Raw genomic sequence first — 144,179 nt, 5'->3', positions numbered from 1 at the left:
GTCACATGACCTGCGGTGCATTTGCGGCATTCTGAAGAGTTGAGATTTTTTTTATCTCGCTGCGCCTGGAAAAAAACGAGTGCGTCGCTTCAATTATGAGCGCGCGTGCCTACATTTGAACGAACTTGAGCGCGCAAAAGATGCGATATGTGAACGGCCTGTTGGCGAGACCTTTTTTAGACCTGACTAAATGAAATTTAAGACCACGGATCAAAATCTGGCTGTTTTTAAGACATTTTAAGGCCTTAAATTTAAAGGTCAGAATTTTTGACTTTTTTAGACTTTTTAAGACCCCGCGGGAACCCTGACAGACAGCGAGGTAGCATTGGAAAAGCATGTTTTACACCAGTTACCCCATAAGCAGCTTTGTTTTGGTCGACTGATGAAACAGTCAAATCAAAATGCACAATACGATATTTAGACGATGATTATTAGTTCTGTGCATTTTTAAATGTTCACTTATTATCTTAGTAAACGTTAGAGGATGTTGAATTGTAACAACATATAGTAGTAAATTCACTTACCTTGCAATAAATGCGTTCTCCCACGAAGATCTGTCTTTTATTCCGACTACTCCTCAAGAATCCCTCCGCACCGCAACGCACCTCAAAATCAAACGTCTAAACCCCGCCCTTGCTTCAGTTTCATTGGTTGAATCTGTAAACCAATCATTTTCCTTTCTGCCCTCAAAACATGTTTGAGTAAGTAAAACTCCCATCTGCAATGATTGACAGTAACAGAGTAGGCCGGGGGTCGGCAACCCGCGGCTCTAGAGCCGCATGCGGCTCTTAAGCGCCGCCCTAGTGGCTCCCTGGAGCTTTTTCAAAAATATGAAAATGGAAAAAATATTTTTTGTTTTCATATAATTTCTGTAGGAGGAAAAACATGACAAACATTCTTTACCCTTTCGCACGTACGATCGCATCGGTGTGATCAGAACAGTCAGTGCATGACGTCAGGGCCGGCTTTGCCGACAGGCGACACAGGCGGCCGCCTGGGGCGCCATCTGCTGGACGGGGCGCAAAATTGCAGAATAAAAAAAAAAAAGTTAATTAAATACCGTATTATGAAAGCACACGCTGTACACTTTTACTGTGCACTGTCCACACACTGCTTGTATTTGTCCATTTCTTTTTCTAGATTATACAATCCTAAAAAACGACTGAGTCACTCTGACAGCTGTCAAACTCACGCGCGTTGCTCAGCAACCAGGAGTGGCGCGAAAACATCTGACAGCTGGTTTTAGCGCTTTAAATTATGGGGTAAAAGTACTGACGGTAACAATGTTGCGCTGTTGAGGCTCGCGCAGTTATTTATAACATATTAAAGTTAAGAAACAATAGCCTAGGCTACAAGGGCGTAGGTTTGGCCTCAGCTTTGGTGGGGACATTCCCCTCCCCCTCCCCCTGGAATGAGTTTTCTATATGTAATTAAATAATGAACAAATGAATAAAATACACACGTATCATAGTATGCATTCAACACAACAAATCCATTATTATTATCTATTATTATTATTATTATCCATGATTACAGTATTCCATTAATACTAAAATTGTATCTACTATTCTATATCAAATTCTATTGATATATTCTATTCTTCAATATTAAATTCTTAGGCTACACTCACTCACAAATACATTACATAAATAGAATGTAGAAACGAAAAATGTCTCAGATCCACTGTTTATGTTGACTGCAAGATTCTAAGTTAAGGTCAGCTAATTAACATTCAGTGACTTGCTAACGTAGCATTCTATCATGATAGCGTGACTTCTATGAGTGTATCAGTGCTGCACAGCCTAATCAATACTCTTAACCTTAGTTGAAAGATTGCTGCTGCTAGGTTTAACTGTAACAACATGGTAACACATACTATCACCAATCAATACTATTTTCCACAGTAGAATCTGCATTTGAAAGCCTGGTCAGTCACTACTACTGCTAGTTTATTTGTGTGGCTAGTTATTTTGCCTACTTACACTCTGCTTTATGAAAAAGCTTCGTATGTCCCCTTTCTTCTTCTTGGGTGGCATAGCTGATCTATCTACAAAGTACAAAAAGTGGCAAAAAACGGAATATTAAAATGTTTTACTCTGGCCTTTGTATGTGGCAGAGAGACAGCCCTGGTAACTTACCGTCGGCGTCGTCGACGCGCGCGCGCACGCGCACACACACACACACACACCTCCCGCTCGCTGCCAGTGCAAGCACAAAAGTAGTCCCGGCCCGCGCGTGTAGCCTGTCAGATACACCGCCGCCAATCAAATTACGGCGTTTCTTGTACTGTCGTTGTTTTGGCCGTTGGAATCGATCCAAATAGCAGCGCAAAGATCCAAATAGCAGTTCAAAGGAGCTTGCTAAATATTGGTGGCGACAAATTTGTCATCTCAAAATATTGATTGGGACTAGTACCTAGCGTCCCCCCCTAAACCTACGCCCATGCTAGGCTACACACGACCAGAGAGCTGTTTTCCTGAATGCCATCAAGATTGAAACCGAGACTGATTTCACAATAGTTCAATAAACAAATAGTTAAAATTAAGTCACTTACATTTTAGACACAATGACTGTTTTTGTTCTGTTTCAGCAGCGAAAATAGTTCCAAACAAAGATCACAGCAGAACCATCGCGAATCTCACAGCAACACTTGTTGCATTACTGAATGATTCAGCGTTTTGAATGAATCGTTTGAGTCAAAGATTCAATTACCCATTCATAAATGCCTCATTCTGAATAAATCAGCCGTTTGAACGAATCGTTTGAATGAATGACTCAGTGACTCGCTCATTAAGACGGTCGCCTGCCGCCTCCTACTGGCGGTTTAGTTTCATAAAGTATCATTCTTTTCAACGTTCCTTATTTGTATATTCAAAAATATAAAAAATAATCTAATTTAATACAGTTATAAATTTTCAATGTAAATTATTTAATTTGATTGGTAACAGCCTAGTGTCTTATTAATTTAATTTAATAGATTGATCAAATTTAAGAATTTGAAATGAAAGATGGAGCATACATTTAATAAAATTAGGGGGAAAATGCCCTTTATAAAAGGTACAAGAAATTAGTGTTTTCAAACATGTACTGAAACATTGACAATTTAAGATTGAAGGGAGTAAAGCCTCTGTTTAGGCTATTAAGGAAATGTAATTTTGCCAAAAGAAGAACTTTTATTTTAAATAAATGTTCATTTTAAATCAGCCTACTTCAGTGTGATATGTTACCATATTATCATGCTTAACACTAAGAAATTTGAATAATTGTAATGTGATGATCAGATGCAGATATCTAAATCAAAGAATATGGGCTGTTTGAAGGTGGATTATTTATTTTTAACAGTGGATTCGGGGGACTCAAAGTGCACCAGATTAATGAATTTATCTTTAAAATGTACAATATTTTCTTCCGGGGGGGCATGCCCCTGGACCCCCCTAGAAGTACCAAGTTCCACCCACAAAAATAATGTGGGAAACACATTAGGCTATATGATCATCTGCAAAAAATACACATTTAAATATCTTATTAAAATACATTATTATGATTTTACCACCTCCGCCTTGTTTTGAGCCAGGAAAAAAAGAGGGGGTGGGGGGGGGGGGGGGGGGGTGGGCACTCTCGCCTTGGGCACCAAATAACCTAGAGCCGGCCCTGCATGGCGTGATCAACTGCTAAATTCAAATGTGCTTTCCCGCGTTGGCTGGTGCTGAGCCAGAGACAGGTGCGCTCAGAGCTGTCATATATCACAACTTTTCAGTGTTTTCAACCACATAATGTTTATTTTAGGTTCCAGACATATAAGTACTAAAAAAAAACAATACATTTAGAGTTTGTAAAATACACACTGATGTTAAAGGAAGAGGCAATAATCCTTTCCATTATAATTAGACACGTTTTATTCATATCAGATACACATTGTGTAAGTAACTTTAAAGTTTACTCTATTCTTCTCCCAGTTCACCAGCCACTTACTTTGATGTATTTCGGGAGAAGTGGATGAATTCACTTGTAAATCCAACAGATCCGATTCTCTGAACTGCGTCTGCGGCACAAACTAAGATGGCAGCGCCCATCGCGCATACAGCTCAACTAACGCGATCGATATAAAGGTGTTTAAACAACAAAACATATATATTGCATATATTGGACAATCGGAATATCAGATATTTCATGCCATATCTAACAATCTGTGAATATTTTGAATAAAAAAGGAAAAATGACATAAAAGCAGATCATCATTCATTCAGCTCTGTTGTTGCTGCGGTGTGTCACGTGACACGCAATGACGCGTCACCATGGAAACCATAAAGTGACACATTCTAAATAACGGTCGCCTTGAAAAACTCACGCTGGCGGGTCAGTCAGAATATTTTAAACTTACGTGTGAAAGGGTTAAAGTTTTTCAACATTGTAAAAATAATACACAAATAAATGTGGTTAATGGAAGTTAAACTTAATGCACCATCGTAGAGTAGTTACGTGGTGCGTCATTCTCTCCAGGATGCGCTGCAGGGAAAATAAACATTTAATCATGAATGCTCATTATGTATTTGTTGCCTATAGGCTACTTATTTTTATACTAGGGGGCTAATAAAGCTAATATAGACACTTACAGCATGTGTTGCCTTCATTATAAGGCTTATATAAGCCTTTAATTTTTTGCGGCTCCAGACAATTTTATTTTTTATTTTTTTTGGTCCAATATGGCTCTTTAAACATTTTGGGTTGCCGACCCCTGGAGTAGGCTATACTGTAACCATTTGGCACTTAAAAAGCACATGTCACGACACATAATTCCCCGTCTTCTTTTACTAAAGAATATTTTTGACTTATTTACTTACCGGTAGTCTTCTTCGTCTTCTCTCTTAACTTCTTTTGAAATTGTTGACAGACGGGCACGCGCTGAGCTGTTGCTGTCTGAGCGCGCAACAGCGGCATGGACGGAGGGGCGGGGGAGTACTGGCTACTGTGTGCGATCGAAGGTCTAGAGCGGCTTGCCTGCCTGGCTGTGCATTAGGGATGAAATGCATAACTGATGCTACTCAAATTTATACTGGCGGCGCCATTGACAGTTCATTAATACTTGTCCTTTCTCTTTCAGATGCAGTCGTTAGCAAGCAAGCTCGGAGGAAACACAGGAAGCTCGGGAGGATGCAGGATCACTGGTAACATGTAGTGATGTTACGTCTGACACCGACGCTCCGAAGCTTGCTTCAAACTCGAACGGTCCTCGCAATGAACCACTGCTTCGGAGCTTGTATCATTACGTCACTAGTCACGTGAAAATGACTTCTGAAGCAAACACACTGCTTCACTCCTGTAGTGAACCACCTGACTGCTTTGACAGACGAATACAGTGTTGACAGGTTTGAAACCTGGCGGCTGTATTTCTTATAAAAGTGAAGCCAAACCATGGCAACACCGTGGGTTGTAGTAGTCGGTGTTTGGATTTGCGTTATTGTTGTGGAGAGTGGATTGAATTTATTTCAGTGTTGTGATGGAGCCAGCGAGAAAGAGAAATCGTTCCCAAGTTTGGGAACACTTTAAACTTATTTCCCCGATTAAGGTTTGTTCATTGACATTTCTGCATACAAATATTTTTACAAATGTAGTGAATGATATGGAGCACTACAGTACAATGGATTGTTTTTACATCATATGTGCTAACCTCTGCACACATCTGTTTAACTCTGCATTTACTGAATGAGCACTGTGCTGCTTCACACTGACTGCAATTTTAACAATTTTAACTTAAGCCAGTTTTATTTCTGTGTGAATGTTGTTAAACACATTTTAAACCAAATGATTTTCTTTCAATTGTTATTTTAAATTCTCATTCATTTTTATTATTTGTGATTTTAAGGGCTTTTTTTCTCTTAGATTGTTTTCTCATTTCTGTGAATTTCTGTGTATGAAATGTGATATAAATATACTGTCTAAACTGTTTTTGTGTACTCCTGCATCATCTGTTCCATGCGAGAGGATATTCTCTAAAGCTGGTGAAATTGTTTAAAAAAAAGAAATCGCCTTTCACCAAAGACTGTGGAGAAAATAATATTTCTGAATAAAAACCATACCATTTAATGAACACTTTGTCTAAGCATTTTGCATGTACCCAAAGCACACCCTCTGCCACATTTTTTATTATTATTATTATTATTAATGAGAGAACATATGAAGATATGTTACATAAAAACATGCATCAAAGACAGACACTTCAAAAACCCTCTGCTACATTATACAAGTACAACCAGTTACACAAGCACATCCTTTTCAACATACAGAAATATCAGTCCCACCAGTTAACAAGTTATAGAGTTCTGCTTCCCACAGCTAAACAAGATAAAGCTTTCACACATGATACTGCCCTGCCAAAAAAACCCTATAGAAACCATTACAGAAATTCTTGGTTTTCATGGGCTTTTTATTGGTTGTAATGGGAATTATAGTGGTCTCTGCGGGTCTCTACTGATATGTGTTGGGTTCTATTGGTGGGGGCATTAAATCCTAATGGAATATGTCCCAAACACACTACAAAAAAAAAAAAAAAAAAATCTGTAGTGGTTTAAATGGTAAAAGGCAATGGTTCCTATTGGTATTTTAATAGAAACCATTAGAATTTCTGTGATGGTTTCCAACTTTTTTTTAAGCTGGTCTTATCTTCTGTACTTGTGTAAAGAAATAATTACACACACGCATCATGCTTAATGTTTTATTATCAAGGTGAACACATGAAATTCATCAGTATCTGTAAAATTCACCAACATAAATGAGTTTCACAGCACTAACACTGTTTCAGCTTTAAACGCCTCGGTAAACACGTAATAAACGGGGCGTTAACATATAGGCCTACTTGCATTTTATGGTTGTCAGCTTTGTTGCATTACATTTACTTCACCAGGAGATGGTGCTGCAATTTATATCTGAATGAAGCTTCGAGTAATGAACCATTTTCGACACAATTGTATCAGAAAGCAATAATGCTTCGAAACGCTTCATTTGGCCATCACTAGTAACATGGAGTCGGACAGGATTTCTGGAGTCAGCGAAACAATGATACAGAGGTTAGTGTTTCACAGGTGAGTATACGTTACTTTTCGGAATCGTGATGCATCAGAGACTCAGGAGACAATGGATCATGGTCTGTTCCTGTTGGAGGCTTGACCAAGTCACAGTGAGAGTTTTATGAGTTGGCTGATGAGGTAATTGATGATGAACAGGTGCGGGTGATTAGTAATCTGGAGAGAGTGCAGGTGCGCCAAAGAGGATTCTGGGAATTGTAGTGTATGACAGAGCCAGGGAGAACCAGGGAAACCGTGACATTTATGTTACAAGGTAAACAATACTTTTTCACCATTGACGTGAGGAAAAGTAACGCAAGTTATACTAGAGGTCGTTCTGGCATTATGCACAACCATGCTATGGTTAGACAAGCAACTATAAAACTTTGAATTTACACAAATAGGCTGGATTACCTGTCGAGAAGAAAGCAGGCAACTTCGGCGTCCGTTTTAAAATCTTTGCTCCTCATGAGCTCTTTCCATCTGGTATAAGTTACTCCAATATTGACTTTGGTCTTGCTGATTTGCCTGTCACGTTGACGTTTTAATTCTCTCTTTCGCTTCCTTGGCGACTCTGCTACATGTCCTCGAAAATAGGCGTGATCCTCCATCAGCAATCTTTCAAATCTGCCGGCAGTCGCGAGTAATCTCCCCCTCGCATTCGCCTCTGTGTCACTGAGTGTAAAACGCGAAAGGCGAAGCTTGAATTTCCAGGTATATCCCTCTTTGGCGAATGTATTTTCAAGATGGAGGTGCAACATGGCTGCCGCCATTCGAGCGACTCGCTCGTATGTATTATAAATGGCAGATTTTACGCTTACGAGAATACTTAATTAGTTGGTGGAAGTAATTACACATGAATGAGCACATATACTTTTGATAGAACAAAGTGTTTTTTTGCTAAGAATCAACTTAAAAAGTTACACAGTGTAGCTTTAATTATTATTATTTTTTTCTGTTGGGGTTATTATCATGTTGCTACTAAGTCTATTCAAGGGTCATCCCATTGATAATACCAGAGCACTTGAAGTAAATAAAAAACTTGGCTCGTAACATGGACACAGTTACTGCAAGGACGGAGCAAGAACAATGTAAGTGTCTAAAATACATGGACACAGTTCAATTTAATGGTAAAGCTTGCCCTATTTAACAGTACAGTTAAACTAAATGTACGAAGCAAACTTTGTACAAAGCTGAAAAAACCTCAACAACAGTGAAATAAGATTGCATGATTTATCCGTCAATCAGATGCACGTAAAAGTGTAGTTCGTTACTATAGCAACAGTGGGCTCCCAGCACATTTCCGGTAGATCGGAAAAAAAAAGAGCATTTCATTTAACATGTTAACCATACCCCACTTAATTTTTTTTTTCTACTGGCACTTTTTTTATTCATATTGTTGTACATCTCTCTTTTTTTATCGGACCTCTCACTTAACCTTCTTTGCTTTCAATTATGAAATGATTCAAATGAAAACATTCAGATGATCTTAGCTGGACTTACTTTTTAAAATTTGTAATAAAACATTTGCTCTTGAAAATAGGGAAAGCTAGTATGTTTGCTTACTATACCGTCAAACACTACAATTTATGAGTTTAATATCATGTTTTGCTTCAAAATCACAATACATCTCAGTCGTGTTTGAGAATATATTATTTTATTAAATTCTATGATACAGACTATGTTGATAGCATTGCATTAAAGGGATAGTTCACCCAAAAATGAACATTAGCCCATGATTTACTCTCCCTCAAGTCATCCTAGGTGTATATGACATTCTTCTTTCAGATGAATACAATCAGAGTTATATTAAAAAATGTCCTGGCTCTTCCAAGCTTTATAATGGCAGTGAATGACTGAAGAAAATTTGAAGCCCAAAAAAGTGCATCCATCCATGATAAAAAAAAAATACTCCACACGGCTCCAGTGGGTTAATAAAGGCCTTCTGAATGACTTGCGCCACAAGAGTAACCCGTGACACATGTATGACGTAGATGTAGGAATATCATAAGCTCAGACGCCTCTCGCAGTTTAAACAAATAGGGCTGTGCAACAAACTCAAACTCAACGCGACCGCAGACTTTGATGAACACTGCTGGCAGCAGCGACGTCTGTGTCCGTACCACTCTAATCAATGACAGCGTAACCTCGTATCTCCCTGCTCCCGAGTCATAAATCTCGTATCTCCGATTAAACATGATTTTGGGGAAATGTTGTGTTAATGTTGGTATACAACAGTATATGATAGCAATATAAGGAATAATACCAACTTTAACAATACAATCTTTAATAACTCAAAAAATATGCTTTTTTTTTTTATTTCCTGAAAAATTATGGTTTTGGAGATACGAGGATTCCGCCCGACAGCGACGATATAATGGACTTCAATGGCAACCAACAGTTTGAAGGTTCAAATCGTCCATCTCAATGCAGCTTCAAAGTCTCGACACGATCCTAGCCAAGGAATAAGGGTCTTATCTAGCGAAGCGATTGGTCATTTTATAAAGAAAAAATTTAAATTATATACTTTTTAACCACAAATGCCCATCGTGTACCATCTCTGAGTTGCACCATGCATTGCGCCATCACGTTGGAAAGGTCATGCGTCACATTCTCTATCGAAGTTATTTGTCTGTGTACTCCGGTTCAAAAAGGTAAGGAAGGGCGGAAAACTCCCTCTCATTTTCTCCTCCAACTTCAAAATCGTGTCAAAACCATTTTTTTTTTACTTTTTCCACCACTGGTATTCTCTAGTGCCGTTGAGCATAAACTGGTTGTTCACTCGTTATTATGGTGCATTGTGGGATTGAATGAATGCACTCGATAACATCAACTAAGGTTTCGAACATGTACTTATTTAACTAAATTTATGAAGGCCAAATGTCCTCATTTATAAAAGGCTTATAAATCTGCCAAAACATGTTTTTATTTATAGTATTTTACACATGTTTCTGTGATGGTAGGAGTTGGGTTAAGTGATTGAAAATATAGCATTAAAGTATAGAAGTGCCTTCAGGCACTGTGTTGCGAATCATCAGACTCAGGCAGATCCATTTGCAGCTTTTATTAAGAATAGTCAGACAGGCAGGATAATCAACAGAAGACAGGGCAATGGAGACAAAGCAGAGACAAACCAGAATGATAGGCAGAGGTCGGGGCAGGTGGCAAGAAGCAAGGTCCAATAAATGATCCAAGACGGGGCAGGCAGAGAACGATCAGAAATGGGATAAACAGTCCAAGGTCAGAGTACAACGAAAACACAGGAACTAACGCTCAGAAATGATGGCCAGGGCAAATCAAGACTTCACAGAGAAGTGATGTGTGGAAGTGGCTTTTATGTGTGTGTGTGTGAATGAGGTGCAGGTGTGTTGTGCAATCAGTCCAAGGTGAGAGGCATGATGGGAATTTGAGTTCGGTAAGGATGATTTAATATTCCGGAGACGGATCCCTCCGGTGGTGCGAGGACAGGGTACGGGAGCCTCCTCTGTAACACACTGAACTACATAATTGTGTTTCTGCTACAATACATTTTTTTGGAATATAAACATTTAAATGGTGGCTGTTGTAAAAATTTGACAGATTTATTCAAACATACAATAAATACTGAAGAACAGTTAAAGAAAATTATAATGAATATGTCATATATTTAGTAAAATATGGTCAATGAATGGCTTTTCTGAGATAAATGCAACATTATGTGTCATTATTTACAAGCTTTTTATTGACGTCTTTCTGCCATTGAAGCAATTACATGAGTTCTGTTCATTCATCAGCTGAAAACAGAATCGATTCTTTGAATTTAAGAAATAATATCAGTGATTGCAAGATATAAACCATTTATCTTTTATTTTGACAGAAACTGCAGTTGAGCTTTTATTTTGGAGGAAAACTATGGGATCAATATCCCGGCTGCGTCCGAAACCGCATACTCAATGAGTAGGTACTTAATTTCAATAAGTACTTACTTAACGAGCGCTAAAAGAGTAGGTACTTTATAGCCAGATCTCGTTGAGTATGAATGCGAACCGGACATCTGCCATGTTGACGTTATCATGTGACCTACGATGCGTTATCACAAGAGCCACAACTTAAAAGATTTGAATGACACGTTTAAATATCTATCTGTAAATATCTTGATATTGATTAAACTTGCTCATTTAGTGTGTTTTTTTTAAGAAACTGCTGCCCATTTATTTTGTGATTACATTTAGGGTTGATGTAAGTTCTTATATTTAACCCTACTAATGTGACCCACCGTTTTATCCTTAACGATATTATTTAGCCTATTTTTATTACGAAATCCCAAAATTGTCATCTCTTGAATATGTTGTTAATTTCTTTATTTTATATCCAAACATTTTCATCCACAAGCAAAAGTGGCAAACTGCTTTATGTTTTCCTCTTTTTCTTGTTGAATTTAACTCTCGTTTCATCCCTCAGGCCTAGGCCTATAAATAACAAAAATTTCATTTTTTGAATGTATTATAATGAATTATTTAAGAAAATATATATTAAGATATTCAACCTTGTAGGTTTTTTCCTGTGTAAAAAATCTCATATTATGTTTATAATGTCTGCACAAAGGGCAGCTGTGTGAAGATTCGGCTTTGGAGAAAACTGTTGAATTTATACTCGAAAAATTTAAGTATCATTAATATTAAAAATGTATATTACCCCAGAATGAATTGCATTGCTATCCCACCCCAAAACATACAATAATAACAATGACGATAAATACTTAATTATATTACTTTTTACTGAAAATTATATAATTCAATAAAACAAACAAAATGTAATGCATGTCATATGACATAATACACTCTAGATGTGTATGTAACCCTTTTCTCAACTAATTTAAGTTAAAATTTCCCTAATCAAGAAAACCCTGGATTCCCGGCAGTTGAATGGTGAATTTGGCCGGTATTTTTTCTTTCAATGCAAATTAACGTAAAGTATTTTTCCCTATACCAATTACACAATACTTTTACTAAAATGATAAATTAAATAATTCTTATTTATAGTTTCCTAGAAATCAGTACCTTGTTAAATGAATAAACTTATCAAACTCCAAAGAAATACCAGAATACAAATGTTAAGGGAAAAAAACTAACAAATATTTATTTTACATTAATGTAATAACCCCCTTTAAAAGAAAACAAAACAAGGAAACACCTTTTTTTATATATGAAGACAGATAAACACTTATACCCAATGGTATGTAAATTACTTATTCTTTTTTTTGTAAATAAAATATGCAAAATCACCTGTTCAGTCTCAGAACTGTTCCTTGTCTCTTTTATGTTTGTTTTTACACTTGCATTTTTACCTTTTTCCTTTTCTACTTTAAAACACTGTCCTCAATCAGCAACATACAAGTGGACAAATTCAGAACCCTGTTAGATATAGGCTAAACACTTTTCTACTGAGACATGTAGAGCAATAAGGAAAATAAAAACAATATTTTGTTCAAAAACAATTAAACACTTGAAAAAAAAAACCACGATTCACAACATAAGTGTTTTTCCCTTTCAGTGTGAAAATCAGTTATGAGTCAGTGACGCAGTCAAATATACGGTCGTTCGTTATCGTTGGGGCCCAGTTCGTTGGTGCACATTTACGGCTCGGCTGACGAATTCAATGTACTCCCGCACATTTAACAGATCCGAAAAATGAGTTCACTTACGTCCATCCGACGAAAGAAGCAATGGGAAGTCACTTACGATACGAACAGTTTCACACAAGCAGTCCCGATAGCGATGAATGCAGTTGATCCACGTCCCACGACGACTAACCACACAATCTTTCCAGTCCTGGAAGAATTCCGAAGTCCACCACGAACGTCCAATAACTTCGACACAGTTATTGACCATGAATTTGAATGTCACTAGCTGTTAAGCCCTCATCACGCACATCTTGACTCAGCGCCATGACTCAAAGATCACGAAGAAGATGACAGAAATACAAAAATAAAACACTTCAAATATCAAAAACAAAATAAACCACACGTCGTTTCTCTACACTTTGGGCCTTATATTACACAGAATATATTAAGTCTCCAAAATGACGCACTTCTCACACAAGCAGCCAAATTGCGTCTTCTCATGCCATGTGCAATGCTCCTTCCCCTTCACGTAACTTAACGCAACGTGCGTCCGTAAACTTTCAACAATCTCAATGCTGATTGGTCAACATTAAAACACTTCAGTTCAACAGAACACCTCATTTGAGTAAAGGCAAACAGTACAAATGATAAAGAAACAAAGAATGTTGGTACATTTTGTTACATCACATTATCAAATAAACAAAAAACAAAATATCAAAAGTATATATTTTAATACTCTGCAATTTTCAAAATAAGGCGTATTTGTAAGGCATATTTTAAGGGGTCCCTACACACTCCCCCCACCAAAAGTCCAGTATGCCCCCATGCTGGTCATAGAAAACACCCACACCATCTAAGGAGTGACCATGTTTTTAGACAGGGCTAAGACTAATTGGTACAAGTGTGGGAATATTGTCACACACATTGCATAATGCATTCGCATTGCACCACCAAGCATGTGAACTTTTGTAGCCACTAGAAAAATACAAAGCATTGGTAGCTGCTACATTAACACTACATCGCTTTGATGCAACAATCTCAGTATGTGGCTCTCCTAATGTATCATATGTAAATCGGGTATTAAGCTTTCTCTCCCTACAGGATCTTCGTACTACAGGAGGTACCACATCTGACTGAACTTCAGTACCTTCACCACTAGTAGCTGGAGTCTGCATAGCATGGTCATGACCTACAGCCATTACATCGTCAGTCACATCAACCCTTTCAACATCAGGCTCATGCTGAACAGCAGAAGTTTCACTTTGACATGGAGCTATAAGTGCTTCGGAACTACTATGAGAATCACCAGACTCTGAGCATTCTACATCTCGTACAGGGGTTTCAATCTGGATCTCTGCCATTGGAGGAATATCTGTCACATCCTCAACATAAAACCCAAACTCAGACTCTGAATCAGAAGAATGGTGTTCTCTTGGAACGGAATCAACTACAAGAGGAGAGTTTGCTAACTCAGCAGTTTTCCGCTTCTCCTTTGCTCTCCTACGCCTCAAAGCTCTAGGTGATGGAGTAGGCATGATGTCTGCCTGTGTATGTAGCCTGACTGCCTGTCCCAAAGGCAGGATATGATTTCGATGCAGGACTTTGACTGGCCCCTTACCATCAACAGGCTTCAAACGATACACAGGAATGCCAGAGAATTGACTCTCCACTTCATAAGGATTAGCACTCCACCTGTCTGCAAGCTTTTGTTTTCCCTTTAGGCCAAGGTTTCGAATCAGAACTCTGTCTCCAGCATTCAGACTATGGTAACGGACTTTCTGATCATACCGCTCTTTGTTACTCTGATTCATCTTTTGAGCAGTAGCTTGAGCTAACTGATGAGCTGCTTGTAATTCCTGCTTCATTTTTGCCACATACTTCAAATATGACACAGGCGAGGTGTTGTCAGGGGAAACTCCAAAGCATACATCAACAGGTAATCGGGCCTCCCTGCCGAACATAAGAAAATATGGTGAGAAACCAGTGGCCTCGTTGACAGTACAATTGTATGCATGGACAAGATGAGCTATATGCTGACTCCATTTGCACTTCTGACTAGGCTCAAGGGTACCCAGCATGTCCAACAAGGTCCGGTTGAACCTCTCCGGCTGAGGATCACCTTGCGGATGATAAGGTGAGGTTCTTGACTTCTTCACATTCAGCATTGTCAACATGTCAGACACCAACCGGCTCTCAAAATCCCTGCCCTGGTCTGAGTGTATTCGAGTTGGAAGGCCATAATGGATGAAATACTTTTCCCAAAGAGTCTTTGCCACAGTAGATGCTTTTTGGTCCCTAGTGGGAAAAGCTTGCGCATAACGGGTACAATGGTCCGTGACCACCAAAACATTACACACATTGCGAGAATCTGCTTCGATGGTAAGAAAATCAATGCATACAAGATCCATAGGCCCTGAACTCTGCATGTGGGACAAAGGAGCAGCTCTCTGAGGCAGCGTTTTCCTCTTTATGCAGCGGTCACATGTTTTACAGTAGGCCTCTACATCACGCTTCATGTGTGGCCAATAAAATCGGTCACGGACCAGACTGTAAGACTTATCAAAGCCTAGATGTCCTATTTCGTCATGCAAAGATTTCAACACCATGCTGTGGTACTGCTTGGGAAGAACAAGCTGTCGCTTTACTCTTTGGTCACTCAGCCTAATGGTTCTGTACAAGCAGCCATTATCTATTGACAACTTCTCCCATTCTCGTTTCAGCAACTTCATCTCAGGTTGATTTTGATGGACACTACTTGCAGGTTTCTTATGACAGACAGCTTCCCACACCTCTGCCAGGCACACATCCTTTCTTTGGGCAGCTTGAAGCTCACTTGGACTAAGCTCAGGTAAGTGGTCAGCAGCTAATGCAGTAGCTTGACAATAAGCCTTAGGAACAGCAGACATATGGGCCCCTATCTGTTGCACAACACATGGGTAAGATGCACAACCTGCTCTCCTCTCCACAGACATTTCCTGACAAAGAGCTCGGACACCCGCCGCTGGAATTTCCTGCCACTCATCATCAACACTTAGGTGGGTATGTGGACGTCTGGACAAGGCATCAGCGTCGACGTTCTTTCGGCCTGGCCTGTATTTCAGACTGAAGTTGTAGGTGGTGAGGGCTGACAACCAACGATGACCAGTCGCATCAAGTTTTGCCGACTTCAGTATATAAGTTAGAGGGTTGTTGTCAGTTCTAACCTCAAACTGGACACCGTAAAGATAGTCATGCAGTCGGTCCACAATTGCCCACTTCAGAGCTAGAAATTCCAGTTTGTGCGCAGGATAATTTCTCTCTGAAGGAGAAAGACTTCGACTGATGAAAGCAACCGGGCGGAGACCTTTGTCATGCTCCTGATACAACACTCCTCCAAGTCCATCCAGACTTGCGTCCACATGCAAGACGTAAGGCTTTTGTACATCAGCAAAGGCTAGCACTGGAGCTTGGGTCAGACAATTTTTGAGTATTTGGAAGGCAGTGTCACACTGAGCAGTCCATCGGGAGCCAAAAGGTTCAGAGAATTTGTAGCACGGCTTGGCATTACAAACAGGTGAGTTGTTATGTTTCTTTTTAGAGGATGGGTACCCCTGCAGCAGTTCATTTAGGGGCCGACACAACTTTGAGAAATCCTTCACGAAACGGCGGTAATATCCACAGAATCCCAAAAACGCTCGAAGCTCTGTCACTGTTTGTGGTTTGGGCCAGGATACCACAGCCTCGATCTTTGAAGGGTCAGTAGATATTCCATCCTGTGAAACGATATGTCCCACGTAGTTCACAGATGTCCTGCCGAATTGACACTTATCAAGGGAGATCTTCAACCCTTCATCCCTCAACCTATCCAAAACCTTCAACAGCCGCTGTTGGTGCTCTTCAAGAGTCCGCCCAAAAACAATTAGGTCATCTAAGTACACAAGCACCTCCAAGAAGTTCATGTCTCCTACTGTTCTCTCCATGACCCTCTGGAAACTGGCAGGTGCTCCACAGATACCCTGGGGCATACGCTCAAATTCATAAAAACCCAAAGGGCATATGAATGCGGTCTTTTCCTTGTCGGGGTCACTCATTGGTATTTGATAATATCCACTTCTCAGATCTAAAACAGTAAACCACTTACTCCCAGCAAGACTGTGAAGAGCATCTTCAATTCGGGGTACGGTATATTGATCTGGTATGGTCCGTTGGTTGAGCGTCCGATAGTCCACACACATTCTGACCTTCCCTGACTTTTTACGCACCACTACAATGGGCGAAGCGTAGGGGCTTCGGGACTCTGAAATTATGCCAGCATTCTTAAGTTCTTGTAGATGCTGCCTCACATCCTCCCAATCAGCTGGGGCGAGACGTCTAGATCTTTCTCTGAAAGGACGCGAATCATTCAGCCTAATCTCATGCATGGTACTTTTTGCACAGCCCACGTCCCACTCATGAAGGGAAAACACTTCTTTTCTCTTCATCATCTCCTCACACAAACTCTGTTTTGCTTCTTCCGGCATCGGAGATTCTCCAAAATCAAAGCATGTAGGTGACAAGTTACTTTGTTCTGACTGGCGGTTGGAGGAAAGTTGCGGCACCATGGTCACAGGAAATACATGAGCAAGAGGAGTTCCTCGCTTTATCCATACTTCTCTTGTAGACGTGTTCCTGACAGTCACCATGACCCGTCGGCTGGACACAATGGATGCAGAATGAACTTCAGGTCTCACTTGCAAGTCAACAGTAAAGGTATCATCAACTTCCGCTTTATCTACTAACAACAAAGATTCTGTCATCCGACTGGGTAATTTAGGTAGACCTGGGAGTTGCATAACCTGACCTGGCTTCAAGACAACAGGGGAATTCTTCACAAACCAAACTGTTCCGTGTTTGTTTGGATCACCCTGACACACGTCTGTCTGCTGAATAGACTCAAATGCTTCTCGTATTACAGGATGCATAGTCAACACGTTCAGGAACTTCTCTCCAGCCTGTTCACGACAAGACTCAAGCAGCTTCCTCACTAAGCTAGTGTTGGTCCCAACCAAAATGGCTATCCCCTCTCTTTTCAAAGGGTCTGGACACACGATTGCGAGAGTGTCAACCACCTGGTGCACCCCAGCCACATTTTCAGTAAATTCAAGTCTGAGGGGTAAGTATCCATCATACGGATATTTATGCGAGCTAAGACCCCAGATCTCAAGATTTTCCACAGGTTGAAGAGGCAAGTGCTTCAGGTACGTGTCATAGAAACTCCGATACAATAGAGTGACCTGAGAGCCACTATCAAGAAGAGCTTTTGCGTAAATCCCTTCAATTTGAACAGGCACCTCAGAGACAGGCCCTACTAAACCTACAGGCAATTGTGGCTGGCCAACATCAAGCAGAAATGAAACATGAGTGGAACGTAGGTTATCTGGAACTCCGTGCCGTTCCGTCACTGAGCTCCACTGAAGTTTCCCTGTAAGCGGTGCATTTTCATCAGCTTCTGATTTACCTTCCTGAGATCCTCAGGTCCTTTGCACTCCCACTTCTTATGACCATCTTCACCACAGTTATAACAGAAGATAGCAGGCAGAGTTAACTTGGAAGTTTTGGGCTTGTAGGCACTGTCTTGGTTCATAGCTTCCTTTGTCTGACTGGGCATTTTCTGTGGGGCACGGTCAGAGGCAGGGGTCACAGTGGCCACGCTCAACAGTTGACTCACCTGAGTAGACAATTCTTTAACCTCCTTCTTCAGGCTTTGTAATTCAGGCGGCACAGGCACGTGGGGAGAGGCAACATTAGCAACAGAAGCTTTAACATTCTCTCGTGCAGCTACCCAGTGTTCTTCCTCTCGAACTTCCTTCATCAACTGTGAGAAAGAAGGGGGATCATGCAGAGTGTGAGTCATTCTCATTCACAAAGCAACCATATCATTGGTCAGAGCCCCCTTAATCAGCTGCTCCATTCTGGCTCTATTTATACCGGCTGCCTCAATCCCACCCTTCAACAAGGCTCTGTGGAGAAGTTTATCTAGGCGGTACAAGAAAGCTGAAAGTTTCTCTCCACTTTCCTGGTAGGTATGGCGAAATCTGGCCATAAGGTCAGGCCCACTCTCAGTAGTTCCATATACAGTCTCAAGGGCAGCTAAGTACTCGTTTGCAGTCGCTGATGGGCTACTCACTTTAAGAAACCTGACAATATCAGCCGCGGGACCTCGCAAACTCTCAACGATGCGTTGCTTCTTTGCAGATTCGGTGCATTGCCATTCACTTATCATTTGAGCGGCCTGCTCCATCCAGACTTCATACTCTTCCTCACCTGGAGGGACAGGTTTCAACCCTGAGAACAATCTCAGTTTTCTGTAACTAGGACCATCACTAGACACCTGATTACACCGATCTACTAATTTGCCTATGGCATCAACTAGATCCACACTGATGTCAGATTTAGGAGGCTGGTTTTCCACAATCATGGCCTTCACTTCATCGATAGACTTGCCCTCCTGCTGTAACAAGGCTTGCAGCTTGAACTGGAAAGTATCACCTTCGGAGGCAGGACCATGGGCTACTAGACTACCCACTAAGTTCACACTCCAGGGTCCAGCTTCATTTTCTATACCTATCTCAGGAGGGATAACATCAGGATCTAGGTCAGCACTGGTCTCCACTAAAATAAACAACCATCTGCCAGTTACATCACCACGGCGACCACGTATTCTAGTGCGACCAAAAACTTTTACTGTGTTTAACACTTTCCCAATAGTGTCGTTACTGGCATCCAAAGGAACATTGCTCAAAACAATAGCACGCGAGACATCAACACTCTCTTCTCTGCTCCACTCGACAGTCTGCGACAGATCCATAATTTTGAAAGTAAATGCAAGTCACTAGTATTATGGCAAAATAAAAAAAATAGTTTTTCAGATCAGCTGTTACCGCTACACTAAATTCTAGAAGAAAATATAGACGCTGGTAAACAGGGAAAAAGAAAGAAAAAAAATTATCCCAGCGGGGCCTCCAAAAATGTAACCCTTTTCTCAACTAATTTAAGTTAAAATTTCCCTAATCAAGAAAACCCTGGATTCCCGGCAGTTGAATGGTGAATTTGGCCGGTATTTTTTCTTTCAATGCAAATTAACGTAAAGTATTTTTCCCTATACCAATTACACAATACTTTTACTAAAATGATAAATTAAATAATTCTTATTTATAGTTTCCTAGAAATCAGTACCTTGTTAAATGAATAAACTTATCAAACTCCAAAGAAATACCAGAATACAAATGTTAAGGGAAAAAAACTAACAAATATTTATTTTACATTAATGTAATAACCCCCTTTAAAAGAAAACAAAACAAGGAAACACCTTTTTTTATATATGAAGACAGATAAACACTTATACCCAATGGTATGTAAATTACTTATTCTTTTTTTTGTAAATAAAATATGCAAAATCACCTGTTCAGTCTCAGAACTGTTCCTTGTCTCTTTTATGTTTGTTTTTACACTTGCATTTTTACCTTTTTCCTTTTCTACTTTAAAACACTGTCCTCAATCAGCAACATACAAGTGGACAAATTCAGAACCCTGTTAGATATAGGCTAAACACTTTTCTACTGAGACATGTAGAGCAATAAGGAAAATAAAAACAATATTTTGTTCAAAAACAATTAAACACTTGAAAAAAAAAACCACGATTCACAACATAAGTGTTTTTCCCTTTCAGTGTGAAAATCAGTTATGAGTCAGTGACGCAGTCAAATATACGGTCGTTCGTTATCGTTGGGGCCCAGTTCGTTGGTGCACATTTACGGCTCGGCTGACGAATTCAATGTACTCCCGCACATTTAACAGATCCGAAAAATGAGTTCACTTACGTCCATCCGACGAAAGAAGCAATGGGAAGTCACTTACGATACGAACAGTTTCACACAAGCAGTCCCGATAGCGATGAATGCAGTTGATCCACGTCCCACGACGACTAACCACACAATCTTTCCAGTCCTGGAAGAATTCCGAAGTCCACCACGAACGTCCAATAACTTCGACACAGTTATTGACCATGAATTTGAATGTCACTAGCTGTTAAGCCCTCATCACGCACATCTTGACTCAGCGCCATGACTCAAAGATCACGAAGAAGATGACAGAAATACAAAAATAAAACACTTCAAATATCAAAAACAAAATAAACCACACGTCGTTTCTCTACACTTTGGGCCTTATATTACACAGAATATATTAAGTCTCCAAAATGACGCACTTCTCACACAAGCAGCCAAATTGCGTCTTCTCATGCCATGTGCAATGCTCCTTCCCCTTCACGTAACTTAACGCAACGTGCGTCCGTAAACTTTCAACAATCTCAATGCTGATTGGTCAACATTAAAACACTTCAGTTCAACAGAACACCTCATTTGAGTAAAGGCAAACAGTACAAATGATAAAGAAACAAAGAATGTTGGTACATTTTGTTACATCACATTATCAAATAAACAAAAAACAAAATATCAAAAGTATATATTTTAATACTCTGCAATTTTCAAAATAAGGCGTATTTGTAAGGCATATTTTAAGGGGTCCCTACATGTATATAGTGAACTACATTTTCATTCAAACAATTAAATAAAGCATTAATTAAATAATTATATTTTATTTACTGAGATGTGTTGTGCTTCACAATCTGAGGCAATAAGGGCAGGTGGAGTGATGGAGGGTCTCGTAAGGACAGGTGGAGTGATGGAGGGTCTTGTAAGGACAGGTGGAGTGATGGAGGGTCTTGTAAGGACAGGTGGAGGGGCTCGTAAGGGCAGGTGGAGTGATGGAGGGTCTTGTAAGGGCAGGTGGAGTGATGGAGGGTCTTGTAAGGACAGGTGGAGTGATGGAGGGTCTCATAAGGGCAGGTGGAGTGATGGAGGGTCTCATAAGGGCAGGTGGAGTGATGGAGGGTCTCGTAAGGGCAAGTGGAGTGATGGAGGGTCTCGTAAGGGCAGGTGGAGTGATGGAGGGTCTCATAAGGGCAGGTGGAGTGATGGAGGGTCTCGTAAGGGCAGGTGGAGTGATGGAGGGTCTTGTAAGGACAGGTGGAGTGATGGAGGGTCTCGTAAGGGCAGGTGGAGTGATGGAGGGTCTTGTAAGGGCAGGTGGAGTGATGGAGGGTCTTGTAAGGACAGGTGGAGTGATGGAGGGTCTCATAAGGGCAGGTGGAGTGATGGAGGGTCTCATAAGGGCAGGTGGAGTGATGGAGGGTCTCGTAAGGGCAGGTGGAGTGATGGAGGGTCTTGTAAGGGCAGGTGGAGTGATGGAGGGTCTCATAAGGGCAGGTGGAGTGATGGAGGGTCTCGTAAGGGCAGGTGGAGTGATGGAGGGTCTCATAAGGGCAGGTGGAGTGATGGAGGGTCTCATAAGGGCAGGTGGAGTGATGGAGGGTCTCGTAAGGGCAGGTGGAGTGATGGAGGGTCTCATAAGGGCAGGTGGAGTGATGGAGGGTCTCGTAAGGGCAGGAGGAGTGATGGAGGGTCTTGTAAGGACAGGTGGAGTGATGGAGGGTCTCATAAGGGCAGGTGGAGTGATGGAGGGTCTCATAAGGGCAGGTGGAGTGATGGAGGGTCTCGTAAGGGCAAGTGGAGTGATGGAGGGTCTCGTAAGGGCAGGTGGAGTGATGGAGGGTCTTGTAAAACTTTAAACACATTAAAAATGATATTGCACAAAAGTTATACTTATGTTCATGTTTTCTTAAAAATTATGTTTTCCTTGGTTTTATTACTCTGCATTTTGTGCTCTCTTACATTTTCTGCCCATATTTTACTCTCTTGTATGCTTGTGCTGTTTTTCTCTTCGCTCTTCTTTCCACATTCTGCACTTGCTCTTCCAAATGTTGCAGTTCTAGTTTCATGTAAATTAGGGCGGGCTTAAGCGTCACATTGGTCCACTAGTTCTAGATGGACAGCTCCTCCTCTAGCCAATATAAAGACAATATAAAGTTTTAATTTTCTCTTGCAACAAACCCACAAACAAAGTGGCGCAAGTGTTAACAAACTCTTGTCTGGGAGCGTCAGCTCACATGGGATCTGATCAGGGAAGGTATTTTACTGGACATGTGAGAAAAGTTGTGTGAAAGAAACCAGTTAGATGGCATCATGTCATACCTTACAAAAATATAGTTTGCTTAGTTGTGAAAATTCAAGTCTCTCATTAAAATGGTTTTTAAATGTGTAAATAATCTTGCTCCAGATATCATATGCCAATTAATATTAAAACAGAGTAGTAAGGGGATCACTACAAGAGGTGCAACTAATCAGAATTGCACAGTACCGAAGAGAAAAAAACAAATTTGCACAATCGACAGTTTCAGTTCAAGGTCCACTTCTTTGGAAGAACTTATCAGGTGAACTGAAAATGCAAACATAGTTGTACATCTTTAAAAGAAATCTAAAAAAGTGGTTCAAACAAAAGCAGGTTTGTGAACACTGATGGTCGTACACGGTCTCAGCTTTCTGTTATTATTGTTAATTTTTTTCCAATCTTTGCTTAGTTTTTTTGTGTGATTATGGTTTAATTGTTGTATAAAAGCCTAACCAGCGACTGGGGCTGCAAAATAGCCTTTGGCTAGAAGCCTGTATGTGGAGCATCAGCTGCTTGAAATTGTAGCAATGATTCTGTTTTGTCCCTGTTAAATAAACTTATGAATATATGAATAAAGCCTGCCTAAAGGCGGGCATACACTGTGCGATGTCTGTGCGATTTCAGCAAGGAACCTACTCACACTGAACGAGTAGATCGCATGCGATGTAAAGCCAAAGCTCAGGATTTATGTGCTCACACTGTACAGTCCGAACGTCGAGCTGCGACTTCACTGCTCACACTACACGTGTGAAAATATGCGCGAATCAGCGCGATAAATCCTCATGCCGGGTTGCGCCTATGGACGATATCATGTAGTCTATCCAGAGATATTGTCAGAACAAGCATCAGCTATCAATATCAAGAAGATTTAGCATTTCCAATTTATATATTAAATTATTAGCAGGCTAGTATTATTGTATTATTATTATTATTATTAGGGAAGGCTACTTTTATTATTAAAGTGATAGGCTATTATAATTAAATTGCCATGCAACAATTTCATAGCGCATCACCGCATAACCAACGCGCTGTGAGGATAATAAAATATTACATAGAAGCTTACTTCTCCTCATTAAAAATTGTCTAAAACATTTAGGTCGATTACAATGAATTATATACATATAATTAATTATTAACACTCTATAATATGTCCGAACACTGCAATAATTCATCAATGAAAATTAAAAACAGCTTTATTTCAAAAACATTTTTTAACAATAAAAGAGGCAACGTGTGCATCGCAGGTGGCTTGGAAGAAGTGGGTAATGGTTAATCCATTTTGCAACACGAACTGGAGGTAAGCAACACTAATTTGTAGCTTTGAACTACAGAACTTAAAGATCTCCCTTTTTCGTTTTTTTCGTTTTTTTTCCGTTTCTTTTGCTGCAGATGAAACTGCTTTGGCGCAGGCGCAGTGAGGGGAAAAACACTGAGTTTAGGGCAATCCGTTCGTAGCTCTGCTTCAACTGTGCGATATAGTCACGAGGAGCGACCAACATTTCTAACATGCCAGAAATTCATCCGACCATCCGATTGCCGGTCGTGAGAGGTTAATCGCCTCTCGTTTCCCCCTGTGCACTGCACCAACACTGCACGACAAACCACGCACGACAAAGCTGAAAATCGGCCCGACCCGAAAAAGAGTCGCATGAGTCAGAATTCGGCTCAAAATCGGACGAAAATCGCACAGTGTATGCCCGCCTTTAGGCCTAGGGATCAGGTCAGGAAGCAGACAGACTGGACAAATACACCGTCTGCTGGCTGTTTCATGTCACAGAAGTCAGATAAATCCCAACACATAGGGTCAAAATGTTATTGATGTTCAACAAATAAAACACAAATATAATACAGATCAACAAATGATAAAGCTTGAATTGCTGAATATTTGATCCCTTTCTTCAGAAACACTTGGTAAACATGAGGGCTTAAATACAAAAGACTAATGACTAGACAAGGGACACCTGTGAACAATGAACCAATGACAACACAGAACACAAGGCAGGATCACATGACTAGAACAGGGGATCACATGACAGACATGAAACAAGAACATAGGCTTGCTCAACTTGAACCTGCGCTGCACAGACCGATCGGTTTATGACATCAAAGTACCGTGAGAGTGATTGAATAGCATATGGAGCCGTCTACCATCTACTTTGATGTCATTCACCGATCGGTCTGTGCAGCACCGGTTCAAGTTGAGCAAGCCCCCCCCCCAAAATGATGCAAAATGATTATGAGCTGTAGTATAAGACCAGAAAATGTGCTGTTAAAAACTTCGCTTAGCACACTGTTATCGGTCAACGTCTGTCAGCGCAGCACGTTTTCTCACTCGATCATGTGGATATTATTGTTTTTCTCAACATGAACATGTGAAACAATATAAACACGATAGCCATATTCTGACTCAAGTGTATATGTACGTTCTATACGATAATTGGCGCAGTCTGCTTTAATAGCGTTTTTTCTTTTTCATTCGTGCTGCTTGAACTTAAATGCTTTTGTTCTTTATATTTTTTGTTTACACATATTGTTTCATGTTTTTCACTAAAAGAAAACCTTAAAATTTAACCTAAGCTCGTTGTGTATATTGCCTAATCGTAAGCTTGTTCGGAAATGGTGACAAAACTTTTTAAAAATGTCTTTCTCGTTAATCATCATTTAAATAAACAAATATTAAAATTTTTACGAGGTTAAATATTCGAATACAATATTTCTGAAAAATGCCCATCCCTACTTTAGACACAGTTGCTCCTTTGAGGTTAAAGAAGATTAAAGAAAATAGTCCAACGCCATGGTACAACGAGCACACTCCGGCCCTTAAGCTATCATTAGGAAGCATGGCATTAGTTTTCACTGTTATGCTGATGATACTCAGAACTTAAAAACACAGTGCCGATTAACTAAACGATGAGCAGCTGTGATGAATGTGATTAGTGTCTATGGTGACTGATCAGTGGCGGGAAACACATACAAGGAAACACATGTGTCGGAATGAAACAAACTAAAAGTCTATGAACTGAATATAACTGAACATAATGGTGACACTTGCATTTTAATGCATTGTATTATTTTTATGGGCTGAAATTCAACATGGTTGTATATTTAAGCTGTGAATATTTCAATTCAAAACATTTCACACACATTTTCATTATTAAAAACTCAATAATCCATATTCACCTTTCAGAGTTCACTTTCAAAATAGTCATTCTTTTTAATAATACAACCATGGGGCATGGGGTACTTTCCATAAGATCATCTCTCAATGCAAATCAAACCAGCTATTAGGCTAACTGAAATAAAACCATGCCAATCTCTAGGTATGGTGAAGGCTATGTGATGATGTGGGGCTATTTTAATTCCAAAGGCCAAGGGAACTTTATCAGGATGCATAGTATCCTGGATCCATGAAGTAACTGGCCTTTAAAAATACAAATCTGCCTGCCTCTATGGGAATTTAACATAGGGGTGTCCAAACTTATGCACCCTGTATTTTAAGGAAGAACATTTATTTATTTACGATACATTATTCATTCACAAAGAAAATTGTTGTCCTTAAAGGTTGGATTTTTCCCTTTTTTTTTAAATTAAGGCATTAAGATCAATTTCCAAAAGATGATTTTTTATTCCTCTTTTTAGTCAACTTTAGCATGGGTATGTTCACTTATGCTAAGCACATATAGGCCTGGTTTCACAGACAGGGTTTAGATTAAGTCAGGATTAGGCCTTAGTTAAACTAGGACCTTAAAGTTGTTTTTATAAACCTGCCTTAGAAAAAGATATGCTTTCAGTTAGAACAGTTAGTGAACAAACTCCATCGCACACCTGCAAGTGATAGGTGCATAGAATAATAAGACCAAACAGGTAGGTCGTATCAACTAATAAGGAACTCCCGCACACTATCGTTACTTGCAATTTAAAATTTATATTTATTAACACACAACGTTTCGGTCACACGACCTTCATCAGGAGTATACAAATGTTCAAATTCATCTCTTTTAAGATAAACACATGACCAATCAACAGCGCTCCATCTGTAAACAATTAAGCTCATTAGGAGTACATAATTAGCACAATATCATAAACAGTTACAAATTGGCAGACAAGGCTGCAAAGGAGGCCACAAAAAGAGAGTATGTTGAAGTCACAGTTAACATCAGTAAGATGGAAATGAAAAGCATTATTAAACAGAGGTTGAAGGAAAGGTGGCAAAAACAATGGGAGGAAGAGAGGAAAGGACGGTGGTTTTACAAAATTCAGAGGAGAGTGGGAGAAATGAGATGTGCAGGAAGGAGAAGGAGAGAAGAGACACACAGGGTTAAACAGTCATTTATTTAAAATAGGTAAACATAACACCGGCAGATGTGAATATTGTGAGCAACAGGAAACAGTAGAAAAGAAAGGAAATGATCCCTTTTATTTATATCCAGTTACACAAAGACAAACATAATAAGGAGAATATCCTGGATAGCGTAATGGTACAAGATTACATAGATCATATATATTATAGTGCCATACAGATATATATATACCGATGGCTCAAAAGATCCAGATTCTGGTATAACATCTGCAGCAGTAAAAGTCAACATTTTGAAAAGAACATCAGATCACATTTCAGTATTTACATCAGAATTAATAGCAATTATATTAGCATTACAGTGGGTCGAAGAAGTTCAGCCAATCAGATCAGTTATATGCACAGACTCTCTATCTGCAATTGAAAGTCTAGCAAGTGGTATTTCTACAGCTAGACAGGACTTAATTTATGAAATATTACAAAGTCTTTTTAGAACCAGACAATTGGGAATCATTATTCATTTTCTTTGGATACCAGCTCATATGGGGGTGGCAGGAAATGAAGAGGTGGATAGTTTAGCCAAACAGGCCATAAAATTTCAAGAAGTTGATATTAAAATTGCATTGAGTAAGACTGAGATAAAAAGTATCCACCTGTTTCCGGGGGGCGCTACTGTAAAATAGAACGTGGGTGAAACTTCCGGTTAGGTGGCGGAAGTAGTAAATCAACGGTATTTTGTGTTACATAGCGGAGAGGTTAGGTATTTTTCGAGTACATTTTTCTACTATTTAAAGTCGCAAACATTAATGAGAGATGTCGTTACGGAGCTCAGGGACAACATGTGCTGTTCGTGGTTGTACATATAACCGCACTAAACTAATTCAGTGGCTGAAACGTGAGTGTTTTGAACATAAGCCTAAAACTAAATCTGAGTGTTCCTGTGAACGATTATACAGTTTCCATCCCCTCCCAAAAGACGACGAATCAAATAGAATATGGAGGAAGAACTTAAACTTAAAAACACCCCCAAAACACCTGTTTGTGTGCTCGTTTCACTTCGTGGACAAGAAGCCAACAGTGGATAACCCGTACCCAACGCTCTTTCTGGGTTACGAGAAGCAACCGGAGAAGAGACGCCGACCTAGGATCCGACATGTCACAACAACAACAACAACAACAACAACAGGTAACTTAACATTAATGTAATGTCAACTAGCTTGTATTTTGTTTTTTTTCGTTTGTTTTTCTTGAATTACTTATTATTAATATATGAAAACCTGTGCCATGACGGTAGACAGGTAGCCTGATGTTTTTGCCTCGCATAAACTTTTATTGTGACGAGCTTGGAGGGCACAATGGTACACAGTGACAGATGCTAATTTAATTTCCTCTATTAGTTAACATTTAATGTTACAGAATATCTATATTGATGATATTAAACGCAGTCTAGATGTTTTTCAAGACTCTAATGCCCCCTAATTGTTTTTTTTTTAATCGTCATTGAAGGACTAACCAGCTAAATATGTACTTAATGTATTCCCTGCAGATGAGCCTGATGTGATGCAGGTTTCTGGGGACCCAGATCCTACCTCACAGACCTTCCATGATGCCCAGACACAGTGGTCAGACCCAACAATGGAGGACCACACCTACTCCAAAGCACCTACCATCACATGTGATATGTCAACTGCCCCATCCACTGAGAGGACACTGCCTGTTGCAGATGTTATTTTGAAAGACGATACTGACTGTCTGCTGTACACAGGGATTCCACTTCTTGAGTTCAAAACCCTTGTGTCTTGCTTGCAACGTTTTGCCCCCACATCGTCAGCATTTTCAGCAGAGGACCAAATTCTCTTGACATTAATGAAGCTTAGACAGAACTTTGTTATTGCCGATTTAGCTAGACGCTTCAAAATGTCACCTGGTCAGGTCAGTAAAACACTGACATTTTGGATAGATGTGATTGCTGAGCACACCCAGGATCTCATTCCATGGCTGCCGCGGGAAACAATAAAAGCCACTTTGCCGCAAATTTTTAAGGACAATTTCCCCAACACAACTTGTGTCATTGACTGCACAGAAAGTGTCTTGCAGAAGGCTAAAAATCTGGACTCAAGAACTGAATCTTATAGTCACTACTATGCAAACAATACTGTCAAGTATCTGGTAGCAATTGCTCCATCTGGTATGGTTATGTACATTTCAGAGGCTTACGGTGGCAAATGTAGCGATAGATTCATCACACAGAACTATGGGTTTCTCGACCATTTGCGTGCTGGAGATGAGGTGATGGGGGACCGTGGCTTCACCATCAGAGATCTGCTAGAGGAACGGAATGTTCGTTTGATCATGCCAGCTTTTACGCGCAAGAAATGCCAGCTGACAAATGAGCAGGTCACTCGCACAAGACGCATTGCTAATGTCCGTATCCACATTGAGCGAGCAATCAGACGTCTTAAGGTGTACAAGATCCTCTCTCAAACTGTGCCTATTAATTTTGTCCCTAAAATCGACAGAATACTAAGAATCTGTGCAGCACTCGTAAATCTGCGAGGAGAGCTTATTTCTAGAACATAGACACAATATTTTACACAATCAGCTTGAGCTTAAATCTTCAATTCTCTCTCTATAACTTTATCAACTGTATAAACCAATACACAACTTTTACTTGCACTGATATACCAACACTTTTTCTTTTAGTTGTTGTTTCATAGATAGCTATTTTCTTTTTGCTGTGTAAATTTGTTTAAATTCTTAATATTTTTCAATCTCGTAATATTCTGCAAAAGAGAGAAGTTTGTGTACTTTCACAGTATAGTATTACTATTTTTATTTAATGAAATGTTCTGAATACCACTGTTAACCAAATGTGCAAATGACACATTAATTTATTCTTATAAATAAACTCAAAAGCCAATGACTAAGTGTGTAATATGTTTTTATTCAGTGTGTATTTTTTTGTTTTAATTGTGGTTTGTTTTCCTCACACAACTGTAACCATGGCTTTATAAGTATTGATGATTAATAATATTATTATAATATTGAGAACAGTGTAAACATTCCCCCTAACTACGCATTAAACATCTGCAGGTATGTTGGACAGAGATGTATTTTCTTGTCAGCAAAATCATCAGCCAATCTAGGTAGCATGTGTACAAAGAAGAAGTTCTGCAGATGTTGCACTTGTGCATCTGTGTAGTGCTTATCAAATGGAATCTCCAATTCGATGTCCTCACTTGGTGTCCAGATGACTAGCTTGCAGCTTTGTAGGCCCAGACACATCATGGTCAGTTGTGTCTGAAAGGATTAAGAGTACATGTTTGTAAAAATAATCTGTTTAATTAATGCATACAGGTGCTTCTCAATAAATTAGAATGTCGTGGAAAAGTTCATTTATTTGAATTTGGGGGTTTCATAAGCTGTAAGCCATAATCATCAAAATTATAACAAATAAAAGGCTTGAAATATCTCACTTTGCATGTAATGAGTCTATATAATAAATTAGTTTCACATTTTAAGTTGAATTCCTGAAATAAATTAACTTTTCCACGACATTCTTATTGAGAAGCACCTGTAAGTTTAAAATACAATGTTAGTCTAATAATAGAGCTACTTTCATATTAAAAAGTATATTTCTAAATATAGAAAATACATTTATTTAAAAACAATAATCTTTATTATTAAATTATTAAAGAATCACCTGGAGGTAGTATCCATCCTTTCCTTTAGGACAAATCAGGTACTGTCCATCACCTAAACTTTTGATGTCACCATTTGGCCGTCCTAGAAATTCTGCCAGTGACATGGAGCTCTTGAAGGGGCACTTGATCTCAAGGAGTTGTGCTGAGTCAAGGATCCCATCTGGGCTGGCTCCCAACCAAGGATGGTCAGGGTGCACGACCAGGCCTCTCTTCTCCACAGTATGCCCTCTGCCTTCTCAAGCCTATTAGTGATCCAACGCTGCATACTCTTAAAGGTTACGTCCGTGGATCACGGCTGAACGCGTCTTCTCCACACTCATTTACAAACAAACTTATAATATAAATTAGTATTAATATTGATAGCATCACTGGTAGCTTCGTTGCTAACTCACTGTCCATCTGTTAAAATGGCGAATATATCAGATGTAAGTAGTCTACCGCTTGGTGCAGGTGAGGACACATTTGAGCTTCACGCACTGCAGTCTGAGCTGGAAGCTGTTGAGAAACAGATCCACAACCTTTTATTGAGACAGGCCGAGCTGAGAGACCGGTGTTTGGCTCTTGAAACATCACGCGCCGACGCACACAAATCAGTGTTTAACGTTACTAACCCGCTGACTCCGACCGCGTCTACTCCGTGCGTTCCTCAGCATCGGTCGCAATCAGCCATGGTCTCGTTCACTCCGGCTCCAACACGCCACCACGAAGCCTGGGTGGTTCCGCAGCGGAAGACGCGAGTCAGGTTTAGACCAAGACTTTCTCCGACCCTCCCGGTTTTCGAGTTATCGACACAAAACCGCTTCTCCCCTCTACGCGAAACAGAACGCGATGCTGTGATCATCGGCGATTCCATCGTTCGGCACGTACACGCTACGTTAGGTACAAGTAAGGTGCAAAGTCACTGCTTCCCTGGTGCTCGTGTTTCTGAAATCGCTGCTCGCGTTCCCGAGATCCTGAACGGTGACGAGCGCGTCGGAACTGTGGTCCTGCACGCGGGAGTGAACGACATCAGGCTGCGCCAGACGGAGATTCTGAAGAAAGACTTCAGGAATCTAATCGATACGGTACGCAGCACATCGCCTGAAACAACGATCATTGTGTCAGGACCGCTTCCCACGTACCGACTAGGGCATGAAAAGTTCAGCAGATTATTTGCGCTAAATGAATGGTTAATGTCATGGTGCAATGAGCAGAAACTGCTCTTTGTAAATAATTGGAATCTGTTTTGGGAGCGTCCTAGGCTTTTCCGTGCTGATGGCTTACACCCAAGCAGATTCGGAGCGGATCTTCTGTCAGATAACATCTCCAAAATGTTAAATACCCTTTGACTAGTAACCAAAAGTCCAAATCATAGTCTTTGCTGCACCAATTCAACTGATATAAATACTAGTGTAGAACATTGCATAGAAACCGTGTCTATTCCTCGTTTAGTGAGATCAAATAATAAATCTAATGCAGGATCTAGGAAAAATCTAATTGTTATTAAAACAGAAAATGTTGCTATTAGTAAACAAAAACTATTTCTAAAGCTAGGTCTTCTAAACATTAGATCACTCACACCTAAGGCAGTTATTGTAAATGAAATAGTCACAGATAATAGCTTCGATGTACTTTGCCTTACTGAAACCTGGCTTAAACCAAATGATTATTTCGGTATTAATGAGTCTACTCCTCCTGGATACTGTTATAAGCATGAGCCCCGTCTGATTGGCCGTGGCGGAGGTGTTGCAACCATTTATAAAGATATTCTAAATGTTACTCAGAAAACGGGTTATAAGTTTATTTCATTTGAAGTACTTGTACTAAATGTTACGCTCTTAGATGTTAGAAAAACATCCCTATTATCTCTAGCCTTGGCTACCGTATATAGACCGCCAGGGCCTTACGCTGATTTCCTAAAAGAGTTTGCAGATTTTCTCTCAGACCTATTAGTCAATGTCGATAAAGCATTAATTGTTGGAGATTTTAACATACACGTAGATAATCCAAATGATGCGTTAGGAGCTGCGTTTACAGATTTATTAAATTCATTTGGGGTCAAGCAAAACGTCACCGGACCAACTCATCGTCTTAATCATACACTCGATTTAATTATATCACATGGAACCGATCCAACCGATATAGATATCATTCCACAAAGTGATGAAGTCACTGATCACTACATGGTAACTTGCATATTACGTACTGCTGTAATATGTCATGCGGCGTCGCGTTATCAACCAGGCAGAACAATCCTCCCATCCACCATAGATAATTTCTCAAATTGCTTATCTAATCTGTCTCAGCTGCTGCCTGAACCCAAACAAACAGATGAACTAGAAGAACTAACTAGCACTATGAGCACCATTCTCTCTAGAACATTGGATGTGGTTGCACCTATTAAATTAAAAAAGGTCAGAGAGAAAAATAAAGCACCATGGTATAACAATACTACGCATGTTTTAAAGAGAGAAACCCGTATTTTAGAGCGTAAATGGAAACAAACTAATTTAGAGGTCTTTAGAATCGCGTGGAAAGACAGTATGTCACGTTATAAAAAGGCCCTAAAAGCTGCCAGGGCTGAGCACCTCCGCAAACTAATAGAAAACAACCAAAACAATCCAAGGTTTCTATTTAACACCGTGGCTAGACTAACAAATAAACAGACGTCACCCGAACAAAATATCCCGTTACAGTTCAGTAGTAATGATTTCATGAACTTCTTCACTGAGAAAATAGAAAGCATCAGAACCACAATTATAAACGTTCAATCTTCAATCGCGCCTTACAATTCAGCTTCAATTATCACCCCGAAAGAACAATTACAGTGCTTTACAACTATAGAACAAAAAGAGTTAAATAAACTTATCACTTCATCTAAAACAACAACATGTTTATTAGATCCTATACCAACTAAACTACTGAAAGAAGTGTTATCTGTAGTGGAAGAGCCTCTCCTCAATATTATTAACTCGTCTTTATCTTTAGGTCATGTTCCAAGAACATTTAAACTGGCAGTTATAAAACCTCTCATTAAGAAACCACAATTAGATCATAATAATCTAGCAAATTATAGACCCATTTCAAATCTTCCATTTATGTCTAAAATATTAGAAAAAGTGGTGTCCGCTCAACTGGGCTCTTTCTTGCAACAAAATTATATCTATGAAAAGTTTCAGTCTGGATTCAGACCGCATCATAGCACTGAAACTGCGCTCGTTAAAATCACAAATGATTTACTTTTAGCTTCTGACCAAGGCTGTATCTCAATACTAGTTTTACTTGATCTTAGTGCTGCGTTCGATACTATAGATCACACAATACTCTTAGATCGACTACAAAACTACACTGGTGTTCAAGGACAAGCACTAAGCTGGTTCAAATCATACCTATCTGACCGCTACCATTTTGTCTATTTAAATGGAGAAAAATCGATCATAACTCCAGTAAACTATGGAGTGCCGCAGGGATCTGTATTAGGCCCTCTGTTATTTTCAATATATATGATGCCACTTGGAAATATTATAAGGAAACATGGAATTAGTTTCCATTGTTATGCTGATGACACTCAAATATATATTTCATCACGGCCGGATGAAAACGCTACATTTTCCAAATTGACAGAGTGTGTTAAAGATATAAAAGATTGGATGACGCGTAATTTTCTTTTATTAAATCCAGACAAGACAGAGGTAATACTTATCGGTTCAAAAAACCGCCCACAAAACCTCGCACAATACAACTTTAACATCATAGGATGTCCTGTTACTTTATCCTCTACAGTAAAAGACCTGGGTGTTATACTCGATTGCAACCTGTCTTTTGAAAATCATATTTCTTATGTTACAAAAACAGCCTTTTTCCACCTTAGAAACATTGCTAAGCTACGTAATATGCTATCAGTTTCTGATGCAGAAAAGTTAGTTCATGCATTCATGACCTCGAGACTGGATTACTGTAATGCTTTATTAGCTGGTTGTCCTGCATCCTCAATAAACAAGCTACAGTTAGTCCAAAATGCCGCCGCTAGAGTTCTTACGAGATCAAGAAAATATGATCATATAACACCGATTTTATCATCACTGCATTGGTTACCTATAAAGTTCCGTATTAATTACAAGGTATTGCTACTGACTTATAAAGCCCTAAACGGCTTAGCTCCAGTCTATTTAACGGATCTTCTATCGCCCTATAATCCATCGCGCTCTTTGAGATCACTAAATTCAAGGCTTTTGGTCATACCTAGGATATCCAGAACCACCAAAGGAGGGAGAGCATTTTCACATTTGGCTCCAAAACTCTGGAATAGTCTTCCTGATACTGTTCGTTGCTCAGACTCGCTCTCCCAGTTTAAAACTAGATTAAAGTCGCATCTCTTCAGCCAGGCATTCATATAATCCTACAGTTCAAACTACAATCCGGCCTCTATCCAATGCCAGAGGAGAACTGGCCCCCGACTGAGCCTGGGTTCTCCCAAGGTTTTTTTTTTCTCCATTAAGGCACCTGATGGAGTTTTAGGACACCATTAGGTCACTTGATGGAGTTTTTCGGTTCCTTGCCACTGTTGCCTTTGGCTTGCTCAGTTGGGGATATTTTGGGGATATTTAATTTAATTTTATCAATCAATAAATTCCTCTTGAAACAAACTTTGTTGTATTATTTTAATTTAATACTGTGAAGCTGCTTTGATGCAATCTGTATTGTGAAAAGCGCTATACAAATAAACTTGACTTGACTTGACTTGACTTTCCATGAGTGTGATGACATTTATCTCATTTTCTTTGCCATGCAGTGTTGCTGTATTGCCGGTGAATGTTGGGTACAGATGCTCATTTAGAAATTTTTGAGGATCTGTGGTGTTTCGTTTTGGGACCCGTTTTGCTGTGCTGGCTGTTAGACGAAGCTTTCTAGCATCATGCCATGACTGTGAAGCACTTTGCATCCTGGTTTCTTCCATCAGTGTAGCTGCTTGTGTAGGGGACACTTTAATGTAGGCCTCATAAAAATGTGTGCATTTTGGACATGTTAGTGTTGTGCTGTGTTCAGTATGACAGAGTGTATTACTGTGGGTTGGATCATGTTTGCTGTGGCCTGCCTTGTTGCTGTCTACATCTGCTCTATAACTTAACTGAATAAGACCATTTGTCTGGAGCTGAAACAGTGGGGCCATCACTGATGAATTACTGTGGGCTATGAACTCTCTGTGGTTCTTAAAAAGTTGGGGAGGCATTGTTGATTCTTGCATTGTTGATGTGCCTGGATAAATGTGGTATGGCCTATGATGGCTAAAATTAATGTTCTTCACCTTCCTCATTCCTACATTCTTCTTCGCACCTGAATTCCACTTCCTTTGCACATCAGTGCATGCCATCCCTGTCTTTCCCTGCCTGACTGCATTTTCAACCTAAATTGAATTCAATTTTATTATCCAACAATATTAAAATAAATATTTTAAGTCAAGGCTACTGTGAAGCAACATATACAGAACATGAATGACACACAGTAAACATTTCAGTTTAGTACATTTATTAATTAATTAAAAATATACAATAATACATTTTGTGCCCTTAATTGTCCTAACTTTACTGACCTTCCACAAAAGGGCTGCTGCATGACTACAAGAGCGTCCTGGCCCTGCAATACATGAACAACCCGCTGTCTGTACTTCACCTGTCACTGAAACTAGCACCCAAGCCTTATGATGTGTTACGTGCAGGCTCTGGCTCGGCTCAATGTCAGCTTTTAGATACGCAAGGTCGTTTCCGACGTCCTTAAACAACACTCGCCCGACTTTATCACTGTGTAGATATTGATATGCCTCTGAGCTTTTCAGATTGCTCATCGCCTTACCATCACAGGCTACTGAATCTACAAAATAGCTAAAAATGTTACCATACGTGATACGAGGCCACTTCTTCACGTCATCCTCCCAACCATCTACCGCGGATGGTAAAGGTACTGTTATATCACCCCTTTTAATTTCGTTGAGGTTGTGTTCCCACATCATTAAGTTTGGATCGCTAAATCTTGAATGACGGTCAACTAATGAATGAATGAGTGTCAACTCCCGCTTGTTTACTTCGAACCGGAAGTCGCGCCCACTTTTGACGCAATGCCTCATGGGACGTAGGAAACTTGTGGATAATAGCAAAGGAAGTTAGGAAGAAATGGCAGAAGGAGTGGGACAGTGGAAATAAGGGTCGACATTTATACAACATTCAGGGAACAGTTGGTTTAGAAAGAAGAAACATTGGAAATAGGAGGAAGGATGTTATAATTTCAAGAATGCGCATTGGCCATTGTCTACTAAATCAAAGTATGGTCAGGATTGGGAAACACCAGGGGCTCGTTCTTCGTACGTTGCTTATTACATCCGAGATCAAATGACACATCCAAGATGATATCATCGTGCTAATCATGATCTGGCTAACTCGGTTCTTCGAACACACTTGCCGGATATGATTAGTATCGCTGGATTGAGTTATCTGAGATAATTGCGCGTTCATGCGCTGGTTTAAAGGGGATATGTATCGATAGTAGAAACATTGATCAGCAACGCTGCTATTGGCTGTTCAGCGTGGCCAAAGAGCGCGCTCAGTTTTTCTCCTCAGCAGAGCAAGAACTAATAGTCCAAGTTTATTCTGAATTTTAATGTTTTAATGCAAAACGCCAGTGAACACCTCAAAGTCTGCAAAAGCCAGGAGAGAGGGCTGGCAAAAAGTAGCAGACAATTTAAATCCGTTAGAAGTGGCCATGTTAGATGTTTTTATCACTTATTAGCCTATATTTTTGTATTTTAATAATTGTATAATTACTTTGTTCATTGTAATGTCAGAGTCACCACACTAGAACATGGGAACAAACAAAAGTGAAGTACAAAAATATTCTACATAATGGTAATTTTTAGTTATATTATAGTCTCTTTTATAAAAGACACTGTTAAATAAATGGTTGGCTGTTTATAAAAGCAACCAAGAAAAAGGCTGAGCAAAAAAAAAAAAAGAAGAAAAGATCTTAGTAGCCTACACTGTAAAATAATTTTTGCTGCATTAAATTAAGTCCGTATAGTCATTTCAACTGTTAAATCTTGAGTAATGATGAATTGCTTTGACTTGAAAGTGAAAACTGATAAACTTATGTTAATGTAAAAATATTTTGCCATGAGTTATTGATCACATTTTTCCCGAGTGTAGTTCATTGTAATGACATTGTGTTTTCCTCTTTTGTGCACTTTTACATAATACACCAACACTTGTATCTGTTCCCAAGAAAGTGGTGCTGAAATATGTGCAGTAAGTGGACATTTTCTAACTTTCCGAAGGAAAGAAAGTATAAGACTTTGTAATGTCCATTTGTTTCCATTGCACTGGACAGTGAATAAACCCTCTCAGATAACTGTCATATGGAGGAACTAGCCTACCTGCAAGTGCATAAATAACTTTACTTCATTTATACTTGTATGCTTTATGGCTGCAATATAAGTTGCAGGATTCCACATCTACAGAAAGGCCTACAGAAGAGTCTGCACAGACAGAGGACACATAGGCCTACAGGTGGGCAGTGGATAGCCAACTTTTCCTTTTTATTTGTTGCATGAGGCATGTGTCTAATATCTCTTGTTGCAGGCACTTGACCACTGGCTTTTCTTTACAAAGAACAATTGAAATAAAACTCAAGGAACTAAGTATATTGGTCTTTTATTAAACATATAATGAAAAGGTTTTTTTTTTTTGGCAATGTTGTGTAATATGGCACATGCAACAATGTCCCAGGCCCTGTCAGGTGTGCAACCCTCAGACTTATCAGACACTGAAATCTTCCCTTTAGTTAGCCAAAGTTCATTTTATTGCGTGCCCTTGTCCTGGCTAGAGCTGCATTGTAACTGGTTTGGGTCAGGGAATGGGGTCATAAAACACCTGTCTGCAGGCAGGAACATGTCATAATCACCTATGAACAAATGCAGTTCTGTTAGGATCAGCATAAGTGTATGTAATACAGTGAGCTTGATATTTAATTGTGGAACTTTTCTTACCACTTTCAAATAATGTGCATAAATGTGAATCTCTGAAAATTCTTAAGTCATGCACAGATCCTGGCCATTTTGCTTTCACATTTGTGATATGGAAGATTTTAGTCAACTGCCTTATTTTATTTGATATAATATTATTAATCTGGAATATTAAGAATCACTATAGTAACTGGGCTGCACATTTACATTGTGAACCCCCTTTCTGTTCACATAATCCCCTTCATTGAGGCCTTGATGGCAGTCTATGGTCTAGCCTATAGTCTATGGTACCAATCACGTTAGTGAAGCCTGAGTGACATACTGTAACCGGCATGGTCATGATTGCATGATCTTCATAAAAAATGATAGCCAAAAAAAAAAAAAAACTGCTTTAAAAAAAATGCTTTAAAAAAAATGCTTTACAACATTGGGTCTTAAAAACCTAAAACTGTTTTTTAAACCTAAAAGCGCCAGGTAAACTTCAAATGACACGACAGACAGCACTTTCCATCAAGTTCTCCGCATCTCCAATAGTGTAAAGGAAAGAGCCACTCGCAAATAATCATAGGGCAATGCAAACAGTTTGTGCTGTAGTTAAAGCCCGACTCCGACAAGTCGAACATAAATGTGCGTTTCCAACAAATTAATAGTAATGTAAACGACAATCTCACGAGTCACGAGAAAAAAATATCAATCTCAGAAAGTGCACTATCGCGCTGCGCTGGACTTCCCGTATCAGCTCCGCTTATAAAGCCGGGATCTAATCCTGTTTACATGAAATAAGCCTCTGCTCACGAGCAGGTTTAAGCTTGCGCACCTGTTGCTATGACAGCAAGTCCAGGATGAGCGTCGAAGAACCAAACAATCCAAGATCATGCCAAATCGTCAACAATCAAATCCAGCTAACTGAGTTAGTGACGTACGAAGAACGGGCCCCAGACTGACAAATGTAGTTAGGAAAATATGGAAACAGTAGAACATGTATTATTAAAATGTGAGGGTTATGCAAGAGAAAGATTTAAATTATTTCAAGCATTAAGAGAAATGGAAATGGAAGTTTTTTCTATCCAAGCATTATTAGGTAATGGCCCAAAGCAATTGTGTATATGTGTATAAAAATATATGAAGAAGTATTTAATTTTTTAAAAGACACTCATTTAAGTAACAGGATTTAGGTCACTACTACCATAACGTTATCCACACTCCAATCCAGTAGGTGGCGGGAATGCACCATTTAAGTTTGGTTTGCCAACCGCCATTAAACTTAAAAAGAAGAAGAAGAAGAAGAAAGGAAATGATCCAAAATCTTAAAAAGGAGAGAATAAGTTTTGATTTAGTAGAAATTCTTAGAAAAAACTCAAAAGATAAATGCTATGGAATTGTTTTTCATTATCTTAGAATAATAGATATGATTGAGAGGATTTGAGACTTAATTTTATTTTGTTGGTTTTATTTTATTTATTATTATTATCATTTATTTATTTATTTTTGTTTAGAATAAAGTAAATAATAGACATTCAGATCCACACTCCATACCAGTCGGTGGCAGTAATGCACCATTACGTTGTGTGCCATCCGCCAAAAAACTCAACAAGAAGAAGAAGAACAGTTACAAATTGTGATAGTTACAACAATCAGTAAAGACAACCTGTAGATTAACAAGATCATCTAAAGTTTACCCATGGGACAGTAGACCAGCCACTATGCCTGACATGAGAGACAGTGTTACCTGAGAGGCCAACGCACCAGTCCGTGGATCATCTGGAACTACGGCTCGATTTCGCAATCGGACAAGAAGAAATGGATCGACCTTTTTTAACGGACAGAGTGATTCCACTGAGAGTGAGTTTACCATCGACAGTGATTCGAGAGCACACGCTTCGACTTCTTTTTTGGACAGATGAGCCCCTCCACGAAGACTACAAAGAAGAAATGTCGAAGAGGTTCAAGAGCCTCAAAGAAGTTTACGACCGTGGACTCGCAGCTACTCAAAGAGACGGTTATCAATATTTCTGAAAAAGAACTATCTGACGATCAAACTGTGGTTTTATCTAAAGGACTATCTTTTGTAACCCAAGCATCATTATAAAACCTGCTGATAAAGGAGGGGCGATTGTAGTCCAAGATACAAAAAAATACCAACACGAAATTCTTTCACAATTACAGAATATTAACTTCCCAGTGATCCTACCAATACTTATCGATCTGAGATATTGTCATTTTTAACAAATGCTAAAACAGAGGGTTGGATATCTCAATCGGAGTTTAAATTATTTTATTGTCAACACCCGATTAGACCTGTTTTTTACACTCTTCCTAAAATTCATAAGAGACTTATTGACCCTCCAGGTCGTCCGATTGTGGCACAGACTAATTCCCTTTTATCTCCTTTATCTCAGTATGTTGATTTTTTTTTATATAAAACCTTTTGTTTATTCGTTACCATCTTACATTTGAGATTCTACTGATTTTATCAATAAGATTTCTGAGTTATATGATTTACCTGACATTTCTTTATTATTAACTTTGGACATAAGTTTATATACTAACATTTCACATGAAAAAGGACTTATTGCCCTTCGACATTATCTTTCGTTACGCGAGGACTCTAGTCCACTTTCAGACTTTATCATCGAGATGGCTTCGTACCTTTTGAAATATAATTATTTCAGTTTCGATAAAGATTTTTTTCTTCAGATAAGTGGGACAGCAATGGGCTCGAATTTTGTATAATTAAAAAAATATAAAATATAGCATCAAATCTGTGATTACTTGTGTTTCCACTCATGTTGTGTATTTGATCCGTTGTCCTTGTGTTATAGGCTATGTGGGAAAAACGTCACGTCAATTGAAACAAAGAATTAGTGAACATAAGAGTTCGGTCAGAAGAAAAGATATGAATTATCCAGTTGCGGCACATTTTTTAACTTTGAATCACGATGTTACCTCTTTACGCTTTTGTGGGATTGAGAAAGTAACTTTGCCACCTAGAGGTGGAGACATTGAATTACTCCTACAGAGACGCAAACTTTTTGGGATTTACACCCTTCAAACTTTATCACCTAGCAGTATGAACGATGAAGCATTATTTAATGTAATGTTATAGTGATATTTTGTAATTGTTGTTTCTACTATGTATTCACAATGAGTTTGAGTGGCTATGGAGTCTGACTGATTGTTGTAACTGTTTAGAATTTCAATTTGATGCTGTTTGATGACATGTTGATTATGTGTTTTAGATGATCTTGTTAATCTACAGGTTGTCTTTACTGATTGTTGTAACTATCACAATTTGTAACTGTTTATGATATGGTGCTAATTATGTACTCCTAATGAGCTTAATTGTTTACAGATGGAGCGCTGTTGATTGGTCATGTGTTTATCTTAAAAGAGATGAATTTGAACATTTGTATACTCCTGATGAAGGTCGTGTGACCGAAATGTTGTGTGTTAATAAATATTAATTTTAAATTGCAAGAAACGATAGTGTGCAGGAGTTCCTTATTAGTTAAAACAGTTTAAACATGCATTTTAACCCACAAGCCTTGTCAGTGAATCCGGCAGAAGTGTGTCGTTTGGGACAGAGCGTGATGTATGCGTTTGAATGTGTGACTTCACTGATTGGATCTGGATACAATTTTCAGAAACTAACATTTTAATCAATTCTACTCTGCACCTCACTCAAAATGATTGTATACTGCCAGAAAGCATTTCAAGGACAAAGGGGCAATGACCACTGGGGCACCCCCCCGCCCCCCCCAGTGTGTGTGTGTGTGTGTGTGTGTGTGTGTGTGTGTGTGTGTGTGTGTGTGTGTGTGTGTGTGTGTGTCCCGTGCTAGCAGAATGAGTCAGAATGTCAATTTCGAGCTGCAGGAAAAATTTGAGCTTCTCTTAGAGGTATACCTTCCTAAATCTTTTCTTTGTTTTAATAATCCATGCAAAATACTGTTTTAGTGCAGCATAGCGCGAACATTATCTGTTATGTCTTAAATAAACGTTTGGTTAACTGTTGGGGAAAATCATGTGATTTGTAACATTATATTACATCCATACGGTAAAGTAGGTCATAATATATAGTCTGTCTGTCTCATTAATGTTAATCAAACAATTGTGGTATCATGGAAAAAAAATTTAATATATTTTTTTCCTATAGATATGGGTTTTGACTTGGTTTGTGCAAAATGTGGTGTTATTATCAGGGATTTTAAAGTATGGTTGCTTAGTGAATTTGTTTTGGAACCTTCAGAAGTGATTATTGTTAACTGATTATTTGTTCATATTTTATTACTGACTATTTACTTGTCTTTAATAATGTTTTCATTTGACATTAATTAGGCTTGTAGTTTTGCTGTAGTATCAAAATTGTAATAGATCATTTTGTGATATTTCACTGGCCTCTGAACATTTGAACCACTGACCCAATCCAAGACTGAGCCCTGCTGAAACAGCTCTAAATATGTGCTGTGCTATTAAATTATAGATAAAATATACACAGTGACAGTAACAGAAACTCATACTATGCATTTTAGCTGGCTTAATTAAGCATAAAAATAACTTAAGGAAATATATATTTGCTGAACAAATTAAGCCAACTAATATGATTTAAATTCTTTTGGTTTCTCTACCCAATACATTTAAAAATTACAAATGCAGTGAAAATTCAGGTATTGGTATCAGTATCGGTACTTGGTATCGGTGAGTACCAAAAATTAAAGTATCTGTATCGGACTTGTTCTGGAAAAAGTGGTTATTGGTGCATCCCTATAATATATATATATATATATATATATATATATATATATATATATATATATATATATATATATATATATATATGAAATAATGCAAATTGATGACTTTACAAACACATAGACTACGATTAACAGCCTTGTATAGTTACAGGTCTGCTTACAGTTGGCCTGTCTTTAACAGTTTATAAGTTTTCCATAACAACAGAGCATAAACCAATGAGAATGCGGCACAGTGATGACGATCCATAACAACAGAGCGTAAACCAATGAGAACGCGGGACAGTGATGACGATCCATAACAACAGAGCGTAAACCAATGAGAACGCGGGACAGTGAGGACGATCCATAACAACAGAGCGTAAACCAATGAGAACGCGGGACAGTGATGACGATCCATAACAACAGAGCGTAAACCAATGAGAACGCGGGACAGTGATGACGATCCATAACAACAGAGCGTAAACCAATGAGAACGCGGGACAGTGATGACGATCCATAACAACAGAGCGTAAACCAATGAGAACGCGGGACAGTGATGACGATCCATAACAACAGAGCGTAAACCAATGAGAACGCGGGACAGTGATGACGATACATAACAACAGAGCGTAAACCAATGAGAACGCGGGACAGTGATGACGATCCATAACAACAGAGCGTAAACCAATGAGAACGCGGGACAGTGATGACGATCCATAACAACAGAGCGTAAACCAATGAGAACGCGGGACAGTGATGACGATCCATAACAACAGAGCGTAAACCAATGAGAACGCGGGACAGTGATGACGATACATGACAACAGAGCGTAAACCAATGAGAACGCGGGACAGTGATGACGATACATAACAACAGAGCGTAAACCAATGAGAACGCGGGACAATGATGACGATACATAACAACAGAGCGTGATAATAATAATAAATTGAATTTATATAGCGCTTTTCACGAACTCAAAGTCGCTTAACAGGGCAGGTAGATAATAAAAACAATGCAAAAAAAAACAAAAAACAAGATGCAGGCAGAGATGAAAATGGAGGGGGTATGGGGCTAGGGGTAGGCAGAGGTGAAGAGATGGGTCTTGAGGCAGGACTGAAAGATGGTGAGGGACTCAGAGGTGCGGATCTCTTGGGGGAGGGAGTTCCAGAGCCTGGGAGCTGCCCTGGAGAAGGCTCTGTCCCCAAAATGTGGAGGTTGGACTTGCGGATACAGAGGAGACCGGCTGAGGTGTATCTGAGGGACCGTGAGGGTTGGTAGGGGGAAAGGAGGTCAGTGGGGTATGAGGGGGCCAGATGGTGGAGGGCTTTGTAGGTGAGGACCAGGGTTTTGTAGGTGAAAAAACTATAAATATTACTGAGAAAAACAAAGAAAAAAACAACAAAGAACAAACTTTGCACCTTTTTTAAACAATCACTGTCAGCTGTCAAGGAAACCAAATACAATTTATTTCACTTTTTTATGTACTCTGTTTCTTAATCAAACAGGGATGAGAGAGAGGACAAAAAACAGCAAGGGTCAAATACAGAGGAGTGATTATGTAACGGGTTATTTGTAGGAAAATGATTCTTTTTTTAAAGTGCAAAAGAAAAGGTTGCCAAATAATGTGAAATTGCTGGGTGGAAAATGATTTTTCTAGTTCATCAATATAAGCCTTTTTTGCAATTATTAAGCAAAAAGCTAGAGCGTTTGACTGTAAAGATGATAAGGACACCTTTGCGGGATTAAGACCTAATAGTGCCACTAAAGGGCACAGTTCAACATCTAAAATAATAACGTCAGAAATTGACTTGAAGATAGAAATTGGTCAACGCTGGGCAAAGCCAAAAAGTATGATAGAGAGTAGCCAGGGCTTGTCGACATCGGTCACAAGAAGGATCGAGATCCGGGTTTATTTTAAACAGTTTAGCTTTTGTCCAGTATATTCTGTGTAACAGCTTAAACTGTATTAGTGAGTGACGAGCGCAAATAGAGGTGGTATGTACACGACAAAGGGCCTTTGACCATTCCTCATCAGTAAAGACATGATTAAGATCTGATTCCCAATTCTGCTTTATTTTAGATATGGGTGAAAAATCTGAGAGTGCAGTAAATGAAAAAATAGTTTTGTAAATATTGGAGACAGCACCTTTAGAGACTTTTATTTCTAAAACTTGATCAATCTCTTGTTTCAGAGGTGCATGAGGAAAGTGAGAGAATCTATTTCTTATGAATTCACAAGTCTGAAGATATCTAAAGAAGTACGTTTTCGGAAGGTTACATTTGTCTGGTAGATATGAAAAAGTGACAAAAGTATTATCGCGGAAGAGGTCATTAATATTTACATTGCCTTTTCTAAACCATAATGCGAAGGCTCCATCTGAAATGGAAGATAAAAAAGGATTTTTATATATAGGAGACAGACCCGACATTTTCTGAAAGCCAAAGGGTTTTCTAAATAGTTGCCAATTTTTTAGGCTGTGCAGAACTAAAGGATTTGAATATTAATGGGAAAATGTTATAGGAATAGAAGAACATACCAAAGCATGTAAAGAAACTCGGATACAAGAGTCGCACTCTATTTCAACCCATGACGGAACCCAATGACACAGACCATAATGTGACTCACTCCAATATAAAATGCTATGAATGTTTGCTGCCCAGTAATAAAATAAGAAATAAGGAAGTGCGAATCCACCTAATCTTTTGGGTTGCTGAAGGAATAAATTCGGAATTCTTACTGGGCCTCCGTTCCAAATAAAATCTGAAATCACTCGATTTATTGACTGCTAAAGTTGGTTTTGATTGATTGATTCACTTCCGTTGCGATCATTAGTTATTAACTTAGGGGCCGCTAACACGACACCATTCTAACAGGAAAATCCTAAACGCGCTCCGGCCACCCATCCGCACAAAACAGTGCCTGGTGTCTTGAGAACGCACTCCCTGAAATAGGTTTGAAGGTGCAAATGTATATCTCTGCGCAAAACTCAAAAACGCAAACCTGCGGAAACGCAGATGCACATGTTCACACTAGTGCACATGTACACTACGCGTTCAGCCCAAAGGTATGGTGTTTGAATATAAATGTGCGCAGGCGTGTAGTCCTTCTTTACAAATCAACCCTCAATAAACTACTTGTCTGGCCTTAAAAATGTATAATACAGACATTTTTGTCAGGTCTACGTAACCACGCAAACCGGAATTATCCTGACAACATTTTATCTGTACTGAGGTAAAGGGAAGAGAAGAAGGCCTTCACAGCGGAGGGACTGGATGACACTTCAGGACTGTGTTATCATCATGTCCAGATGAAGGACTGCGGTAAACCTCGGATAAACAGAGAGACTAATATTAGCGTAGACACCATCCTTCTTATGATGTATCAAGTACATCAGGATTTATGGGGAGTGTTCTCGGTTCCAGCTGATCTAAATTATGCAGCCTAACATTGAAGAGACAGCCAAAGAGATGTGTTTTTAGTCTAGATTTGAACTGAAAGAGTGTGTCTGCTTCCCGGACAATGTTAGGAAGATTGTTCCAAGGTTTTGGTGCTAAATTCTCTGTGAACATCGTCCGAAGCTCAGGGGCGCAGAGAGGAAGTGGCGCAAATCGAAAGATCCAGCTGACCTTGGTCTTTATCAATCCCTCCTCTCTTCCTTCTCTGCTAATATCACTACTGCTAAAATGACTTACTATCACAACAAAATGAACAATTCTTCAGACTCTCGCATGCTTTTCAAAACCTTCTCCTCTCTTCTCAACCCTCCTCCTCCTCCTCCTCCTTCATCAACACTACGATTTTGCTACATTCTTTATAAATAAAACAACCACCATGAGCGGCCAATTTACCACTCCACAAACAGACACACACATTTTACCAGCTAACACACACAATCTACACTCCTTCTCTCTACTTTCAGAGGCAGAAGTCTCCAATCTCCTCCTTTCCAATCGCCCTACCACCTGTCCGCTTGATCCTATTCCCACTAACCTACTTCAAGCCATTTCATCCTCGGTTGTACCCGCACTCACACACATCATAAACACCTCTCTTCACACTGGTACCTTTCCCACAGCATTTAAGCAGGCTCGTGTAACCCCACTGCTTAAGAAACCCACTCTTAATCCAGCACATCTGGAGAATTACAGACCGGTATCTCTCCTTCCATTCGTCGCGAAAACACTTGAACGAGTTGTTTTCAACCAGATCTCTTCCTTCCTTACACAGAACAACCTCCTGGACAACAACCAATCTGGTTTCAAAAGCGGACACTCAACTGAGACAGCGTTGCTCTCAGTAATTGAAGCTCTGAGACTGGCAAGAGCAGCTTCCAAATCCTCAGTTCTCATCCTGCTGGATCTGTCTGCTGTCTTTGACACAGTTAACCACCAGATCCTCGTGTCAATCCTAAAGATGAAGGGCATCTCGGGAACCGCACTTCAATGGTTCAAGTCTTACCTCTCAGGTAGGTCCTTTAGGGTGTCGTGGAGGGGTGAGGTGTCTAAGACCCAACTTCTAGCTACTGGAGTGCCTCAGGGCTCAGTGCTGGGACCACTTCTCTTCTCCATCTACATGACATCACTAGGATCTGTGATTCAGAAACATGGCTTCTCCTATCACTGCTACGCCGATGACACAACTCTACCTCTCATTCCAGCCTGACGATCCGACGGTAGCTGATCGTATCTCAGCCTGCCTGACAGACATTTCTAGCTGGATGAAGGACCACCACCTTCAATTAAACCTTGCGAAGACAGAGCTACTCGTGGTCCCGGCCAACCCAACACTTCACCACAACTTCACCATTCAGCTAGACTCGTCATCCATAACTCCATCAAGGTCAGCCAGGAACCTTGGTGTGGTAATTGACGATCAATTGAACTTCACAGACCACATTGCTAGAACTGCCCGGTCATATAGATTTGCCTTGTACAACATTAGGAGAATCAGGCCCTTCCTATCAGAACATGCTACACAACTCCTTGTCCAAGCGCTAGTTTTATCTAGACTGGACTATTGCAACGCTCTCCTGGCTGGCCTTCCAGCTTGCACGGTCAAACCTCTGCAACTGATCCAGAATGCTGCAGCTAGAGTGGTCTTAAACGAGCCAGAAAGAGCACGTCACTCCTCTCCTCACAAAATTGCACTGGTTGCCAGTTGCCGCTCGCATCAAATTCAAGTCACTGACGTTTGCCTACAGAACAACCACTGGTTCTGCTCCCTTTTACTTTAACTCTTTACTTCGGTCTTATACGCCTTCCAGGAACTTGCGCTCTGCATGCGAATGACGTCTTGTGGTGGACCTTCACCTGGACTGTTCCCTGCTGGTGGAATGATCTGCCTAACTCAACCAGAGCTGCTGAGTCCTTAGCCACTTTCAAGAAACGGCTGAAGACGTTTCTTTTTCGACAGCACTTGATCCAGTAATACTAACACTTTCTCTACTACTCTATTCTATTCTGCAAAAAAAAAAAAAAAAAAAAAAAAAACCCTGCGTTAGATTAAACTGAGAAGGGTCATAGCACTTGCATATTGTTGTCCTACTGTTAGTTTAACTGCTTCTATTGTTCTCATTTGTAAGTCGCTTTGGATAAAAGCGTCTGCTAAATGAATAAATGTAAATGTAAATAGGAGAAGGATCTACTGCCAGCAGTCGATTTTGATTTATGAAGTTTTATATAACAAAGTTTGGGAGGAGCATGTTCAGGTAATCATCCAATCAGCACAAGAAGAAGCCAGTATAAATAAAGCCTTCCCTTACCTCCTGTCTCATGACTAATTTCTCAGCATCCCGCCACCACCCCATCACCTCACATTCGGCTGGGTCTGCTCATAGATACCTATGATCTATACATTTATAGGGGGGAGTACTCTGGGGTCAGGCCGAATTCCGAGCTCGGAGCCCTCCCCCCGGACAGCAAGCCAAATACGCATTATTACATCAGATTTCATTAACATGTGAACTCGTGAATCTAGGTATTATTAACTGGCCGGAATTTTGAGATCGCAACAGACGTGAAGGACTATAATGCGTTAAGAGCTCGCTCAAGTACTGCAGAGCTGAACCATTTAGTGCTTTGTAAGTAATCAGCAATATTTAAAAATGTATACGAAGTTTAATAGGGAGCCAGTGCAGTGTAGACAGAACCGGGCTAATATTGTCATACTTCCCGGTTCTGGTAAGAACTCAAGCTGCTGCGTTTTGGACCAGCTGTAGTTTGTTTATTAAGCGTGCAGGGCAACCACCCATAATAGCATTACAATAATCTAGCCTTGATGTCATGAACGCATTAACTAATTGCTCTGCATTTTTCATTGAGAGCATATAACATAATTTTGATATATTTTTAAGATGGAAGAATGCGGTTTTACAGATACTAGACACGTGATTTTCAAATGAAAGACTGATATCAAAGAGCACACCCAGGTTCCTAACCGACGACGAAGACTTGACAGAGCAACCATCAAGTGTTAGACAGTATTCTAGGTTATTACGTGAGGAAGTTTTGTCCAATAATTAGAATCTCTGTTTTTTCAGAATTAAGTAGTAGGAAATTGCTAGTCATCCAGATTTTTATATAAGCTGTGCACGCCATTAGTTTTGTGAATTGGTAAGTTTTGTCAGAGCGTGAAGAAATATAGAGCTGAGTATCATCATGTAACGATGACTGACTCGGTTGAATGTTCGAATCCATGTGCAGTGTTTTATTTAGTACAAACAAATAGATAATCCAGGCGAGTATCGTAGCCAACAAATAGGTGCAAGGTCGATAACAGTAGAAGCAGTCCAGAATAGCTAACAAGTCCAAATCCGATAATCCAAGAATCGTGGTCACAAACAGGCAATATCACAAAACCAAAATAGGGATAAGCAAAACACTCGAAAGAGACAAGGTTAACTGGCAATACTTTGCAACATGATGTACAAACAACATTGCTTATAACTGATATGAACAGGAAGTGATGTGGCAGTATTCACTATTCAGGGGATGGCTCCCTCTGGCGGTTGAAGGACTGCATGGCAGATGCAGATGTTACAGAATCCCCCCTCCTATGAACACCTCCAGGTGTTCTTCGTGGACGTCCCCTTGGTCTGGGTGCCGGTTGATCAGGGTGTGCCTGGTGAAAATCCTGGATCAAGGATGGGTCTAAGATGTCCTTGGCAGCCAGCCATGATCTCTCTTCTGGGCCATAGCCCTCCCAGTCCACTAGGTATTGCAACCGGCCCCCATGATGCCTGGACTCCAGGATTTCCTTTACCAGGTAAGCCGGAGCTCCATCAATCTCAAGTGGTGGAGGGGGTTCTCTCTCCTCCGTAGTGGGGCCGGAAGTAGGGTGGACTGGTTTTAACAGAGATGCATGAAAAGGAGATATACGATAATGAGCAGGAAGCTCTAGCCTGTATGTAACTGGATTAATTCGTTGTAAGATACGAAACGGGCCTACATACCGTGGGCTGAGCTTCCTGCTGGGCAACCGCAGCCGTAGATCTCGGGTTGACAACCAGACCTTCTGCCCCGGCTGGTAGTTCGGATGGGGACGCCTCCTGCGGTCTGCTTTAATTCTCTGGGCTCTGATTGCCCTCTGCAGTCTCACATGGGCACTGTTCCACACCCGTTCACTTCTTCTGACCCAGTCGTCCACCGCAGGCACCTCCAAAGGTTCTCCAGACCAAGGGAACATGGGAGGCTGATACCCTAGAACACACTTGAAGGGGGTGAGTCCTGTAATGAATGGGTGAGTGAATTCTGTGCATATTCCGCCCAAGGTAAAAAGTCACTCCAACGTTGCTGCTCTCGACTACAGTAAGATCTGAGATACTGCCCCAATTCTCGATTCAACCTCTCAACCTGTCCATTAGCCTGGGGATGATAGCCAGAAGTTAAGCTTAAATTTATGTCCAATTGTTTACAGAAAGCTTGCCATACACGGGATGTGAACTGTGAACCCCTGTCAGAAACTATATCCTCCGGTATTCCATAAGCACGAAAAACATGGTGAAATAATGCTTGTGCAGTTTCCATTGCTGTAGGTAAGCCTTTTAGTGGAATTAGCCGACATGCCTTTGAGAAACGATCTATAATTCTTAGAATTGTGGTGTTACTATTGGAACAGGGCAGATCTGTAACAAAATCCACAGCCAGATGAGACCAGGGGCGCTGAGGGATTGGCAGGGGTTCTAGAAGACCAGCTGGTAGTTCCCGGGGTGTCTTGGACTGAGCACACACACTGCAAGACTTGACATACTCAGAGACATCATTAATTAAATTAGGCCACCAAAAGGAGTTACGCACCAGTTCAATTGTCCGTTGAATGCCAGGATGCCCGGAACTCAGCGATGTGTGCACCCATTGCGTGATTCGTTGGCGAAGAGACCTTGGGACAAAATGCCGGCCAGGAGGACATTCAGGAGGAGATGGCTCTGTCTGTTGTTCTCGTTGTAATTCTTCCATCATATCCCAACGAATCGGTGCCACAATGACTGAAGGAGGTAGAATTGGTCCTTGGCAGCAGGAAGTTTCATTTGAGTCGTACCTTCGTGAAAGGGCATCAGCCTTACTGTTCTTGCTTCCCGGGCGATAAGTGACTGTGAACTGAAATCTTGTAAAAAAGAATGACCACCGGGCCTGTCTTGGATTGAGACACTTTGCACACCTGATATATTCCAGATTCTTGTGGTCTGTAATGACTTGAAATGAATGGCGAGCTCCCTCCAACCAGTGTCTCCATTCTGCCAGTGCTGCTTTTATGGACAACAGTTCCTTATTACCCACATCATAGTTCCTCTCTGCAGTAGTCAGTTTCCTGGAGAAAAAAGCACAAGGAAACAATTTACCTGGGTTACCATGTCTCTGAGATAATACTGCTCCAATGCCAAAGTCAGAAGCATCTACTTCCACAATGAATGGTAAGTCCGGATCTGGATGTTTCAGGATTGGGGCTGTAGTAAAGCTGGTCCTTAGGGCTTCAAAGGCCGACTGTGCATGTTGAGTCCATAACAATTTCTTTGGTTTTCCCCCAAGTAGCGATGTAAGGGGGCTTGCAATGGTACTGTAATTGCGGATAAACCTCCTATAAAAATTTGCAAAGCCCAAAAATCTCTGCAATTCCTTGACTGTGGTAGGACGTGGCCACTCCGTGACAGCTCTGACCTTTGCTGTATCCATCTCCACTCCTTTATGACTGATCTTGTATCCGAGGAAGGTGGTGTTAGAAACGTGAAATTCACATTTCTCGGCTTTGACGTATAGATGGTTAGCCAGCAGTCGCGACAGGACATTTCTTACATGATGGATATGTTGCTCACGTGTCTTAGAATAGATCAAAATGTCATCAATGTAGGCAATGACGTAGTGGTTCAGAACATCACGGAAAATCTCATTTATAAATGATTGAAACACGGAAGGAGCATTAGACAGGCCAAAAGGCATAACAGAATATTCATAGTGCCCCCTGGTGGTGATAAAAGCTGTCTTCCATTCATCACCTTCTCTGATTTGGATTAAATTATAGGCACTGCGTAGATCTAATTTAGTGAAGATGGTGGCTTCTCGTAACTGTCCTAATGCAGAAGGAACTAATGGGAGTGGGTACCTGTTCTTAATGGTGACTGAATTGAGACCACGGTCTATGCAGGGGCGTAAACCTCCATCTTTCTTTTCCACAAAGAAAAAAACGGAAGCAGCGGGTGAGGTGGAAGGACGGATGAAGCCGGATTCCAAAGCCTCCTCGATATAATTCTCCATGGCTTGTGTTTCAGGAATGGTTAGTGATTAGACCTTGCTCTTAGGGGGTGCAGTGTTGGGTAACATTTCAATTGCACAATCCCATGGGCGATGAGGAGGTAGTTGGGTGGCTTTAGTCTTGCTGAAGACCTCGCTGTAGTCAGAATACTCTGGGGGAATATACACATGATCATTAGTTACAGGACTCTCAATACTTGTGGTTAGACAAGGGTGTTGTGTCCGAATTTGGAGGCAACGTGAGAAACAATGTGGTGACCATTTTGTGAGCTCCTTGGAACTCCATGAAATCTGTGGGTCGTGAATGGTCAGCCATGGATTTCCTAGGATTATCGGATGCTGGGGCGTTGATGTCACATACAAGGAGATGGTTTCTGAGTGAAACAGGCCTATCTTGATGGTAACTGGAACAGTTTGATGAGTAATTCCTTTTCCAATAGGTTGACTATTAATGGCTGTAATGTTAATTGGTGGTATGCAAGGGATAACAGGTAATTTGAGTTCATGGACCAGTTCATGATGAATCAGATTTAATGCTGAGCCAGAGTCAATTAACGCTGGAAGACATTGAGAAGAATTAGCATATGTGAGCGTGATGAGAAGAGAAAAACATTTAGTCAACATCATAGGCAATGGGGTACTCACTTTGGTTTGGACTGGTTTACTAGGGCATTGACGACACTGATGACCCGGCTGACCACAGTAAAAGCATAGCCTGTTCACTCTGCGTCGTTCCCGTTCTTCCACAGATACCTTGGTGAATCCGATCTGCATGGGTTCAGCTGGTTCCTGAATATTGGTAGCTGGGATAACATTTGAAGTTGCCAATGAACTTGGTGGATTATTACGTTGAAGATTATCAACCTTAATAGCCATTGAGATGAGTTGACTGAGATCTGAACCCACATCCTTGCATGCCAGCTCAGCCTGTAATGTATGACTCAGACCCTGCTTGAACACTGGTTTCAACGCAACCTCATTCCAGCCACTTTGTGCTGCAAGCGTGCGAAACTCGACGGCATAATCGGCTGCTGAGCGATTTCCTTGACGTAACTGTGGCAACTGTAAAGAAACATGTCTTCCTCCCGCGGGATATTCAAAGACTTCTCGTATTTGTTGGGAGAAATAACCAAACGAGGTTCTCAGTTGGTCGTTATGATCCCAAACAGCAGATGCCCAATCGAGGGCTTTTCCAGTTAACAGTGACATCATGAATGAGCACTTGATTGAATCTCTGGAAAAAGCCTCCGGCTGATTCTCAAAATAGATAGTGCATTGACGCAAAAACCCTCTGCATCTTTCAGCAGTGCCATCAAACTTGTCAGGTAAAGAAAGTCTTACCGTATCATGCCTGATCGGTGGAAGAGATTGAATGTACCGTGTGAGATGTTCGTTTGCAGCCCGTACAGATGAAAGTTGGCCTTGAAAATCTGTGATCCTTTCATTTTGATAGGCAAACGCAGCCTGTAGTTGCGTTATCTCTGCTGGATTCTGATCAGGCGAAGTATTCTGTAACGATGACTGACTCGGTTGAATGTTCGAATCCATGTGCAGTGTTTTATTTAGTACAAACAAATAGATAATCCAGGCGAGTATCGTAGCCAACAAATAGGTGCAAGGTCGATAACAGTAGAAGCAGTCCAGAATAGCTAACAAGTCCAAATCCGATAATCCAAGAATCGTGGTCACAAACAGGCAATATCACAAAACCAAAATAGGGATAAGCAAAACACTCGAAAGAGACAAGGTTAACTGGCAATACTTCGCAACATGATGTACAAACAACATTGCTTATAACTGATATGAACAGGAAGTGATGTGGCAGTATTCAGTATTCAGGGGATGGCTCCCTCTGGCGGTTGAAGGACTGCATGGCAGATGCAGATGTTACACATCAGCATGACAGTGAAAACTAATACCATGCTTCCTAATGATATCTCCCAAGGGTAGCATGTACAGAGTGAACAGCAGTGGTCCTAGTAGTGAGCCTTGTGGTACGCCATACTGAACTTTTGATCGATAAGACATCTCTTCATTTACTGCTACAAACTGATAACGGTCAGATAAGTATGATTTAAACCATGCTAATGCAATTACACTAATGTCAACGTAATTTTCGAGTCTGTTTAAAAGAATGTTGTGATCGATAGTATCAAATGCAGCACTAAGATCGAGTAACACTAATAGCGAGATACAACCACGATCGGATAAGAGCAAATCATGTGTGACTCTAATGAGAGCAGTCTCAGTACTATGGTACGGTCTAAATCCTGACTGGAAATCCTCACAGATATAATTTCTTTCAAGAAAGGAACACAGTTGTTAGGATACTGCCTTCTCTAGTATCTTTGACAGAAAAGGGTAGATTCAAGATCGGCCTGTAATTGACTAATTCTGTGGGATCAAGATGCGGTTTTTTAACAAGCGGCATAGCCAGCTTAAAATTTTTCGGTACATATCCTAGTGACAAAGATGAATTAATGATATTAAGAAGAGGATCTGTGACCTCTGGGAGCATCTCTTTCAGTAGCTTAGTCGGTATAGGGTCTAACATACATGTTGTCATGTTGTCATTTTTCTGGCTGCTCTCTTAAGGGCTCGTTGTACCACGGCGTTGGACTATTTTCTTTAATCTTCTTTAAGCGCAACGGACCAACTGTGTCTAAAGTGCTGGAAAAGAGAGAGTTCAAAGTTTCTGACGCAATATAGAGTTCTTCTAAGCTATCCGGGACGCTGAGATGATGAGACTGATCTGGAAGATTATTAATAAAGCAATTTTTAGTGGCAGAAGTGATAGGTCTAACATATTTGTAACACAGAGTCGGCTTTGCAGCCTTGGCTAAATGAAGTTTACACGAGACTAGATAATGATCTGAGATGTCATCGCTCTGCTGCAGAATTTCAACAGCATCAACATTGATTCCATGTGATAATATTAGATCTAGAGTATGATTACGACAATGAGTAGGTCCTGACACATGTTGTCTAACTCCAATAGACACAAATTTCAGAAACACGTGATACAACTATTGTCACCGTCCATTTGGGGGGACAGGAAACGATCGCATCCAGAAACGCACGGGTGGAATGACATCTTGAAAAAGACGTAAACGCACCCGTGTTGCTCTATCAGGAAATGGGACCCATCACCAGTGACGGAGCACAAAGGGGAATGAGCATTGGCTCATTTTTTTCAATACTCGAAGATGACAGGCTCCCTAAGCGTGATCCCAATCAGTTGTAACATATGACTACGTCGAACGTGAGCGACTAAAAGGGAACAGTGAAACGTTTCTATACTCCTTTACTCACAAAATTTAGCAAATTAAATGTGGAATTATACTTGCTCCATTTGATCAACCACAAATTACTCCACTATCCAGCTCTCTGACTAATTTTGAACAAGTTACATCAGAACTAGTGTTCCAGCTATAAGCTGGATTCTCTTTCTACACGTCAAACCAGAATTTTTTATGACTTTCAGTGCAAATGTGACAGCTATAATTAACAGCTCATTAGCAAGTGGACTTGTTCCAAGCAGTTTTAAACACGCAATCTTACATCCCTTGTTAAAAAAACCTTTTCTGGATCCGGCAATACATGACAACTACAGACCGATCTCCAAACTACCTTTCATGTCAAAGATTTTGGAGAGAGTTGTTTGTTCCCAGCTCTACTCTTATCTAAATACATTTAACATTTTGGATACATTTCAGTCTGGTTTCAGATGTGTTGCACAGCACTGAATCTGCATTATTGAAGGTCACAAATTATATTCTACTCTCCATGGACTCAGGTTCGCCTGTTGTCCTAGTTTTGTTAGATCTCAGTGCTCAGTTCGATACGATCGACGATGATAGTCTTTTAAATAGTTTATAATGTATGGTGTGCATGCAGGGGACAACCCTCCAGTGGTTTTCATCCTATCTAAAAGAAAGGACATTCTCTGTGAATTTGGGCAACTCTTCTTCTGCATCGGCTCAGCTACTATGTGGTGTCCCTCAGGGGTCAATTTTGGGACCCCTGTTATTTTCATTGTATATGCTTCCTCTGAGCTTTATCTTTCAGAAGTACATAATATCTCATCACTATTATGCCGATGATTCCCAGTTTTATTTCCCAGTGAGTATAGACAAAAATTGGTCATCTGAAAATGCCTTAAATTGTTTTAAAGATATCAAACATTGGCTGGCTAATTGAGAGCAATTAAATGAGAGCAAAACTGAAGTCTTGATCTTAGGTTCCTCCTTGTCCCATTTACCTGGCCTAGCTGTCCAGTTAGGCCCGTTATTGTTGAACTCGTTGATTTTAACAACGTTGATTTGAATCAACTCGTTAATGTTGATTTTTGACTCATCTCTACTTTTCAATAAGCAGATCAGTGTTGTTGTAAAGAGTAGTTTTTACCATCTGAGATCAATTGCTAAAATAAAAACTTTCCTTTCCCTTACTGACTTGGTAATTGTGATCCACTCATTTATTTCATTTAGGTTAGACCATTGCGACTCATTGTATAGTCGTCTGCCCCAAACTGCATTATCCCGTCTATAACTCGTCCAAAATGCTGCACCCAGACAGTGCCTACTTTTAGGGTTGCACAATTTGGCCCCAAAAAATTGGTTCTTATAGATCAATATGACTAATAATAATAATTATGATTAAAAAAATATAAAAAAGAATTATAAATGTAGTAATAACACCATTTCATTATTATAAACATACAGTATTTAAGAATAAATATAATATAGTAATTAAAATAATAATAATAATTTTACCTTTATTTTATAAGAAAAATGCAGACAGCCTATAACTATAAATAATTAGAAAGAAACACTTAAGAAACAACAAACAAAGAACGAGAACAAATGTTGACAGAGAAAACTAAGCAGAATATGACAATGAAACTAGACAAGACAAGGTCATGACAGGCATCTCCTTCACACTGACATTCAAACAGGTCTCCTTGTTGACGATTCCAAGATGGCGGCACTTTTGACGTACCTGAAGCAGCCGAGCTGCATCTACTGTACATATCTATGGTTGGCGACCCTAGCTGCGGTGAATGCACAGGTAAGTGCACTCCCTCAGACAAAATGTGCAAGTGTAACCAGATGAATTTCATGAGATAAAGGATAAAAAAATCTTTGTGGAAGTTTTTTTTAAACTTTTTTTTTTTTTTTTTTTTATGATTTTATGAACCATTCCTTCAAAAATAGGAAGTGTTACAACCCAAACCTGATGAACTTCAGATTTTAAATAGAGACACCAGAGGACTTCATTTCTTAGCAGACGAAGGAAACAAAAAACATTCAGGTAAGATTGAAATGTTGTTACAAAATGTGAATGTGCTATCAAAAATATCACTGGACAGATTCAATATCATTTGAAGGAAAAATTGTCTCAGGTTACGTATGTAACCCAGTTCCCTAAGAGGGGTTGGTAATGACATTCCCATAGTGTCAACGCCATGACAGCCTCCCGTTCCCCTTTCAGGGAACCGTTACAAGCGTAACCTGAGGCATTCCCTTTTGAAGGGAACTCAACGCTGTCATGGCATTGACACTATGGGAATGTCATTACCAATGCTGCCACACTGAGGAAGATTGCCTGCCCAACAAGGCTGTGTAATACTGCCACAGAAAATTGTTGAATGCAGACATGACTTGGTAAACCCTGAAGGACCTGTGACCCTGGGTTTGAACCCATGTCCAGACTGTAATTCCTGAGTAATGTGTGCGGAGAGGGTCAGCCGGCTGCAGCACAAACCTCATGTAAGGGCTCACCCCTAGATAGAGCTTTAGAAGATGCTACACTCCTTGTGGATTTCCAGAGGCAAAGCCATTACGAGAGCCTCATTGGACAGAGCGATAGCATCTATAATCTAATGGGAAAGGCACTGCTTGGTGACTGTGTTACTAAAGCAGACCAGAAAACAAGACAGGGGTAGCTGCAGGTTGGAGCAATGGGTGTGCAGAAAGGAGGTGTGCCGACACGTCAATTGCTACAACAGAAACTAACCCTGCCGCACACCTTGGCCGACAGATTTCAAAACCAATAATAAAGACCCTTGCCCACGCCCCTACCATTCGGCATGCCCCAACCTTTCTTAATGTTCATCACCCCAACCTGCAGATATCCACACTTGTAAATAACTGGGAGAATGTACGCCATTGGCCTGACATAAATCCTAAGAGCCTGGACTGGATATAGTAGATGCAGTCTCTCTATTGCTACAGCGATTCATGCGGCGAAGGGAAGTACGGCAGGGTGGCCAGTTACAGGAGGTGTGCAAAATAGCTCTGATCATACCTGGGGAAAAGTCTAAGCAGGAGGAAGCTACTGACAGGGCCTGCAGATCTCCTACTCTTTTGAGCAATGTCAATGCAAATAGTAGAGCCACCTTAAAAGTGAGAAGCCTCTCTGAGGCTGACTCTAAGGGCTCAAATGGAGCCTCTAATAAAAAATAAAAAATTCCGGGACCACAGAAAGATCCTAAAAAGGATTTTAGGTCTTACGATTTTCTTGTGGTGGGAGCTCTGGAAGTCAAAAGTGACTCAACATCCTCAGTTGAGAGATCAGAATCTATGAGATGTTACCTTTCAGGGACAAGACCCGAAGTTTCCAATTCTCCAGCCAGAAAGTAAATTGCCCTCTGGAAGAGCAGTTTGGTTTCTGCCAAAAGCATGAACTGCTGCATCTGCCTGAATAGGAGGTGCAAGCACAGCTCGCTCTGGTGATTGATGTAAGAGACTCTTTTGTAAGTTGCTTTTTGCAAATTAAGCATTTTATATGATATAATTATACTGACCTGAAGGTCAAAAGTTTAATTCTGTATTTCCTCTGACCAGTTTCTTTGCCATGCCATGTGCTTGCTATGGCTTCAGTGCTTGCTTGACCCCATATTGCTGCTTGCATCTTTATTTTAAAATGGATTTCTTCAGTATTAACTCTTTCCCCGCCATTGACAGAAACTTCCGGCTTTTCGTGTTTTCACTGTTTTACGGTAGGGGGCATATTACGTATCTCCGGATCAAAACACAGGTGAAAAAGAAGCAGAAACATTCATTCATCAACATTAAATATCACATTCATGAGTTCACACTTACAAATAAGTTAGATAGAATAAATGGTATGAATATTTGGCGTGCTGTCCGGGGAGAGGGCTCCAAGCTTGGATATTGGGCCCGAACCCAGAATAGTGATGGCTGACGCAAAACTTACGTTCCGAAGCTTTTTCGAGATCCCGAAGCGCAGATGTTTCGAAACACTGATCCGAAGCGTGATTCTAAACACCCATGTCACATGACTACGGCTAAATGAAGCTTCGGAGTGTTTCACAAGTGTTTCGACAGGTGGCATGGTCCGCCGAATCAGCGTTTGATTGACAGGGTCGGGAACAGACCACACAATCACACATCTGTATAAAAGTGAAGTCAACGCATCTTGACCTCGTGGGTTTTTGTGAGAGGAGTTTGATTTTGAGATAGTGGATTTTTGGTGATATAGTGACATTTATAGTGCGATTTGTTTAGTTATATTTAGGCTTACATTTAAATGTACACATTGACTGATAGGCTAGAGACAGACAGAGTATACATATAGTGACATGTAACCCGCACAAGGTTACTGGAGTGCAACTCTCTACTCTGCCTGAGGGCGGCGCGTACACCCCAGGGATTTTTTCTATTAAATCAAACACGCCTTTCCTCCAGTGAAGACGCTGCTAGAAAGCAACAAAGACTGGTATGGAAAATATCCTCTGAGGGATAGAAATTCAAAGAAAAATCTCAAAATATTACCAAATACTGAAATATTGTGTGTCCATTAGGTTGAAAGTTACGAGAGAGAGTTAAGCCGCATATCTCTGCGAGCTCCCAGAGAAATCTCCGGTAAGGATGATAATACTAATGCGAGTGTTATGCTGATTGTGCTAGCTCCATTATGGCTCGAAATACCGTTCTTTTAAAACCAATCTGAGTTTTGAACCTGATTCTTGCTGTTTGATACTATATAGACACAGATTCAGATTGTTTTATGTTGTTTGAGATGCTCATAAAAGATCGCTAATCGCGCTAGCCGCGTGCTAATCGTTAACATTTAAATGTGAATTTGTTTTGGTTTGTTTTCTAGCTCAGATAAGCTAGTCACCACTGTAGCAGATCTTTGATGGTATTCACACCGCTAAAGGTGCCTTTATACTCTGTTTTGTTGACTTAGAAGTCATTTAATTGAGGTAGTGTTTATCCTCTTGTTTTCATATGTAAAATAAGGGTGATTTACTTCATTTAATTGCAAATATACATGTTTGATATGTATATGAGGAGCAGAAGTTCATCTTAACTGTTAAAAAGAATAAATATATTAAAATTTGATGTTTAAAATGTTATTAAGATGCATAAATAGATTTAAAAGGTTAAAATCATAAATATCTGGTTTCAGAAATCTCATGATTTTATTTCTATACTGTGAGATGGAAGTACATGATTGATAGTTGTTCATTGGAACTGACTATGTGGTGTGATGTGTACCTATTCATTTACATAATGATTAGAGTATTTATATCCTTTACAATTGGTTATATTTGATTTGACATTTGAATGGAGAAAAGTTGATTAGATTTGAACAGAAATGAGGCAATAGTAACTAATGCATTCTGTACTGTATGTATAGATTGGTTTTAGAAAGGGATAGACCATCTGAATCTGACCCTGGTGGTCAGTGGCGAGCCAACCGCAGAAGTGAACGGACCAAGAGCCTGGTGTGGCCAGCCGTGGCATCTTTGGAACCATCATCATCCTGTGCCTTCATTTGAAACACAGATAAGAACACACGTAAACCTACCCGGGTAGTGAAAAGAGCATACATACTCCAAGAAACACACACACACAAGAGAGAATAGAGGGCACCTTCCATCTAAAAAACTGACAGTTTTATTGCTTTATGGCCCTCAAAGCCCCGCCCCCTTTGACCGTGGGAATTTCCCACGCTAGCTCCTCCCACTTATGGGCTGTACAGTACACCGTGGGAATTTCCCACGCTAGCTCCTCCCCCTTATGGGCTGTACAGTACACCGTGGGAAAATCGGATTTGTGTCACGCCTCCTTAGGGGTTGAACATCTGAAGCGTGGGAAAATTTTGCACGCTCAGTAGTTCTAAACAGTGTAAATTAAAACTTTTTAAAAAATTTACAATAAAGACATAGCCAGAGTGTGAGATCAGTGTTTTTATTAAAGAAGACAGATGTACATTCATCACTTTCAAAACATCAATGAAATAAGTTAAAATTGCATTTTTCTCTAAAAGAGATATTAAAAAATGAGTTAGTGTTATTTAAAGATGTTAAAACATTAAAACAAGTTAAGAGTTTTTTTAATTTACAGAAAAGATTGATTTGTAAGCATTTAACTTTCAGACAGTATTTGTAAAACTTTTACATAAAACACAAACTAGTTTAAAAAGTGTTACGTTTTTACATACCCAGTTGTTAAAGACTCGGAGTTTAAAGATATATAAGTGGTTCGTTGTAGTGGAGCAAAGTGTAGAGCGTCCATTCAGTCCACAGGTCAGACAGAAATAAAGCAGTCTGAGGCCTACAGAGAGACACACACAAACCCCGCCCCTAGCCCCGCCCCACCAGATGTCACCGTGGGAAATTCCCACACCCCCTTCAAGCTCCCAAATAGAAAACACGTCCGGTCAGCTCAGTAGCCAGACTTAAATGACCAAAGAAAACCGATGCAACGGCCCGGAGAGACCACACCCCCTAACACGCCCCTCTCAAAGCTCATAGGTTGTGTAAAATTAAGACACACCTCTCAGATGTCATTGGATGATACAAATGACATCACTCATAGGAATCCCCCTACCACAGCATCACAGTTAAGAGTTTAAAAAGCAGCGGAAACTTCAAGTGAAATACTTGTGGTTTTTTACAAATCAGATAAAGTAAAATGGCTATGGCGTCAGACCCCAAAACTCCCGAGAGAAGGATTACTGAGGCTATGGAGGATTTGACTTTAGCTCCACGAAAAAAACGAGAAACGCATGGGCCATGCTTAACGCGATTTCTTCACGAGCCGTCAGATTCTGTGAAATATGCCTTCCGTTTATCTGGAGGACGTGCGTGTACGTATGTTTATGACAAAATCAACATGGAGGTTAGATTAGTTAACGTGGATGACGATGAACGATTCACAACGAATACAACGGAGGACCCGGATTTAGTTTTTTCGGAGAGAGAGTGGGGTTTATTCTATTCAAAAGTATGGCCAGATTTGAAAGACGGCGGGGATATGCCACTTTTCATTGCCGAATGGACAGCAATGACTTTGGGGACAAGGTACCGAATCCTCGCGGATCAAATCAACAAACATCCTGAAGATTATATCTATATCCTGTGCAGTGATTTTGGTAAGAATTTACCAGAATGCTCTTGGCCGGGGTCCGAGGAAGAACATCTAAAATAGCCTACTACGATTTAAAATTCATGTTTCAATGGAAGGTTTACCTGTGTTGGAACAGATTTTTTCTAAAATCACGTAGCTTTTTAAATGGAGCGACGCATTTGGATCTGTTGATGGATACGCATCAATAGGATTACCGGCTGCAACGAATGGATACCCACAGAAAACATCGACTAGCTGAATACATTTTGTGATTATTTAATCATTTCTATGTAAAGTACTTTGAATTGCCAGTGTATAAAATGTGCTATATTAATAAACTTGCCATGTCTTTCTTTGCCTTTGTCACAGGAGAAATTATATTTAATTTACAACTCTGTGTTCTCATGTATACAGGCTAGAATTGACTCACACCACACCACACCACACCACACCACACCACACCACACCATACCACACCATACCACTTTTGGACTGAGCCTTCCAACGTGGGGAAATTCCCACGGTCCACATTTAAAGGTGTACTTTTCACAATCACATAAAAAAATAAATAAAAAAAAGACATTAAAACAATGTTTATCATTAAAATACAAAGGGTGGTAAACACACATTTGTAAAATGTTAAAAAAGTTTGATTTGCAAACATGTTCTAGAATTAAAACATCACAACATGTATTAAAATTATATCAAGCAAATAGTTCTGTTTTCTAACATAAATTTAAAGAAAAGTTGTAGGCTACACGATTACATAGTGTTAAAGGCATTAAAACGTTGTATAAATGTCAATCAGCGAGTTGTTTTTAATTAAACAAAAGTTTTGTTTTCCATATTCAAAACTTTTTAAAAACACTGTATAAAGTTAAAATGCAATGGTTTAGTATTCGTACATTTTACAACGTTATCTGAAAAAGTTAGAATGTGGTCCTTCACATATAGATTTAAAAACCGTTCAAAACAACATCAACTAAAATACAATATACTACTAAAGTTTACTTTTAAGTTCCGTATGATACATCACTCATCGACGGTAGAAACATGAATGAGTATAGGCTAGATCAGTGTGTGAAGCCGAGTCTCCGCCCACCTAACACTAGATTTATTTATAATTACACTAAATAACATTTATAAAAAATAATAGTTGTTTTAAAAATAATAAAAACTCATGGTTTAGTTCATTTTGGACGTTTAGTGAAGTTAACAAATATTCACTAACTTACAGATTTATTCAATCTTCTATAAGATAATCCACATCTCCCAATGGAGAAATCTGATCATTGTTTAAGAATGCGTTTTGGAGTAAAAAATAATGAATCTGTTCAAAACTATGTGGTTTAAACTTTAAAACCGTGAAACGTAAGCGATAGGCAAACAGTTTTTTTTTTCCCAGACATGTAACATTTTCACATACAACTTTAATAATAAAATAACTTTAACTTTAATAAAATGATACAGACCTTTAAAATACAAAGCTGTATAGGCTAGTATTTAAAACGCTATAGGCCTATCAGAAAAATGTAAAACAGGAATGCTTTCCTTCACGTAGCCTACAGATTTTAAACCCTGTTAAAAACAAAAAAGTCAACGTTAAATAATTTAAAACAAGTTATAGGGTAGAGGCTTTTCACAAATGAGTTTTAAAGATACCAGAAAAAGACAACCCTGTATCACATGAAATACGTTCTGAGTAAACTATTTTGCAAATCGCAAACGTTACATGCCAACATATAAGCAGTGTTATTACGTTGGTCCTTAACCTAATATACCCAATCTATTGCAGTGCTATTACGTTTGAACATACGTCCTGAACATAATACATCCAAAGCAGGTTTCTTTTCACACGTAGTTAATGCTGTTCATTTAGTTTAAATTATTTACCCCCTTTTTTCTCATTGGGCTAAAAAATATTATCTATGCCAGGGCGAGTCAAATGGCGGCACCCAGATAATTTTTATCTGGCCCTCCAACTGGTTTTTGATGTTTAAAACCCCTCACGATCTGATATCAAAGTCCCCGCAAAGGTTTAGCGCGTTCAGCGGTGAGTTTAACAACTGACGTGATCATTCAGCGGTGAGTTTAACAACGCAGCGGTGAATTTAACAACACACAACTGCAGGTAAAACGACCAAATACCATATAGACGTTAACCTCTCTGTTATTGTAGCTATTGCATTCTCCTGCCATCATAAAATGTATATTTGTATATTTTATTTATATTTGTAAAATTATTATTTATCAGTAGGAAATCGTGCTGAAGAAGTCTCGTTCCGAGCACATCGCGATATTTGGCCTCAGTTCACGTGTGTCAGATGTTGGTAAGTAAATAAATACGCTGTTCTAATAATGTGTGATATAATGTCTTTTCTGTTTGTGGATATTAATCTGCCATCTCCACGGAGACTTTGCGTTTCATTGGTTTCTAATTCAAAATAGGGGGATTAAACATTGCCTGTCACGTGACGTGCTATAGCCCTAGATATTCATATCAGATTAAAAATAGTACAATTCTTTCCAAAGTTGTATTTGTAGTAGAAGCACAGTAAAAACAACACTTACCATGCTTTTACCACAGTAACATTGGTTTTACTGTGATAAGTGTAGTAAAAAGACAGTAATCACAAAACTTACCATGCTTTAAACCTCAGTAACCTTAGTTTTAATGTGATTGGTGTAGCAAAGGACAGTAGCCTACTCAAAAACTGACCATGCTTTTACCTCAGTATTGATAGTTTTAAAGTGATATTTGTTGTAAATGCATATTAACCACAACACTTGCTATGCTTTTAATGCTTTATAATGTAACATCCAATATTTGTAAGGTGCTTTCCTTCACGCACAGATTTTAAACCCTGTTAAAAACAAAAAAGTCAATGTTAAATAATTTAAAAACAAGTTATAGGGTAGAATGCTTTTCACAAATGAGTTTTAAAGATACCAGAAAAGAAATGGTAAATTATGTTTTTAAACAATGTTTCAAATGTGAGCATTTAACATATCGAACAACATCAGTTTAAAAATACGTAAAACGAATAGTTTTTTAAGCAAACCTTTTTAACAATACAATTTGCTACTAAGTTTTGTTTAGTTTTTAGCTAAAATATATCTTTCACTGCCCATAAAGTATCCTTGCGCACGGAAAGCATAACATGAATGTGAAATCCGGTCTGTGAACCCAAGTCTCCGCCCACCTAAAAACTTCGCCAAAGCAAATACACATGTGCAGAGGTATAGCTACAGATTTAAATCTTGGTAAAAAGGTTTAATCAAAACAACATTTTAAATTTTTGTACATTTAATTTAATTTAGTTATTAATCCGGTATTAGATCTTTCTAGCCTAATATTGTTTGACATCTTGTTTTTGTACAGTTTTTGCAAAAAGTCACAGAGCGTGGTCAAACATGTTCATATAGGAATGTATGAAAAACATGAACAAATATTGCATAAAGAGAATTAAATGACGGTCCTAGTATGAGAGTGTTTAAGACTAAACAAATCATATTTATTTTAGAACATCTTTCTGCTATGTCTACGAAACATTGACGTGAAAGATGAGTATTACACTTCAAACTCGTCTAACTATTACACTTATTTTGTTATTATTACACGGTTATTTTGTGTGTCACTAAACAACATGGTTAAGCTAATGAATTACAGTTGATACGTGGTATTTTTACGTGAAAGGAGGGAAAGGAATATTTAACATATAAAAATTAAAATATTTTAACCTATCGTCAATTTCAATTGTTTGATAAATCATCTAACAATCACCAGTTATATGTGAAACAATTAGAGTTGGTGTAAATTTGCACATCCAAAAACTGTTGTTACTTGGATGATGAATATCTTAACTCTATGATAGGAAAGTACGGACAGCGCCTTTGACCAAGCCTCTACATATGGGGCACTTGCGCAGAGAAGGCGCACATTCTTTGCACACAACTAGGTGACCACAGGGGATGAAGACAATGTTCACTTCCTTATCCATGCAAACTTTGCATGTACGCTCCTCTTGAAGTCTTCTTAACTGTTCCTCCATAGGCAAGTCTGAAAGATCTTGACTCGGTGATGCAGCTTCATTTGTCTGGGTCATCAGTTCTCTCAGCAGACAGACATCATTCTTCTTGATCCAGTTGCGGAAGACTTCTGCTGCTCCATTTCCTTTCGACAGGACTAACTCAATGAGATGCCCTGTCTGCTGCTTGACTGTAGTGCAGTTACGAATAATGTCATACTCTTTCCGTGAGATGACGTTCTCCTCTAGAAGATGGTCCATTAAGCTCTGCACACTTTTTAACTGGTGTGACATGACAAGATGATGTTTCTTAAGAAAAGTAAAACCATCTGATGCCATTTCCTCAGCAAGAAGCTTTCGCTCCTCCTCTCTCTTCTCATCTTCTGCACTTAGTAAATCAGACACCAACTCTTGAACGGTTTTGTAATTTTCTCCACTTGCGAGAATTTTGCTCTGCACGGTTTGCTTCACCAGGCCACGCTCAAATCCCATCTCTAAAGCAGACTTCACCACAGGATTGTTCATCATCACTGCAGCTTCTGAACGGTCTTCTCCAGGACCCGGGTGTACAACAGCTGGATCAACAAATTCTCTTGAGTCGCTGTCTCCATTAGTCAATAGCTGTTCAAATAGTCTTGGAAATCGTGCTTGAATCTGATGAACAAACTCTTGGCCCTTTTCTTGCAACAGGTATTCACATCTTGGAAACCACTTGGCATGTTCTACCCATGGATCATCACCAGGCTCCCAACATCTGAGTCCACCATCACAACAAAAGCACTTCACGTCATCACGACGACCAACATAGTAAAAACCAGCCTTAGCCAATTGGTCTGGTCGAACAGTTATTCTTGAGGGCCAGTAGACAAATGTGAGCAACCTTTCTTCACACTGTTGCATTGCCGATATATTGGAAAGGCTAGATAAAGGTACATTATCTGCACGGTCACCTCGAACGAAGCGGCAGTTGGGGTAATGCCTCTGGTGCTCTGATACTGCCCGATCTCCCGGTTCCCAGTTGCTAAGCTGGCCTCCACAACTGAAGCAAGCCACTCTGTCGCCCTGGCCAAGGTAGTAGAAACCACTTTTGGCAAGCTCGGCTGGACTTATTGGTGCAAGAGTCCAATTCTGAAAGGTGTCAAGGCGTTCCTGTTCCCGACGCATGTCAGGACTGTGACAAGCCGGAGGTCGCTGGTGAGACATATCCTGGTGAGACATATCCAGGTTTAAGTAACCCACCAGCTCCTCCATTTGGTCTGAAACGGATGCCGTGGTGGTCGATGTTACGGGTATCGCAGGGCTGTAGGATGGCTACTTTGCGAAACGGGAGAAAAGGCAGAGTGAGAGGACGACAGGTTTGTGGTGGGAGGGTAAACTCTGGATGAAGACATAAAAATGTGACCACAGGGCGTGTCCACTCAAGCCCTTCTCTCTGCTGGACATCCAATGACAAGTGTCTAGTCGTCCATGACAGAACACATAATCTTATTAAAAAATTTAAAGAACTCTTGAACAGATAGAAGGTCGACGTAGGGGGTATGTGCTTCCTCCCTCTATGATGCAGGAACCGATGCTAAGAACAAAATCTAATTTTGTTCAACACTACAAAATGCCCTTTCTTCTGTTCTGTTCTGTACACAGCGGGCAAATTAGTTGTATCATTTGAAAAATCACCACACATTTTTCAGAGACGCGATGTGCCTCGGTGGTCCGTGACACAGCGCATCCAGGCACGGAATGGAAATGGTTGCCACCTCGGGAATACAGTAATTAAAATGCAGAAAACATGCCGCAACTCTTTACAAGAATCTCTGAAATATAAAAGTATTTTTAATTATTCTAAATATTATTATTATGTATACTATTATAATACTATTTTATGAGCTCAGACACAACAGAAATGTTTGTAATTTTTTATTTATTTATTTTTATTTCAACATTATACTTTCGAGTATATTGAAGTAGTGAAGAAAATGATAGACCAGCAAACCGGGGGAATATTTATCAGGGCAACAGCTCACTCCGCCCCGCTGGAGGGGTTGTTATCATGACGCAGTAAACAGCTGTATAGGATTAAAGCCACATTGAATCAGAAGTAGCGTCATGGAGAAGTTATGCATATGCCACCGGAGAGATGTCTATAATTACACCAAAATATTTATATAAATATACATATATTTTTAAACATATGCATGGATGAATTGTACGCCATAAGTTCTGTAACAAGAAAGTAGTTAGGATGTATTTCATTTTACCAACTATTAAGATGTTAAAGTTCATAGACCTTTAGCGCATTCAAATGTATTGAGTTAAAATTAAAACGTGATATCAATATCGCATTAGGCCTACCAAATTCAGGGGTGTTTAATAGCTTCAATAGTTATCAAGCACCAGCTGATTTTAAGTTTTTCTTCAAACAAAAGTAATTTTCTGATAAATCATTGTACACATGTATTTTGTTGTATGCACAGAGTTTGAGGGTTGCTTATAGAAAGATGTGTCCTTGTCTTTGTTTCGCGGTATTTTTTAAAACATAGCCAGATCTACATAGGTGTTTTATAGCCTGGCTAACGTCAGACCAAGTCTCATTTGAGACTTGGTCTGGGAACTACGTGTTCATTTTCTCGTATTTGAGGCGTGGTTTACGAATGCCCAGAGCCGTTTATTGGGCGCTATGAATGTCTATCAAATGCGCCTGTACGTAGCTCATAGCCAATCGCTTCAATTATACCAGATGACGTATGTAGAGTGACAGTAATTCGACGAGGAAAAAGACGATGGGTCAAAGATTTATTTGTACACGATAGCGTTTAGTGAATATTACCGTTTTTGCAAGATAAACATGAGGGTAGAAGGTAACGTCGAGTCTGATGCCATGTTGGATCCATAGATATAAACAAACTGCTTCGGTGTCGTCATCGTCTTGCTGCTCCCTCGCGTTCTGTGATTGGTTCCCTTTTTCAGGGGAAAATCTGGGCCATGGTGTCCAGACTGCCTAGCAGCGTGAATAAAATCGCGCTGCGAGCAAGGCAGTATGGGGAAACCCAGGCTAGGTGTTTTACACGATATGTCAGAGAACCTTGTGTGGCATTCTATATCCGCAGAAAGGTTAAAATGTAAAATATACATTTTAGCGCTATTTAAAAACTAGGACGGTATAATAATATAATGTAAATGTCTCACGTGAAGATGATGGTTTAAACCATCGTAGTAACATATCCAAGATGGCGCCGCGGATGGCTGCCTCGGTGTGGAGCTCTCCAGTTATTGTGTTGTTTTTGTTGGTTTGTTCTGCGTTTAGTCATTCTTTTCCTATCAGTTTCACCAAAGACGAACTACTGGACATTAGGAAACACACACCAGACAACTTTTTTACAGATTTTGATTACTCAGACGTTTTACTGGACATTCTCGTCGGAGGGGCAGCGGTGTTGTTCAAACGCGCGGTCAGACGCAAACGCGGGAAGCGCGCTGGCGCGCTGGTTAAACTCCGCGAGCGCGGCCTCCGTACTGCACTCCCCAGTATTCATCTTGCGAATCTCCGATCTCTTCCTAACAAAATGGACGAACTTCTTCTCCTCACCCGCACTAACAAGGATTTTTTAAACTCCGCTGCTCTGTGCTTCACTGAAACCTGGCTGAGTGAAGCCATACCGGACAACGCACTACATCTGCCGGGCTTTCAGCTGTTCCGAGCGGATCGCATCGCGGAACTAACGGGGAAAACGAGAGGTGGTGGATTGTGTTTCTACATTAACGAAAGTTGGTGTTCAGATGTAACAACACTGAAGAAGATGTGCTCTCCTAATTTAGAGGCACATTTCATAAACTGTAAACCTTTCTACTCGCCGCGGGAGTTTTCCTCATTCATTCTCGCGAATGTTTACATTCCTCCAGACGCGTGTGTGAGCGCGGCGATACAACAGCTGGCTGAACATATAGCTGAAATGGAACAAAGGTACCCAGACTCTCTTTTAATCATTCTTGGGGATTTTAACAAAGCAAATCTCTCCCGTGAACTGCCAAAGTACAGACAGCATGTTACATGTCCTACCAGAGACAGTAATATATTGGACCACTGTTACACCACGATAAAGAATGCGTATCACTCCGTCCCACGGGCAGCTTTGGGGCTCTCTGATCATTGTTTGGTTCATCTTATACCGACCTACAGGCAGAAACTGAAATCAGCTAAACCTGTAATAAGGACTGTAAAAAGATGGACCAACGAAGCAGAGCAGGATCTACAGGCCTGCTTCGATTGCACTGATTGGACTGTTTTTGAAGCTGCAGCCACCGATCTGGATGAGCTCACAGATACTGTAACATCATATATCAGTTTCTGTGAGGATACATGCATTCCTACCAGGACATTCTTATCATTCACTAATGATAAACCATGGTTTACTGGGAAACTCAAACAGCTTCGTCATGCCAAAGAGGATGCTTACAGAAGTGGGGATAAAATCTTGTATAACCAGGCCAGAAACAGACTGACAAAGGAGATCAGAGTTGCTAAAAGAAGCTACTCTGAAAAGCTGAAAAACCAGTTTTCAGCCAACGACCCGGCATCAGTCTGGAGAGGCCCGAGGAACATCACCAACTACAAATCACCATCCCCCCGATCTGTGGAGAATCAACAACTGGCTGACACTCTCAATGCATTCTATTGCAGGTTTGAGAAGCCCAGACTCACACCTCACACCCGCTCTGATGTGCACTTCACACATCCACCATCACCTCCTGCAACCCCTCTCCTCCCCCCTTCTGCCATCCAACCTGAGCTTAAGGTCTGTGTGGAGGACGTGAGCCGAGTCTTCAAAAAACAGAAGACTAGGAAAGCTTCAGGCCCAGACGGCATCTCATCTGCTTGTCTAAAAGCCTGCGCTGACCAACTGGCCCCAGTCTTCACGCAGATCTTCAACAGATCATTGGAGCAGTGTGAAGTTCCCTGCTGCTTCAAACGCTCCACTATCATTCCGGTTCCCAAAAAACCTAAAATCACTGGACTTAATGACTACAGACCTGTCGCTCTCACGTCTGTGGTCATGAAGTCGTTTGAAAGACTGGTGTTGGCCTATCTGAAGGACATCACTGGACCCCCTCTGGATCCCTTTCAGTTTGCTTACAGAGCAAACAGGTCTGTGGATGATGCAGTCAACATGGGACTGCACTATATCCTGCAACATCTTGACAGACCTGGGACTTATGCACGGATCTTATTTGTGGACTTCAGTTCGGCCTTCAATACCATCATCCCTGATCTTCTCACAGCCAAACTGACTCAGCTCTCCATGCCATCCTCAATCTGTCAGTGGATCTCCAGCTTCCTGACAGACCGGCAGCAGCGAGTGAGACTGGGGAAGCTCACATCCAGGACCCTCACCATCAGCACTGGCGCCCCCCAAGGGTGCGTTCTCTCCCCACTGCTCTTCTCCCTGTACACTAATGACTGCACTTCTAAAGACCCCTCTGTCAAGCTCCTGAAATTTGCAGACGACACCACCGTCATCGGTCTCATCCAAAATGGTGACGAGTCTGCTTACAGACTGGGGGTTGAACAGCTGGCTGTCTGGTGCAGCTATAACAACCTTGAGCTGAACACGCTCAAAACAGTGGAGATGATTGTGGATTTCAGGAGAAAATCCCCAGCACTCCCCCCTCTCACCATCATGAACAGCACTGTGGAAGCAGTGGAGTCATTCAGGTTCCTGGGCTCTACCATCTCTCAGGACCTGAAGTGGGCAAATCACATTGACTCCATTGTGAAAAAGGCCCAGCAGAGACTGTACTTCCTTCGCCAGCTGAAGAAGTTCAATCTGCCACAGGAGCTGCTGATCCAGTTCTACTCAGCCGTCATTGAGTCTGTTTTAAGCACTTCCATCACTGTCTGGTTTGGTTCAGCTACCAAATCGGACATCAGGAGACTACAACGGACAGTCCGGACAGCAGAGAGGATTATTGGTGCCCCCCTGCCAACCCTCCAGGACCTGTACTCTTCCAGAGTGAGGAAGAGAGCAGGTAAAATCATCACAGACTCCACTCACCCTGGACACCCCCTGTTTGAACTGTTACCGTCAGGACGGCGACACAGATCACTGGCCACAAGAACATCCAGGCACAGGAACAGTTTCTTTCCACAGGCCATTTCCCTTCTGAACACTTAACATGCCCCCCAAGGCATATGCCTGCAAGTGCAATACTCCCACTGTCTAGTGCAATATTCTCTTAACTCAGGTGATATTTATATTTATATTATTCATACTACTCAAAATACTGTAAATATGTTCATAATCTGTAACATGCACTAGACTCCCACTGTCTAGTGTAATATTCTCTAACTCAGGTGATATTTATATTTATATTATTCATACAACTCAAAATACTGTAAATATGTTCATAATCTGTAACATGCACTAGACTCCCACTGTCTAGTGTAATATTCTCTAACTCAGGTGATATTTATATTTATATTATTCATACTTCTCAAAATACTGTAAATATGTTCATAATCTGTAAATGTTTATTCAGACTAAACCCAACTGTGACCCCTTTTTTTTTTTTTTTACTTTTTATACTATTTTATTTTATTTTATTTTTTTTTATATATTTTATTCTTAGAATTTGTATTACTATGTTTCTTGTTGTATTTGTATTTGTATATGTGCACTGGAAGCTTCAGTACCAAGAAAAATTCCTTGTGGGTGCAAGCACACTTGGCAATAAAGCTCTTTCTGATTCTGATTCTGATTCTGATTCTAAACCATAATTTTATCAAATCAAGTCAATTCATGTGAATACTGTCCTATATGAACAAAGAGAAGACCTAGAGTTCACTAACATTACAGCTAACTGTAGGAAACCGTGGGATATCCGGGGGGAAAGTGTAAAGAAAACGCCATACAAAATATTACAATCACACCCGACCACGCTCTGTGACTTTTTGCAAAAACTGTACAAAAACAAGATGTCAAACAATATTAGGCTAGAAAGATCTAATACCGGATTAATAACTAAATTAAATTAAATGTACAAAAATTTAAAATGTTGTTTTGATTAAACCTTTTTACCAAGATTTAAATCTGTAGCTATACCTCTGCACATGTGTATTTGCTTTGGCGAAGTTTTTAGGTGGGCGGAGACTTGGGTTCACAGACCGGATTTCACATTCATGTTATGCTTTCCGTGCGCAAGGATACTTTATGGGCAGTGAAAGATATATTTTAGCTAAAAACTAAACAAAACTTAGTAGCAAATTGTATTGTTAAAAAGGTTTGCTTAAAAAACTATTCGTTTTACGTATTTTTAAACTGATGTTGTTCGATATGTTAAATGCTCACATTTGAAACATTGTTTAAAAACATAATTTACCATTTCTTTTCTGGTATCTTTAAAACTCATTTGTGAAAAGCATTCTACCCTATAACTTGTTTTTAAATTATTTAACATTGACTTTTTTGTTTTTAACAGGGTTTAAAATCTGTGCGTGAAGGAAAGCACCTTACAAATATTGGATGTTACATTATAAAGCATTAAAAGCATAGCAAGTGTTGTGGTTAATATGCATTTACAACAAATATCACTTTAAAACTATCAATACTGAGGTAAAAGCATGGTCAGTTTTTGAGTAGGCTACTGTCCTTTGCTACACCAATCACATTAAAACTAAGGTTACTGAGGTTTAAAGCATGGTAAGTTTTGTGATTACTGTCTTTTTACTACACTTATCACAGTAAAACCAATGTTACTGTGGTAAAAGCATGGTAAGTGTTGTTTTTACTGTGCTTCTACTACAAATACAACTTTGGAAAGAATTGTACTATTTTTAATCTGATATGAATATCTAGGGCTATAGCACGTCACGTGACAGGCAATGTTTAATCCCCCTATTTTGAATTAGAAACCAATGAAACGCAAAGTCTCCGTGGAGATGGCAGATTAATATCCACAAACAGAAAAGACATTATATCACACATTATTAGAACAGCGTATTTATTTACTTACCAACATCTGACACACGTGAACTGAGGCCAAATATCGCGATGTGCTCGGAACGAGACTTCTTCAGCACGATTTCCTACTGATAAATAATAATTTTACAAATATAAATAAAATATACAAATATACATTTTATGATGGCAGGAGAATGCAATAGCTACAATAACAGAGAGGTTAACGTCTATATGGTATTTGGTCGTTTTACCTGCAGTTGTGTGTTGTTAAATTCACCGCTGCGTTGTTAAACTCACCGCTGAATGATCACGTCAGTTGTTAAACTCACCGCTGAACGCGCTAAACCTTTGCGGGGACTTTGATATCAGATCGTGAGGGGTTTTAAACATCAAAAACCAGTTGGAGGGCCAGATAAAAATTATCTGGGTGCCGCCATTTGACTCGCCCTGGCATAGATAATATTTTTTAGCCCAATGAGAAAAAAGGGGGTAAATAATTTAAACTAAATGAACAGCATTAACTACGTGTGAAAAGAAACCTGCTTTGGATGTATTATGTTCAGGACGTATGTTCAAACGTAATAGCACTGCAATAGATTGGGTATATTAGGTTAAGGACCAACGTAATAACACTGCTTATATGTTGGCATGTAACGTTTGCGATTTGCAAAATAGTTTACTCAGAACGTATTTCATGTGATACAGGGTTGTCTTTTTCTGGTATCTTTAAAACTCATTTGTGAAAAGCCTCTACCCTATAACTTGTTTTAAATTATTTAACGTTGACTTTTTTGTTTTTAACAGGGTTTAAAATCTGTAGGCTACGTGAAGGAAAGCATTCCTGTTTTACATTTTTCTGATAGGCCTATAGCGTTTTAAATACTAGCCTATACAGCTTTGTATTTTAAAGGTCTGTATCATTTTATTAAAGTTAAAGTTATTTTATTATTAAAGTTGTATGTGAAAATGTTACATGTCTGGGAAAAAAAAAACTGTTTGCCTATCGCTTACGTTTCACGGTTTTAAAGTTTAAACCACATAGTTTTGAACAGATTCATTATTTTTTACTCCAAAACGCATTCTTAAACAATGATCAGATTTCTCCATTGGGAGATGTGGATTATCTTATAGAAGATTGAATAAATCTGTAAGTTAGTGAATATTTGTTAACTTCACTAAACGTCCAAAATGAACTAAACCATGAGTTTTTATTATTTTTAAAACAACTATTATTTTTTATAAATGTTATTTAGTGTAATTATAAATAAATCTAGTGTTAGGTGGGCGGAGACTCGGCTTCACACACTGATCTAGCCTATACTCATTCATGTTTCTACCGTCGATGAGTGATGTATCATACGGAACTTAAAAGTAAACTTTAGTAGTATATTGTATTTTAGTTGATGTTGTTTTGAACGGTTTTTAAATCTATATGTGAAGGACCACATTCTAACTTTTTCAGATAACGTTGTAAAATGTACGAATACTAAACCATTGCATTTTAACTTTATACAGTGTTTTTAAAAAGTTTTGAATATGGAAAACAAAACTTTTGTTTAATTAAAAACAACTCGCTGATTGACATTTATACAACGTTTTAATGCCTTTAACACTATGTAATCGTGTAGCCTACAACTTTTCTTTAAATTTATGTTAGAAAACAGAACTATTTGCTTGATATAATTTTAATACATGTTGTGATGTTTTAATTCTAGAACATGTTTGCAAATCAAACTTTTTTAACATTTTACAAATGTGTGTTTACCACCCTTTGTATTTTAATGATAAACATTGTTTTAATGTCTTTTTTTTTATTTATTTTTTTATGTGATTGTGAAAAGTACACCTTTAAATGTGGACCGTGGGAATTTCCCCACGTTGGAAGGCTCAGTCCAAAAGTGGTATGGTGTGGTATGGTGTGGTGTGGTGTGGTGTGGTGTGGTGTGGTGTGGTGTGAGTCAATTCTAGCCTGTATACATGAGAACACAGAGTTGTAAATTAAATATAATTTCTCCTGTGACAAAGGCAAAGAAAGACATGGCAAGTTTATTAATATAGCACATTTTATACACTGGCAATTCAAAGTACTTTACATAGAAATGATTAAATAATCACAAAATGTATTCAGCTAGTCGATGTTTTCTGTGGGTATCCATTCGTTGCAGCCGGTAATCCTATTGATGCGTATCCATCAACAGATCCAAATGCGTCGCTCCATTTAAAAAGCTACGTGATTTTAGAAAAAATCTGTTCCAACACAGGTAAACCTTCCATTGAAACATGAATTTTAAATCGTAGTAGGCTATTTTAGATGTTCTTCCTCGGACCCCGGCCAAGAGCATTCTGGTAAATTCTTACCAAAATCACTGCACAGGATATAGATATAATCTTCAGGATGTTTGTTGATTTGATCCGCGAGGATTCGGTACCTTGTCCCCAAAGTCATTGCTGTCCATTCGGCAATGAAAAGTGGCATATCCCCGCCGTCTTTCAAATCTGGCCATACTTTTGAATAGAATAAACCCCACTCTCTCTCCGAAAAAACTAAATCCGGGTCCTCCGTTGTATTCGTTGTGAATCGTTCATCGTCATCCACGTTAACTAATCTAACCTCCATGTTGATTTTGTCATAAACATACGTACACGCACGTCCTCCAGATAAACGGAAGGCATATTTCACAGAATCTGACGGCTCGTGAAGAAATCGCGTTAAGCATGGCCCATGCGTTTCTCGTTTTTTTCGTGGAGCTAAAGTCAAATCCTCCATAGCCTCAGTAATCCTTCTCTCGGGAGTTTTGGGGTCTGACGCCATAGCCATTTTACTTTATCTGATTTGTAAAAAAACACAATTAGTATTTCACTTGAAGTTTCCGCTGCTTTTTAAACTCTTAACTGTGATGCTGTGGTAGGGGGATTCCTATGAGTGATGTCATTTGTATCATCCAATGACATCTGAGAGGTGTGTCTTAATTTTACACAACCTATGAGCTTTGAGAGGGGCGTGTTAGGGGGTGTGGTCTCTCCGGGCCGTTGCATCGGTTTTCTTTGGTCATTTAAGTCTGGCTACTGAGCTGACCGGACGTGTTTTCTATTTGGGAGCTTGAAGGGGGTGTGGGAATTTCCCACGGTGACATCTGGTGGGGCGGGGGTAGGGGCGGGGTTTGTGTGTGTCTCTCTGTAGGCCTCAGACTGCTTTATTTCTGTCTGACCTGTGGACTGAATGGACGCTCTACACTTTGCTCCACTACAACGAACCACTTATATATCTTTAAACTCCGAGTCTTTAACAACTGGGTATGTAAAAACGTAACACTTTTTAAACTAGTTTGTGTTTTATGTAAAAGTTTTACAAATACTGTCTGAAAGTTAAATGCTTACAAATCAATCTTTTCTGTAAATTAAAAAAACTCTTAACTTGTTTTAATGTTTTAACATCTTTAAATAACACTAACTCATTTTTTAATATCTCTTTTAGAGAAAAATGCAATTTTAACTTATTTCATTGATGTTTTGAAAGTGATGAATGTACATCTGTCTTCTTTAATAAAAACACTGATCTCACACTCTGGCTATGTCTTTATTGTACATTTTTTAAAAAGTTTTAATTTACACTGTTTAGAACTACTGAGCGTGGGAAATTTTCCCACGCTTCAAATGTTCAACCCCTAAGGAGGCGTGACACAAATCCGATTTTCCCACGGTGTACTGTACAGCCCATAAGTGGGAGGAGCTAGCGTGGGAAATTCCCACGGTCAAAGGGGGCGGGGCTTTGAGGGCCATAAAGCAATAAAACTGTCAGTTTTTTAGATGGAAGGTGCCCTCTATTCTCTCTCACACACCAAGAACTTCCATGGACTTTCTCTTTATTTTAAGTTATTTTTTTTGTGGGGTTTATTGTGCACTCAGGAAGCCGGCTTAGATAGGCAGGGAATGTAAATAACTGTCTTCAATTTTGTATAATACATTTCTCAAATTGACCTGATTTGTGTTGTCTGTTCTCTGCTGACCTTTTACTATTTCAGGCTCCGTAGTCGTACCTAGAGCTTCTGTTATCAGCCAGCTTTAATTTATAGCTACTTCACGAGTTCACACTTACATATAATTTGAAGGGGTAAAGTTTAAAGCGTATTTGGCGTGCTGTCCGGAGGGAGGGCTCCGAGCTCGGAGTTCGGCCCCGAACCCAGAGTACTCCCCCCGTATGTAAGTGTTTAGGACTAGAAGCGTGGAGAAGGGGTGGTGGAGGGATGCTGCAAAAACTGTCAATGGAATGAGGTGAGACTGCTGAGTATATATACACACCTCTTACCATTGATTGCTGAGTGCTCTCCACTTGTGTTAATTATCTGAACGTGCTCCTCCCGAACCTTGTTAATAAAACATCATTTCACGAGTTCACACTTACATATAATTTGAAGGGGTAAAGTTTAAAGTGTATTTGGCGTGCTGTCCGGAGGGAGGGCTCCGAGCTCGGAGTTCGGCCCGAACCCAGAGTACTCCCCCCAAAGGCTAAAGAGCAGAGAACAGCCGCCAGACTAAAGACCCCCCAAATGAGTGCCGAGTTTGGCGGGCTGGCATCTCGAGAAGGGGCCTGGATGCTTGACCGGGGAGGCCCGTAATGGTGGCTCACTGTCTGGACTGACGGCCCCTGTTGGTCTGCGAACGGGGAGCGGTTGTAGTTTACAGTGACCGATCGGGAGGATTTGCGCTTTCCGCTAAGCCCAAATGCTCGCTGGACAGAGAGGAAACAGAAAGGAGGAAAAATGAGTGCTTGCCCGAGAGATTTTCTCACACTGCATCCGCTGTGAGACCAAATGCTCGCTGGACAGAAAGAGGAAACAGGAAAATGAGCGCTTGCCCGGGAGATTTTCTCACACTGCATCGCTGGATGAAAGAGAAAACGTAAGTGCTCTACCGGGAAAGTTCTCACTCCGTCTGCTGTGAGACCAATGCTTGCTGGACAGAAAGAGGAGACAGGAAAGAGGAGATTGAGCGCTTTTTTTTTTTTGAGCTGAAAATTGAAAAGGAAAGTTAGTTGGAGGATGTGAGGGATGATAGAAAGCACTGTGAGCTTGAGCTGCAAGCGGAGGCGGGCCCGCGCTCGTTTGAGTTACTGGAGCTGCAGGCCATTGGAAATGGGCGGGGTTGTAACCTGTTGGGTAGAACTGTTGACATTCTTGGGTCTGTGATGCTAGCGGCGATAGCTTCGCGCTAGTGTCTGCCACAGGAACTGGAGGCCACTGAAAAGGAAAAGGGTTATGAACAGCGGGAGAATAAAACTGAGCGGCTGTGGGGAGGCCGCTGGGCCCGGCTGCATGCGGCGCTGCGGCAGCGGAAGCAGAGGTGGAGGGCTGTGCCTCATCGAAAGGTGGTAGTGGACCTGCCATGGCGAAATCTGGAGCTTGGCCCGGGCTCGCTGAGGGCCTGTTGCTGCGGCGACTTGATGGCCGAAGCGAGCCGCGTCCTGTGCGGGAAGACGACGGTGGTGTCTGGGCAGGTGAACTTTGAGCCCTGCGGGCTTTGCTCTGCCTGTGGGTCATCTTGGGAGTGGACTGTGCTGCAAAAACTGTCAATGGAATGAGGTGAGACTGCTGAGTATATATACACACCTCTTACCATTGATTGCTGAGTGCTCTCCACTTGTGTTAATTATCTGAACGTGCTCCTCCCGAACCTTGTTAATAAAACATCATTTAAATTAGTTATCGGTTACACCTGAGACACGGGTTACAGACACATTAATAAATGCATAGATAGAAATATATATAGACAGATAGATAGATTAATAGATAGACCCATAAATTAATAGATAGATACATGATAGATACATATATAGATAGATTCATATGTAGATAGATTAAGAGATAGATAGCCTAGATAAATAAAAATGGAGGCTCCACAGAAGAGATGCTGTACATCTGTGGTGTGGGAGCATTTTCATTTGGAAACCCCAAATAAAGTGAGATGTGTGTATTGTGATCGGCAGCTAGCTTACTGCAACAATACATCATCCATGATGCGCCATTTGAGGAGCACTCATCCTGCCATTTTTCGGGGGCAGAGGATGGCATTCCCCCTATACCTAGGCCTGCTACTGACACTGCTGGGCATCTAAGCAAGGTATGCATTGTTTGAAATATAATTCTTTGTATGTCCTTGCTAAAAAAATATCTTTGCATGCCAGCAACAAGTGTCCCTTGTGAGAGGATTTTTTCAAAGGCTGGAGAAATTATCTGTAAAAAAAGAAGTAGGCTAAGTCCCTCCACAGCAGAGAAATAAATATTTTTAAATAAAAATCTATAAAAAAGTGAGACATTGTGGCTTGATACATTATGCACAGTGAGGAGCCTACAGGTTACAAGCTTCCACATATTATAAAAATACAATAATAAAAAAAATTTAAAAAAAATTGAATGGCTCGTTGTCAAGGTTGTTTCAGATCAACACTTGCAAGTGACCACTAGGTGTCACCGTTGAGACGGGTGTCAGATTGTTTCAAAGCCTCGACACAATATGGCCCATTTGCTTCAACTGTTTCATTGTTTCACGAAGCCTCGATCTGCCCACCACTAACCCAGAGTACTCCCCCCGCATTGCTGGTTAGGAAGTAACCAGGCGAGTGTGAGGAGACGGGGTGGTGGAGGGATGCTGAAAAACTGTCGAGGAACATTGGTGAGTCAAATGAGTATATAGGTCTCCACTCATGCTGATTGGATAGACATGTTGGTTACTGATTGCTGACAGCTGGTTGGAATGATGTGATAAGTGGATCAATTATTTGAACGTACTCATCCAGAACTTTGTTAATAAAACATAATTTAATCAAAACTGCCTAATGTTATCGAATTAAAAGTCGACCCAGGACAAGCTATAGGACTGTGCAAGCTTTGAGGGTGTTGACTCAATCTACTCTATCCATCTATGTTTTGATCATCGTTCTGAATTAGAACCAGACGTATTCTTTAACAAAAATGTGATTTTCTCAGCTTTTTGCTCTAATTATTGCTTTTTTTTTTTTTTACTTAAAAAGGAATGCATGAAGCTAGAATAAAACCTTTTTGTTTTTTAAAGCAGAGGGTGTGCTCTTTCTTTTGAAATTTTGCAAGTTTGAGATATTTATACAACAAAATATTCTGGGGGTCATGAAAATTTTGTGAAAATTATAAAAAAAATGCTGGCAGTGGCTGGCAACTTTTTTCAAAAATGCTGGCGGGTAAAAAGTTAAACAGTATTCATTACCATCAGATATAATTTTGTTAATATATGTAACGTAAACGACTCTGGGTCAATGCGAATTAGCTCAAGAATATAAGGAATTTGGGAAATATTACTAATCATAACTCATGGTCATAATTCATAAATCGCATATACATTACTTTATCAATTTTCGGAAATACCTCGTTCTGTAACTGGTCTCGTCATCAGTCATTCGTCCAGCGAATAAATGTAAGATTTATCAGTTAAGAAGGAGTATCCCTGTTTACAAACTCCAAGAACTTTTATCTTCTGGCCACGAACATAAAAGTTTCTGAGTTTATGACTTAAAACTACTCAAGGTAGTCAATATCGAGCTTGTAGCTTAGATCTTTTGATTTCATTGACTTACAAGGTGGGTTTTCAAACACAGAGACAGTTAAAGTATAAATGAATTTTTAATAAATGTACACTAGAGAGATTATATGAGCTACAATATAAATGTACGTAAAAATGCAAACAGTAAAACAGACAACATTTAACCAAACAAAACATAAAACATCGCGTGGTCAGAATAAATGAAATGAAATGAAATGACAGAAAGAAAGAAATAGAGAGAAGGGAAAAGCTAGTAATTATTACATACAGAAACCTAAGTTCATGAGACACCTGGAACAGCTTTTATAGGAATCAATATAGCCTACTTGCAAGATTCTGTGCTCTTTCTGAGGCTGAGGCAGGAAGCGAGGATGGTGTCCTGTTTCTGCTGCGTCTTCCGGTGTCGCGGGAAGCTTAAAAAGGCTCACTGAATGTAACGTTACCGAGAAAGTTCAGATTCATCTCCCGGGCAGGGAGAGGTTGCAAATCTTGGTTGCAAAGGACGCAGCTACGACTCGAACATGTGTTCGTTCGATAGAGAAGGCCAGGGCCTCCTTCAGATGTTCCTTGGAGAAGCGCTGCGCCGGGGAGAAGAGGAGGAAGGGAGTTGGAGTTGCGTTGAGAGTTGAGAGAGAGTTTAAACTGAAGGTTCGGACTTTTAACAGTGTCTCGTGTACGCCTCCTTTTGCGTGAAGGGCAAATCATCTGTCGAGATTTTTCGAGCGGGAAGATTCATTTGTCCGGTTAGACACGCCCACTCGAATGAGTCATGATTGACTTTAACCTGAGAGGATTTTTCTCCAGACATATGAACTGTATAAAACAATGCGCATCACGGCATTCTGCTATCGGAATTCAACTCCGTTAGCTGGAGAGGATTACAGAGATATCAAAAATAGAATATAGACGTTGTAGCAATGCAAAGATACATTAGTATGCACTAGTATAGGCATTTGCAGTTCTATTAATGTTACAAATAGGACATATGCTTTCCTATGGTTTACACACACCTCTTAACACACAAATTTATATATTTAGTACATTTAAGAGTGACTTTATGGGTAAAAGTCCTTTTCCTAAAGGTGGGTTTCTGTTTCAAAGTCCAGAGTGTGTTTGTGTGTGTGCGTTGGAATGTTGCGCCCCTGTTATCTCATGCATAGGGCTGGATGAGCTTGGTGGTCAAATTTTATGACCTGCCAATGAGATCGGGTTACGGGATGCGATTCTACTGGGAGAACATTCTTCAAAAATACATTTCAGAGCCAAACACTCGAAGATCATAACTATATGATCAAAACAACATTAATCACACATGCATACAGGAAGTTCAGATACAAGTCTGAGTTACATACATTAAAGGATGTTAAGTTAAACACAAAGGATGTGTGTGTGTGTGTGTGTGTGTGTGTGTGTGTGTGTGTGTGTGTGTGTGTGTGTGTGTGTGTGTGTGTGTGTGTGTGTGTGTGTGTGTGTGTGTGTGTGTGTGTGTGTGTGTGTGTGTGGAGTATCTGGAATGTCACGAGTCTATAAAAGTCACAGGGAGTCCATGCTGAAATGGGGTTTTTAGAGGGGATTCTCCAAAACAGGGTTCCCTATGTGACTCAAATGTCCCTCTGGGGAGCCACAAAGATGCAATTTTGACCGTTCAAGCAGACTTAGAGGCGCCATGAACAAACTCGTTGTCTAAGGAGACAACGAAGGATGTGTTTGGAGATCAGGATTTACTAATTTGAACAGCATGTGACCGTATGTCATAGTCATTGTCGTTACATATATGATAAATATTCTAATTATACCTTTTATTTGTTATTTACTGCAGCCCTGACATCACAGACCATTGAAGTGGCAGCTCTAGGAAGACCTCTGTTTCCTGGTATGCTGTATGACTGCCGCAAGGATTCCTTCCTTCCAGGTGCTTTGCAAACCTAAAATAAGTATATAAATAATTACAAGTTTATTTTCCCCTCTTCATCAAATATTGCATCACTAATTACAAATTCTAGTGTAACAACACTATAAAACCTGCATGTTTTTTCAACAGTACATCACTTCCTCGTACATAACTCTAAAAGTAATTTCTCATTTCAGGTGTTACTCTGTGGGATAAGACATCATTGAGTAAAGATTTGGACAGTCGTCCACAGCCCAGGACAGATTTGAAGTTCAGTAGCTCTGACTCTCTCTCTAGTAAGTCCAGTCTCCTGGATGTAAGTGCTTCCCTGAAGGCCAGCTTATTGGGGGGGCTGGTGGAGGTGGAAGGATCTGCCAAGTTCCTGCGTGACACCAAATCCTCAAACCAACAGTCCAGAGTTACAATGTATTACAGCGAACGCACAAGATTCGAAATGCTCACTATGACTAAGTTGGGTATGATCACCTACCCTCAGGTCTTTGACCAGAAAACTGCAACTCATGTGATCACAGGTGTACTGTACGGAGCTCAGGCCGTCATGGTGTTTGATCGGACATTTTCAGAAGAGGAAGAAAAGCAGGAGATTGAGGGAGAACTGAATGTCATGGTCGAGAAGATTCCTCAATTTTCCATTACGGGACACAGAGCTGTAAATATGACAGATGCTCAAAAGAAAGTGGTTGAGAGCATCTCATGCACATTTTATGGTGACGTCCGCCTTGAGCAGAACCCCACCACTTACATGGAGGCCCTAGAGGTGTACAAGAAGCTCCCCACTATACTGAAGGAGAATCCACAGAATGCAGTTCCAATAAAAGTCTGGCTCTATCCTCTTTCTCTACTGGATACAAAAGCAGCTCAGGTCGAGAGAGAAATCACCACACGTCTGGTTTCCAACACTGAAGATATAATAGAGGGGCTGGGAGAAGTACAGAGGACATGCAACGACCTGTCTAGTAAACCGATTGTAAATGTTTTCAAAGACATTAAAGAGAGGCTACATTCGTTTCAGAGCTCATTTAGCATTTACGAAACGGTGCTCCTGAAAGAAGTGGCCAAGGTCTTGCCTGCTATACGAGGAGGAGAGATGGAGCAAAAGTCATTGGAAGACATCCTGAAGATCCACTACAGCTCCCCCTTTAATGCTGACATGCTTAACCAGTGGTTAGATCATGCAAAGGCTGAAGTTAACCTCTTGAGTTCTCACACCAAGATACTGAAGGGAATCAATACTGTAGACTCAAACCGTCTCAACACCATCCTCTTTAATCCTGATATTGATGTTGTGGTGTGCTTGACCTTCACATCTCTGAAGTATGAAGACCCGTATCTTTCAACCCTGAAGAAGTTTCTGGAATCCGACGATTTTAAAGAGCTTGATGTGGGAATGAAACCGCATTCTAGCACTTTAGCATCTGTCAGAAAGTGGTTCACCGATCCTGATGTCATATCAAAGATGAGAAAGAACTTATCTCTTTTCAGAAGTTTTTCAGAGGCTAATAAAGATGAAAAGAGATATCGATTCATTATTTCTGCCATCTCTGATCCCTCCAATCCTGGCTCCTCTATCTATCTGTATGAATCAGGGAAGCTGACAGACACACAGTTCCAGCCCGTGTCGAAGCCTCCTCCACCAGAAGTGATGAAGGTCCTGGAGGACAGTGTGACCCTGAAACTGCAGAAGTCCCCAACTAGAGAAACTGTGCAGTTCAGAGTGGAGTACCAGCAGGAGAAAGCAGATTCTGGCGCTGAGGAACAGTGGATTATCATAAACACAGCTGAGGAAGACTTTACTCTGACTGGATTGGAGTCTGGAAAACAGTACTTGATCCGCTACAGGATAGTGGGTAAAGTGGGAGTGAGTGAAGCCAGTGACACTATCAGCCCCATACAGTCTTCAGGTAAGTGTCATGTGCAAATTTTTTTGCATGAATCTTTTAAAAAATATATATATAATTTGCTTCTTTCACACAGTCAATGTTTGTATTGATAACCATATTTCCTAACAGGTAAGGCTATTAATAAATGTGTAACATGTTGTGAAGTGTTTCTCATTTGACTGTATTTCTATACCGCTGTCACCCATAAACCATTCTCATACATCTCCATAATCTACTGCAATTAAATATTGCTCTTACCTGTTAGATCCAGGATGTAGGATTTCAATTCAGGGTCCTCGGCGGAGCCTCTAACCAGATCAATCATGAATTTGAATGCACTGGGCGTTTGCCAGTATTAATGTTCCATGACCAAAATCAAGATATAGTTATAGGAAAAAAAATACTCTGAGACTTATTTAAAACGTTTTACGAATTACCACAATATGATTTTGTTTCATTTTAATAAGATTCAGAATAATACAAAGACAGAACTCTCAAAGGCAAAAATAACATAAACATGTAAAAGTCTTCACCCGAAGTGCGGCCCGAAAAAAACTCTTCCAGGCCTTTTTATACTAACTCCATCTTTTGGGCCGCCTTCTAATTATGGGCTGTCATTATAGTACAGCTAATTCCCTTATAAGGTAATTACTTGGGACTTATCCTGGTCCCTCTATTAGCATAAGCTTGCACAAGCACATGTTCAAGTTATCTATTATTTTTTCCACACTTATATGCAGCACGTACATTAAAAGCTTTATATGGTATGTTCCTCTATCACAGCCCTTTTGACTCTTCTCTAATCTCACACATTTTCTATGTTTGAAGCAAGAGACGTCAAAAGTTCTCTTCAAAACTACATTGGATTTTAACACCCCTAAACATATCATGTACCTTTAGCTACACACATACATCACACTTCTAACAATGACCCTAAGTTTGCCGGCCAAGCTCGAACTAGGCTTTAAGTAACTTGAGCTTGCTCTGCAAATTCAACACATCCTCATTTTAACATTTTATTTAATTTTCAACCATAAAACTGTTTGCAGTGTCTATTATCTTCTTATTTAATCGTTCAACTTGTCTGATAATCTTTATTAACTGCTGAGCATGATGAATTGGTTCGTCTCGAGGGAGTTGAGCCTTAGTGGAAGACATTCGCCAACATCTTTCTCTCCTTCTCCGTCTTGCGAGCTCTTTTTGCGTTGTCCCTCTGGAGGTGTTGAACTATAAGATCATCCATAAAAATCTCAACTTTGCCTGTGACATTAACATTTCTATTTTTCATCAGTTACAGTTAATGCATTCAACCAGTCTTTAATATATTCAATTTCTGGGGAGTTTTCAGAAGAAGGTTTTTCAGAAGGAGATTTATCAGAAAAATTCATAATTGTTTGTTCTCCAATATTTATTACAGGACATACTATTTTCGAACATATTTGTTACGAATAGTCCTTAAAGACGCAGAGTATATTATGTATTTGATGTCTAATGGAGGCTACTGTACTTAATCATATGAAATTCATAATAAACAGTACAAAGCCTTGAACAACTGAAATGTACATTTCTCTCTATGAAAACCAATATGACATAAAAAAAACCCAACAATAATAAACAAAACACAAAAATAATCAACTTAACACACAAAAACTGTTGACACTTAAACCCACTGTATATGAAAGTAAGGTGCGGATCTTAAACTGAGTGACAGCCGCTACAGATTGTTCAGACAGAACAATAAATCACTTGGTCCATGTCCACAATTACGTTCTTTACTGTTGTCTTTTGCTTCATACATCAGTATGGGTGTGGTTCTATAAATGAACAATAATAACAATAATGAATATACAGTAGATACAATGAGGCAGAAACAGTAATACCTGAACAAAATAAAAGTAATGCAATAGCATAAAGATAAGGACATATTTATACAAGTCCAGCAGCTGTACATTTCCTCAGGTTTATACACATATTCACTTTAAATAAACTATCAGATTAAATAGAATTAAATATACATAATATTACATCACATAATATTCAAAAAGTAAAATTCAAAGTCTAATTCAGTGTGTTTTATGCTGAAATGAATGTGCGATCGAGCTTGTGTGCATTGACTACCTCAAAGGAATAAACAAACCTTTAGAATTGCAATATCACGTAGCAGCAACTAAGTCTACCAATATATACATGAAAGAGTATTTAACTACTTACTTTTAAGATGTACGCACACACAGTATGAACAAAAATAACCAGAAATCGGACCAGATCAGCACGGAGATCAGCTTAGCTTTTTGTACACACTGTATGATGGTATTTCTGCAGAAAGACATCAGTCATCCCTGAAAACAAAGTGATTAAATAATATATTTAACAAATGCAAATCTCATCATTTATATTCTTTAATTAATCATCATTATTAATTACTCATAAGTTCATTGTAAAGCAAGTAATTGAACTGACCACAGGAAAATAAAATCTATAAAATAGAGAACAAATTTCAAGCTCCAATGATAAGAGAAAGACAAACAGATTAAATATTTTTAGCACATAAAAGCTTAATATACTGTATAAATTAGTTCAACACATCATGACAGCAATATTACAGACAACACAACTCACCGTATTGTCTGTTGTTCTGTTGTCAGTGTAAAGGGTGTGTTCCCTACAGGGGTTCAGGCTGCCGAATGACTAAAGAAACGTTATCAGCAAGATGGTCGAAAACTGTACATTTCTGGTCTATTACCACCCACTGCCACTTATTCCAGCGACGGAAATAAGCGCAGTTACAATAGTTAAATATTTAGGAGAGCGTTACTATAGTGTGACGCTAATGTATTGCAATAGGTAGCAGAAGAGAGGCTTATGCTGGGTACACACCAAAATATTTTTTACATCTTATAAGATTTTCAAAATGTGATAGACCACAAACATGAGGACAAAAAATCCTAGATTTAAGCATTTTGGTCCTATAGTGTGTGTGTGCCATGATGTGACAAAGACAGCACACCACACACCAACAGATTTTCAACCAGAGTCTCGACTGTGAACACAGGAAATCTCGCTTCAGAATTATTAGACTTCAGAATAAGCACGGCGGACGATATGCAGGAAGAAATTGCGATGATAGTGTTTGGAATGATTTTGTTGTTGGAACAACAATACTTGTTGGAATGATCAACAAGCTGATCCTCCATCTCTGCTGTCCACATCTATTTCACTTTGTGCTGCGCCGTGACTGCGTTTGTTATGCTTTCGTCTGACATCATCTCACTTTCTGATTGGATGTTGTTTTGTTTCACGTGATAATCTCCAGAACGTGTGTGCATTTGTCCTTGGGGTTTTATCCCTTTCCTTGACCATGTGACTGTAACCCAAATGTGAGATGTTCAAACTGACCAATCAGAAGATGACAGCTAAAGGTGTGATGTATATATTACATGTCTTGAAATCGTTAATGTGGGTGAGTCGACTCTGTAACTTCTAACACCACTAACATTGGCCTACTGTAGCCCGTCATTACTGTTAAAATCACACATTTAAATACTGCTGACTCTACTGATACCAAGAGTCGAATTAATATCCGATAACAATATGTTTTTAAGAATTTAAGAGACATGATTTTGTGAAATCAGCATTTAAAACCAAACATCAATGATGCATTTTTTATTTTAATAATTATAAACAAAATGTGGCTTCCATGTCTTCACAGAAATTCTAATAAGCAGTAGAATTATAATATAGGCTAATTCAGTTATTGATCATGAGACATTTATTGATCTATTGATGTCTCTTTGAAAAATATAAGGAGGTTGAGGTTTAATCCAAGTCTTATGAAGCGATATGATTACTTTGTATGATGAGCAAAGTGAAATTTAAGTCCTATTCTCTTTCAAATCAAATCTGTGATCAGTTCATGTCTACAGAAGCCAAATCAAATATGGTGACATGTCAATAATATCAAACCCTCAACAGTGGCTGTGTCAGGATTAGGGCTCTGTAAACAGCAGAGACATCTGTAAATATCTTCTGTGTTGGAGGATTTCTGCATGTGTTAGCAATGGATGCAGGATCACTTTCTCTTGACATGATAATCACACTCTTCATGTCTGTTGATTTCCACAGCCACTGTTCCCAAGACCAGGAGCGACTTCCTACAATGTAAGTCAGAAAACAAGCAGAGAAACTCACTGAGTGTGTTCATGTTCTTCCTGTACGATTGTAGATTTAAAAATCATGGTTTCCCCCATTATGGTTGAATCACGGAAGCTACACCAGTAACTTTTGCCAAGAGATCTCTATTTATTATGTATCATGTGTCAGACAGAGAGAAACAGGCATATAAGAATATAAGGCTACATGAGAGTGGTCTTTATTCCAGATCTCTATCTTCTCACCCCATCATGCTAGCAGTAAACAGTTTCTCTGGGTTTCTCCTTCCTTACCCCATCATCTCTAAGTTACCCTCCTCTCACGCCCTCATGCCTTTATGTTTCTCAGCGGTGGTACAGTAAGATTGAGCTTATATACATCACAGAGAGACTTACAGGTAGCGAAAACATCTAATGCTTTGACATGGTACAATCCACTATCCACATTAAGAAACTATTTCTCAGTGTATACATTAATGCATTAGTGGTATACAAATGGTACATCAGTTGAAACATTCCTTTTCTCGCAAAGAGCAAAGCAACTGTCCACATTTGAAGCATCATCATCATTGGAGCATCTCTGCTAAGTGAACACTGCATACCTCTAACATATAACTCCACCAGCTCTCTGCTCAGCACACAAGTGCTAACATAGTCTGACTTCACAAAATACTTTAGAAAATTATAAAGAAAATGAATAAAGAAAAATGAAACGTCTTCAACGGCAGAAGAGTTTTAGAGTTGATCATGTGAATGATGATTGAACTGCACTGAGACACACTGCCGATGTATTGAACATGAAGAGTCCAGCTACATGAAAAGATCAAATTCATAATTCCTGATTGTGATGTGTTTTCTCTCCATCAGATTCCCGTCAGCTCACTCTGGATCTGAACACAGTGCATAAATACATCCGTCTGTCTGAGGAGAACAGAGAGATTATTAACACTTACCCAGTGCTTCAGTGGTATCATGATCATCCAGACAGATTTGATTGTACTGATGTATTGTATCGTCAGGTGTTGTGTAGAGAGAGTGTGTGTGGACGCTCTTACTGGGAGATTGAGTGGAGTCGTGCTGTGGCTATATCAGTGTCATATAAGAGCATCAGCAGGAAGGGACGGGGTAATGGGTGTTCGTTTGGAGGTAATGATCAGTCCTGGAGTTTGTACTGCTATCCCTCCAGTTACTCATTCTGGCACAATAACATAGAGACTAAACTCCCTGTAAAGCCCATCAGACGTAGAGTAGGTGTGTATGTGGATCACAGTGCAGGAACTCTGTCCTTCTACAGCGTCTCTGACACACTGAGCCTCATACACACAGTCCAGACCACATTCACACACACACTCTATCCTGGGTTTGGGGTTGATGCTGAATCATCATTGAAACTGTTGATGAATGAGAATAGCCTGATGAGAGATTCTACCCATAATGCTTTGAGCTGCATGATAAATCAGTGACAGTGAGATGTTCTAGAGTCTCTTATTGTCTCTTCATTACATTAATAACAGCTGAACTTCTGTCAGTGAAATATCATGTCAGAATAACTGTGTGTAATAAATCCTCATATAGACATCGGTGTGTGTGACGGTGTGTATCTGTGCTTTTCTCAAGCTCTGTTTGTGTTGATGAAGATCAGCTTCGTTTAGTTTCACAGTAGAGTCACATCAATCATTTATAATTCATGTAGAAGTGGGATTTGTTAAACATATTTAAATCCATGTTTATTTTAGAGGTTCAAGCACTGAAGCCGCTGCTACATTATTATATTTGCAGTGTTTTATCAATTATTATTTTTCTGCTCTAAACATGTCTGGGCGTCTGAGACTGTAAGGCATGAAGATCTCAAGCTTGGAAATATATAAAAAAACGTCTCCGTTTGATCCATTCACTCGAAACTCATAAAAAATCCCCTGATACATCAAAACACAGTGAAGATATTAATTAAATTATCATTTTTATGTGTTGATCTATATCTGCTGTTCGTCATCATGATCCATACACGTCATACACCCAACGAATCCTGATATTCATCTTCTCTGGGTCAAATAATATATATTCTTCAAATATACCTGTCAGCAGCCAATGAAATCACAGCAGCTAATAAGGTCAAATCATAATGTCTGACTGTTATGAAAATTGACATATTTGTGTCAAGATAAGGCTGTGAATCAAATCTTGTGAGACTCAGCCACATGGCGGCGCTATAATAAGCAACTTTACCTTTTTGCTGATAACTCTGTATCCCAGTGAAGCTTTGAAACACAAGCACTGAAAATTTATCAAAGAACACATATTATAAAGACACCTGATATTTAATCTTATTAGATAATTAGTTCATTGCATTTGACGGATTTGAATAATAAAACATTTGAATGTGTTTGTAAAAGCTGTTTTAGTGCATGTTTGGCCTGAGTTATTGCATTCCCACTGTTCTGACCAGCAGGAGTCGCCAGCGTGTGGCGATTCCAACCATTCGAAACACTGAATCATTTGTTCAGTTTATTCAAAGCTTTATAAAGCTCAGCTTCTCCCATCACTAGTCCACTCCGAACTTCACACATTCTGAGGATTGATGTTTGCTGAGCTACCAACCGTTTATATCAATGGGAATGATAGATGACGGCTGTAATATTAATGTTCTCAACTATAGGATTCTGTAATATTAAGTCATTATTTTTCAGAGGACTTTTTACTTCTACTCCTTACCTTTTCACGCAATTATCTGTACTTTTTACTCCTTACATTTTAAAAATAGCCTCGTTACTCCTAGTTCATTTTGGCTTGTTTTCATTCCGGCATGTCGTCGTTAAAAAAATACTTGGCCAATTACACAAACGGTTAATAGATCTGAGTCCCGCCTCCTGAACACACATCGCTAAACTGATTGGCTTTGTGTTTTCTTTCTAACTTGTGAGAGGCTGTAGTCGGTTGTGCGAAGCGCCAAAACTCCTCCGAGTCCTAAGGAAACCTAGATGCGGTAAGCGAGGGAGAACGTTTTTTTTTTTTGCAATATAATGACAATCGTAACATAACACTAACATAATCGTTACCCACCCAGCAAAAACTCGTTGAAAAGACGTTGAAAAGACGACTTTGCAAGACGTCTAAACAACGTTACATTTTGGTTGAAAAGTGAAAGGTGAAAAGCCGTCTTTTTCAGGTCGTTGAAAAGACGTCTATAAAAAGACGTCCATTTTAGGTCTAAATTTGGTTGAAAAGTGAAAGGGGAAAAGACGTCATTTTCAGGTCGTTAAAAAGACCTGATTAAACCTGGTCGTTAAAAAGATCCGAATTTCAAGCATAAATTAATTATTATGTAATATATTCATTATATCCTACAAAGTGACGTCATTCACCACTCTATATAGATTCATCATATTATACTATACATTATTATTAATAATAATAATACTCAAAATAGAACAAATGACAAAAAAATAACAAGAAAACATTTATTGACACGTCAAATACACACGAACAACACTCATTATTCGTTTGTAGCCACATATCCTCCACCGCCAGATCGTCCAGGGGCATGTTTAAGGTGGTCTCCCACGGCTTTGTATATTTCGTGGTCAGTGGCCTTATTATTCCACTTTTTGATTGCATCTGTAATGATGACAAAGAAAAACATTAGTGTTCTGTTCAGTTTGTTACTAACAAGAATTAAGAGAGGCAACGGTACACAGGCTTTTCAGTTTGGTTCGCATTTTCGCATGAGATTGCAGTGATGGTTTAACCACTGCACCTGCAGAAATAATTTTTAACCTAGATAAATGTGCGCTATTATTAGGTGCATATCCAAGTGTTTGTGCGGAATGTGGAGCGCGCACTGCATGACATGGTGGAGGCGCCGGCGAGGTCACTTGCATTTTCCTATCAACAGTGGAAACAACTTAAAATACTCCATCATTTCTGGCCAATACTGAAAAGAATAATACATCAACTACAACTAATTTATTTGTGTAAACTCACAATAACAAGAAAACGTGCTTTTCTAAAATAAAAATAAAAAAACAGGGGGCGCTTTCTTCTTGGCGTGACACTAAAGCGCTTCCCAAAAATGAACTGAAACACTATATTATACTATGCTATACTAGCCTCACAGACAGCCTCACTAAAGCTTGAAACGCCCTTTTTTAAACGAAAAAATCCGAATCGAAAGCCGTCTAATCGTGTAATCTGACTGAAAGATGCATTTCTTTAAAGGCGTATCTACTTTACAGCGGAGATGTATGGTGATATGTTTGCAGCCGCTGATTTAGAAAACACTAATAATATTATTAATTAATAGACACTTAAAATGCCTCTTATTTTTTTCTGACATATTTATTATCAGCCTGCTTTTGTCGGTGCTTTGCGGCAAGATTTATGAGTGCGCTTGAGCGCGGAATAGGCTATTCCTCCATGCATCCAGTATTTAAGCAGAGATTAATATAAACGTGCATATAGACAAAAAATCTTTAGCCTATATGCATGACAACTCTAATCAATGCATTTACTAGTTGACATTATTTAATAATTATTAATTAGCTCTTTGTGTTAAATTAGTACATAAGTAGTTAACATAATTAATGAACTAACAAGATAATAAAACAAAGATTCAATTAAGATGCTAACTATATATTTCTATATAGCATTGCTTGTTCCACCACGCAAAGGACTGTTTTTAAGGTGACAATCCTTTATAAATGTGAAGATTTACTGTATCTTGAAGATTGCTGTATTATATTGTATCTTCTGTTAATAAATTTCGTTAATAAAAACAATAAGCACATAATGCTGTAAAAATAAACAACTTATGTTCTGTTAGATGTTTTGTGTTTTGACTACTTTTTGAATTTTGTCTAATTATATCTCTATGTAATGAAGATATATTATCCAAAATATAATAACATATATATATATATATATATATATATATATATATATATATATATATATATATATATATATATATATATATATATATATATATAACATTAAATTACATTATATAATTTTGCCTGGGGCCCCCACGCTTAGTATTAGTTAGTAGGCCTAATACCCTTTCAGCTAAAAGTGATTAGAGGGGATAATACTCCAATTTACAACATTAGATGAGATGCATTTTTGTATTTGATGTATTTTTAATTCATTTAAATTAGATTTGTATTTTTAATTGATTACATTTTTATTGATTGAATAATTGTATTATTATAAATTATTAAGATAAACATTTTAATTATAATTTAATATTTATTTATTTTTGTTTAATAAAAATGCAACAACAAACAACAAAAAAGATTATGCTTTGTTCTCTACTTGATGAGTCAAGGTAACAGGCATTTCTTTTATTATCAGAAATCAAATCTTTTATGATGAAAGAAATGAATGCTTGATCGTACATACCTATCCAAAATCTTTGTTGAACAGTCCCTGATGTTTTTGCCTCCAACTTTACTTAACTGGGTAATCTAAGAGGAAAAAAGTAAATATCATTATTACTATACAATATTGGTAACAAACATTTTCAGTCCTTGCATTAACCTAATCAGTTGAACTTAATTTTATTGGTTAGGACAAGTCCAAATGTGTTTGTAAATAGTGTTATAGTAAACACAGTTCTGTATTTTCAGTAAAGTAGAATTATGAGTATACTATTGTCATCATTGCATTGTGCATGAGGGACCAGGAACACAATTTAAACACATAAATTTAATATATTTATGTACAAAAATATTTACAGGTAAATTGTAGCTACTCACTAACACTAACTGTCACTAAAACTTATTAAATATAATATGTATTATTATTATTGGTGGGGTTTCACTGTAAATAAAATAAAATAACAATGCTGCAAATATTGAAATAATTTTTGAGAAAAGCTAAATCAGTCATTCTAGGCCGCAATATAAAAATAAAAACAAAAACAAATCCAGGACTGATTAAATAAATTACATTATTACCGAAAGTAAGTACTTAATGTTCATTGTTAGCACAATTTTTTTTTTTTTTTTAAAGAAAAGAATAAGCAAACTGGTTAATAATTCTATTTTACCAGAACATCTCTCTCTTCATTATTTTGAAGCTTCTCCTCCAAGGTGTTCAGCTCCTCTATCAGCTCCATTCTTCTGATGTGGTACGAAGAATTATTAGGTTCTGCACTTCCAATCCTCTGGACCTCCTGCATGATCTCCACCAGCTTTTTGAGGACACATTTCTGGAATTCTAAAAAGTTAAAAACATTTGACAAGAATATTAATGATCAACTATATAATCAATAATAAATTCAAATGTCACTAGATTAAATTATTCATCTTGATATCAGTAATGGAATTTGACTAGTAAACATGTGGTTTACCAATTCTTGGTATCAAAACATTGGGAAATCACTTGTGGAAATACAAATATCAAAAATTTAATTTCAGATAGTAAAAACTGTAATTCTTAATAAATGTAATTGTTATTGTCTGGTTAATTATCACAATAGGATGCCATTCAAATTCAAATGGTCATATAAAGATAAATACAAAAACAGTATGCTTTATGCCTATCTACAAATATACAAGACAAAGTAATTACTTACTGGATGTGGGCATTGGAAATACATCCATGCTGTGGCCAGTTGGAGCCCTTGGTGTTTCTGAAATAAACATTTAAAACTCAGTTCATACCAAGAGAAAGAGAAAAAATAGCTGCACTTCATATTGCATTTTCAAGATAGGAACTACAAACTAAACAGATGCACTTCTTTTGATTTGTATTTTAATTTTATACTTGGTCATGTTCTACTTGAAATTGTCCACCCCCCCAAAATCAGTTACACAACAATGTAATCTAATTAGTTACCATGTCTAGAATTTGTAATTTTTTAATTTATTTTTTGCTCTGATGCTCTCAACTATTTTCAATGTAAGTCTATGGGGTGGTTGCTAGGGTGCTTTAACAGGTTGCTAAGGGTTTCAGGGTGGTTGCTAATGTATTCTGGGTGGTTGCTACACTCAAAAAAAAAATTGTCTAAACATAAGATTTATGTATTTGAATTGCATGTAAAATTCCCATGCATTTGGATTACATAGTTGTAACATAAACCAATCAATACTCTGAATGTGATTCATATTTTTAAGTCATATCTAAATGAAACAGATAAGATTTATGTAATTGTATTAATAAACTGAATGTGATTTATATTTGTCAGTCATATGTAAATGAAACAGGTAAGATTTATGTAATAGTACACAGAAAAACGCCCATGTTAAATTAACACTGCTCAGTGTTCATATGTGTGCACACTACAGAGTTAAAGCGGTGTTGAAGTTAATGAGATAATTAAGTGATGATTGAGCATTAATTATGAACACCTAGTTAACAAGCAGAATCACTGAAGGAAAGAGAAACACAAAAACTACAACTGACTTCAGCCACAGCCTTAGATGAAATCAACTGAAGAGAAAGGAAGACATTAAATCTGTGAAGATCTCAGCAGAGGAGGATTAAACAACTCCACAAACAGCATTACCAGCTTCACTTATTACTAACCAGACTGACTTTATTTCATTTCCGTTTGAATTAAATCAATAGTTGTATTTTAAAGTCACCATGATGGTGGTTAGCGTTTGCTTTAGTTGGGCTCTTGACCATTGACTCTTTAATATAAAATTTTCTCTGGCTGCTATAATTATGTGTTTATAAAACACATTTGTTGCAGTGAAAAAGCCAAGAGAAAAAGAGATCAGGTGATGTTGGCTGTTTATTGATGGTGTTATCATCATATTGTGGCCTGAATCACTTATCTTTTTCAGTGTCTAATGCTTTGATTATTGGGGTTATGTGATTTTGTTTTATTTATTATAGTAGCTGTGTGACCTGACAGCATTAGATCCAACAGTTAATCAAATAATATAAAGAATTTTAAAAACTTTTAGTGCATTGAACTTTCTCTTCTACATTATTACTTAGACATCAAGAATCAGTGTATGACTCTCAACAATGGTGACAATCAATGAAATGATTCATACTGCAGTGCATGCTGGGTACCACAAATCAAAACTCACCCATATCTCCTATGGAGTTTCTTTTGTGTCTTTTTTATTCAAACAAACATATTGTGTTTGAGAGTAAAACTAATTATTTTGTAATTAAAATATATATATATTGCAAAAAAAGTCTTCCTAAGGCTCAAAAATAAAGAAGTTGATAACAGAATTATTTGCAGTGCGTGTAAATCTTTGAAAACCTTTATTTTTCCTTGTGCACTTCGAGAACTTTTCATCCCAACCCCACACATTTTGCTCTCTTTTCTGCTGTCTTTTTTGCGGGTCAAAATATTTTGCTTGCGAGGTGAATAGTTTTGCAAGTTGAAAAGTTTTGCAAGTTGAAAAGTTTTGCGAATTGAAAAGTTTTGTTTGCACGTGAAGCTGTAGCTCAGTGGGCGGTCTCTACCAACCAGGATGAAAGGCCTTTTTCTATTGGTCACCCTCGATTGAAGTGACTAGTTGGCCACGCCCACTACGGTTTCCCGCCGCTGCTGCTGCCACCGAGAAGATAAGAGAAGCGAGAATGGCGAGCAACAGGTCGTTTACTGGGTAAGATAACTAATTTAATATCATAAACGCAGTGACAAGTGAACTGAATGATTCTCTCTTCTTATGCTGTCCCATTTAAATACTTAACGTTGGCTAGACCAGTATGTAGTTAGTGTTACCGTTGACTAGATTTTATCTATTAGCCAACACTAACGTTAGCAGCCAGAGCCACCATTAGTAACGTTTGCTGTGTGATCGATGTCCAGTGTTGCTAGCTGAGCTGACATTCATGATGACATTGGATTTTCTCAGCGTAAAGGTTAAGAGGCACTATTTTCGATGTTCGTAGAGTTGGGCCTAGGTTCTGGAATAAAAATATAGGCGTCCCGCGTGACGTCACGCCATTTGGAGTAGCCATCTTGGCGGAATAGAGAATGCTAAACCGTCGGCGAAATATTCCTATCATGCCCAAGCGATGCTGTGCAGTTGGATGCGATCAGATACGTGATCATACAAAAGGAATATCTTTATAGCGGGTGCTAGAGTTTTGCGTGTGTTCGGCCAATCAGCGTGCACTAAAGTCACTGGTAGTTCATATTAGTGCTGGTTTAGACCCTACTCTTCTGCCATTAGTTCAAGAAACTATGAAAAGGTTCCTCCGGTGCACCAGTCCATTAAAGTCATAGGCACGTTATTATTTTCACCCCCAAAAAATAGTTTTAAGCCAGTTATTTATATATTTTGCTATAGTGTGTCAGAAGGAAATATCAGTTTACTTTTCCAAACATTCATTTTGCCATTAATTGTAATAATTCAATGAGATTTATATATGCACAAGGAGTCTGACAACAGTCGAGTATGATCTGATCTCACCATCATCGAGTCTGTCTGGGATTACATGAAGAAGCAGAAAAAATGGAGACAGACTAAATCCAGAAGAACTGTGGCTACGTCTCCAAGACGCTTCTGTTTCTTCATGTATTTCCAGACAGACACAGACAGATTATTTAGCACAAGTGCATTGAGTCTGTTAACGAAACTGCATGTCTCTAGAACTCCAAAAGTTACATAGTACCTTTAAGTAAAGGAATAACAGTGATTGTAATTTGTGATCAATTAACTGAATTTTGATTTAGTCAAAAACTAAGTGCACAGTTAAAATATATATGCTTCTGAATGTTATGTATTTGTTACATCAGCTAATTTTGTTTTTAAATGTTGTTTCTCTTTGCAGGACTACGCAATGGCAGATTTTGCATAGGTCTGTGGATAGACTTGGTTGCATTGTTAATAGGCATCCCATTGACTTTGAATATCTCCATTTTGTTTGCTGTCAGGAGTTACAGTTTGTTCGAGCTGGAGCATCATATATAGACATACCCCAGGGTGTGGTGGATGCTCTAGAACAGTTAAATGAAGTTCTTGCCAATTACCTTTCAAAGAGTGTTGTCCCTCCATTGTTGGACAATGTAGCTGTACCTGAATGGAGTGGAAGTGTGGGGCGTCCCAGACTAAACATACAAAAAGAAACTCTCCAAGATTTGCTCAGCATGCACTTACCTCTGGCCTCTTTGGCTGAAGTGCATGGCATTTCAAGATCAACCTTATACAGGCGAATGAAAGAGGAAAGTCTGTCTGTTAGGAGCAACTATTCTGATCTTTCTGATCATGAACTTGATCAGAAGGTTAGATCTATAAAGGGAAGAACACCTCATGCGGGATACAGGCTGGTGAAAGGATCTCTACAAGCAATGGGACATCGAGTTACATGGAGAAGAGTGAAAATGTCTTTGCAACGTGTGGATGGTGCAGGAGTACTTTCAAGGATGGTCCAGCTGTCATGCGTCGCAAGACGTACATACTCTGTTCCTGCTCCTTTGTCTCTTGTCCATATAGACACGAATCATAAGTTGATAAGGTAATTTTTAATACTTTTATTTTTAATTAAATATTAATCATAGCTTTACCATACGTTTGTCTTGTGTAATAATTTGTGATGTTGATGTTATATCGCTAAATCTCATTATACATACCAAAAGTTTGGGATCTGTAGGTTTTTTTAAAATATATTATAGAAAAAAGTCCCTTGGCCTCATCAAAGCTGAATTTATTTGATCCAAAATACAGTAAAAACAATATTATTGTGAAATATTATTACAATGTAAAATAACTTTTTTCTATGTGAATATATGTATATACAGTAAAGTGTAATTTATTCCTGTGATCAAAGCTGAATTTTCAGCATCATTATTCCAGTCTTCAGTGTCACATGATCCTTCAGAAATCATTCTAATATGAGTTGATGCTCAAGAAAAATGTCTTATCATTATTAGTGTTGAAAACCTTTATGTACAAATTTGTTTCAGTATTCTTTGATGAATAGAAAGTTCAAAAGAACAGTTAATTTGAAATAAAATCTTTTGTAACATTACACACTACTGTTCAAAAAAAGAAATTAATACTCGGCAATGATGCATAAAATTGATCAAAAGTGACAGTAAAGACAATGTTAAAAATATTTATATTTTAAATTGTCAAAGTATTTCACAATATTACTGTTTGTGCTATATTTTGGATCAAAGAAATGCAGAAGAGACTGATCATCAAATTTTTTTTACTTTTTTTTATGTGTGAATACTGACTTTTTTTTATAGGTACAACATAGTGATTTTTGGGGCTGTTGATGGCTTTTCAAGGAAGGTACATATTTATTAATCAACCCTTCGTCATTTCTCTTGTATATCTTGCATATCGATATTAAGCTGTTGTGTCCAACTCCTGAACAGATCTTTTACCTGGATGTTGCTGGGAATAACAAAGCCAAAACAGCTTTTGGGTTTTTCATGGATGGAGTAGAAAAAAATGGATGGCCATCAAGGTATGCACATTATACAGATTGATTTCTCACAAATTCTTTACAAAAATGGTCCCACTGATAATTAGGGATCTTATGACTACAGTTTTAAACATTTCATAAGGTATCCAGAAAAAGAGCCACATTATGTTACAAACCTTTTCTTTCAAAGGAACATTGTTAATAAAAGATCTGTATAAGATCCTTTTCCATATAAAAACTTTGTTTTTACCCTTTTTACAGATGTACTGTGAGCATAAATATTGTGAAGAAAAAGTTTTTTTGTAAGATACTCTTTTTACAGATTACTCATAGTACCCAGTCATAATCAGGTACTGGAACTGCCCGTGCTATAAAGATTGTTTTAGCCGAGTTTGGTGATGTGACTATCGTGGATGTGCACATCGCAATATCGATGTTAAAACAATACATCGGGCAGCCCTAGGTTGTAGATTTAAGGCTCTTGACTTGGAACCAACACACATAATACTTCTAATAATCAAACTGCTCTTTCTGACTGTTTTAGAGTACGAGCAGACCAAGGGGTTGAGAATGTAGACATTGCTCGGTGCATGTTTACTGTGCGAGGAACTGGCCGTGGCAGCTTTATTGCTGGCAAAGGCGTGCATAACCAGAGGTAATTAAATAGGAGAGCATGGTTAATGTATATTTCTTATACTTTTTTTTTCTTTTTTTTATGTAAACTTTTAAAATGCTTTGCAGTTAAATCAACACCTTACACTTTTCTCTGCCTTAGAGTGGAACGGCTATGGAGAGATGTTTGGACTGCTGTAACATCAAGTTACTACAATGTTCTCCACAGCTTGGAAGAGGAGGGATTAATTGACCTGTCTAATGCTGTTCACCTATTCTGTGTGAGATATGTTTTCATCCCCAGAATACACACAGATTTGCAGCATTTCATAGAGATGTGGAACTGTCATCCCTTGCGAACGGAGGGAAATTTGTCACCGAATCAGCTTTGGAATATTGGGATGTTGCAAGCACCTGTGTCAGAGCCTGATTTTGCAGAGGTATGCATTACTTAAGATAGATAAAACATACTGCCTTATGGTACTTTGTAAGGTGATTGTTCTTGTAATCAATGCCTGTCCCTCCCTCCCAGATTTTGCAAGCAGAGGAATTATTCTTCCAGAATCCACAGATTGTTGACTCTGAACATGGAGTCATTGTCCCAGAGATACCTTGCCCCTTGTCACCTGAAGATTTTGCTACTTTACAGAATCAAGTGAACCCCTGCGTTGAGTCCACTTGTTTTGGCTATGACATCTACGTACAAGCATGTCAATTAACTTTAAATTTAATGTTATAAATATATAAAGCCCAAGCGGTGTTCGTTCATGCTTTCTCTCGATCGCGATTTGTACTCTCTGTAGTGAACTGAGCTCTTAGTAGTGGAATGAGTTTTCTGTAGTGAACTGAGCTCTTAGTAGTGGAATGAGTTTTCTGTAGTGAACTGAGCTCTTAGTAGTGGAATGAGTTTTCTGTAGTGAAATTATTTTTCTGTAGCGGACTGAGTTGTGTGCTATGTGCTTTGTATTGTGTGGTCTACCTTTGCATTTGCTCTGAGGTATCGGGCAACAGCTGATATAGTGGGAAGAGAACGCAGGTCAGTATATCGCGATATACACTGCACCCGTAGCAGATGATTGTCTAGATACACTAGGTAAGAAGTGAGTGCCACTTAATGTATTTTCTGTTTTGTTAGGGTGCCGGATGCACCGAAGATTTCGGTTTATTTTCTACCTTTTTCTTTGGTTAGATTAGGTTTAGATTAAGGATTGTTTTGTTATATTTTGTTCTTTTCTTTGGTGCTGCTTTTGTTCTTTTCCCATTTATCACATTGTACATAGCGCACATTATTCTTGTTATTTTACTGGATCTAGTGGCTTTTATGTGAATAAAAATTCAGTCATTTTTCTCTTTCAAAGATTGTTTGTCATGTTCTTCCACCTCACTTCACATCACATCCAGCAGCATATTAATATATAAATGTTACAGTACATTCCCTACTTTTAAAGTTCGTAACAGTACATGTATGAAAAAAAGGGCTCCTGCTGTATGGTTTGCCTTAAATGTAATTTATTAAGTTGATTTTAATTTCTTAAGTATTTTGCCTTTAATGAGAAAAAAACCACAAAAATAAATTATGCAATAAGGAACTTTTTTTATTAGAACTTGTTTGTGGCTCCCACAAGAAATTGGAAGATATTTGTTTTGTTACATGTACACCAAATGGAGGGAAAGATCTCTCAGATTTCAATAGAAACATTCATTTGTGTTCCGAAGATGAACGAAGTCTTACAGGTTTGAAAAAACATGAAGTTGAGTAATCAATGACAGAATTTACATCTTTGGATGAACTATCCCTTTAAAAACTTTACAAAGAATAACACAATTAAAGAGAATGCTTTGATATACATTACACTCTGTCAAAGCTTGCCCCATATGTAACAGCAGTTTGCATGAGTGTTTTGAAAGACTCGTAATCTACCATATGGACTACAGGAAATGTTATGGTATTGGTGCAAGCACTGACAATTGGGTAACACACAGTGTGGTTTGGCATGTGCTGTAAACAGCAATGGTCAAATTTAAACACTATATTAAACTTCTCCCTTTCTGACACAAGCAGATGCCTGTGAGCTTGCCCAGTCATCCACTGCATTATCTTTGGCACAGACAAGTTTTCTCCTGCTGCTGCATCTTCTGCTTGTGTGTCTTCAGAAGAAATAAAGAGATGTAATGAGAATTAATGTTTTAGTTTACTTATACTCTTTTACATTGGGAACTAAAGTAGCATATTTACACACCTGGTTATCAAATAACATAGCACATTATAAAAACATTTTAAGTCCATACCTTCAAGTTCAAGTAGGAAATCTTGAAAGAATTCCATGATTTTTGACTCTTTCACTTGTTTAATCGAACCAATTGGGCTCATCTCTGGGGCCAGGTGGGATAAAATGTAATGGGAGTCAACCTAAACACCAAAAAGAAAAGCATGAAAATGTATTTCAACATTTGCAATTTGTGACATAGTACAAAAAAAACCCTAAAATGCTCAAAACAGAATTTCTACATACTTTGTCGTCATATCCTATGACAAAGAGATCATGACACTCCTGTGGCTTTTTCTGCATGACTTTGATTAGATCGTATATCTCAAGGCCCACACGCAGTTGTTGCAGCATTGGGATGCGTTTTGTAGTAATATGTAGAGCAAGAGCTCTGGCAAAACAAGAATAAAGACAAAAATAAAACATTAAAATGCTTCAAATTTAAAAACAGGGCATTCAAAACAACAAAGTAAATTATACAATTTATTTGCATAATTTAAATGAATTCCTTTTTTGTTTAAAGAACAATTATAATGTATGAGTCTGTATATATAGAAAGACCTATGAGAAAGACTCATAGCTCCCATCAAAGAAGTCTATAATTGCGAGTGTGATGTAAGTAATAAGGTACAAGAGGATGTGCTGTATCGTGAATAAGTCACGGCTGAAGGGCGCTGTTAAGTGCCTGCAACCCCTTCAGCCGTGACTTATTCCTGATACAGCACAGCCTCTCGTACCTTATTGCTTTTAGAAAACGGTTTTCACAATGCAAATATTAAAGCAGAAAAATATTTATCTATGCAACTATCATGAAGTAAAATCACTTAAAGACTTCCTTCCGCTGGAAAAAATAGTTCCTGATCGTAAAAACAGCAACAGAAGTTACATACATTATTTCACCAATAGATGGCGGCAAAGATTGTCTTATTGAGTGAGTCAGTCAGTAGAGAAGACTTTTATATTGAAAGGACTCAAACGTGTGATCACAGAGAAGGAAGATCACAGCGGACTGATTTTTTTTAATTATGAATATAGGACTGACCTGAAGGAAAATGCTATGTCTAATGTAAATGCAGTTACCCTCGCTTACTCGATCTCTCACAATACTCTAGCTTCAATGAACAATATCAATGAGATCAAACATGTTTTTAAGTTGCTATGTGTGGTTGCTAGGGGTGTTGTGTAGTGAAAAATTGAATCGTTGGGCGAAGCGGTCATAGCCGTGTTTGGCTATATCTGCTTTAAAATGTACCATATTACAACTCAGCAGGCATTGTAATTCTGTTAAGTATTGATGATTATGTAAATGAACCATAACCTTTTTTTCTCAGTGCTGAGTCTGACATACCTCAATATGCTTTCCTTGTGGTCAGTGTTGATCGGTCCAGTGTAGCCACAGTCCAGGATTTCTTTTGTGAAGTTGGACAGGTCAGATGCATCTTCAATCTACAAGTAAAATTTTACCTTTAATAAATATTAAACTGCATGATTTCACTGCTGATTTTTAAAGCAAAACCAATTTGTCAGTGGCTTTATAACATGATAACAGCAAACTAATTTCCTTATGGATAGAGAACTTGTATCTAATGAAATGAAGTCAACCAGACCTACCATTTTGATTAGTGGTGATATCTCTGTGTCATGTACACCATCCCTTTTGATGTTACCGGTAACAAGGTATTCGTAACACCACTCTTGCATAAACCGTGGTGGCGGTCCTCCTTGCGCAATGCTCACAGCAAATATTTCACCTGCAACTCTAGAAATATATACTGTTTTATATATGGACAACAGTTCTTGGCACTAATATAGAGTGGTATACTTGTATAAATGTCTGTATATAGAAGTACTATTATGTTACTTCAAATAAAGAAAAGAAAAATATGTATTTACTTAGGCAATTTCAAACTTTTCTTTCTTCTACAGGATTTTTTTTTTTTAAATAATGTTTCATCTGACTTGGGTATATTATAAAATACAGTTGAGTTTTAAACCTCATTGATTTTTATTATGTGGACAAAAACAGCTGAAACTTTCTTCAAAATATCTTTTCTCCTGCAGACCCTCATGGCATACCAAACTTTTCTTTCATCAATGATTTAGAAGGAATTGTTTGAATATAAAGTTAACCCAAAATCCAAATGGCAAGACACATACTTGAACAGCTCATTGTCCAGATCATTGAGGGAGTACTTCGGTGTTTTTCCTTTCTTCGCATCACCTTCAAAGAGACGTTTTTCAATGCCAGCAACCATTGCTAAATCCATAAAAAAAGATTAAATATCATTAGGCTAGGCAGTTAGGGGCATTGAAAAAAAAAAAACAGTACAACTGTGATATTTCAGATACAGACTGTATTTTTAGAATAATGAAATCTAGGAATATTTTTTTTATTTTTACATGTCAACTAAATGTATGATTAAAGCAAACTACCCACTGGACAGAAATTCTTTCCTCAGTGCCCCTGTGTCAACTCCTGGCTCTCCCAGGAAGATGATTTTCAAGGGATTGACTGGGCTTCCCATTTTTTGACGTTTCCACAGCTTCAGACCTCTCTCAACCATGTTGTCTCGTGACACACAGATTTCAAAGGTCTTTGTGGTATTTATCTGTGCTGCTGCATGACGAATCACATCCTCCTCACTGAAATAAATATATATCCTTTGCAATTTACTTTAAGAGCAATGATAATTTACAGAAGCAATGAACATAATCAGATAGGATACCATGAGATATGATCCAAATCAGAGCAGGGTATTTTTTCTGGCACTCCATCTGGACTAATGTAAAAAAACAAAAAACAAAAAACAAAAAAAATTATATAACAATTAATGTATATACTCAGGTTTTAAACATTTCATCACTTTTAAAAATTTTCAAACACTTCAGCAATAGTGTAAACAAAGATTAAAGAAATATTATACCCATAGATGATCACTCAACATGCCATTTGCCCAGAGAAACACAATGAATTTTATGATTTCTTTTATAAAGACTTTTTTTTTTTTCAAGGAGAATAATATATGGATATATTAAATGAATATCTACATATCTGTGAATATCTGGCCAGATTTAATTTGGTCTATATTGTGAGTGGTTTAATTAATAAGTGCTTCAAACCATATTGAATCAATATGGTTGATTTTTTGTGAATAAATAATTACATTTTGACTTGTTCATCATACAGTGATCATATGGATTCAGAGAACAAAAGTTATAACTAGGTGTTATTTTAAAAGGGATACTCCACTTTTTTTCATATTAAACTATAGCCCCTTTCACAGCGCTTTGAACCCGGGAAATTGTCGGCAAATTGCCAGAGCGCCTTCTGTGTGAACGCAGACTCGACCCGGGATTTATGCCGGGATCGATGCCGGGTCGGGACCTAGTAACATTGCCGTGTTCAGTCCCGGAACGCGCGCTGTGTGAACAAAAGCCGTAATAATGCCGTGTCGTAGTGATGACGCTGAAGCCGGGATCGTTCGCCAACTGTGAAACGGTACGTAATGCGCAAGTTTATGATCGAATCAGAGAAACAAATGCACAGGCTAGATACAGCTCATAAGCAAACTTAAGACACTGCTGAGATTACAAGTCACATCGATGTCACGTGTCTTTACGGCATTTTTACGGGTTGTGTGTGAACGCACTCTCTGATTCCGGAAAATCACTGGCAGTGTGAATGAACCAAAATCAAACGAACCCGGGTCAAATCCCGGGTCACTTTATCCGTGTATTTTCCGGAATCTCTGTGTGAAAGGGGCTTATGTTATTCCCTTAACTAAGATGAGTTGATACATACCTCTCTCGTCTCAGTGTGTGCACTCAATCGCTCTGGCGCGCGGCGACATTTTGATAGCACTTAGCTTAGCCTAGTTCATTCATTAGGGACCAAACAGAGATGAAGTTAGAAGCGACCAAACACCTCCACGTTTTCCCTATTTAAATACAGTTACACGAGTAGTTATCCGACCAAGTATGGTGACACAAAATAAAACGTGGTGCTTTTATAAGCAGGTAAAAAGGATAACTATAATGTATGGCGGATTAGCACTTGGAAGCACTTCGACTCGGCGCAGTAAAAAGTCACGTTGGTTCTAATGACAGAAGTGAGAGGGAGAGGATTTTTCAGGAGTGATGATATTACTGCGCCGAGTCGAAGTGCTCCCAAGTGCTATTCCGCCATACATTATAGTTATCCTTTTTACCCGCTTAGAAAAGCGCCATGTTATATTTTGTGTCACCATACTTGGTCGTGTAACTACTCGTGTAACTATTTAAATAGGGAAAACGTGGAGGTGTTTGGTCACTTCTAACTTCAACTCTGTTTGGACCCTAATGAATGAACTAGGCTAAGCTAAGTCCTATCAAAGTGTCGCCGCGCGCCAGAGCGATTGAGTGCACGCACTGAGACGAGAGAGGTATGTATCAACTCGTCTTAGTTAAGGGAATAACAGTTTAATATGAAAAAAACGGTGCAGTATCCCTTTAAGCTTTATTGCGAGTCACTATTACTATTACCTTTCTCCACAAAAGCTGGCATGCAATTCTAAGTCAGAAACTGGAAAGGTTCCTAAGCATATTGGGCACCGGGTCTCAAGTGCCTAAAAGTTAAAGACAAAATGTTTGCAGGGCCAATTTTTTTTAGAAGTAATTGATCATTTACAATGGCTACGTTTACATACAACCAAATAATCCATTAGTAATCTGATTGAATTAGATTTTTCGTTGTTTCATCAGTCCATCTTTCATACTCATCCACAGACACTTTATTTTGGGCGTTTTTAATGTTTGATAAATATAAGCAGCACGACAGTTCATGTGCTCATCGTCTCCTAATCAGAACCCGAAATAGATCAATATTATGTCTGCTCTTTAAAACAAAGAAAAGAAGCAATGTAGGAGAATTGTATGCGCAAACAGCAGGAAACACTAAATATTCATGCAGTGAGCGCATTTTAAATAATCATAATTTGAAGCTTGTGGCATATTAACACACACATCAACCTGATCACTTTATGTATCGCTCATGTAAACTACGTTCGGATTCAATCAGTCAGAATGACTTCGTTCCAGTTGAAACAAAAGGTGTCATGTAAACATAGCCAATGTTTAATTTAGCTTTTGCTTGTGTACCTCCTGAGGGTGATGTATAACATTAGATGATGTTGCCTCCTCTATAAACACCAAATCTTCTTCCTGCAAAGAGAAAAGAAAAAGACAATTTCTATTGTCAGCGACAGTTCTTAAAGATAGTAACCTAAAGCCTACACAACATAGTCTTACCTCAATTTCAGAGTTTTCTGAGTTTTGCATGCTGTCACACTGGTCAACATGCAAAGCCAGTGTCTGAAGTGGCATCAGAGTCTTGCATTTTTTACAAGTTGCCTTTGGCATTCGGGCAAATTCAGGTGCATCTGGTGGCAGTGGTGTCATATCAAGTTCATCCTGCAATGGCACGACGTACAGCAAGTTCTTCCCACCACTAGAAGCACTTTTGATCACTGATCCTGTATACCCCTCTGCCTCCAATGGTATTACAGATATTCTTCTCCTTCCATTCCCACCTATATAAGCAAGTAACACAACAACTGATAAAGAGAATAACTTTACAGTATAATGCATTAATGTTTTCTGTACTGAATGGACATTCATATTAATGAATTTTAACACCAAATGTTGATAAAAGTTGTGAAAAAGCACACCTGCAGCTTTGAAAAGAAGCCACCTGTCTTCCAAATGACTCATCTTTGAGTATGCTTCCCGCAGCAAACTTGATAACTACATTAACGTTAAAGAAAAACCCTTAAAACACAGACACAACAAATAACGCTATTAGAATATGTGTTTGCTTAAGATCAGGACTCCTCACCTCGGCATGTGTTGTATCTGATGTTAAGGACAGGGTCCTCTTTCCTAGCCCTGCTTGCATGAGCTCCAGCTCTTCGGATATAGATGGGGTCGTATCAGATTTAGAGCCCAGCAAAGACACAGAACAATCAAAATATTTATGCGCCTTTGCTGGTACTGTTGGCCTGTGACATCTGGCAAGATGTCTTTTATTTTTGCCAGCATTTTTAAAAAATCCAGGAAAAGATCTGCAAATTGTAGAACAGGTAAAACTATGAATGTGTGTATTCGGTGTTTATTTTTGAGTAGCAAGAAACACTATGTTTAGCTGCGGCATCCTATGCCAAACTTATATCGCTATAAAAAAGGAATGTTTGACTATTCTGTGTAACACCTGAACTGGCCCTTTTAAATATGCTTGCTATCTACCTAGCCATTTCATGTTCCACAGTAGGTATTCCTGACTGCTGGATCTGGCTCTGAGTCTGACCCTGCCTTGCATTTTCCTCAGGGATAGCTCTGGCCACCAAGGAAATTAAATGTTGTGCTGCTTCGGTTACAGCATGGTCATACTGGGGAAAAAAGGTTTAGGTGCAAAACACTAATATTATAATACTGAGCAAAACAAACTGTCATCTGATTAATTTGTAGAAATAAGCTAATAGCTTACCTGTGGTTGTGATCTGCCTGTTTGGTTTTCAATTCTGCCATTAAGTAAAAAAAATAAATAACTCAAATTCAATGTAAAACATACAATAAGTATATGCAATACACTATGAAAATCAAAAATACAATCCATGTGGCTAGATCAATTTACACACACACACACACACACACACACACACACACACACACACACACACACACACACACACACACACACACACACTCTACCAGTGACTTTAGTGCACGCTGATTGGCCGAACACACGCGAAACTCTAGCACCCGCCATAAAAAAAAATAAAAAAAAAGAAGTCGTGTAAATACAGATCTCCCAGTCACGTGACCCCTAGCCGCGTGTCAGCCATTTTGACGGAATACATCCGTCAACAACATATTGCAATACAGCAAGTATTGCGATTCGATTCTGCGATATATTGCGATTCATGTCCCCCATATTATTCAAAGGCATTACAAAAAATGAGGAAAATAAGACTGCTCAACTCACTTCAAATGTCACATTAAATCTGTGAACATCGCATCTTCAATGCTTTCCAGGCTTTAATGTGTTGCTTCTTTGACGGAATTGCTCAAATAAATATTGCAATACTTTACGCTACAGTATATAATTGCGTGCGCAAAATATCTCGATACTGAACAGAATAGATTTTTCCCCCACCACTATTATTACCGTCAGCTAACGCTTCACGTCATGTCATCGCACTTACGGTATAAAGATATTCCTTTTGTATGATCACGTATCTGATCGCATCCAACTGCACAGCATCGCTCGGGCATGATAGGAATATTTCGCCGACGGTTTAGCATTCTCTATTCCGCCAAGATGGCTACTCCAAATGGCGTGACGTCACGCGGGACGCCTATATTTTTATTCCAGAACCTAGGCCCAACTCTACGAACATCGAAAATAGTGCCTCTTAACCTTTACGCTGAGAAAATCCAATGTCATCATGAATGTCAGCTCAGCTAGCAACACTGGACATCGATCACACAGCAAACGTTACTAATGGTGGCTCTGGCTGCTAACGTTAGTGTTGGCTAATAGATAAAATCTAGTCAACGGTAACACTAACTACATACTGGTCTAGCCAACGTTAAGTATTTAAATGGGACAGCATAAGAAGAGAGAATCATTCAGTTCACTTGTCACTGCGTTTATGATATTAAATTAGTTATCTTACCCAGTAAACGACCTGTTGCTCGCCATTCTCGCTTCTCTTATCTTCTCGGTGGCAGCAGCAGCGGCGGGAAACCGTAGTGGGCGTGGCCAACTAGTCACTTCAATCGAGGGTGACCAATAGAAAAAGGCCTTTCATCCTGGTTGGTAGAGACCGCCCACTGAGCTACAGCTTCACGTGCAAACAAAACTTTTCAATTCGCAAAACTTTTCAACTTGCAAAACTTTTCAACTTGCAAAACTATTCACCTCGCAAGCAAAATATTTTGACCCGCAAAAAAGACAGCAGAAAAGAGAGCAAAATGTGTGGGGTTGGGATGAAAAGTTCTCGAAGTGCACAAGGAAAAATAAAGGTTTTCAAAGATTTACACGCACTGCAAATAATTCTGTTATCAACTTCTTTATTTTTGAGCCTTAGGAAGACTTTTTTTGCAATATATATATATTTTAATTACAAAATAATTAGTTTTACTCTCAAACACAATATGTTTGTTTGAATAAAAAAGACACAAAAGAAACTCCATAATCTCCCAGCATGCATTGCGGCATTAATAAATTATGCATCAGGATTTTTTGTATCTTTTGTCACCATTGTTGAGATTCATATGCTGTTTCTTGATGTCTGTGTGAGTCTAAGTAATGCCATAGATGAAAGGTTTTTGTGCACTAACTATAAAAAAGAAGAAAAAAAAGTATATTGTTTGATAAACAACACTGTTAGATTTCATGCTGTAAAATCAAATGGCTTCTGTTATGAATAAAACAATATTAAAAAGCATTAGACACTGAACAAGATCAGCGAATGAGGCAATTACATGATGATGACTTTGTCATCATCAATAAACAGCCAACATCACCTGATCTTTTTTTCTCTTGGCTTTTTCACTGCAACAAACGTGTTTTATAAACACATAATTATAGCAGCCAGAGAAAATTTTATATTAAAGAGTCAATGGTCAAGAGCCCAACTAAAGCAAACGCTAACCACCATCATGGTGACTTTAAAATACAACTATTGATTTCATTCAAACGGAAATGAAATAAAGTCAGTCTGGTTAGTAATAAGTGAAGCTGGTAATGCTGTTTGTGGAGTTGTTTAATCCTCCTCTGCTGAAATCCTCCTCTGCTGAGATCTTCACAGATTTAATGTCTTCCTTTCTCTTCAGTTGATTTCATCTAAGGCTGTGGCTGAAGTCAGTTGTAGTTTTTGTGTTTCTCTTTCCTTCAGTGATTCTGCTTGTTAACTAGGTGTTCATAATTAATGCTCAATCATCACTTAATTATCTCATTAACTTCAACACCGCTTTAACTCTGTAGTGTGCACACATATGAACACTGAGCAGTGTTAATTTAACATGGGCGTTTTTCTGTGTACTATTACATAAATCTTATCTGTTTCATTTACATATGACTGACAAATATAAATCACATTCAGAGTATTGATTGGTTTATGTTACAACTATGTAATCCAAATGCATGGGAATTTTACATGCAATTCAAATACATAAATCTTATGTTTAGACACAATTTTTTTTTGAGTGTAGGTGGTTACTATGGTGTTCTGGCTGGTCACTATGGTGTTGCTAGATGGTAACTGTGGAGTTTTATAGAGTTCTTAACATGTTCTTAGCATGATTTAGCTAATCACTCAGCTAATCACAATTAGCATCTGAAGCTGTAGTGTCACTTGAGTGACTAGAGTCTTCTGTTGGGTCTAATGTATCTGTAATTTACACACACACACACACACACACACACACACACACACACACACACACACACACACACACACACACACACACACACACACACACACACACACACACACAGCATGCTAAGGTACTTCTTGCCAACTATTTTATCTAACAAGTTAAATATCTTACCATGTCTAGAAGTAGAATGTGATCGACTGGATGAGTTTGATCGCTCCCTTATTGGGGTGGAATGCACTGTAACACCAACATGAAATGTGTTACAGGAAGACAGGAAAATGTTTATGTTTATGAAATAAGAATAAAGTATATATATATATATATATATTATACAATATATACTTTTCTTTGTACACTGTGTTGGTATTGTGCACTGTTTTTCATTTGACATTATGTATGCCTTTTTGTTGTCTAATAAAAACAAACATTCAAAATTCTCTTTTAACTAAAGCCTACAAGTGATTTTCAGCTAATGTATATATGAGTAATGTACAGTAATAGTAGTAGAATTAATAATTGCATGAATATTTAAATATGATGCATTTCGTTGGTAGTGTAAAGTTGGATTTATTTATTTATTTAAATATACTGTAAGGAAATACCAATGTTTTGATTATTTTTTAAAAGGCTGTTACAGTTATGACATTATGACAGTGTTTTGGTGGGTATGTTTTAAAAATTACATTATGAGCTCAAAATTATGAACTTAGGTATTTCTTGCCAACAATTTTGATTTGATTATCTTACCATGTCTAGAAGTAGAAGTGGAGTGCCTTCTATGGTGTGATCGAATGGATGAGTTTGATCGCTCCCTTATTGGGGTGGAATGCACTGTAACACAAACGTGAAATGTTTATGTTTATGAAATAAGAAAAAAATCCCATATGATAAAGACATTAACAATATGAGAAAAGTAGTACAATATAAACTCTCCAACATTGTTATAATTATATTTTTTTAAACATATGAACATTGGTGTTCCCATTTGTTGTTTATCATTTACAGTGCAATTATTGTTATAATAACATTATATAGTAGTATAATAAATAATAATAATACAGTGTTATACGACATGCACAATAATATTACAGTGTCAAACAAATAAAAATAAAAACTCATATTTCTTGCCAAAATTTTGATTTGATTATCTTACCATGTCTAAGAGTAGAAGTGGAGTGCCTTCTATGGTGTGACTGAATGGATGAGTTTGATCGCTCCCTTATTGGGGTGGAATGCACTGTAACACAAACAATTGCAATTTACAGTGCAATTATTCTTATAATAACATTATATAGTAGTATAATAAATAATAATAATACATTTGAACTGGATTTACATTATGGTTTGTTAATACATTATGAGTTACTACATAGTTTAAATCCTCCTTTTTCAATCAGATATAAAGACAGTCTGCCACATGTAGGCGCATATCCTTTATGCAGTGGCGTCTGCATAGGTAGGCTATACACACACTATGTACCAATGGTTCTGCAACAATTTTATCTAACAAGTTGATTTTCTTACCATGTCTAGAAGTAGAAGTGGAGTGCCTTCTATCACTTCCATGGTGTGATCGACTGGAGGAGTTTGATCGCTCCCTTATTGGACTAGGGTTATCTTCAACATATGCAAACAAACAATTAACATCATAATCATCTCCAGAATAACAGCACTTTTTCATGTGATGTTGCTTAGCTCACTTCCATAGCTTATCCCATCAGAACCATCCAAAAAGTGTAGTGATTGTTACACACAAAGCTTAACATTACCTGGAATTTCAATTTCATCATCTTCTGAAGATGAATCTGGCAGCTGTTGGCTCTGAGTCAACTGGTCATTCTGATCCATGGATAATTCTGCAAGAAGAAAAAAACTATCAAACAGGACCTTTTTAATCTGATGTGATTTGAAATTACTTATTTTTTTACTTTTATATTATACAGAGAACTTAAATAATGTGATTATTTACTGTCACTACAATAAGCAATACTGTTCTCTGTTCACTGGATTAAGCTAGCACTCTTGATTTACCTTCAGAAGTGGTGTGGACAATGGTAGCAGGAGTTCGGTTTTTCAGGAGTTCGGGAGGCTTTGGAAATGCCTGCAAATTCTTATCTGAAACAGTCAAAATGGTATTTATACATCACTATGTTGTGATAAACCTAAACTAAACAAAACTAAAATAACATAGAAAATCCTTATTTCTAATAGGTTTCGAGAAATGTATTCGCCCTCACTTGACTTGTTCTTGACTTTTGAGACATCATCTTCTGAGTTAAACGACCCTGCAATTATTACATCAGTAAGCCTTGTTTTTGCAAGTAAAAAAAAACAAAACAAAATGAAGGGCTCGACATTAAGCCTTGACGTGCTTGTCCTTTGGACAAGTAAGTTGGTCATTCCCTTTGTAAAAAGTTGCTTGTCTGGGGAAAAATATAATTTATTCTGTAGCAACATTCTTAGAGTTCTAGAAATTAAATCTACATCTTTGTGATATTTACCCCAAGGACATTTTTTTTTTTTTTTTACCTTTAACAGGAAACATTTTTCCCCTAATGTTGTAAAATATATGCTTCATCAATCCTAAATCAATACCTACACTGCAAAATTACAAAGACATTAAATAAAGTTTTGCGATTGTTCAAAATATATATTTTTTTTCATATACAAATAAGAAATGCTGGGTGTGTGTGTGTGTGTGTGTGTGTGTGTGTGTGTGTGTGTGTGTGTGTGTGTGTGTGTGTGTGTGTGTGTGTGTGTGTGTGTGTGTGTGTGTGTGTGTGTGTGTGTGTGTTGGTCAATATTCGTTCAAATGGCTGATTCATTCAAGATTGAGGCAATTGTTTATGAATAGGTTATTGAATCGATTCGTTCAAAACGCTGAATCATTAAGCAATGAAACCCTCTGGTTGAGTGTTGCTGTGAGGTGCAGTTTGGTTCTACTGTGGTCTCTGTTTGGAACTTTTTTCGCAGCTGAAATAGAACAAAAGCAGTCAATATTGCGTCAAAAAAGTAAGTAGGCCTACTTATTTATTGAACTGTTCTACGAAATCAGTCACATTTTCAATCGTGATGGTATTCAGGAAAACGGCCCTTGGTCGTGTAATGTTGCTTAACTGTAGCCTATCATATGCTAATAATATGTAATATGTTCATATATAGGCTACAAATATAAGAACTCCACATTTGGTATTTTTACCACAGTATGTTAACCCGTAGGCCTACTGTGTTAAAAACGCGGAGCGCTTTCAAAGGCCAATGAAAGCTACTGTCAGTTAAGTCCTATTCGGACACTAATTGTTTATCATGGGCTGGGCGGGCTCGTACGGTATTTTAAACATTTACAGGTAAATGTAAATCAGGTAAGTGATTTTATTGCCGCCCGAATCCATAATGTCAGTGTTTTTTCTCACGCAACCCTCGTAAAAATCCCTGGCCAAATTGTTTTTTGACAAACAATGTTGTCAGTTTTTTGGTGGGAATTTAATTGCAAATCTGAATCCACATCTCTGAGTTTACAAGAAGAGATTCAAAATTCACTGTTTAAATCCTTTTTGATCACTACCGAGTACCGTATGATGTAGGGCTACACTTTTATTACTGAAATGCTGGAAAGTATTTACAAGAACGTTCACTATTTCATCGCAGCTCCACATCAGCGAACAAAAAATGGGAAAGAGATGAAAGCACGTAAAAAATTGTAAAAATGGTTATTGAGGCAGCAATTTATGATAGAATTTTAAAATATGTAGGCTAGGCTATTATAGGCTATTATAGTTTGGATTATTTTTTATAATATCCCATGAGTCCTATAATGCAATTTCAACTATTTCTGAAGCGCTTCTTTTATAAAGAACAGCACTTTCTCGCATAACTCAGTGAAGCAGCCCCTGCACGAGAGAATAGGCTAATTGATTCTCGAGCCCAATGATATCAACCAATTCAGCACCATCGCCACGGACAGCACCGGGTAACGTCGAAGCGGCTTACTAAGGTATAGTTCGGGGAACACGCCTAATGGTATACCTTTAATTAATTTATACCTTAAGAGGTTTCATAGCGCGCTAAGAAACAACGTGATCGGGAAACCGATACCAGTCTACTTGTCTGGTCGGGCATGTCAAATTCTCTTCCACTTGCCCCTTCAAAAAATCCACTCCCGGACAAGCAGACAAGCGTTATGTCGAGCCCTGTATGTATAAAATATTTTGGAGAACAATTATGCACTTACATTCCATATAATCGTCATGTTTCCTCTTTTTTACAACTCTCTTTTTATATGGCATATTGGTGATATTTTCGTGGTCAGTTTGGGCTGATGACGTGTAATCATAAAGCTCACAGTCTTTCTCGTTTTCTACAAAATAAATCACCAAGTTAAATAGAAATGTACAGTAACCTGTATGTAAATAACGCAGAGAAATAATAACAACACCAAATTCAGTAGGTCATTATGTGTATTTGTACCTGATGTCATTTTTATTTTCACCAGCAGGAAAGTGAGCCAGTCCTCCATGGGGTTTAACTTTTTTTTATGGGCTGACTGCACCTGGGTCTTTGGCCATCTCACAATCTTCTCATCTTCAAGGATCCAGTTTTTTGGGATGACACCCTCAAAATGTTTGTCACCCTCAATCCAAACAGCCCTTGCAAAAACCATGTCTGAAACTACAAAAGGGCAACAAAAAAAAAAAAAAAAAGAATGCTTCATTTTTCATTATATTTCATGCAACAAAGGGAAGATGGCATATCCTCCATAGTGTGGTAGACATACAGCTTTTGTTTTCAAGTCCTGGCTTTGTAGTAGTTGTGTTTTAGCTGTGCTGTAGGTACTGCTGACAAAAGCAATGTCTAGGAGTTTAGACTGGCAAGGCTTTTCAAATAGGTTGGAGGTCTGGTGATCTGGGATGACACTGCAAACTAATTTGCCATCTGTTTTTTCTTCAGTTACAAAAGCTACGCTACCATCTTTGAGCAAAAAACAGCTGTCCCTCTGCTTTGCTGACACTGGCTGCATGCGAGTTTGCTTCTGTTTCGTATTTTTTTGTGTACGCTCCTTCTCTGCCATACGCTTTGCCACTTGCACCAAAGGGTTATGGCTGGTCTTGACAAGCTTCTTGATGGTTTTCAGATGGTTCTCAAAAGGGAAAGCAGATATTTCATTTAACGAACAATCAAAATGTGCAACATCTTCATGGAGGTGTTTTACGTTATGCACATTGTAGACAGTGAATTTATTTCCATAGACCTCAGCACTATTGATGTCAAAGTGATTAAGGAGGTCTGCTGCATATGGTAGAAAGTGGTTTCTCCGCTCACGATCTGCAGAAAGAAGGATCGACATTCCAATCGTCAGGCAAAGGAAGTGGTGGTATAAATCCTGGTCCACAATTCCATGGAGTATCACTGGTCCAGTGTACAGCAGGAACTGCCGGAACTCGGTGGCTTTCCATCTATCCAACTCCTGAAGGGATCTGGGTTTCCTTGCCATCTCACTGGGCATTGAGTTCCTCAGCTTAATGAGTTCACTGGAGAGTTCAGCTCTCTGTCTCGGAGAGAGTCTACGAGGATTGGGGATCCTGCACAGGTAGTACAGGATGCGCCTCACAACCCCAAGACAAACAAGGTGCATGTAATCAAGAACAAAAGAGCCAACACATGGAATGCCTGCTCTGATCAGTGGTGTCTCCCCATTCTGGTGTTTTGCTCTGTAGGCCATCTGGCTGAACTTTTCATCTGTCCTGCTAGGGGATGTATCCTTGCTGTTGAACACTATTTTACCCAACCATTCACCCTCCTCTTCACACCTCTCACAGCTGTGGTATCCAGTGTGGTAGATTATGTTTTTCAAGAAAGCTCTTGCTGGAGCATCACAGATAAAGGCTTTTATGTGAACCTGTATGACATTTCCATTGTGTTGAATTCCATTTTCCCTGAGCCTCTTAATTTCTTCTACCAGGTCTTGGACATAGTCTTCCAATGGTGCAGGTTTTGTCATGCCACTAAACAGGCAGATGATAAAAGGCTCAAATCCATCAACCTTTGCCAGCATGGGCCAGAATTGAGCAGCACTAGATCTGAATAATGGCACACCATCAACATTAATGGTGACAGCAATGTGATCTGGTGAAGCTGGGCACTGAAGAAGTATGCACCGTATACCAGTTTCCAAACCATAATAGATGTATTCGCCGTTACATCTTGCCTGGCGTTCCACTACTTTTGGAGTACAAAGAAGTGTCCGTGAGTCCTTAGGCAGGTCATTGTGTCCATGATTACGTAGAACTTGGAGCAAGTCATTGAGTGATTTGTGTGATTGATTATTGGTCACTGCCCAATCTGCCAAGTCATTACATAGGTCCAATCTGTTTTCATCTAGGTCACCAGCTATTTCAGGTGCCTCCTCCATTACTTCATCTTCTGTGTCTGGACCTTCAACACTGTATCTTTCTCGATCCCTGCCATCATCCACAGCATCAAACTCGTCATAATCCAGATAGGACATGTCATCCATGAACTCTTCTTCCCTGTCATCCTCAGCTAGCTTCTTTACCATAGAATTGACCTTCCTCCAGTTTTTAAGATAATCTGAGGCCATTTTAACAATGCTACAGATGTCTGTAGAAAAAATAAATGATGACAGTTTTCATTTTTGGGTGAACTATCCTTTTAAGTGTAGACTCTAAAAAATGCTAGGTTGTTTCAACCCAACTATGGGTCAAATATGGACTAATCCAGCCGTTGGGTTACATTAAATTAAAAAAATTTAACCCACCGTTTGGGTTTGTCCATATTTGACTCAAAATTGGGTTAAGACAACCCAGCATTGTTTAGAGTGTACAGACCGCTGGGCTTGTCATTAAGCTTTGTCATGTGTTTGTCCTTCGGACAAGTAACTCGGTCATTCACTCAGAGTAAAAAAGCTTGTCTTGAAAAAAATAGGATTTGTTTGTTGTGTAAATCTAATTTATTTTTTATTACTATTATGGCATTAATTAGCCCACAAACTGAAAAACAGCGTACAGCCTCATGTCCACGTGTAAACGGAAAAAATCGAATTGAAAGCAAATACGGTCTGATTATGTTATCACGTCCGTGTGAAAGGTGCATTTGAACATGATAATACAATAAAATATAATTTATTTCTGTGATTAAAGCTGAATTTTCAGCATCAGTACTCCAGTCTTCATTACATGATCATTTAGAAATCATTCTAATATGATGATTTGATGCTCAACAAATATTTATGATTATTATCAACATTTTATTATTATTGAGCTCACGGTCCCTATTATAATAGCCCTATTACTACATATAGCTATATAGAAAGTTACTTGAAATACTTGAAAAGCATATGAAATGTCTACTTTTAAACAAAACTATTCAAAACAGGAAACTCTCTACTTATGTAATCCGTAGTCATGCATTAATTTGAAGCGTCCGTAACACATTATTATGGTTGTTCAGAGCAAAGCAGTTGGATTAAATGTCGATCCTAATAAACATAAGCGTAATTTAGCTTTGCATATAAAGTTTCATGTTATTTGTATTTATAATTGTTATAAACGTTATCTTTAAAATGCCATGGACGTGACAGTGCACTGAAGCGTTGTGACCTCATAATTTTCTTCATTTCTGATACAGCACAATACAGTATATTGCACACCTAAATGGACAACTTAAAAAGGGTTTTGATCTTTAGGTAAAAACTTTATTTTTTCATGGTATGGATGACATTTGCATGGAATTGCCCGATACATTTTAATTGTCGACAATCAAAAATCGTGATATCGTACATGAAACTCATGAATACAAAAAGTCCATGAAAATGAAAGAACTAAATATTAACAGTATGATTTCTGTGTGGGATGGAGGGGGGATGGTTCCCATTTATTTTGACTGTTACTATTTGACTGCTACTGTCTTGTAGTTACATCTACAAATAAATACTTTAAAATGCATAATGAACACATTTTAGTGATTTCTTAACAAATAAAATAAAATTGCATCCTAAATTTTCACAACACAGATATTAAAAACTATATATCCCTCATTTGACAGAAATAAAACTTTACTAATAAGTCATTGTAACTTTGAAAATATAACAGAGTGGTGGAACTATGTGCTCATGGGCTGGAGCTGACTCTGGAGCGAGCTAACGGGCTGGAGCGAGCTCACGGGCTGGAGCGGACTCTGGAGCGAGCTAACGGGCTGGAGCGAGCTAACGGGCTGGAGCGAGCTCACGGGCTGGAGCGGACTCTGGAGCGAGCTCACGGGCTGGAGCGGACTCTGGAGCGAGCTAACGGGCTGGAGCGAGCTAACGGGCTGGAGCGAGCTCACGGGCTGGAGCGGACTCTGGAGCGAGCTCACGGGCTGGAGCGAGCTCACGGGCTGGAGCGAGCTCACGGGCTGGAGCGAGCTCATGGGCTGGAGCGAGCTCACGGGCTGGAGCGGACTCTGGAGCGAGCTAACGGGCTGGAGCGAGCTCATGGGCTGGAGCGGACTCTGGAGCGAGCTCACGGGCTGGAGCGGACTCTGGAGCGAGCTAACGGGCTGGAGCGAGCTCATGGGCTGAAGTGAGGTCTTGATGATAGTCTGTGGAGGGCTTGGACGCAGGTTTGGGATGAGCTGGGATGAATTCCACAAAATATTGATTTCTGAACTGTAAGTTAAAACATTAGTATTGTCTAGTTTAAAAAAGGGTAAGGGTTAGGGTTGAATTTGTTTTGTTTGCATTATTTGAGATCTGAAAACACTGCATATTTGTTTGCAATTTTCTGCAAAAAAAATGTATCTAAATGACAATTTGATTATTTGGAATTTGGGAGAAATGTTTTCAGTAGCTTAGAATAAAATAAAATAAAATATTATTTTTACTCAAAAGCATACCTATAAATAACTTTGCAGTGTTCTCTTAATTTCTGAATCTACGTGAATATCCTATGGATAGTTGTCTCATCACAAAAAAAAAAAAAAAGACCAAATATAAATATTCAATGTAAGTTTAAAAATAAAATATACAACATATATTACTGACAACACATTTAAGAGCAGCTAAGTAATAGTATAGCCTACTTACCGTGAAATTAAAACTGATGAGGCAGAGGAAGACAATCCAAAATCTAATAAAACAAAGAAGTGAAAAATATATATTTATCAAACCTGGTAACAGTCCTTAAGTTTCATGTATGCTGCATTATGCCAATAAATACATTGGATTTTAATTTGTTGCTAGTAATTAGCATTGTTAGTATCGAGCATTTTCATGTAAATAAATGCATTGCTTCTCCACATGTTCACTGTAAAAGTAGTTTGTGTGCTTTCATGGGCTATGTGAGAAGAATTTTTGCAAGCGAGTCAGAAATTCTGGGTTCATCCGCACTCGAATAGTTTTTTTTTTTCTGTCTTCAAAACCGAATATGTTCATCAGTGGTTGTATGTCAAGCAGGGACACGTTTGTGTGAGTTTTGTTTTGTGATTTCACCAGAACAAATAGAAAGACTCCGCAACGTCGTTAAAGCGCGTGTCCGTGTGGACTGTGCGCGTGTCACAACTGAGAACACTGTATCCGCGCGCCACTTATAGCAGGCAAGGAGCACTCTTGATTTAAAAAACTCCGCTGGTTAAATGGATATGTTTTATTTATTTTTATTAGGTACATCCTTGCCGCAAGATGTTTCAAAAAGTGGTGGGGACAAAATCGATCAGTCCTGCTGAGTTTTGCTCCAAACCTGATCAAACTCTCCTGCCAATCGCTTCCTATAGTAGCCTAACCTATCGCTTCCTAGCCTAACCTAAAATCTGTAGGATTGTGACCCTTGGAAACCCTACTACTAGCCTACTAATAATAATACTGTTCCTCCAAAGTAACGTTAACATGGCAAACAAACTCTAACTAAAAGAGCGCGAGCGCGTCTCTCAAATGACGTCATACATCTAACGGTATTTAACGGAAGATTGTAAGTTAGGCCTATAAGGACGCTTGTAAGATGTACATTTACAAGAAAAAGATAGTCAATTAACCTTTACATATCTTAATATGTTCCTTGATATTCACTTTTATGAGATAACTTATTTTTAGTGGTTAAAATAACTTAGTTGAGAAAACCAATCAGGCTCACATTCCCTCACAGGCTCATCAGGCTATCCCATATAACTTAATTGTATTATTTACTCTGGTCATATTGTTAATTGTCATATTTGTGGTTTTATAATTCATATTTTCAGTTGTAAATGTAATTTAAATCAATTGGTTACATAGGCTAGGCTACTTGAATACTCACATCTCTGTATCCGGAAGCAATGCGCGCGATAAGCACCGAGACAGCCGCTTATATACCCTCGGCCAGATTCGCGGGCTTAGCACGCGAGCAAAAATTCAATTTTTTTATATTTTCTTAATTATGTAAAATGTAATGTATACATTTATTCCAATCTTTTGTTATATTATTCTGCCATTAAATGACACATAAAATAATTAATTAATTAAATTAAAACTGATGGAGTGTTTTTTTTTTCTTTCTCTCTTCTGGCTGCATATTTTTTCTTATAATGAGAACAGTGGGAATGCAATTTTTTGTGTAATATTATACCCTGGTGGTATCTCTATAATCACTTTTAGCTGAAAGTGTATTACTAACTAACAGGCAAACCAACACTGAGTGGGGGCCCCAGGCAAAATTAGTTTGAAGATTTACTGTATCTTGAAGATTGCTGTATTGTATTATGTCTTCTGTTATAAAGATGAAGACTGATATTTCGTTCATTTAAAAAATAAGTACACAATGTCGTAAAAATTAAACAACATATGTTCTGTTAGATGTTTTGTGTTTTGACTAGGCTACTTTTTTAATTTTGTACAATTATATCTAGGCTATGTAATGAAGATATATTATCCAAAAAAATTATATATAATTATATATATATATATATATATATATATATATATATATATATATATAGGCTATATATATATATATTTCTGCTTAAATACTGGATGCATGGAGGAATAGCCTATTCCGCGCTCAAGCTTTATATAGATATATTTCTCATGTATTTGAGGCTAGTATACGCTGTGTTTCTATTTATTTTTGAGACGCGCTCCAGTTAACGGAGACCATGAAAGCGCGCCCTGATTGTTTTATTTTATTTTACGAAAGCACAACGTTTTATTGTTATTGTGAGTTTACACAAATAAAAGTAGTTGCGACAGATGCATTATTCTTTTCTGTATGGACAGAAATGATGGAGTATTTTAAGTTGTTTCCACTGTTGATAGGAAAATCCAAGTGACGTCGCCGGCGCCTCCAAAATGTCATGCAGTGCGCGCTCCACATTCCGCACAAACACTTGGATTTGCACCTAATAATAGCGCACATTTATCTAGGTTAACGTTAGAGTGAGCGGCCATGCCAGACGGAGAAGTCATTTTCATGTTTAACAAATCAAATCATGCATTTTCTACATACCTGCTGCGAGTAAGCGCTGCTCCAGTTTGAAAAAGGCGGCTGAGGCGAGCTGGTAACCGCATAACCAGCGTAACGAGAGAGGGGCCCCACTAAGGGGGATGCAGAGATGTTGCTGCGTCTTTATATTAACATTCCTGATTGTTTGAATTATCAGCCCTCGGGGGCCCCTTAAAATGCGGGGCCCCAGGCAATTGCCTGGCTTGCCTGCCCTATTGGGGCGCCATGGTGTGCTGGGACAGGTACCGAAGTTATGGCTGTAATGAAATCATTTAAGGCAAGGTGCAGCACACAAAGCATAAGAGATTTTGAAGAAAAAAGAAAAAGAAAAAAAGATTTGTCATGTTTTTTGTTGTTTTTTCACCCTCCAAAAAACAGTTAGGCCAACTTACTTCAAACATAACCCAAATGGAGATGTTTAGCACTGTTCAATGACACTGTTCATTGCACCTTTTTGTAGCCTATAAAATGAATGTGAATTGGGGGTCAGTTGTCCCCCTTTGCTATCTTCATTTGTGTTCCTCATCTCCAAGTCATTTGGAACAAACATTAACAATAACAACATTATTTTCATTTCTCTGGTCGAATGTTCATAAGGATAAAGCAATTTCTTCACACATTGATTGTGTTACATAATGCAATTTTAATGGGATTTTGGCAATATTGCGATTAATATTGCAATTAATATTGCGATTAAACTTTCACTCGTGTAAACACAATACTCCGATCAAACTAATGTGATTAAGCTCATTCACATCTTGTATGTTCAATGTCTTTTTAATAACATCTTTAAAACATGCCTTTTAAATTTCTTGTAAATCTATTTTAAGTTGTGAATGCTTACTTGGCTTGCCATTTAAACATGTTAAAACAGTAATGCTTGAATAATTACACAGTTGTACAAGTTTTATTGACCATGTTTTTAATTTTGTGGAGCTGTTACTTTCCTGTTTAAATGGCATGCCGTTAAAACTGAACATTGTTGTTATATTAAGTTGTAATTAAAGAACTTCTGAAACAAATTATATTGTGTATTTTCAAGTCACTGACGTTTGCCTACAGAACAACTGGCTCTTCTCCCTTTTACCTAAACTCATTACTTCAGACTTACGTGCCATCCAGAAACTTGCGCTCTGCAAGCGAACCCAGAGCTGCTGAGTCCATAGCACTTTCAAGAAACGGCTGAAGACGCTGCATCTATTTTTAAAAAGTGGGTGGGAACCCGCATCTTTTTCGGCAACACTTGATCCATTAATACTAATTATTTTCTATTCTATATCTATTAAAAAAAAGTACATGTAAGCGTTAGATTAAACTGGGAAGGGTCATAGCACTTGCATATCTGTCCTATTGTTAGTTTCACTGCTTCTATTGTTCTCATTTGTAAGTCGTTTTTGGATAAAAGCGTCCGCTAAATTAATAAATGTAAATGTAAAAAATATTCTATAAATTGAAGAATATGTACTCTTTAATTACCATAGTGCCAACACATTGTCAGGTTACACTTTGTTATCACCAGCATGGTGCAAAAGGACTATTAACTTAGATATCACAGCAACACATACTCATTTGTATCAGTACTGGATACAAATTTGTGTATAACTTAGAAGTTAATACTTGTTCATAACCACTTTAAGCAACGTCGTATTCTTTTTATTTTGATAATTTTATTTACGTCTTCAACAATGTTATTAAAATGTTCAGGCACTGAGACAAAAGGTTGATATCTTTGTGAGTATCATTCCTTTGGTTAAAGGAATTTCCCATGACAATCTCTTTGAAGTGAAGTGTCAGAATTAGCTTCACCCCGAAGCCATTTGCTTGTTGGTTGCAGCTGGTGTTGTTCCATGTTAAAATAATTTCCTTGTTTACAGTCTTGCTTCGTTATAGAATGAATCAGCGTTTTAATGAATATAAAAATAAATAAAAAAAACACTAAAAAACAACAACAACAACAATAAGGTTTAAATAAAAATGATTAAAATGTCATACAAAAAATAGTTATTAATCAAATAAATAGATTAAATGATTGAAATTGACAAGTACATCAGCAAACACTAATATGAAACATTTTTTATTGAACAATAATAACCATTATATAACAACAAATAACAGTAATTAAAAATATATATTTTGGTGCCTACATTGCAATATGATTGTTCAGAAATAGGTGTACTAATGCACAACACTAGCGTTTTTAACGACATAATCAGGGTGCGCATTTTGCTGAATTTCTGCCATGCCAAATCATTTATGTTTATATATGGTTATATATGGTTTGCGAACGTATAGGTGCTTACAACTCATTTATTGCTGGGATGTCCAGGTTGTGCAGTGACACTTAACTTTGGAACTATTTCTACAATATTTCTTTGCTTGCTACATTGACTTTATTTACGTTCATGTCTATATTAGGGCTATATGTGGTCCGAAACGGACGTGGGCTAAATTTGGATCTAATCAGACGGACCAAACAAAGCTACATTTTCAAATACTTTTTTTTGGGCTAAATTTGGACCAAATCAGACGGACCAAACAAAGCCCAATTTTCAACGTCTATGTTTGGGCTAAATGAAGACTATGACGGGCCGACTTGATTTAGCCCAAAAAACAACGTCTTAATGACGTCTGGTGCTGGGTGGGTAGTGTGTGTGTGTGTGTGTGTGCGTGTGTGTGTGTGTGTGTGTGTGAGAGAGAGAGAGAGAGAGAGAGAGAGAGAGAGAGAGAGAGAGAGAGAGAGAGAGAGAGAAGTGTGTGTGTGCGGGTCAAAATATCCAATAGGGTCAAAATATCCCCACAAAGATGTCAATATCCGAAATCCTTGTCCTTTTGGGGATTTTTTGGGGGGGATTTTTTTGGGGACACTTGACAGTATTGCTGTGTGTCGTGTCCAACAGGACAAACTGGACTGTATTGCTGTGTGTCGTGTCCAACAGGACAAACTGGACAGAATTGATGTGAAACATATGCCAACAGTTCATTTCTGTTAAATGATTAGTTCACTTAGTTAAAAATGAAAATTCTGTCATCATTTACTCACTCTCGAGTTGTTTCAAACCAGTTTCTTTCTTCTGCTGAACACATACAGTAAGAAGATATTTTGAAGAATGTCGATAACCAGACAGTTGATGGCCATTGACTTCCATAGTATTTTTTTTTCCTACTATGGAAGTCAATGGGGTCCATCCACTGTCTGGTTATCGACATTCTTCAAAATATCTTCTTTTGTGTTCATCAGAAGAAAGAAATTCATACAGGATTGAAACAGTTTGAGGGTGAGTAAATGATTTTCATTTTTGGGTGAACTATATCCCTTTAATGAAAGATGCAGACATGTGTTTGGCCTCTTCAAAAAGCAAGGAACAAGACAGTATTGCACTATTGCATTGCACTATGAGTGGAGTAAAGTTAAGTCTCTGTTAAACTGCCACCATGTCTTTATTAGTTATTTGAAACATTACAGAATTAATTAATTTACGTATTGTTAAGGTGTAGACTAAAAACCTTAATACATTATCCTATTAATTTCCTGATTCCTCCGCTTATTTAGCTTATTTATTTAGAAAATTAATTTTCTATGGGCATATATACGGCTGAAACAGGTAGCCTAGTGCATCATCCCAAATTTTTCAACATCAACATTTTAATATAATTATAGTCAAATATGGCCTTTAGAAAAATGTGTTTTTTTGAGGAGCTGGGGTAGTGCACTATATAGGCCCCTGTGGCGCGGCCTAAGCTTTTGTCCTTAATGGCATTTTTTTCCTTACATTACTTTTACTTTTATACTTTAAGTAGTTTTGAAACCAGTACTTTTATACTTTTACTTGAGTAAAAAGCTTGAGTTGATACTTCAACTTCTACAGAAGTCTTTTTAAACCCTAGTATCTATACTTCTACTTGAGTAATGAATGTGAATACTTTTGACACCTCTGAATATTAATGTTCTCAACTATAGGATAAGAAATCAATCGATCTCCTTTCTTACTCATATCTTCAGTTCATGTATTCCTACTGCACTTTAAGATGATGTTTCCTTACATAAACCACTGTTTAAACTATTCTAAGTCTTAATAACACACCTGTTGGAAATCTAACTTCTCTCCTGCATATTGGAAAGCACTGCTTTAAGTTCATGAGTATTAATTCCTTCAGTAAAACCACAGAAGGGTCTTCCAGCAAGATGGCGAGCTAGCCGCATGTTTTGCTGAGCTCTGGCAGAACTATTTCAATTTATACTTTTTATTGCCGCCTTCTCATAAACTAGTCTCAGAAACTCAAGTGATCAATTAAACACGTTACTATTGCGTTCAGTTGTTTCTTCTGATACGCTCTAGATCGAACGAGTAAACTTTGATGGGAACATGGCGCATTCAGCAAACAGAGCCCAAAATTTACCCATGGAAATGGATCACAATTACGGCCGAGAGAACCCAAAGGAAAGACGACGGGATGCTTCTCACATTACTCCAACCAAAACTCTTCAAAAAAAGTTGAAGCCAGACGACTGTGAAATCTCCAGCTTTTCTGCAGACGATTAACTCCTTAACGGCGAGATTCGATTCTCAAGATAGAAAGCTGGAGGACATCGCAGACAAAATTAGACAAAACAGCACCATGAGTGCGAACATCTCCAAATCAGTGGAGTTTAATGCTGCAGAGATCGAGGAATACAAGCAAAAATATGTCGTCTTGGAAAAGAAAACCGCAGTTCTCCAGAAGTCTAATGAGGAGTTAAGTTGAAAACGTCCGAGCTTGAGCGTTATAAGCGAGACTGAATCTTTGTATTAAAGGGATGAAAGAGCAATGGCGCGGGCAGGGCCGGCCCGAGGCATAAGCGAACTAAGCGGCTGCTTGGGGCCCCCTCGCCACCAGGGGGCCCCCAATCGAGTTTTTTTTTTTTTTTTTTCTTACATATTAATTAACTTAAACAAGTGACATAAATGAATGAAAGGATTAATAATTCAATACACGAAAATTCTGATTTCATGATCAATATACCTGCCTTCAACTGCTGCTGTGTCTGCCAGTGTTTGAGTCATGCGCATAACCTCGCGTGCATAGACAATTTGTGCACAAAGTCACGGTAATGTTAAGCCATGTCACAAAAATTTGATTTGATCAATGATTTATCCTTTAAATGTAATGATATTCAGAACAGAACAAGAATAAAAAAATAACTATAAACAAGCCAAAACGAAATAATTTAAAGCGAAAGTGAAAGTAAGCGGCGTTGGGCTCACGTATCTCTCTCAGAATCAAAATGTTTCAACATTCGCGATGGATTTGGATGGTAAACTATTCTTTATCATAGGCTTTGTACTTCACTCACGTTCCAATATCGACGGAAAAAATCATCCTCTTCACACGCGCAAAAATGTGCTTGGAAACATCACAGTGGAAGATTACAAAGCTGGAATATGTTGTGTGTGTGTTTGTGTGTGTGTGAGTCGCGGGCGCGATCGAACAGTAGAAACATAAAAACATACTCCGTCATGTTTCATACAAGACATCATTCAAACTGCAAAGTGTTGCAAAACGTTGGAGGATATTTTGCAAATAATTTTTTTAATATGTTTTGTGACAGTTTGTTTTTAGAAGTTTCCAAGAGTTAGTAAAAGAGTACAGAAAAAGTTAAAACTTTTTTAAGTATCTATTTTTTATTAAGTATTTATTTTGTATTAATACATAACCTCATTGTATTAATTTATAATGTAACATTATAGCGTGACATTGTGTCAATAATCGTCAAGCACAGGTGACTCTGCGTGGTGGGAGGGGGCCCCCAAATCAAATTCTGCTTAGGGCCCCCAAAAGGCTCGGGCCGGCACTGGGCGCGGGAAGGGGGGTTCGGCGGGGGCTGCAGCCCCCTCGTCATAGCATCAGCACCCCCTGGTGGGGGGCTGTGGACTAACATAATATTGTACCTCAAAAACGCGAAATAAAATGGGCATCAATGGACAGCGTTAACTAACGCTCTTATGCCTAATGTAGTGAGTGTTCAAGCTACGGAGAAAATTAAATAAAGTTTGAATTTGTCATGCTTTGTTCCGATCAGAGCACGTGAGCGGAGAGCGCATTTCTGAATATTCCGCTCCCTCGCTCAACCCAGAATGCCCTGCTGGTGCCAAAATATGTGGAATAAGGGCTGCCTCTGACTTTTTTCCTAGTCGACTAGTAGCCCATTAGTGGACAAATCGCCCCTTTATATCAATTTAATTACGTAAATAGGCTATATACAGGATAATGAGCGTTTAATATAGCCGTACTACACGCATAAAGCTTGCCCCAACGAACCGGCAAAACTAATGATTATGAATGTATCAAAAATAGCAAGGAGACATTTAATTGTTTATTAATAAACTGGTGTTTTCTGTGTCGCTGCAAAGATGAAGTTGACGATGCGGACTCGCCATGAACGCCAGAGAGAAATGTAGGCTACATTTCATATGGATTACATAATCAGAGAGTAGACTATTTCTTTTCGTTTTGAATAGTTTCGTTTAAAAGTAGAAATTTCAAGCTTTCTATAATAGATAGCCTATACTTCTCAAATCTGTGATGCACAAGCTGAGTTTCGTGCCCTCCAGTTCACGCGATCGTGCCGGCGCCTTATTACATTGTCTGCTAGGTTTGCTTATTATTTATTAAATACAGGCAATTGGTTGATAAAACATTGATCAAAATTAAGATACAATTTATACAAAACGAAAATCTTTTAAAATGAGTCTTTCTACAAAACTAAAGTCAATGAAGTGGTCAAAATCATGTCTAACCCACTATATAAAAAAAAAACAATAAATAATATTTATAATATTTAATATTAATTATAATCTATAATATTTAAACATAAATATGAAACTAAATATGTTTTCTTTAATGGCTACAACACGTATACAGTACAGAGAAATTTCATGTCTTGTCATCAGCCACAACATAATGACGTCACATATTTTCCAACCCAGCCCCCAGCCCCCCTCACATGAAACAGCTTCCAGCACGCCTGTGAAAGAGCATGTTGATGAGGTGTGTGAACTCTTGGGTACCACAGCCCCACATCTGGCACAGAAGCTGGAAGAGGTCGCTGACTCAGTTCACCGGGTTGGAAAAAAGGAATCCTAATAACCAGAGTTATTCCACCCCCAATAGGGATTGTTTATAGTGTTTTGTTAATACTGTTTTCTTGTTCTATGTTTAAACTTAATAGCTGCATTTCTTTTCTTTCACTAAATGTTAGCAGTCTAAGGGACAGTACAAAAAGAAAAGCTACATTTCTTTTTTTTAAAGAAAGAAAAGCTCAATGTGTTCTTGTGCAGGAAACTCATTCAAGTGGCAGTGATTGTAGTTTTTGGTCTGATCAGTGATCAGTGGGTGAACCAGTTTCTCGCTCAGGAGGTGTTGCTTTTCTGTTTAACAATTTCCCTGGGGAACGTGTCGAGTCAAGATCTAGCTTGGATGGACATTGGTTATTTTGCACTCAAAAAATGTAACATCATTACATTGTCTTAGGAAATGTGTATGGTTATAACAATTTATCCCAAAACAAATCTTTAATTTCAGAAATTTCACTGATATTAGAGGAAATGAAAGCAAAGTATGCTACTGACTTTATTATATTGGGTGGTGACTTTAATATGGTGTATGATGAGTAGTTAGATAGGTCACCAACTACATATAATGTAAATCATTACAATTCATTATTATTACACTTTTGTAATAATCAAGGCTTAATAGATCTCTGGCGTGAATCAAACCCCTATCTTAGACAGTTTTCTTGGTTTAAACCTGATGCTTCTTGCAAGTCCCAAATTGATTTTTGGTTAATTTCTCATCGTTTTTTGCCTTATCAAACTATATCTAGTATATGGGCAACTCCCCTAACAGATCACTGTTCAACTGAATTGATGATATATCATAAAAATAAACCTTTCCGTAACAAGGGTTATTGGATTTGAACTCTAACCTTCTCGGAAATGAAGATTATATGAAATTGGTTAAGGATACTGTTTTAAATATTTCTAATGATAATAGCCTGGTTTCCTGGACAAGTAAATGGGAATTCTTTAAATACAAAGTTCGACAGTTATCTATCTCTTATAGTAACTCTAACAGTTGGATGAAATCTGTATGAGAAAAGCTAAGGGGGCATATATTAGATCAAGAGCTAAGTGGATGGAAAAGGGGAGAAACACTCAGCTTATTTCTGTAAAGTAGAAAAAAAGCAGCAAGAAAGAAACTCTGTTAAACTTTAATTATTAATGAGATAATTATAATAGAGTGTTCTAATTTACAAGTAATAGCTAAAGAAATCGCCAACTTTGATCAGGATTTATATTCTTCGTCCTCTTCAATATTAGACCCTAATTCCCTCATATAGATGAACAAATCAAAATGATATGTGATGCAGAATTAACAGTTGAAGAGCTTGATTCTGCTGTCATGCGTCTGTCATTGGATAAATCACCTGGCCCAGACGGTATACGTCTAACTTTTATCGACATTTTTGGGACTTATTAAGGGAATTTATTTTTGCAGCTTTTCAGGAAATTACTTAAACCTTGGTTTTGCCTAATTCAGTGAGACAAGGCCTAATCACGCTTATTCCCAAACCAGGAAAAGACTCTAGATTGTTGGACAATTTACGACCTATAACTTTATTAAACAATGACTATAAATTACTAACCCACATATATAATAATCGCTTGAAACTTGGTTTTCCAAAATTATTGAGGAGACACAAACTGGATTATTAGAGGCCGATCTATACATAACTATATTCGACTGGTTTTGGACTTGCTGGAGTATAATCAAGAAACAGAGGATGATGGGGTCATTTTATTTTTAGACTTCTATAAAGCCTTTGATATGTTAGAACATTCATTTATTTTAAATGTTTGAAAATGTATGGGTTTGGTGAAAATTTGTGTTTTCTGGATAAATTTGTGGATAAATGACTCTTGCGCCCGACGCAAATCTAAAATGTGTTGGTCTGAAGTAGCTTCATTACTCATAGGTGTGGTTTGTGCATAACGTGAAATAAACCAATCAGAGCGACATCTCACATTCCCTTTAAGAGCAGACGCGCTTGTTCCATGGCGGATTCATAACGGTGGATTTGCCAGACGCACGCCAGGAGCGGATCACTGCCGAGGAGACCGACGTTCTCGTCAGGGCCGTAAAACACAGAGAAATGACCCACCCAAATTAGCTTCAGTTAAACAGGCATATGATCATTTGGGTAAATGTGTAAGCTAGATATATGCTTTTATAATAAACTATCTATCTATCTATCTATCGATCGTAATAATGTATGATTTGCAAAAATGAAAACTGCTGCTTCTGTGTAGATGAGAGAATCAAAGTGTATGTGCACACGCTACATTGATTATGGCCAAGCATGCGCCCTTAAAATAGCATCTGAATAACATGCGCAACGCGCCACTGACTTTAAACTAGTTTTTTTCGGTTAATGGCGGAATTGTTTTCTAAACCTGCAAAATAGCATGAGGGAAAGTTTGCGCTTGAACACGCCTCCTCTTTTCGCTGAACCGCTGTGCGTGGGTGCAAAATAGGAATGATACATGCGTCGCTGTACAAAGTCAATTGCGCTGGGTGCAAGATAGGGCCCTAAATGTGTCGTGAGACATGGACAGGAAAACATTAATGCGGTGTGAGTTGAAGAGTGAGCCTCTTGGTGTATCAGCTGTGTAAACGGGAGAACATGAGTCTTTTTGGAAGGTCATGCCTATTTGTCGTTAACACTAAACTCATTGAGAAGCACCTAACACGGCTCTTTGTTTGTTGGTTTGTAGCTTGGTCTGGCGTCTGCGTGTATGGTGACCAGTAAATGGTACCAGCAGTTACGAGTCTACAGAAACTTGCTCACATAATAGCGAGTAGTGATTGTACACGGGTTTGCAGCAACGTGAGTTTACTAACCCTTTCACTTTTCGACGTAACGTGTAATGTTTAGCGCTGATCGTTTCCTTTTTTTGATATTGCCTATGAATAGAAGCAACACTGGTGAGAGTGTGCACAGCTATTAGTCATCCACACCGTTTAACTTTATTGTTACGGGAATTATAGCTCTAATTCATCTAGGCTGGTGTTCAAAGAAAAGGTAAGTTTATCTAATAAACCCAACTGCACTACTTCCTGAACTTCAGCCAACTCCTTTGTTTCCTGTCTGCCATTATTGGACAAACTGATTAATCCAGGTGTCTGACTATTGGTCTTGTGACTACTGAGGTCAGGCACACCTGGATTAATCAGTTTGTCCAAAAATGGCAGACAGGAAACAAAGGAGCTGGCTGAAGTTCAGGAAGTAGTGCAGTAGATAAGTCCATACATACCTTTTTCATCTCCGTGTGTGCCGTAAGTCTGTTTGACGCACCCACCTCTAGCCTAGCTTAGCACAAAGACTGGATGTAAATGGCTACAGCTAGCATACTAATCCCAATAAGTGACAAAATAACGCCAACATTTTCCTATTTACATGTTGTGATTTGTATAGTCACAGTGTGTACAAATAACAAGGTCATATGAGACACAGCCATTTTTTTAATTCTGGGAACTATTTTCTCAGAAGGCGAAGCACTGCTACTTGGGCGGAGTGATTAGCGCAGCACCCGAGAAGCGCCGTGGTGAGGAGCAGAGAATTCGCTCAGAGTTGGAGTAATAGAGTCAGCAATTACTAGATAGTAAATGCAAAGTTTACAATCATGGGTGTTCGCTGTATTGTAAAGAGCTGCGACAATAAACAGGGGAGACCAGGTAATACCATGATGTTTCATAGAATTCCAACCAAAAAACGCTGACCTGATGAATCAATGGCTACTTGCTCTGGATATAGATCCAAACACACCTGTAGACATCATCAAGGACTATCGCGTTTGCTCAGAACATTTCACTAGGACGACTATTTTGAAAAAAATTTAATTTTCCACACGGACCATGAAACGTGTGCTGAAGGATACGACCATCCCATCGATAGTAAAGACATGTGGATCACCTGCGGCTGCGGTTAGTGTTCCGTTATGTTTTTAGATGACTAGCCTACTGTTACAGTGCCATTAGCTAGATGTAATGTAACCTTAGTGACACTATTACATGAATAGGGTGCTCACTACTATTACAGTTGTTCCCGGGCTCCATGTATCCCCTGTAATGTTAGTATTGTGTTGTCACAAACGCGCTCTATCGCCCCAGTAACAAATAAGCGGCGGCTAAAGGTAACTTTCAGGACTGAAGCCTTCAACTTGCTAATGAATTGGAGGGGGAGGATGGGCAGTTTTCATTTTTGAGAAACAGTGACCTTGTTTGTGAAATAGTAGGCTACTCCCGTTCTGATTCTCCCCTCGACCTCAGTCTGTCCGGCATCTTGTCTATCAGCTTCCAAAGTTTGTAACTCCTCGTCTGTGTATTCTGGCTCAAAACGATATGGTTCTGGATCTTGGTTTGATACCAAATAAAAATCCTCTGACAATTCCTCAAAGTCAGCCATGATCACGAATCACGTTCGCTACTAGCTAGTTAGTCACGTTGGTTTTGTTGACAGAACGGCGCTTCTCGGGTGCTGCGCTCATCACTCCGCCCAAGTAGCAGTGCTTCGCCTTCTGAGAAAATAGTTCCCAGTATTTAAACGTTTAAAAAATGGTTGTGTCTCATATGACCTTGTTATTTGCACACACTGTGACTATACAGTGCCACACGGACCATGAAAACTCTGGAATAGTCTTCCTGATGCTGTTCATTGCTCAGACTCGCTCTCCCAGTTTAAAACTAGATTAAAGTCGCATCTCTTCAGCCAGGCATTCATATAATCTTACAGTTCAAACTACAATCCGGCCTCTAGCTCATAAATGCCAGAGGAGAACTGGCCCCCGACTGAGCCTGGGTTCTCCCAAGGTTTTTTTTCTCCATTAGGTCACCTGATGGAGTTTTAGGACACCATTAGGTCACCTGATGGAGTTTTTCGGTTCCTTGCCACTGTTGCCTTTGGCTTGCTCAGTTGGGGATATTTTGGGGATATTTAATTTAATTTTATCAATCAATAAATTCCTTTTGAAACAAACTTTGTTGTATTATTTTAATTTAATACTGTGAAGCTGCTTTGATACAATCTGTATTGTGAAAAGCGCTATACAAATATACTTGACTTGACTTGACTATACAAATCACAACATGTAAATAGGAAAATGTTGGCGTTATTTTGTCACTTATTGGGATTAGTATGCTAGCTGTAGCCATTTAAGCTAGGCTAGAGGTGGGTGCGTCAGACAGAGTTACGGCACGCACAGAGATGAAAAAGGTATGTATGGACTTACCTAACTCTGGGGGATACGGTGAATAAGCTAAAGTCCCAAAAAGTCGGCGTGTTCCTTTAAGCCCCGATCTGTACGAGTTGGGGGCGTGTCAGTGAGAAACATGGCGGAATCAAGTTGACGGTAAATTTTAATTGAGAGAAAAGTGATAGTGAAATATATATCACAATACTTACAGGTATTTAGCAGTGACATTGTAAGGCTTTTTCATTTATAACAAAGTAAGCTTTCTGCACAAAATATGATATCATTGTAATATAACAATTATATAATAAGTATATAATGATACAGTTTACATTGGCTTCATAAGTTAATTAAAAACATAAAAAGAAAAACACACCTGATGCGCATTCTTTATTCTTCATTTTCTATAAGCAGGAGTTAACAAACCTTGCTGTATTTTCGTGTAATCCATTAAAAGAAGGTACACCGCCATCTTGCTCCGATGAAACTGACTTGAACAGTTTGTCCATCTTCAATTGAGTCCACGAAGATTGTTGCTTCATCTTCACTGTCACTCCTCTTTTCTAGAAGCTGGACTTTTTTCTTTGAATAACAGCACTTGGCAAAATGATTCTTTCCTCCACAATTCCTGCAGTCCTTTCCGAAAGCTGGGCATTTTCTCGGTGCATGTTTGTTGCCACACCTTCCACAGCCCCTGCTCTCCTGGCTTGGCTTGTTCTTTTTCTTCTTTAACATAGCTCTTTCAGTAGCACATCGAACTGCATCTACTTCTGCTGTCTCCTTCTCATCACTGGAAGTCTTTAGCTGTGCCGTCGCACATTCTGATGCTTGGCAAATTTGTATTGCCCTTTCTAATGTGAGGTCAGTCTCTTTTAACAATTGCGTCAGTCTCTTTTAACAATTGCATCCTCACTCTTTTATCTTTGACACCAAGATATTTGCATTACTATTTGATCTCGAATCATCGAGTCACAAAGCGTTCCAAAATTACATGTGCAGTATTGCTCAAATTTCTCAATCACAGCCTCATACTTATCTTTTTCGTCTTCCGTGAAAACAAATGTATTATACACATCCTGCCACTGTTAGCAGCAAGGCTATTTTCCTCCGCTCATTACCATCCAGCCCAATGGCGAGTGCATAAAGTTCAAAACTTTGTTTGAAAGTTTTCCAGTTCTCGTTGACATTACCAGTCAACTTCAATTCGTCTGGTGAACGGATGGAATTCATCATCTTGTAACATTTCTCCTGGTGCCACTGTATTGACGAGGCTCACTCACAGAGTACTGTTATCAGAATGCTTTTATTCAGTTCAATAACACAGTGTTGAACTTGGCTTACTGCCGCTTTACACTGTCATCTAGTGGCCCAGTTAGCATGGAACACATATCAATACACCCACTATCCCAATTAACTCAATTAGCTCAATTAACAAATCTGAACTAATGACAGGTAAGTTGTTAGATTTCATAGGGAAACTTTTAGCTATGGTATCCACAGATCCACTGTATTGAATTATTACTAGAAGAAGTTTTACCTGTTAATTTATTGATATGTTCCCAAATCGCTTTTAAGTTTCCATGACAGTTTTTAATACTTGTGATAAAGTCTGCCTTTGCTCTTCGTAGTTGTCTTGTCACTTAATTCCGTAACGAAGCAAATTTTTGTCTCTCACAAGATAGTTTTGATTTTATGGCTTTTTTAAGGGCATTGTCTCTGTCTTTCATTAATAGTTTGACATCATCACTGAGCCAGGGAAGAGAACACTTTCTGTTTTTATGTTTATTTGCCACTGCAAATTCATTCATTTTTGTTTGTAAGCATTCAGTGAATTTCTGACTAATTATTTCCAATTCATTGTCCAATAAAAGAGTGTCCCAGTTCATATTTCTTATTGCTGTGTGAAATTGTTCCTGTTTGCTCCTTGGAATGCCAATGAACTCCTTTTTTCCGAGATAAGCTGCAAGTCGCTTTCTGGGTAATTTTCTTGTTATCAGCACCATGTTATGATCTGAAGGTGATGATACACAGGGCAACTCTTTGAGCAATGTTGCCAGGCACTTTCTCATTGAGAATGGGCAACATATTTCTATCTGGATACTTTAGATCAGTCGAGGGAGAAAATGTTCAAACAAGATGGCGGCCTCTCAGCGGCAGTGGAGCGAAGATAAGGAGCGTCAACTAATATCTTTTTATGCTGGTAAGTTGTCATGTGTAAACCCAAAACAGAAAATTTGCTTAATTTAATGCTTAAAATACCAACAGATGTCAAATTGAATGTGCCCAGGCTGTAATTTTAGACATTGAATGTTTTTGGCTTTGATAACTGCCGTTAGCCACCGCTCCATAGACCTTCTATGGGATTTAGCTAACTTGAGGTGAATTTGCTACATAGTTAGTTACCTGAAAGTTTACTAGATACCCTGACTTCTTGTGTCTTGGTAATTCACTTGTAATGGTGGTTCTGAAATTGAGGCGACAGAGAAGGTAGATCCTGCATCCCATCTCTCTTTTTCTAATCGAGCTGTTAAGGCCATTCTGGCTTTGCATTCCCAGAGGTGTGTTTAGAGAATTGGGTGGAGCTGATTTTCTGCTGAGATGTGATGTTACTGTTTCCAGACTGCCAATCAAACTATCTTCCTTTAACCAGCAGATTCTGTTATAATGGAAGTTATTATATAACCACAACTTTTCTCCACATTGAATCCCAATATGGAACAATAGATTTATTGTATCTAGATTCAAGTCTCTCTGTGTACTTGATTGGCTTGAAAAGGGTATTTGAGCAAGTCTTAAATGCCATTCCAAAAAGTTTTATACATTTTGTACAAAACGCTCTTGTCAACATGCCAGAAGGATCTTGTGAACTCTCCTCAAGGGTAATGACCTAACCCAACAAACATATTCACTCTTGTTTCAATTCTATATTACATCCGACACTTCTGTATAATAACTGTGTTTTGCAACACAGTATATAAGCTTTCCAGTGGCTCCTAAAGCTAAGGAAACTCATTTTAAAATATCCAGTGGGGTATACCCGTGAATCTTTAAGACAACGGTTTAATTTTGAAGAAAATGCCTGTATTTTTGGTCGAGTTGACATAGAGACGACTGGTCATATTTGTTTTTTCTTGTGTTTTTTTCAAATACTTTTTGGGAAAATATGTCTTATTGGTTGGAGACTCAAGATTCATTCACTGCCCACTTTTGCTAGGAAACATTATGTTTGGAATGCTGTTGGATGAGAAAATATTTTTTTAAATTTTTTTTATTAATGTAATGCTGATTCTGGGCAAAAAAATTGTATTCATAAATGCAAATGTATGAAGACGAAACCTTATTTTTCTGTATTTAAATGAGACTTTTATTTGTAATTTCATTCCATCGTTGGAATGTATGAAAAGTAAAACGGCCCAGAAAAATTGGCTGGAATAATAAGAGACCTTGATCTCTTAGAAGAGGAATGAAGAGAATTTTATTTTTTATTTTATCTCCAAATATATGTAATTTTCTTTTATCATTATCTATTTATTCAACTGATATGTGCCTAAATTAGTACTCATTTATCTGTACTTACCAATGCCATTGTAGATGTATTATATTCTGTTTTTGTTTCGTTCTTGGTCTTCAATTAATAATAAATAAATAAATAAAACAGAAGATCCCGATGACGCGAGGTGAGAGGCGTCATGACGTCACACAGACGCGCTGACGGCGGCTCCCAGCATGCAGTGCGCGAGCGAAGATGGCGGAAGGCGGCGCGGCGGATGTGGAGACGCAGAGAGCAGAGATCGCGACGCTCCTGAAGACGCCGCTGCGAAGAGCAGACACCTGGTGAGACGCGCTGGAGAACACGCGCTGATGCGTCGCGTCAGACAGCGTCAGTGCGTCAAACACTCGCACTCATACAGCAGCTCATACAGCACGAGCTGTCATCAGAGATCACGTGAACATTCATCATCACAGCAGCGTGAACAGCAGATACACACGAGATGATCGCTCAGTCACCGCAGTGAGAGCGCTCTGTGTGTGTGTGTGTGTGTGTGTGTGTGTGTGTGTGTTTCTGTCAGAGTACCTCAGTCACCGCAGTGACAGCTCTCTCTCTCTCTGTGTGAGTGTGTGTGTGTGTTGACGTGACTCGCGTGCAGGTGAGCTGATGACGTCACTTCCGCTGTCTCCCGCAGGTACCTGGTGGACAGTCACTGGTTCAAGCAGTGGAAGAAGTATGTGGGCTTCGACAGCTGGGACAAGTACCAGATGGGCGAGCAGAGCGTGTATCCGGGACCGGTGGACAACCGCGGGCTGCTCAAAGGTGCGGGTCACAGGGGTCATAGGGGGGGTCATAGGTCACAGTAGGGGTGTAACCTTCACAAAACTCACGGTTCGGTACGTTTTCGAAACAGCAAAAAGAAAGAAATGCCAGAGAAATGTCCTTGATTTTTACACAATTTTTTTTTTATTAAAACTAACATCATCCAGTATGATCTTCTCCTGTTTTGATCAATGATGGAGCTTTATCTCCTGTAGTGGGGTTGGGTATTGCTTGGGTTTTTTCCGATACCGGTGACAAATCGATACTTTGAAAAAAGAGAGTGAATGACATTAAAGAACGGTTTTTTATTGAAAAAAATTGAAAACATATTTTTAAATTGAATATATTAAAATTTTGGAGTAGCCTAAATATATAAATATAAGTAGTCTAAATACAAAACACAGCACATTTACACTACAAATTCACAATAAAACCTAACCCAAATACAGTAATCTAACACTAAATAACACTATAATAACAGCAGAGTCTGTATTCTTGGTATGCCACAAACCAGCTTTACAGTTCAGCAAGTGTTTCCACATGTTCTGCGTTCTCTGGCCAATACGAGCCCTCTCCTGACTCACTGCATGTCCTGCACTCGGTGAGCGTTATTCTAGAGCGCATCCCCTTAAATGCCGTGACGTGAAACCCCTCGTGGAAGAAGAACGCCATCATGTTTACAACTGAGACAATGAGCTCATCAGATCAGCTGAAGGCTGGATTTCAGAAGTACCTGAGGTTCACGGCTCTATTGTTGCAGTAAACTTGCACAACGCTCTTGAATGATTCATTTATTAGATGTACGCCGGTTATTGAATGGACATCGACTTCACATTTTCACACTGAACATGATGCGGAACAACACAAACTGTGATTTATTGCGTTACATGTCAGTCAGTCTTTGGCTGATATTTTTATTCTTAAATGTAAGTGAATGTGTTTGTCATTTAAGAAACCTTTATAATGATCATGATTCATGCTAGTTGATCTATAACGCACATTGGGCGCCATAGTAGCCTACGCACCGCAGTTCAGAGAAGTGAATCTGTCAGGTTTAGGCCTACAACACCTCAGTTCATCCACTTCTCCAGAAACACATTACAGTGAGTGTCTAGTGAAGTGTGAGAAGAGCAGAGTCCATGTCATAGTTACTACACAATGTGTATCTAAACACGTCATCCATTTATAATTGAAAGGATTGTTATCAGTGTGTATTTAACAAACTATGCTGTTTTGCTAGTACTTATGTGTATTTAACTGTCCGAAACCTAATATAAAGCTTGTGTGGTAGAAAACATTGAATAGTTGTGATGTATGACAGCGCTGAGAAGGGTTCAGGGTTAGCTGGCGATCTCATGCGGTGATGATGCTAGCGTCCTCTT

At 38.8% G+C, this 144,179-nt stretch overlaps 6 protein-coding genes, 2 long non-coding RNA genes and 1 pseudogene across 21 annotated transcripts in view; 5 read left to right on the top strand and 4 right to left on the bottom strand.

Moving 5' to 3' along the window:
• Nucleotides 1-27,698: 27,698 nt before the first annotated feature.
• On the top strand, nt 27,699-29,969 carry LOC309497127 (uncharacterized protein). The gene is made up of 2 exons (XM_082167352.1): nt 27,699-28,232; nt 28,593-29,969. The coding sequence occupies exons 1-2, from the start codon at nt 27,860-27,862 to the stop codon at nt 29,624-29,626; spliced, it is 1,407 nt and encodes a 468-aa protein (XP_082023478.1). The 5' UTR covers nt 27,699-27,859; the 3' UTR covers nt 29,627-29,969.
• Nucleotides 29,970-42,575: 12,606 nt separating this feature from the next.
• On the top strand, nt 42,576-92,663 carry LOC309497120 (neoverrucotoxin subunit beta-like). Of its 4 annotated transcripts, none has more exons than XM_082167337.1 (7): nt 42,576-42,634; nt 58,169-58,281; nt 58,428-58,524; nt 84,965-85,057; nt 85,234-86,958; nt 91,060-91,095; nt 91,953-92,663. In XM_082167337.1, exons 2-7 carry the CDS (start codon nt 58,192-58,194, stop codon nt 92,546-92,548), a joined length of 2,637 nt encoding a protein of 878 aa, XP_082023463.1. In that variant the 5' UTR covers nt 42,576-42,634; nt 58,169-58,191; the 3' UTR covers nt 92,549-92,663. The 4 variants fall into 4 exon arrangements, with proteins under 4 accessions (XP_082023463.1, XP_082023464.1, XP_082023465.1 ...); XM_082167338.1 differs by lacking the exon at nt 42,576-42,634 and adding an exon at nt 55,155-55,269; XM_082167339.1 differs by lacking the exons at nt 42,576-42,634; nt 58,169-58,281; nt 58,428-58,524 and adding an exon at nt 81,296-81,693.
• On the top strand, nt 60,910-63,012 carry LOC309497142. Its single transcript, XR_014205418.1, has 3 exons — nt 60,910-60,954; nt 61,040-61,100; nt 61,882-63,012. It is a non-coding gene; the product is annotated as an uncharacterized lncRNA (long non-coding RNA).
• Nucleotides 67,372-70,765, bottom strand: LOC309497123 (putative inhibitor of apoptosis; annotated as a pseudogene). The gene has a single exon. The product of its transcript is annotated as a putative inhibitor of apoptosis (transcript).
• Nucleotides 92,664-96,469: 3,806 nt separating the features above from the next.
• On the bottom strand, nt 96,470-98,386 carry LOC309496003. Its single transcript, XR_014204927.1, has 3 exons — nt 97,660-98,386; nt 97,132-97,301; nt 96,470-96,547 (listed from the first exon to the last, which is right to left on the bottom strand). It is a non-coding gene; the product is annotated as an uncharacterized lncRNA (long non-coding RNA).
• A 738-nt stretch (nt 98,387-99,124) lies between these two features.
• On the top strand, nt 99,125-104,654 carry LOC309496777 (uncharacterized protein). Of its 3 annotated transcripts, none has more exons than XM_082166899.1 (7): nt 99,125-99,413; nt 99,448-101,516; nt 102,253-102,298; nt 102,385-102,476; nt 102,979-103,089; nt 103,210-103,486; nt 103,579-104,654. In XM_082166899.1, exons 2-7 carry the CDS (start codon nt 100,765-100,767, stop codon nt 103,783-103,785), a joined length of 1,485 nt encoding a protein of 494 aa, XP_082023025.1. In that variant the 5' UTR covers nt 99,125-99,413; nt 99,448-100,764; the 3' UTR covers nt 103,786-104,654. The 3 variants fall into 3 exon arrangements, with proteins under 3 accessions (XP_082023025.1, XP_082023026.1, XP_082023024.1); XM_082166900.1 differs by having other exon boundaries at nt 99,125-99,658; nt 100,833-101,516; nt 103,579-104,651; XM_082166898.1 differs by having other exon boundaries at nt 99,125-101,516.
• A 33-nt stretch (nt 104,655-104,687) lies between these two features.
• On the bottom strand, nt 104,688-113,559 carry LOC309496776 (G2/M phase-specific E3 ubiquitin-protein ligase-like). 4 transcript variants are annotated; one of them, XM_082166896.1, is made up of 15 exons: nt 113,026-113,559; nt 111,593-111,867; nt 111,186-111,411; nt 111,019-111,094; nt 110,600-110,880; nt 110,450-110,512; nt 109,835-109,917; nt 108,040-108,093; nt 107,751-107,956; nt 107,471-107,570; nt 106,925-107,072; nt 106,662-106,759; nt 105,560-105,704; nt 105,336-105,456; nt 104,688-105,194 (listed from the first exon to the last, which is right to left on the bottom strand). In XM_082166896.1, exons 2-15 carry the CDS (start codon nt 111,598-111,600, stop codon nt 104,896-104,898), a joined length of 1,908 nt encoding a protein of 635 aa, XP_082023022.1. In that variant the 5' UTR covers nt 111,601-111,867; nt 113,026-113,559; the 3' UTR covers nt 104,688-104,895. The 4 variants fall into 4 exon arrangements, with proteins under 4 accessions (XP_082023022.1, XP_082023023.1, XP_082023021.1 ...); XM_082166897.1 differs by having other exon boundaries at nt 111,834-111,867; XM_082166895.1 differs by having other exon boundaries at nt 111,834-113,236; nt 113,271-113,559.
• A 315-nt stretch (nt 113,560-113,874) lies between these two features.
• On the bottom strand, nt 113,875-126,236 carry LOC309496455 (uncharacterized protein; the record flags this gene model as incomplete). Its single annotated transcript, XM_082166445.1, has 10 exons — nt 126,202-126,236; nt 123,813-123,855; nt 119,201-119,401; nt 116,765-116,848; nt 116,503-116,589; nt 116,258-116,350; nt 115,887-115,970; nt 115,481-115,564; nt 114,905-114,970; nt 113,875-113,906 (listed from the first exon to the last, which is right to left on the bottom strand). Exons 3-10 carry the CDS (start codon nt 119,391-119,393, stop codon nt 113,875-113,877), a joined length of 723 nt encoding a protein of 240 aa, XP_082022571.1. The 5' UTR covers nt 119,394-119,401; nt 123,813-123,855; nt 126,202-126,236.
• Nucleotides 126,237-142,174: 15,938 nt separating this feature from the next.
• usp15 (ubiquitin specific peptidase 15) overlaps nt 142,175-144,179 on the top strand; it is a 49,799-nt gene continuing 47,794 nt past the window's right edge. For all 5 annotated transcript variants that reach the window (XR_014205399.1, XM_082167334.1, XM_082167333.1 and 2 more), the window contains exons 1-2: nt 142,175-142,319; nt 142,670-142,797. Coding sequence is in view for 4 of the 5 variants with exons in the window: in XM_082167334.1 (XP_082023460.1) it covers nt 142,231-142,319; nt 142,670-142,797 (217 nt within the window). In the remaining variant the exon portion in view is untranslated. The remainder of the gene's footprint in view (nt 142,320-142,669; nt 142,798-144,179) is intronic.

Source organism: Leuciscus leuciscus, assembly GCF_965113295.1.
Source record: "Leuciscus leuciscus genome assembly, chromosome: 4".
In the NCBI taxonomy this organism is placed as follows: domain Eukaryota; kingdom Metazoa; phylum Chordata; class Actinopteri; order Cypriniformes; family Leuciscidae; genus Leuciscus; species Leuciscus leuciscus.
This window is presented reverse-complemented; position numbering and strand designations above follow the sequence as displayed.

Excerpts from the sequence above, each read along its gene's own strand:
- LOC309497127 (XM_082167352.1), top strand. The coding sequence starts at position 27,860 with ATGTCGTTACGGAGCTCAGGGACAACATGTGCTGTTCGTGGTTGTACA. Across the intron at positions 28,233-28,592 it reads AACAACAACAACAACAACAG|ATGAGCCTGATGTGATGCAG; the intron begins GTAACTTAACAT and ends TATTCCCTGCAG.
- LOC309497120 (XM_082167337.1), top strand. The coding sequence starts at position 58,192 with ATGGCGGCACTTTTGACGTACCTGAAGCAGCCGAGCTGCATCTACTGT. Across the intron at positions 58,525-84,964 it reads AGGAAACAAAAAACATTCAG|CCCTGACATCACAGACCATT; the intron begins GTAAGATTGAAA and ends TATTTACTGCAG. Across the intron at positions 86,959-91,059 it reads CAGCCCCATACAGTCTTCAG|CCACTGTTCCCAAGACCAGG; the intron begins GTAAGTGTCATG and ends TGATTTCCACAG.
- LOC309496777 (XM_082166899.1), top strand. The coding sequence starts at position 100,765 with ATGCTTCTGAATGTTATGTATTTGTTACATCAGCTAATTTTGTTTTTA. Across the intron at positions 102,477-102,978 it reads AAAAATGGATGGCCATCAAG|AGTACGAGCAGACCAAGGGG; the intron begins GTATGCACATTA and ends TGACTGTTTTAG. Across the intron at positions 103,090-103,209 it reads AAAGGCGTGCATAACCAGAG|AGTGGAACGGCTATGGAGAG; the intron begins GTAATTAAATAG and ends TCTCTGCCTTAG.
- LOC309496776 (XM_082166894.1), bottom strand. The coding sequence starts at position 111,874 with ATGGCAGAATTGAAAACCAAACAGGCAGATCACAACCACAG. Across the intron at positions 111,412-111,833 it reads CAGGCAGATCACAACCACAG|ATCTTTTCCTGGATTTTTTA; the intron begins GTAAGCTATTAG and ends TACAATTTGCAG. Across the intron at positions 107,957-108,039 it reads GATTTGGATCATATCTCATG|TGAGGAGGATGTGATTCGTC; the intron begins GTATCCTATCTG and ends TATTTATTTCAG.